Source organism: Neoarius graeffei, chromosome 28 (genome assembly GCF_027579695.1).
Source record: "Neoarius graeffei isolate fNeoGra1 chromosome 28, fNeoGra1.pri, whole genome shotgun sequence".
Lineage (NCBI taxonomy): Eukaryota > Metazoa > Chordata > Actinopteri > Siluriformes > Ariidae > Neoarius > Neoarius graeffei.
Genome location: NC_083596.1, coordinates 51,134,534 through 51,278,712, shown reverse-complemented (window position 1 = coordinate 51,278,712; position 144,179 = coordinate 51,134,534). Strand labels below are relative to the sequence as shown.

At 43.7% G+C, this 144,179-nt stretch overlaps 5 protein-coding genes across 8 annotated transcripts in view; 2 read left to right on the top strand and 3 right to left on the bottom strand.

The window, feature by feature from the left end:
• The window catches only part of ophn1 (oligophrenin 1), a 54,304-nt gene extending 44,766 nt beyond the window's left edge, over positions 1–9,538 (bottom strand). For both annotated transcript variants that reach the window (XR_009651866.1, XM_060912565.1), the window contains exon 1: positions 9,035–9,538. Coding sequence is in view for 1 of the 2 variants with exons in the window: in XM_060912565.1 (XP_060768548.1) it covers positions 9,035–9,188 (154 nt within the window). In the remaining variant the exon portion in view is untranslated. The remainder of the gene's footprint in view (positions 1–9,034) is intronic.
• Positions 9,539–14,505: 4,967 nt separating this feature from the next.
• yipf6 (Yip1 domain family, member 6) lies at positions 14,506–18,320 on the top strand. Its single transcript, XM_060912566.1, has 7 exons — positions 14,506–14,586; positions 15,534–15,662; positions 16,818–16,896; positions 17,000–17,042; positions 17,126–17,251; positions 17,343–17,500; positions 17,701–18,320. The coding sequence occupies exons 1-7, from the start codon at positions 14,554–14,556 to the stop codon at positions 17,820–17,822; spliced, it is 690 nt and encodes a 229-aa protein (XP_060768549.1). The 5' UTR covers positions 14,506–14,553; the 3' UTR covers positions 17,823–18,320.
• Positions 18,321–27,872: 9,552 nt separating this feature from the next.
• On the top strand, positions 27,873–56,928 carry stard8 (StAR related lipid transfer domain containing 8). Of its 3 annotated transcripts, XM_060913194.1 has the most exons (15): positions 27,873–28,021; positions 30,616–30,649; positions 46,769–46,840; positions 49,121–49,202; positions 49,480–49,543; positions 49,743–50,920; positions 51,405–51,578; positions 52,090–52,249; positions 52,637–52,835; positions 52,938–53,148; positions 53,575–53,686; positions 53,824–54,045; positions 54,556–54,773; positions 54,870–55,046; positions 55,128–56,928. In XM_060913194.1, exons 1-15 carry the CDS (start codon positions 27,959–27,961, stop codon positions 55,243–55,245), a joined length of 3,084 nt encoding a protein of 1,027 aa, XP_060769177.1. In that variant the 5' UTR covers positions 27,873–27,958; the 3' UTR covers positions 55,246–56,928. The 3 variants fall into 3 exon arrangements, with proteins under 3 accessions (XP_060769177.1, XP_060769178.1, XP_060769179.1); XM_060913195.1 differs by lacking the exons at positions 27,873–28,021; positions 30,616–30,649 and adding an exon at positions 34,065–34,288; XM_060913196.1 differs by lacking the exons at positions 27,873–28,021; positions 30,616–30,649 and adding an exon at positions 37,873–38,279.
• Positions 56,929–64,912: 7,984 nt separating this feature from the next.
• rxfp2l (relaxin family peptide receptor 2, like) lies at positions 64,913–91,772 on the bottom strand. The gene is made up of 18 exons (XM_060912637.1): positions 91,712–91,772; positions 91,384–91,503; positions 90,820–90,891; positions 90,060–90,165; positions 89,467–89,538; positions 82,445–82,516; positions 82,114–82,185; positions 76,938–77,009; positions 76,774–76,848; positions 76,486–76,557; positions 74,428–74,499; positions 74,047–74,118; positions 72,681–72,752; positions 70,433–70,504; positions 67,816–68,045; positions 66,432–66,842; positions 65,372–65,584; positions 64,913–65,099 (listed from the first exon to the last, which is right to left on the bottom strand). The coding sequence occupies exons 1-18, from the start codon at positions 91,770–91,772 to the stop codon at positions 64,960–64,962; spliced, it is 2,076 nt and encodes a 691-aa protein (XP_060768620.1). The 3' UTR covers positions 64,913–64,959.
• Positions 91,773–101,477: 9,705 nt separating this feature from the next.
• msna (moesin a) lies at positions 101,478–136,647 on the bottom strand. The gene is made up of 14 exons (XM_060913004.1): positions 136,383–136,647; positions 121,124–121,207; positions 118,015–118,110; positions 116,485–116,607; positions 116,214–116,365; positions 116,009–116,092; positions 112,039–112,185; positions 111,540–111,636; positions 111,269–111,432; positions 107,009–107,139; positions 106,660–106,820; positions 106,176–106,268; positions 105,009–105,239; positions 101,478–103,007 (listed from the first exon to the last, which is right to left on the bottom strand). Exons 1-14 carry the CDS (start codon positions 136,392–136,394, stop codon positions 102,843–102,845), a joined length of 1,740 nt encoding a protein of 579 aa, XP_060768987.1. The 5' UTR covers positions 136,395–136,647; the 3' UTR covers positions 101,478–102,842.
• Between the last annotated feature and the right edge of the window lie 7,532 nt (positions 136,648–144,179).

Below are 144,179 nucleotides of genomic sequence, written 5' to 3'. Positions count from 1 at the left end.
CTGAGGCGCAGAGGCCACACACCCTCACTGAGTCTGAGGCGCAGAGGCCACACACCCTCACTGAGTCTGAGGCGCAGAGGCCACACACCCTCACTGAGTCTGAGGCGCAGAGGCCACACACCCTCACTCAGACTGAGGCGCAGAGGCCACACACCCTCACTCAGACTGAGGCACAGAGGCCACACACCCTCACTCAGACTGAGGCACAGAGGCCACACACCCTCACTCAGACTGAGGCACAGAGGCCACACACCCTCACTCAGACTGAGGCACAGAGGCCACACACCCTCACTCAGACTGAGGCACAGAGGCCACACACCCTCACTCAGACTGAGGCACAGAGGCCACACACCCTCACTCAGACTGAGGCACAGAGGCCACACACCCTCACTCAGACTGAGGCACAGAGGCCACACACCCTCACTCAGACTGAGGCACAGAGGCCACACACCCTCACTCAGACTGAGGCACAGAGGCCACACACCCTCACTGAGTCTGAGGCACAGAGGCCACACACCCTCACTGAGTCTGAGGCGCAGAGGCCACACACCCTCACTCAGACTGAGGCACAGAGGCCACACACCCTCACTCAGTCTGAGGCGCAGAGGCCACACACCCTCACTGAGTCTGAGGCGCAGAGGCCACACACCCTCACTGAGTCTGAGGCACGGAGGCCACACACCCTCACTGAGTCTGAGGTGCGGAGGCCACACACCCTCACTCAGACTGAGGCACGGAGGCCACACACCCTCACTGAGTCGGAGGCACAGAGGCCACACACCCTCACTGAGTCGGAGGCACAGAGGCCACACACCCTCACTGAGTCGGAGGCGCAGAGGCCACACACCCTCACTGAGTCTGAGGCGCAGAGGCCACACACCCTCACTCAGACTGAGGCACAGAGGCCACACACCCTCACTCAGACTGAGGCACAGAGGCCACACACCCTCACTGAGTCGGAGGCACAGAGGCCACACACCCTCACTGAGTCTGAGGCGCAGAGGCCACACACCCTCACTCAGACTGAGGCACAGAGGCCACACACCCTCACTCAGTCTGAGGCGCAGAGGCCACACACCCTCACTGAGTCTGAGGCGCAGAGGCCACACACCCTCACTGAGTCTGAGGCGCAGAGGCCACACACCCTCACTGAGTCTGAGGCACGGAGGCCACACACCCTCACTGAGTCTGAGGCACGGAGGCCACACACCCTCACTCAGACTGAGGCACAGAGGCCACACACCCTCACTCAGTCGGAGGCACAGAGGCCACACACCCTCACTGAGTCTGAGGCGCAGAGGCCACACCCCCTCACTCAGACTGAGGCGCAGAGGCCACACACCCTCACTGAGTCTGAGGCGCAGAGGCCACACACCCTCACTGAGTCTGAGACACAGAGGCCACACACCCTCACTGAGTCTGAGGCGCAGAGGCCACACACCCTCACTGAGTCTGAGACGCAGAGGCCACACACCCTCACTGAGTCTGAGACGCAGAGGCCACACACCCTCACTGAGTCTGAGGCGCAGAGGCCACACACCCTCACTGAGTCTGAGACGCAGAGGCCACACACCCTCACTGAGTCTGAGGCGCAGAGGCCACACACCCTCACTGAGTCTGAGGCGCAGAGGCCACACACCCTCACTGAGTCTGAGGCGCAGAGGCCACACACCCTCACTGAGTCAGAGGCGCAGAGGCCACACCCCCTCACTGAGTCGGAGGCGCAGAGGCCACACGCCCTCACTGGGTCTGAGGCGCAGAAGCCACACGCCCTCACTGGGTCTGAGACGCAGAGGCCACACGCCCTCACTGGGTCTGAGGCGCAGAAGCCACACGCCCTCACTGAGTCTGAGACGCAGAGGCCACACCCCCTCACTGAGTCTGAGGCGCGGAGGCCACACACCCTCACTGAGTCGGAGGCACAGAGGCCACACACCCTCACCGAGTCTGAGGCACGGAGGCCACACACCCTCACTGAGTCTGAGGCGCAGAGGCCACACACCCTCACTCAGACTGAGGCACAGAGGCCACACACCCTCACTCAGTCAGAGGCACAGAGGCCACACACCCTCACTGAGTCTGAGGCGCAGAGGCCACACACCCTCACTCAGACTGAGGCACAGAGGCCACACACCCTCACTCAGTCTGAGGCACAGAGGCCACACACCCTCACTGAGTCTGAAGCACAGAGGCCACACACCCTCACTGAGTCTGAGGCACAGAGGCCACACACCCTCACTGAGTCGGAGGCACAGAGGCCACACACCCTCACTGAGTCGGAGGCACAGAGGCCACACACTCTCACTGAGTCTGAGGCGCAGAGGCCACACACCCTCACTGAGTCTGAGGCGCAGAGGCCACACACCCTCACTCAGACTGAGGCGCAGAGGCCACACACCCTCACTGAGTCTGAGGCGCAGAGGCCACACACCCTCACTCAGACTGAGGCGCAGAGGCCACACACCCTCACTGAGTCGGAGGCACAGAGGCCACACACCCTCACTGAGTCGGAGGCACAGAGGCCACACACTCTCACTGAGTCTGAGGCGCAGAGGCCACACCCCCTCACTGAGTCTGAGGCGCAGAGGCCACACCCCCTCACTCAGACTGAGGCGCAGAGGCCACACACCGTCACTGAGTCTGAGGCGCAGAGGCCACACACCCTCACTGAGTCGGAGGCACAGAGGCCACACACCCTCACTGAGTCGGAGGCACAGAGGCCACACACCCTCACTGAGTCGGAGGCACAGAGGCCACACACTCTCACTGAGTCTGAGGCGCAGAGGCCACACACCCTCACTGAGTCTGAGGCGCAGAGGCCACACCCCCTCACTCAGACTGAGGCGCAGAGGCCACACACCGTCACTGAGTCTGAGGCGCAGAGGCCACACACCCTCACTCAGACTGAGGCACAGAGGCCACACACCCTCACTGAGTCTGAGGCACAGAGGCCACACACCCTCACTGAGTCTGAGGCGCAGAGGCCACACCCCCTCACTGAGTCTGAGGCACAGAGGCCACACACCCTCACTGAGTCGGAGGGACAGAGGCCACACACCCTCACTGAGTCGGAGGCACAGAGGCCACACACCCTCACTGAGACTGAGGCGCAGAGGCCACACACCCTCACTGAGACTGAGGCGCAGAGGCCACACACCCTCACTCAGACTGAGGCGCAGAGGCCACACACCCTCACTCAGACTGAGGCGCAGAGGCCACACACCCTCACTCAGACTGAGGCGCAGAGGCCACACACCCTCACTCAGACTGAGGCACAGAGGCCACACACCCTCACTCAGACTGAGGCACAGAGGCCACACACCCTCACTCAGACTGAGGCACAGAGGCCACACACCCTCACTCAGACTGAGGCACAGAGGCCACACACCCTCACTGAGTCTGAGGCACAGAGGCCACACACCCTCACTGAGTCTGAGGCGCAGAGGCCACACACCCTCACTCAGACTGAGGCGCAGAGGCCACACACCCTCACTCAGTCTGAGGCGCAGAGGCCACACACCCTCACTGAGTCTGAGGCGCAGAGGCCACACACCCTCACTGAGTCTGAGGCACGGAGGCCACACACCCTCACTGAGTCTGAGGCGCGGAGGCCACACACCCTCACTCAGACTGAGGCACGGAGGCCACACACCCTCACTGAGTCGGAGGCACAGAGGCCACACACCCTCACTGAGTCGGAGGGACAGAGGCCACACACCCTCACTGAGTCGGAGGGACAGAGGCCACACACCCTCACTGAGTCGGAGGCGCAGAGGCCACACACCCTCACTGAGTCTGAGGCGCAGAGGCCACACACCCTCACTGAGTCTGAGGCGCAGAGGCCACACACCCTCACTTGGACTGAGGCACAGAGGCCACACACCCTCACTCAGTCTGAGGCACAGAGGCCACACACCCTCACTCAGTCTGAGGCACAGAGGCCACACACCCTCACTGAGTCGGAGGCACAGAGGCCACACACCCTCACTGAGTCGGAGGCACAGAGGCCACACACCCTCACTGAGTCGGAGGCACAGAGGCCACACACCCTCACTGAGTCGGAGGCACAGAGGCCACACACCCTCACTCAGTCGGAGGCACAGAGGCCACACACCCTCACTGAGTCGGAGGCACAGAGGCCACACACCCTCACTCAGACTGAGGCACAGAGGCCACACACCCTCACTGAGTCGGAGGCACAGAGGCCACACACCCTCACTGAGTCGGAGGCACAGAGGCCACACACTCTCACTGAGTCTGAGGCGCAGAGGCCACACCCCCTCACTGAGTCTGAGGCGCAGAGGCCACACACCCTCACTCAGACTGAGGCGCAGAGGCCACACACCCTCACTGAGTCTGAGGCGCAGAGGCCACACACCCTCACTCAGACTGAGGCACAGAGGCCACACACCCTCACTGAGTCTGAGGCACAGAGGCCACACACCCTCACTGAGTCTGAGGCGCAGAGGCCACACACCCTCACTGAGTCTGAGGCGCAGAGGCCACACACCCTCACTGAGTCTGAGGCGCAGAGGCCACACACCCTCACTGAGTCTGAGGCGCAGAGGCCACACACCCTCACTCAGACTGAGGCGCAGAGGCCACACACCCTCACTCAGACTGAGGCACAGAGGCCACACACCCTCACTCAGACTGAGGCACAGAGGCCACACACCCTCACTCAGACTGAGGCACAGAGGCCACACACCCTCACTCAGACTGAGGCACAGAGGCCACACACCCTCACTCAGACTGAGGCACAGAGGCCACACACCCTCACTCAGACTGAGGCACAGAGGCCACACACCCTCACTCAGACTGAGGCACAGAGGCCACACACCCTCACTCAGACTGAGGCACAGAGGCCACACACCCTCACTCAGACTGAGGCACAGAGGCCACACACCCTCACTCAGACTGAGGCACAGAGGCCACACACCCTCACTGAGTCTGAGGCACAGAGGCCACACACCCTCACTGAGTCTGAGGCGCAGAGGCCACACACCCTCACTCAGACTGAGGCACAGAGGCCACACACCCTCACTCAGTCTGAGGCGCAGAGGCCACACACCCTCACTGAGTCTGAGGCGCAGAGGCCACACACCCTCACTGAGTCTGAGGCACGGAGGCCACACACCCTCACTGAGTCTGAGGTGCGGAGGCCACACACCCTCACTCAGACTGAGGCACGGAGGCCACACACCCTCACTGAGTCGGAGGCACAGAGGCCACACACCCTCACTGAGTCGGAGGCACAGAGGCCACACACCCTCACTGAGTCGGAGGCGCAGAGGCCACACACCCTCACTGAGTCTGAGGCGCAGAGGCCACACACCCTCACTCAGACTGAGGCACAGAGGCCACACACCCTCACTCAGACTGAGGCACAGAGGCCACACACCCTCACTGAGTCGGAGGCACAGAGGCCACACACCCTCACTGAGTCTGAGGCGCAGAGGCCACACACCCTCACTCAGACTGAGGCACAGAGGCCACACACCCTCACTCAGTCTGAGGCGCAGAGGCCACACACCCTCACTGAGTCTGAGGCGCAGAGGCCACACACCCTCACTGAGTCTGAGGCGCAGAGGCCACACACCCTCACTGAGTCTGAGGCACGGAGGCCACACACCCTCACTGAGTCTGAGGCACGGAGGCCACACACCCTCACTCAGACTGAGGCACAGAGGCCACACACCCTCACTCAGTCGGAGGCACAGAGGCCACACACCCTCACTGAGTCTGAGGCGCAGAGGCCACACCCCCTCACTCAGACTGAGGCGCAGAGGCCACACACCCTCACTGAGTCTGAGGCGCAGAGGCCACACACCCTCACTGAGTCTGAGGCACAGAGGCCACACACCCTCACTGAGTCTGAGGCGCAGAGGCCACACACCCTCACTCAGTCTGAGGCACAGAGGCCACACACCCTCACTCAGTCTGAGGCACAGAGGCCACACGCCCTCACTGAGTCTGAGGCGCAGAGGCCACACGCCCTCACTGAGTCTGAGGCACAGAGGTAAGAGGGTGTTCTTTCTGAAGCAGTTGAGAAAATTCAACATATCTCAGGTTTCTGTGTGGTTCCTCTTCTCCTCCTCCTCCGGGCAAGAAACTCTGAAACTCCGCCCTGCTGAGATGATTACCGGACGCCTGCTCACACCCATCAGTGAGCCTCATTTATTTATCTTTTCGTAAAGTTGTGTGTAAATGTCTGTGTAAGCCAAACTGAATTAAAATTTTCCACCAGATTTACAAAACATTCAGAAAACACTCATTTTCTTTGGGCTCGTGCATATTTTCACAACGAATAACTTACAAAGCTCGTTCCTGATCCAGCTCATTCGCATGTAGTGACACCCACAAAAACTCCATAAAAGGTAACGCACACACACACGCAGCTGGGAGCACGAAATGAGCCATCAGGGTAAAGACTGTCAAACAAAAGTGGACGTGAATTTGATTCCCTTCTCCACCAGCACACACTCAGGAGCACGAGGAGGCTGTGTTCTCCGAATTTACAGGATTTTCATGAAAACCAAATTTCTCGTGTAAACACTTGCACTGATGATTTAGGACTAAATCACAAGGAGTTCACACACAGCGAGAAAACTGCTCATGGCCCCGCCCATCCAGGCAACCACCGGTTTCACTCAGACGCCTTCCAACCATCTGCGTCCCATGAACTCGCCACCACGACAGGTTCCTCAACCTCATCAACCAAAACCAGGGATGTTTTTTGTGCCATGGATCCGATTCTGTACACGTGACTGTGACACAATACTCACACTCACACACCGCACAAGTGATTTACGCTGACTGAGGAGAGAACAAACGAGATCCTGAGGGGGGAAACGTGAGAACCGCAACTGAAACCACACTGGAAAACCTCTGAAAAAGTTTCGAAATAAGTGCGACGGCACACGTGAGGAAGAAAAACCTCGACATATACGCGCGCACTTCCACAAAATAAAACATGCACCAACAACACACACACACACACTTCTACTGAACTGTCTGAAAGAAAGAAAGAAAGAAAGAAAGAAAGAAAGAAAGAAAGAAAGAAAGAAATTAATTTATGGGATATAATCTATATTGAGATGTTCTTGTGCAGTCAGAGAGGAAGTCATGAGCGCAATTAAGGAAGTAATTTCTGGGTTTTTATTTGTTGGAATGAGACAGAGAGAGCTGAAAGAGGAAGAGAACCTCAGAGTTCTAAAAAACTGCTTTTATATAAATCACTATCTCTCTCTCTCTCAAACACACACACACACACACGACTGATGATCTGTTATAAGACATAAAGCAGCACGTCGTTATGGTGGAGATGAAGACGAGGTTTCAGGAGGACGTTCTACACAGACTGTGTTCAGAGAACAACAGGAGAACCGTCGCCTGTTGACCTGCTAAAGGTTTCTGATCTTCTCCTTCACTTCAGTCCACAGTGTTTTAATTTCTGAGCTGCATGAAGTTATTGTATTTCCGTAAAGAAACTAAATCAATTACGAACAAACAAAACGTTAAAAAAAGAACAAAATGAAGAAACAAATCATCGCAACTAAAAAACGTGGACAAACAAAAAAGATGAAAAAGGAAAACAAAAATCCGCTTAAAAGGAAAAAGACATGAAATGAAAGAAAGAAAACAGAAAAGAAGCAAACAAACAAGCAGGACTTGGAAAGCTGCAGAAACCGACAGGTCGAGTCCTTTCAGACGTTTGACCTTGTTGTGACCTTGAACCTGTGAACTTCATCCAAACCCCAAAACATTCAACCAATCGCTCTTCAGATATCCGGCTCACTGCGATTACAGACAGATGCACATCACCAAAACCCAACGCCTGGAAAAATGAAACCCAAAAATTTTGGTCTAAAAAATTAATAGCAAGGAAAAAAGTTAAAGAGATATAAAATGAAATAAAAGTAAAAGAACAAATAAAAATATATAACAGGGAAAGAAAAAACAGATAAAATGAAAACAAAGAGAACGGAAGGAAGTGTGATCAGACGCTTGTGAGCTGAGCGTTACGGGACTGAAACGTGACGGATGATGGTGATGATGGTGATGATGGTGATGATGCTGTGCGAACAGTGGAAACTCCTCACTTCCTGTTTCTGTTCAGCTCTCAGTTAAATGTGGTGCTGAGTCAAACAACTTTTTAACAATAAAACACACACACACACACACACACACACACAAGTGCTGTATAAACACTGACTCACATAATAAGTTTATTAAAACGTTAATTATCTACAGTATTTGCTGATCTGGAGTCAGTTCCCCACAGCAGCTCTGATAGTTGTGCAGGTTTATATTAACTCACTCGTTCTAATACATTATAGTTTCTATAGTAACAGCTCACAAAAACAATGACACGGTGACGCCTGTTCTTTTCAGCAGATGTTTACTGAGCGTCTACAGAAGGAGTCTCCAGCGTCCGAGGTAAAGCTGTCGGGGTTTTGGGGATGCGTTTCCTCCCAGACTCCCGAATCCAACCTCTGAATCTTTTCTAACTGCTGCGTCACAGGGCGCCGTATCACACTCAGAGGAGTGCTATCCACCGTCTTCCACATCCACGAGCTCACAGGGAGGAACGGGAAGCCCCTCCCACCAAGAACGCATCGCTGATTTTATAGACAACAGGACTCTGTTTGGTGAACGCTAATGAGAAGGTTAATGACGTTTACTGAGTGCAGTGCTGTAAAGAGTTGCTATGTGGCTGTAGAAGAGGAATAGAACACTGAGGGACGCACTGCGGGGGGAAAATAATCAAATCATGCAACTTCTGCAACACACACAGTGATTATGAGATGCTGACTCAGCATGGTCAGAGTGGATGTGATTGGTCATCAGAATTTCATCCTGTAACCAGACACACAGATCAATAGACAGACAGACAGACAGATAGATAGATAGATAGATAGATAGATAGATAGATAGATAGATAGATAGATAGAGGGGGAGGGGTTTAGGGTTGGTGTGGGGGAGGGGTTCCCACTTTTTGTTGTTTATTTTTAATTGGTCCCACTGGTCTTACCTTTAATAGCGGTGATGACGTTATTTCCATCTTTGATGACGTCTTTGAGGAACTTGCTGGTTTTCTCGAGCTCGAGCTCATAACTCTTGAGTCTGTCTCTGAAATCAGGGCTGTCTGAGTAACAGTCACTGAACTCCAGCGGGGGATGCCCCATACTCAGCACACACACACACACACACTGTGCTACTGAATTAGCTCTATCAGGCAAACCAGCGGATGACGTCACAGGCGCTGGGGATTAATCCGCAGGAGAAAGGCGCGCGCTGTTTGGAAACATCTGGAATGGAACTCCTCCAGGTGTGTTGAACGCTGCACGGTCACGCGGCGCTGCTGTGCACGAGCCTGCAGAGTCCAGAGTCCCTCCTCTAACCCGGGATTAACTCCAGATTACAGCATTTAACCCGGGATTACACTGCAACCCGTGTGTGTGTGTGAGAGAGAGAGAGAGAGAGAGTGTGTGTGTGTGTGTGTATTAGAGCCTCTGGTGTTGTGGGCGAATTGGAGAATTGTCAAAATCAGGGTAGGGCAAAGGCCTGGGTTGCCAGATTGGAGTTATTACAGTAGTAGATCTTCAATCTTTTATTCTCATTCTCATTATCTGTAGCCGCTTTATCCTGTTCTACAGGGTCGCGGGCGAGCTGGATCCTATCCCAGCTGACTACGGGCGAAAGGCGGGGTTCACCCTGGACAAGTCGCCAGGTCATCACAGGGCTGACACATAGACACAGACAACCATTCACACTCACATTCACACCTACGCTCAATTTAGAGTCACCAGTTAACCTAACCTGCATGTCTTTGGACTGTGGGGGAAACCGGAGCACCCGGAGGAAACCCACGCGGACACGGGGAGAACATGCAAACTCCGCACAGAAAGGCCCTCGCCGGCCACGGGGCTCGAACCCAGGACCTTCTTGCTGTGAGGCAACAGCCACTACACCACCATGCCGACAAAATAAAGTTATGTAGAAAGAAGGAGTTTGGAGATGTCAACATCATATCCATATCTACTTAAATCGGAAAAAAGGTGGTGTCTGACTTTTTTCTTGAACGACAATTTAAATGAAGATCTTATAGAAGTTCCATACCCTAACACCAACACGGGAAAATGAGTTCTTTTGTAGATTTGTACGAGAATACTGAGTATATAAGTTCTTGGAGTAAGATGACCTAGTGTTATAAGAATGGATAGTAGAAATAGAAGAAAATAATTTACAAATGTTTGAGGGTGCACTTTGATTAACAACGTCATGCATTAATTTAGAAATACATTCATAGAAAAGAAGATTCACTGGTAAAATATTGGTTTTGGAAAACAATAAAAGGGTACTTTCTCTATTATCAACAAAATGGATTAATCTTAAAGCTTGTTTTTGTAGGATTAATACTTTATTTATATGAGTTTTACAAGCCTGTCCCCAAGAACTAAGACGATATGTTAAATAAGGTTGAATCAGAGAGCGATATAATGTCATAAGGGTATGTAGTGGAATAAAATGTCTAAGCTTGGCCAAAAGGCCGACAACCTTGCTTATTTTGTTGCAAATAAAGTCAATATGAGGCTTCTAAGAAAGATTGTCATCGATTATTAAACCCAAATATTTGACATACTTTTTACGTTCAAGTGAAACAAATTTGTTTTGAGAGTTATTAAATATTTTAATATTAATTGAAGATACGTTTTTACAATAGTGAGAAAAAATTACAAAATTCAATTTTTTTAGATTAAGAGTTAGCTTATTAACTGTAAACCATTCATGAAGTTTTGTTAGCTCTTTATTTACCACACTTTCTAGTACTTTAATAGATTTATTAGCATATAAAATGTTAGTATCGTCAGCAAAGAGGTGAAGCTTAAGGATATTGGAAGCATTTGAGATGTCATTTATATAGAGTAAGAATAGTAAAGGTCCAAGAACTGAACCTTGTGGTACACCACAAGTCATTTGTTTTTTATTTGTAGATTCAACAAGAATTAGAAAGAAATAAAAAAGAAAGAAGGCAGCACAATGGTGTAGTGGTTATCACTGTCACCTCACAGCAAGAAAGTTGTGGGTTCGAGCGCCGTGGCCGGCGAGGGCCTTTCTGTGTGGAGTTTGCATGTTCTCCCCGTGTCCGCGTGGGTTTCCTCCGGGTGCTCCGGTTTCCCCCACAGTCCAAAGACATGCAGGTTAGGTTAACTGGTGACTCTAAATTGAGCGTAGGTGTGAATGTGAGTGTGAATGGTTGTCTGTGTCTATGTGTCAGCCCTGTGATGACCTGGCGACTTGTCCAGGGTGAACCCCGCCTTTCGCCCGTAGTCAACTGGGATAGGCTCCAGCTCGCCTGCGACCCTGTAGAACAGGATAAAATGGCTACAGATAATGGATGGATAAAAAAGAAAGAAAGAGTCACAGACTCAGGAAAAATCCAGAACAATGTATTCTGGTTGTGCTGCAAGTAGCCGTGTGTGTGTGTGTGTGTGTGTGTGTGTGTGTGTGTGTGTGTGTGTGTGTGTGAAGGAAAATCGATGAGAAGTTTGTTTTTTTGTTTCTTTAAAAAACAAAAAGCGGTTTAAAACCCACATAATAACTTGGATAATTTCTTACATCGCAAGTAATCTTGTATAATTGCAATGACAAAATTTAAAATTTTATGAGATTCACAAATCTGAAACTTGTCCTGCATTTGATTTGAGCTCGTAACTCGACCTCCGACTCAAAAAAAAGAACAAAAGTACAAAGAAAACGTTTCCACAGATCAGAATCTGATCGTCTCCGAGTTCAGCAAGTGGCATCAAATCAAAATGGCCGCTCTCAGCATCATCAATAACACAGCGGCACCTCTGAGCTTTAAATGAGTTCCAATGTAAATATACTGTACACTTTAGCTTTAAATCCATCAACACCCCAATGTGTCACGTTGTTCAACATGTTCCATAACACTGACTCCACAGAATACACACTGTTGAGAAGAAAATATCCATCGCTCATCACGGTTAGCTCGCTGCGAACAAAAGACAAACATGGAGGCATCTGAGATCGAAAAATGACTTTGCTCCATGTTCCAATCTCCAAATTCTGAGTTAAAACCAAAAAGAGTGCAGTATTCACATCGTCTCAGGGTTCTTCAGTCTCGAGTTGGAGAAATGATTAAGAGGTGGAGCTATCTACTTATCCAAAACATTGAAACCAGATCAAGACTCGAGTGTGATGACTTCTGCATAAACGTAGAGTGAGAGGTGGAAGTGTCTAAAGTCTGATTTTAATCCCAACATGAGCAAAGTAAAGCTTTATCAAATACAACTAGATGTAATATAGGTATAGGCAACTTAAAATAATAATAATCATAAAAGTGAGAATTTGAAAAATAAAATTATTTCTATCTGTATATTATATATTAACACAAACAGAAAGTAATTTGAAGGTTATTTACTATAACACTGTAGCTTTGGAATATATTTATAGTAGATGAGATATTCCAGATACAAATCAAACAATATTAGAATTTAAAGCCACTCTAAAGCACCCAGTCTGTAAGCTACAGTATAATTTTTTCCAACTCCTGGGGCTTCGAAATGGTGTAACAGGAGGAGAAACGCTCGATCTGGCAACCGTGAGCAGCACAATAAAGCCCTCCTACACTTGAGTTGTGCTCTTAAAGGGGCAGGCAGAGGGCAGGGACAACAGCTTTATTGTTTATTTGGGCACAAAAAATCATTAATGCCACCAACATTTCTGTAACATACTAATCCAGTGTTTCGAACAAAAGCAACATGTGAGTCCATGGGCAGAATTTTATAGGGTTAATGAAAATTTATTAGAAATTAATCTGTAATATACTACATTACTGTTTTCCCTTTATTAGGGGAACATCAGCAGATATGATGTTGAAGATTCTATGTAGAACCTTAGAGGAGAGGCTTTTAAAAAGATAAAGTTTAGTTTTTAAAGAAACTTTTCAAGTTGTAATCATCATCATCATCATCATCGTTCCTCAGTTACATAAAACAGTCAATCCTGGAGTTTTTATACTGTAATAATATTATAAATGAGTAATTATAATAATGAAAGCACACATACTGATCCATTACATAATCCCATAAAGATTATTAAAATTCCTTTTTTTCTAATCAGGAAAACAGCTCGATGCACTTTTTAATATTCAGAGTAAAAATAAGATAAGATAAGATAAGATAAGATAAGATAAGATAAGATAAGATAAGATAAGATAAGATAAGATAAGATAACCTTTATTATCCCTCAATGGGGACATTTCCTGTTTGCAGCAGCACAGTGGAGAGCAGAAGAAGAGGACAAATGTAATTGGATTAAAAAATACTTGTGTAACTTGGTCTTTATTTAATTCTTGATTTTTTTCATCATGTTAAACAAACTTTTTAAATTTTGTAGTTTTTAAACTGAACTCATTCCTGATTGTCGACCGTTATCTGACTCTGTTTATGATTAATACTTTGTTTCACCTTTTGTTCATTTATATTAAAAGCATGTTTCGATTTTGGATTCAAATTAAAATCATCCTTTATTCATAACGATGATCATTTTTGTAAGATTTCATTTTATTTTTAGATTTTAATCAGGGTTTCAGATCGCCACTCCTCATTCTTTGTTCCGAATGTTCTCCAGAACGCCGATCCACATTGAGTAAAGTTGATTAAATGAACTAGCTCACATTTAAATTGTCATTATTCTTCAACCTGTCATTTCAAACACTTTGACCAATTGGCACGGTGGTGTAGTGGTTAGCGCTGTCGCCTCACAGCAAGAAGGTCTGGGTTCGAGCCCCGTGGCCGGCGAGGGCCTTTCTGTGCGGAGTTTGCATGTTCTCCCCGTGTCCGCGTGGGTTTCCTCCGGGTGCTCCGGTTTCCCCCACAGTCCAAAGACATGCAGTTAGGTCGACGTGGGGCGGCCTTGGGCTGAAGTGCCCTTGTGCGAGGTACCGAACCCCTGACTGCTCCCCGGGCGCTCTGGTGTGGCTGCCCACTGCTCTGGGTGTGTGTGTGTGTGTGTTCACTGCTTCAGATGGGTTAAATGCAGAGGATGAATTTCACTGTGCTTGAAGTGTGCATGTGATGAATAAAGGTTTCCTCTTTTTCAATCAACATCGGTGTGTTTTAGTCATCAGGACTTTGTGTGTCAGGGAGATAAATGCTCAGAAAGCAGGTTAGAAAGCTTTAGTGAATGTTTGTGTTGATCAGCAGACTGCTGGAGAAGCTGATCACATTTTACTGACTTTAAACACGCCTTACTTGTGTGAAAACCAAACACAGCTGAAAGAATATAAATAAAACATTATTTAAATGATGCATATTGATGAACAAATAAAACAATCGGTAAATTTTAGAAGATTTGACCCACAAATCTGTCAGCTGTTCACTAAATTTGCGCAGTTGCGTGTGTTTGTGTGTAACTGCGCAGGTTCAGCGCGCACTTGATCAGCTCGAATGGATTCGTGTCGCTCTGACTTTGTCGACGTTGCCTATTTGGTGACGTAACAACATCCGGGTTGTCTGGAGGAACATGGCGGAAGTGGACGAGTTAAATAAACCCCTGGTAAGCAATCGTATTTTTATTGACACTTTTGTGATTCTGGCTTGTTTCAAAGACTGATTTCGTCTCAAATTATACATGAGAAGTTGTTTTTATTTGCTTTTTTCCCCTTATTTTTGATCCTGTAGTTTTATTTTCGACGGTAGTCTGTTATTTTAGCTATTTTAACAGCACCCGTTTTCCGCATTCTTAAATGGGATTGGTTGGTCATTTTCCCGCCTCCGCGGCAGCATGGCGGTTAACATCGCGCAAAAAAGACGTAACTTTTTTATCTAAATGATTCCAGGTCTGTATAAAACTTTAAAACGATTGATTCGTGTATCCTGATTAGGTGAATAAATCAATATTGCGCGCTTTAGTGCTCGCCATTGAAATATCAACATGTAAAAATGCCCAATCGCTGAGCTTCAAAAGTGTAACCAGCCAATAAACGCAGAGGAGGCGGGGTTTGTCGGAATACGGGTAGGGAAAGGATAACGCAGCTGGGATTGACGGTAGCTGTCAGGAATAAACGATCGATCTGCACCTTAAACCACAACAACTCGTTTATAGGACGGAAATTGGTCTTCGTTTCATTTTTATGAATGAAAACTGCTCTTTGAAGGAGAATATTATCTTTAGAGCTTGTTAATCTGTTGTCAAGAGCTCTCTGACCCTGTGAACAAAAGTTTGTGCACCCACAATGTGATAAATAAATAAAATGGTCCTTATGATGTTAATAAAGGTGTTATTATTCAGTTTACACACCTCCTCAACTGAAGGTGCTACAAATATTCTGTAATAACAGTCTTCACTCTTCCACTATTTATCTACAAACAGAAATTAATAAATGTTGAAATATTTGTGTTAAATCCATTATGGGGGGTGTAGACTTTTGCACAGCAGCTGAAATTGATTGACTGAGGTTTAAGCTGAAAAGGGTGTGTGTGTGTGTGTGTGTGTGTGTGTAGTTTGCAGGGTTATCAGACGTGTCGATAGCAGACGATGTCCCGGTGGAGGGTGAGATCAGCGTCCCAGTGACCTCACAGAGCGCGAATGATGAAATCTCCACACTGGATGAACCTGTGAAAGACACGATCGTAAGGTCCCTCTCACTTCAGTGACGCTCAAATATGAGTTAAATTAACCAAATATTTCCTGATTTAATGATGAAAAATCATCTTCTGAAAGTTTTAGCTCCTGTTCTGTACTTTTAGTCATCTAAAATCAGCGGTGTTCTTCGATTGAGAACCAGGCGATGTGTGAGTGAGTCGGGGTAATACAAAAACCAAATCTTATTGTTGTTGTTTTTTAAAAAAAAAAACAGTTTAACACAAAATACAAAGGTGTGATGTCAGAGACTGAAGACTGAGCTGAACAACTTGCAGCCTTAACTTTAATAAATAAACACAGTGAGTGAAACTGTGGCAAGTTTTTAACTTCACTGAAACTAAACGTACATTTGTTGATTATTTTATCCACAGTTTTTATTTCACACGCTCCGGCCTCTGTGTTTCTGATTATTCGTGTTCAGTGCCCGTGTTATTGACTTTCTGTTTGAGCAAAATGATCGCGGTGCCACTGATGCCCCTTTTCCACCAAAGCAGTTCCAGGGCTGGTTCGGGGCCAGTGCTTAGTTTGGAACCGGGTTTTCTGTTTCCACTGACAAAGAACTGGCTCTGGGGCCAGAAAAACCGGTTCCAGGCTAGCACCAACTCTCTGCTGGGCCAGAGGAAAGAACCGCTTACGTCAGTGGGGGGGGGCGGAGTTGTTAAAACCAACAACAATAACAAGACCGCGAAAGATCGCCATTTTTAAGCGACGAGAAGCAGCAGCTGTACAAACGTGAAGTCATCCATTATTATTGTTGCTGCTGCTTCTTCCGTGTTGTTTTTGCTTCGATATTCGCGCCAAGGTTTATGCAAACGTAGCGACGTAACTGACGTATACAGCAACGTAATGACGTGGCTCCGCTTAGCACCGCGAGCTATGGAAAAGCAAACTGGTTCTCAGCTGGCTCGCAAGTTGAACGAGTTGTGAACCAGCGCCAGCACTGGACCCGAACCAGCCCTGGAACTGATTTGGTGGAAAAGGGATATGAGAGAGCCAGCAGGATCAGCTATGAGCAGATCATCGCCCCCTAGTGGATACATTCCAAACTGCTGTTTTCAACAAACAGAAATTGTTTTAAAAGTTTTAATACAACAAGCATGAACGTGTTTTCTTACTGTTTAGAATGTGTGTGTGTTTTGTAGTTGAGGGATTTGAAGGCAGTTGGCCAGAAGTTTGTTCACGTGATGTATCCGAAGAAAAGCTCAGCTCTACTGCGAGACTGTGAGTACACACCCATCTGTTACATCACAAAGTCCAACGCTCTGATTGGTTCATCAGGTGTTCACTTCCTGACACACAGTTTCGTGTGTGTGTGTTTCTGTAGGGGATTTGTGGGGACCGTTGCTGCTGTGTGTTGCTCTGGCTTTGTAAGTAACACACACTCACAAAAAACATGGAGGAGTTTGATAAACCCACAAAGCATAACTCCATAACTGTGTGTGTGTGTCAGGATGCTGCAGGGTGGATCTGCAGACAAAAAGGATGATGGAGGTCCTCAGTTTGCTGAAGTCTTTGTCATTGTTTGGTTTGGTTCAATCATCATCACTGTCAACTCCAAACTGCTGGGAGGAACCATGTGAGTCACCAACTGATCAAACCTGCATCCCCCGGCCAAACCCGCACCTCTGGCCAAACATGATCACCTGCTTCTCTCTCTCTCTCTGTAGATCTTTCTTCCAGAGCCTGTGTGTGTTAGGGTATTGTATCCTCCCCTTGACGGCAGCCATGTTGGTTTGTCGACTCGTCCTGCTCAGCTCCAGTGGATTGGTCAGCTTTATTGTTCGGCTTGTGGTTGTCTCTGCCTCCTTCGGCTGGTCAACGTTTGGTACGGATCCATCTCTCACACACACTTGCGCGCGCACACACTCAGTGAGATTGGACTGAGGAGACACCAGTCAGACTTTACCAGGACTTTAGTTGTAGTAACACGCCTCACCACATGATGGCAGTATGGTACTTTTATAAAATCCTCTGTCCTGAAGATGTTAAACTCGAACTCGTGTGTGTGTGTGTTGGTTCCCACAGCTTCCACAGCGTTCCTCGCTGACAGCCAGCCGCCCAATCGGAAAGCTCTGGTCGTTTACCCGATCTTCCTCTTCTACTTTGTAATTGGTTGGATGATCCTGACCTTCTCTCCTTCATCATAACATTCACTCGCTCTTCTTCACCAATCAGCTGAGGGACAGAACCTGAAGCCCCTCCCCTCCCTTGACCCTCATGTTGACCAGGAGGATGGACCTCATATTTTGGGGGTGGGGCTTTCCCAAAAAAAGGGGAAATTGAATGTGGGTCTTTCCTTTATTTCTTTCATTCTTGTGTGTGGAAAGATGGGGGAGAGAGGAAAAAAAATATTTTGTACTTTGTTCGCGCACTTCCACATCTTTACACTTTTTTGTTATGCATCAGCAGAATTGGTGTGTGTGTGTGTGTGTGTGTTAACACGTCCGTCCTGATTCAGTAATATTCAATAACTATTTTATTTAACTCAGTCATTCAGTTCTAAAAGAGAGTGAATCATTGTCTCATGAATATTAATGATGGGGCGTGTTCTGACTGTGTGTGTTGGAGGAGGTTGTGGTGGTGATTGTGGGATTAATTCCAGCTGGTTGTGTATTTATTGTGTTATAAACATGTTATTAACAGCAGTGAGTAGTGGAGTGTTTTATTGAGGCAAAAAAAAAAATCCCAAAACACACATTTTTGGCATTTTCTTTCTTTGAGGTTGGAACTGAGTTTGAATAATGAAGTGATTTTCCTTTATTAGATTACACCAAACCTAAAGTCAGACACTTTTTAGTCATGTTCTGACATCACCATGAATTAGGGGCGTGGCCTGTGTGATTGACAAGCTGTGAAAACATGACTGTAGTGAGCAGTGAGAGAAAGTTACTTCACTCTTAAAGCAAAATGAGTTTTGTTTGTTGGTTCGGTTTTCCTTGTTTATTCCGCGCGATGAACGGAATGGCGCCGCTGCCTGCTGCTCCGACCCGCCCTCTAGTGGACGCTGGTTTTAATCCCCCCGAGGTCGGAAACGGACACAAGTCTCCAGACAAACAGCTTGTTTATGAGACGGGTGTGGGCGGAGTCTTCTGGAGCAGGACTACTGGCGGTCGTGCGGTGGCGGAGCCGATCACTACACGACAAAGAAATTTTAAAAACTGGAACTTTTGAGTCGAGGTCCTTCGATTTCTTGAGGAACATTACCACTGTATCGAGCGCTGCCTTCACTTTTTCCTCATCATTAACAGGAGCGTTGTTCTGATCTGCTTCTCTTCCGTCACCATGTTGGTTGTTGTCAGGAACTTCTGACTCTGAACTGCCCCCTAGTGGAGGTATGGTGTAACATCTATGCTAATGTTGCATTCGTTTACACCAGGGGTCACCAAACTTTTTTCGCCGGGGGCCACATTGTCGTTCCTGACTGTGATGGGGGGCCGGGTTCGGGTCAGCTATATAACATAGCATTGTATGACCCAGACAAATCTGACTACCAGCAGGCCTCATTGTGTAGTAGAGATTACTAGCCTGGCACAGCCATCCCCACTACTATATCCACGCTACTGTATCCATGCTACTATATCCCCACTACTGTATCCACGCTACTATATCCACGCTACTATATCCACACTACTATATCCCCACTACTGTATCCACGCTATTATATCCACACTACTATATCCCCACTACTGTATCCACGCTACTATATCCCCACTACTGTATCCACGCTACTATATCCCCGCTACTATATCCACACTACTATATCCCCACTACTGTATCCACGCTACTATATCCCCCTACTATATCCACACTACTATATCCACACTACTATATCCCCACTACTGTATCCACGCTACTATATCCCCCTACTATATCCACACTACTATATCCACGCTACTATATCCCCACTACTGTATCCACACTACTATATCCCCACTACTGTATCCACGCTACTGTATCCACGCTACTATATCCCCACTACTGTATCCACGCTACTATATCCACACTACTATATCCCCACTACTGTATCCACGCTACTATATCCCCCTACTATATCCACGCTACTGTATCCACGCTACTATATCCCCACTACTGTATCCACGCTACTATATCCACACTACTATATCCCCACTACTGTATCCACGCTACTATATCCACACTACTGTATCCACGCTACTATATCCCCACTACTGTATCCACGCTACTATATCCCCGCTACTGTATCCACACTACTGTATCCACGCTACTATATCCCCCTACTATATCCACACTACTATATCCACACTACTATATCCCCACTACTGTATCCACGCTACTATATCCCCCTACTATATCCACACTACTATATCCCCACTACTGTATCCACGCTACTATATCCCCCTACTATATCCACACTACTATATCCACGCTACTATATCCCCACTACTGTATCCACACTACTATATCCCCACTACTGTATCCACGCTACTATATCCACACTACTATATCCCCACTACTATATCCACGCTACTATATCCCCACTACTGTATCCACGCTACTATATCCACACTACTATATCCCCACTACTGTATCCACGCTACTATATCCACACTACTATATCCCCACTACTGTATCCACACTACTATATCCCCACTACTGTATCCACGCTACTATATCCCCACTACTGTATCCACGCTACTATATCCCCACTACTGTATCCACGCTACTATATCCCCCTACTATATCCACACTACTATATCCCCACTACTGTATCCACGCTACTATATCCACACTACTATATCCCCACTACTGTATCCACGCTACTATATCCCCACTACTATATCCACACTACTATATCCCCGCTACTATATCCCCACTACTGTATCCACGCTACTATATCCCCACTACTGTATCCACGCTACTATATCCCCCTACTATATCCACACTACTATATCCCCACTACTGTATCCACGCTACTATATCCACACTACTATATCCCCACTACTGTATCCACGCTACTATATCCCCCCTACTATATCCACACTACTATATCCCCACTACTGTATCCACGCTACTATATCCACACTACTATATCCCCACTACTGTATCCACGCTACTATAGCCACGCTACTACAACCCCGATTCCAAAAAAGTTGGGACAAAGTACAAATTGTAAATAAAAATGGAATGCAATGATGTGGAAGTTTCAAAATTCCATATTTTATTCAGAATAGAACATAGATGACATATCAAATGTTTAAACTGAGAAAATGTATCATTTAAAGAGAAAAATTAGGTGATTTTAAATTTCATGACAACAACACATCTCAAAAAAGTTGGGACAAGGCCATGTTTCCCACTGTGAGACATCCCCTTTTCTCTTTACAACAGTCTGTAAACGTCTGGGGACTGAGGAGACAAGTTGCTCAAGTTTAGGGAGAGGAATGTTAACCCATTCTTGTCTAATGTAGGATTCTAGTTGCTCAACTGTCTTAGGTCTTTTTTGTCGTATCTTCTGTTTTATGATGCGCCAAATGTTTTCTATGGGTGAAAGATCTGGACTGCAGGCTGGCCAGTTCAGTACCCGGACCCTTCTTCTACGCAGCCATGATTCTGTAATTGATGCAGTATTGCCGCTTTTCCACTACAAACGCGGCTGAGTCGGGCTGAGCCGTGCCGTGCTGAGTCGGGCTGAGCGGGGCTGTTGGAGTTGCATTTCAACTACAACCGCACTGAACCGTGCTGGCTGGAAGTGGGTGGACGCATTGGGTGGAGTTAGCGAAAGTGGGTGGACGTCACATGATGTCGTTAAGCAGCGCAAACAGTGACATCAGTGATCTTTTAAGCGGTAGTCTCACGACCCGGATAGTAAACAATAAACATGGAGGACATGGAGTCGTTAGTGTTGCTGGTCTTGGTGCTGTGGCTTGTTGTCACCGACAACGCGGACAGATACTGGCAAGAGCGTATAGATGAGGCGAGGCGCATAAGGCTTCAGAAATTCTCGTAATTCGTAATTCTTCCGGGTTTGCGGTGTTTACAGATCCCAGCGCGCTCGCGGGGCGTGTGTGGGCATGTGAGGACACTCCTCCTCACCAATCAGTGCACAGGGAAGTGTCTGTCACGCCCCCAACCTCACTCGGCTCGCTTTGGCTCGCTTCAGCCCCACTCCAAAACCGTGCGAGTTTTAGGGGCTAAGCAGGGCTGAAGCGAGCTGAGTCGTGCTGGTTTTTGGTAGTCGAAACGCAAGCCGTGTCGGGCTGAAGTGAGCTGAAGCGAGCTGAAGTGAGCTGAAAAAGGGTAGTGGAAAAGGGCCATATGTGGTTTGGCATTGTCATGTTGGAAAATGCAAGGTCTTCCCTGAAAGAGACGTCGTCTGGATGGGAGCATATGTTGCTCTAGAACCTGGATATACCTTTCAGCATTGATGGTGTCTTTCCAGATGTGTAAGCTGCCCATGCCACACGCACTAATGCAACCCCATACCATCAGAGATGCAGGCTTCTGAACTGAGCGCCGATAACAACTTGGGTCGTCCTTCTCCTCTTTAGTCCGAATGACACGGCGTCCCTGATTTCCATAAAGAACTTCAAATTTTGATTCGTCTGACCACAGAACAGTTTTCCACTTTGCCACAGTCCATTTTAAATGAGCCTTGGCCCAGAGAAGACGTCTGCGCTTCTGGATCGTGTTTAGATACGGCTTCTTCTTTGAACTATAGAGTTTTAGCTGGCAGCGGCGGATGGCACGGTGAATTGTGTTCACAGATAATGTTCTCTGGAAATATTCCTGAACCCATTTTGTGATTTCCAATACAGAAGCATGCCTGTATGTGATGCAGTGGCGTCTAAGGGCCCGAAGATCACCGGCACCCAGTATGGTTTTCCGGCCTTGACCCTTACGCACAGAGATTCTTCCAGATTCTCTGAATCTTTTGATGATATTATGCACTGTAGATGATGATATGTTCAAACTCTTTGCAATTTTACACTGTCGAACTCCTTTCTGATATTGCTCCACTATTTGTCGGCGCAGAATTAGGGGGATTGGTGATCCTCTTCCCATCTTTACTTCTGAGAGCCGCTGCCACTCCAAGATACTCTTTTTATACCCAGTCATGTTAATGACCTATTGCCAGTTGACCTAATGAGTTGCAATTTGGTCCTCCAGCTGTTCCTTTTTTGTACCTTTAACTTTTCCAGCCTCTTATTGCCCCTGTCCCAACTTTTTTGAGATGTGTTGCTGTCATGAAATTTCAAATGAGCCAATATTTGGCATGAAATTTCAAAATGTCTCACTTTTGACATTTGATATGTTGTCTATGTTCTATTGTGAATACAATATTAGTTTTTGAGATTTGTAAATTATTGCATTCCATTTTTATTTACAATTTGTACTTTGTCCCAACTTTTTTGGAATCAGGGTTGTATATCCCCGCTACTATATCCCCGCTACTATATCCCCGCTACTATATCCCCGCTACTATATCCACACTACTATATCCCCGCTACTATATCCACACTACTATATCCCCGCTACTATATCCCCGCTACTATATCCACACTACTATATCCACACTACTATATCCCCGCTACTATATCCACACTACTATATCCCCGCTACTATATCCACACTACTATATCCCCGCTACTATATCCACGCTACTATATCCACACTACTATATCCCCGCTACTATATCCCCGCTACTATATCCCCACTACTATATCCACACTACTATATCCACGCTACTATATCCCCGCTACTATATCCCCGCTACTATATCCACACTACTATATCCCCGCTACTATATCCACGCTACTATATCCCCGCTACTATATCCACACTACTATATCCACACTACTATATCCCCGCTACTATATCCCCACTACTATATCCACACTACTATATCCACGCTACTATATCCACGCTACTATATCCACACTACTATATCCACACTACTATATCCCTGCTACTATATCCACACTACTATATCCCCGCTACTATATCCCCGCTACTAAATCCAGGCTACTATATCCCCGCTACTAAATCCAGGCTACTATATCCCCGCTACTATATCCAGGCTACTATATCCCCGCTACTATATCCAGGCTACTATATCCAGGCTACTATATCCACGCTACTATATCCCCGCTACTATATCCATGCTACTATATCCCCGCTACTATATCCACGCTACTATATCCCCGCTACTATATCCAGACTTGATTCCTGGTACATACTTGTTTATCTTTACTAGTGGTTTGCAAAAGTAGTAATCGAGTCTTCACACTTTGTTTTAATTTGAAATGCTACAGATATTCCATTTCTTTATTTTCTAATAAAAATAACATCAAAGCTGTCAAGGTAAGAAACATCTGCCTAGTTGAGGTGATTGACACTGGCAAAGGTGAGTGGAAAATTATAAATTGTAGGTAGGCCTGTTGATATTATTAATAATATTAATAATAATTGTATGCAGCACTTAACAAAGGTCAAATAAATAGGCCTATAAAATAAATACATTTTAAAAAACAGTGAAATTATAATAATATGAGCAATAGATCAATAGATCACAGCAGTTGTGCTGTGTCCTGCACGTCATTGCTCTCATCCATGGCCAAAGCAAAAAACTCGAATTCTGACGCTTTCTCATTCAGCTGGTCATACACGTTGTCCCCCAAATCTTCGGTTCGCCTGGTCATAGTAGGTGCGGAGAGACTCACCGCGTTGAGCGCATCCTTCTTGTCGGGACACACCTCCTCGGCCACAGCAAGCATGCATACTTTAACAAAGTCCCCATCAGTAAACGGCTTTCCATGGGTAGCTAGTAGGTGAGATACCTTATAGCTAGCTCAGACAGCAGCCTGGTTGATCTGGGTTTGGTGAAGGAATACATTCCGTTGTGCAGCCAGTCCGCATTTCATCCTCCGAATCCTGTCTTCTCTTGTTTGCCCTCACAAACTAGCATACTCTTTGTGGCGGGTTTCGTAGTGACAACGCAGATTATATTCTTTGAAAACCGGCACACTTTCTTTACATACAAGACAAACTGCACGGTCCTTACACCGAACGAAAAAATAATCGGTGGTCCACTGTTCTTTAAAAACTCTGCACTCTCTGTCTGCTTTTCGCTGACCACTCGCCATTTTGCTGTCCTGAACACTGACAGTTCTCTGCGCGTGCGCTGCCTGTCACTGCTTGATCCCGAGCATATGACGAAAATTCAGAAAATATGAATAGTTCATTTTATAACTAAATATCAATTTTAATTGATAAAATCAACAAAATACAAGATGCAGACATGTTATTATTTGCCAAAAAGCAGTTAAAAAAAATAGGCCATAACCACTTTTGGGGATTGCCTCATAGGGCTGGTTCAAGTGGTTGGGGGCAGAGGGGCTGGGGGGCCGGTCAAAGGGGGGTGGCGGGCCGGAGTCGGCCCGCGGGCCGTAGTTTGATGACCCCTGGTTTACACTTTCCGTCTGTAAAGCCCCAGGTGAGTGAGTGAGTGAGTGTTTCTAAACGTTGGTTGGTGGATCACCAGGTCAATCAGCTGTGAGATTCAAACGTCACGCTGTCCTCCAGTTCCCATGGCAACGCTCAGCCTTCGTTCATTTGTACAGTTCAAAAAGTCCAGTTTCACACTGAGGTATTTTTGTATTTAAAAAAATTCTCAGTGATTAAAACACTTTAGCGCAGATGAATCTGATTTAAAGGGAAAAAAAGTGACTTTTATTTACATTGCCCTCAGAGAGACGCAGTGAAATAGCAAACTTATTGTGGAACTGATTTAAAAAAAAAAAACAGTCTCAGAGACCCTGTGAAAGGAAGCTGGGTGAATTTATTAACTGAATGTAAAACACAGTAAAGGGCTAATAATGAACCGGATGCTAAATTAGCGGAGTGAAATGCACACAGGAATTAAACCTCAGCAACAAATTCATGCTCATGTTTGAGTGCCACTGAGCTGTTAGCATGTACGCTAGCTTCTTTTCAACAGCACGCTTCGTGTTCAAGACGTTTCTTGGTTTATTTCACACTCAAAACCCAGCGGGCGGTCAGAATTAACATGCTTATAATACATAAGGCCAAATTACTCAATTCTGATTGGTCAATCAAGGAGGGCATTTTCCTTAACACGGGGCCGTATTTCTGAAATGCTATTGGCTAGTTTGTTGCTTGGTTACGGTTACAAGTTTAGCAAATTTTGTCAACAAAATGGCTGACTCAGCTGACTCAGCAATGTCGTGTTTCGCTATATTTGACGAAGAAATGATAAACCGATTGAAAGCTGCAAGCGAAAATGAAAATACCAAAAAAAAGTACGAATTTTTGGCTTTCCGTGTTGAAGAAATGGGCCGTGGAAAGACAAATAAACGACTCTAGTGGCGTATGAATGCTGTGAGTTAGACAAGGTGCTATCGCAGTTTTTATGTGTCATGATGAAAGACGCTTTAGAAACTGATTCAAACGTGCAAGATAGTCTCGCGCCCTGATTGGTTCAGAAAACGTGAATGACAAATGTTGTGAACTTGAATGGCTTCCGAAGTATGAATTTGACCCTGTATATTATAAACAAGTAATCGTATGGTTCCTCGTAAAATTAAGGATCAATTTCACTCGTGATTTCAAAACTTCGAAATCACTCGTGAAATGAATCCTTAATTTTACTCGGCCCCATACGATTACCGATACTAATCATCCAGGGAGTTAGCATGTGATGAGGGTGATCAGAATGAGATGATCGTGTTTCTGTGTGTTAATGATAGATGGATTGCTCCTGGTGTTTCATCTCTGTGCCGTTTGATTAGCTGCGTCTGTGGATGTGATGTGAATATTTTAATTCCAATCAGAGCAAAGTTTCAGAGTTCTACTTGTCTGCAAGCTGAAGCTTGATGATGACCAAGTGAACGTTTTTCTCTGAACGTGAGCGAGCGAGATCTGCTGAAGTTCACTTCCTCAGAAACTCGACTCTTCACTCATGATGATGTCTCTAGTTTTGTTAGCTTGCTAGCTTTAAGTGAACTGACTCAGAGATGAAATCAGTAGAAACTGAACTTTGTGTTTTTATGCCGTAGATGGATTCGGGTTTGAAAATGTGAAAAAGAAAGTATTTCAGTCTGTCACATGTGTGTTTGTTTCTACTCACTGCAGAAATGTTTCTGTACAATCATGAGACTGAGCCTCATTCCTCTCTCACAGGCGGTGGTGTAGTGGTTCGCACTGTCGCCTCACAGCAAGAAGGTCCGGGTTCGAGCCCCGTGGCCGGCGAGGGCCTTTCTGTGTGGAGTTTGCATGTTCTCCCCATGTCTGCGTGGGTTTCCTCCGGGTGCTCCGGTTTCCCCCACAGTCCAAAGACTTGCAGTTAGGTTAACGTGAGGTGGCCTTGGGCTGAGGTGCCCTTGAGCGAGGTACCGAACCCCTGACTGCTCCCCGGGCGCTCTGGTGTGGCTGCCCACTGCTCTGAGTGTGTGTGTGTGTGTGTGTGTGTGTGTGTGTGTTCACTGCTTCAGATGGGTTAAAGGCAGAGGATGAATTTCACTGTGCTTGAAGTGTGCATGTGATGAATAAAAGTTTCTTCTTTTCTTCTGTGTGTGTGTGTGTTGCTGAGACAGTACAGAGTGTTGTGTGTTTGTGGACAGTCGTAGGGGGAAAATGTAAGAAGTGGGATGTCTGGAATGAGGACATGTGTGTGTGTGTGTGTGTGTGTGTGTGTGTGTGTGTGTGTGTGTGTGTGTGTGTGAGATGAAGTTCTCTGAGAACAGAATGTTAAATATTGTGTGATCGTGAAAAATGTGGAACAATTTCTAGCAAAGTGTGACTCTGACCTGCGATCTGAAGGAGAGGGAAAGGAACTCAGAAAAATTATTTCTTTCCTTCTTTCTTTTTCTTTCTGCTTTAAATTATAATTTTTATTCTATTTTTATTTCTGAATGTGATATTTATTTTTTCTATATGATATTTTAAAAAATCTGATCCATATTTAATTTTAAGATTTTAGTTTTGTAATTATATTTTAATTTAGTTCACATATTAGCATTTAGCCTGTCCCACATCTGCTTGAACAATACTGAGTCTGTTAGCGGTTAGCATTAGCATGTGTGGTATGTGGGAGCGCCGGCCCCTTGGCTCTGAAACTCAGCAGTCCACACATACACTCCTCCCTCTGCAGTGAACGACCAAAAGAGTGAAAAAGCCCAAGTCAGTCTCTGATACTCTCACACACACTCTCACACACTCTCTCACACACCTGCACGACCTTTCACCCCTGACTTTCTGACCCCTGCACTGCATCAGGGCACTAAGGATGAAGACGATGAAGAGGGCGGGGCTTTTCAGCTGTCTGTCTGCACTTCTCACTAAAACCAAGGTGAGACACCATGAACACACACACACACACACACAGAGAGAGACTGAGACAGGTGCACAGTGTGTGACAGTGGAGTGTATCGACCCCAAACCACACACAGCTGAAGGGAAACAACAAATGTTATTCTTCAAATCTGGTGTGTGTGTGTGTGTGTGTGTGTGCGTGCGTGTGTGCGTGCTCTGTACTGAGTGTGTGTGTGTTCTCCTCTTGGTGACTCTTCAACACCCTCATTTTTAAAAGTTGCCCTGCACTGAGGTTCCTGTGTCTTGGCCAATGGGCTTGTGCGGAAGCTCGATGACATCACTGCATTCCACTGGTGTATTTATACTGAGAGATTTTCCAGGGAGCCGTGTAACGGACTGTTCTGGAAAACATGAGGGCAGAAAGAGAGGGAAACATGGAATTATGGGATTCTGACAGAGTGAGAGTTATTTCTGTCAGACAGTTTTTATGGTGAACAGGGAGAACGAGAAGGAAATAAATCAACAGAGTCAAGAATAAGAACTCACCAATGCACACACTAACAACCCCAATTCCAGAAAAGTTGGGACGGGGCGTGTTTATCATTGTGCTGCATCACCTCTACTTTTACCAACACTCTGTAAACGTTTGGGAACTGAGGAGACCAATTGCTGTAGTTTTGAAAGAGAAATGTTGTCTCATTCTTGCCTGATATACAATTTCAGTTGCTCAACAGTTCGGGGTCTTCTTTGTTGTATTTTATGCTTCATAATGCACCAAATGTTTTCAATGAGAGACAGGTCTGGACTGCAGCAGGCCAGTTTAGCACCTGGACTCTTTTACTACAGAGCCATGCAGTTTTAATACGTGCAGAAAGCGGTTTGGGGCGGCACGGTGGTGTAGTGGTTAGCGCTGTCACCTCACAGCAAGAAGGTCCTGGGTTCGAGCCCCGTGGCCGGCGAGGGCCCTTCTGTGTGGAGTTTGCATGTTCTCCCCGTGTCCGCGTGGGTTTCCTCCGGGTGCTCCGGTTTCCCCCACAGTCCAAAGACATGCAGGTTAGGTTAACTGGTGACTCTAAATTGAGCGTAGGTGTGAATGTGAGTGTGAATGGTTGTCTGTGTCTATGTGTCAGCCCTGTGATGACCTGGCGACTTGTCCAGGGTGAACCCCGCCTTTCGCCCGTAGTCAGCTGGGATAGGCTCCAGCTTGCCTGCGACCCTGTAGAAGGATAAAGCGGCTAGAGATAATGAGATGAGATGAGAAAGCGGTTTGGCGTTGTCTTGCTGAAAGAAGGAAGGCCTTCCTTGAAAAAGATTTTGTCTGGATAGCAGCATGTTGCTCTGAAACATGTTTATATCGTTCAGCATTAATGATGCCTTCCCAGATGTACAAGCTACCCATGTCATGTGCACTAACGCCCCCTCATCCCATCACAGATGCTGCTTTTGAGCTGTGCACTGATAGCACGCCGGATGGTCCCTCTCCTCTTTAGCCTGGAGGACGTGGGGTCCATGATTTCTAAAAATAATTTCTACTTTTGATTCGTCAGACCTCGGGACAGTTTTCCACTTCGCCTGTCCATCATAAAAGCGCTCGGACCCAGAGAAGGGGGCGGGGTTTCTGGATATTGTTCATATCTGGTTTTAACTTGCATGTGTGGATGCAGTAATGAAGTGTTTTCACAGACGATGGTTTTCTGAAGTGTTCCTGAGCCCATACAGTGATTTCCACTACAGACCCGTGTCTGCTTTTAATGCAGTGTCTCCTGAGGGCCTGAAGATCACAGGCATCCAATGTCAGTTTTCAGCCTTGTCTCTTGCAGACAGAGATTTCTCCAGAGTCTCTGAATCCTTTAATGATATTATGGACCACAGATGATGTGATCCCAGAATTCTTTGCAGTTTTACATTGAGGAACGTTATTCTTAAATTGTTGCACTGTTTGCCAACGCAATCTTTCACAGAGCGGTGAACCCCGCCCCATCTTTACTTCTGAGAGACTCCGCCTCTCTGGGAGGGTCTTTTTATACCCAATCATCTTACTGACCTGTTGATAATTAACCTAATTAGGTTTTTTTCACATTACACAACTTTTTCAGTCTTTTGTTGCCCCGTCCCAACTTTTTTGAAACGTGTTGCTGACATCAAATTCAAAATGAGCAGATATTTTTCAAAACACAATAAAATTTCTCAGTTTCAACATTTGATATGTTGTCTTTGTACTATTTTCAGTGAAATATAGAGTTTCCATGATTTCCAAATCATCACATTCTGTTTTTATTGATGTTTTACACGGTGTCCTGAGTTTTTTGGAACTGGGGTTGTACACAAATGCATACAAATATACGCTGACATACTGTAGGTGGGCATATCGAGGCCGAATCACAGCACTGTTGTGTGCTGGATTGTGATTGGTCAGAAGGTGTTGATTAATTTTCTTTGAAGTCCTGGACTGTAGATTAAAACAGAACTTTTGTAATATTAATTTTTATCTCTAAATCACTGGATAAATTACTTTCCCATTTGTTAAGTGTATTTTTTGTTGAATTTTTTTCATTTGATTTTATTTATTTGAAGCCAATGATGTGATGTTAATCTCTTGATGAATGTGATCATGTAATTGTTCCATTCCAGAGGCTCATGGTGTCGTGTGGATCGAAGCGTCCCGGTGAGTCCCACATTACACTCCAAAATAATCACACTGATCCTTCAATTAACTCGACACACACCTGCACTGTATCCCTCTGCCTTCCTTAAGGAACGACTGGTACAGCTGTTATTAATTAATTAATTAATTGTTAGCTCCGGTCCATTAATCTGATTGGTCGAGTGTTGTTCCTCGAGCACTGATATTTCATGATAACCTCACTGTGTGTCACTCCACTCCTCATGTAAAACTTCACTCCCTCGTTCTCATCGGTTCCTACATGTACGGTGTTAATGACATCTTCAGACCCGCAGCAGATGATCCTTTACATGAAAATAACCTTTAACTTAAAATATGAAAAGCTGATCAGATGAAGATGAAAAGGAAGCAGGGACCCGAACTGTGACTCCTTTGGAATCTGTTTCTGCTTTCAGAGCAAAAATAAACAGAACATTTGGCCAGATTGTGTCCAACATGTCACTTAATTTCTATTCATTTCTTAGTTATAGAACTTTATACTTTTGTTGAGAGAGAGATGAAATAAATGTTGGAAAGAAAACAAATTAATATAATAACATTGGGAAAAGTGTTTTTTTTTTCTGAAAAATATATTTTTTAAATATTTTTATTTAAAAAATCTTTAGGAATAAGAAGTAAAATCATATTGTTATAGAATTTATAATAAATGTATCCAATTAAAAAGCGAAGAGATAAACAACTAACAAACAAAAATATACTAAAATATCCCTAAACATATTGTTTACTTAATTATTATTATGAGAATCTTCAAAAATGTAAAAAAAAAAAGAATATAAATAATATTTTAAATGTGTTATTGTGTTGTATGTGCAGTAGCAATCTAAAGTTTGTACACCCCTTCTAATTCAGTGTTTTTAATTTATTTTCATTAATAAAAAGTCTCTTCATGTCTTAAAGTAATGGTGGATGCCGTTTCTCTTTACATAGTTGTTCGGTGGTGTATTGGTTAGCGCTGTCGCCTCACAGCAAGAAGGTCCGGGTTCGAGCCCCGTGGCCGGCGAGGGCCTTTCTGTGTGGAGTTTGCATGTTCTCCCCGTGTCCGCGTGGGTTTCCTCCGGGTGCTCCGGTTTCCCCCACAGTCCAAAGACATGCAGGTTAGGTTAACTGGTGACTCTAAATTGAGCGTAGGTGTGAATGTGAGTGTGAATGGTTGTCTGTGTCTATGTGTCAGCCCTGTGATGACCTGGCGACTTGTCCAGGGTGAACCCCGCCTTTCGCCCGTAGTCAGCTGGGATAGGATCCAGCTCGCCTGCGACCCTGTAGAACAGGATAAAGCGGCTAGAGATAATGAGATGAGATGGGAATGGAGCCAGACTATGGACCCTTTTCACGTGACGTCATGACAAACGCGGCCGCCATTTTGGACGTGTACTACCAGTAGTTTACCACAGCCAACATTGAGGAACGGCAGCAAAGAAAGTTTTTACTTTCAGCAAGACTTCCATCATGCCACTATATTGTTGTGCACCTGGATGTAGTAACCATCAACAAACAAGGCAAGGCTTATCATTTTATCGGATCCCGACGGAGAAGATGGATAGCGGCCATTAACAGATTGGCAGCCCTCGGCATACCAGCGCTTGTGTAGTGACCACTTTGTTGGTGGTAAGACGAATAAAATTAGCCAGAAAAGGCATTACATTGCTGTTAACATTCTGTGGCGGCGAGTGTGTAACCAAATAGGTTAAAATAACCCATTGTAACCTCTTTATTCTTCTGTAGTAGCTATTGTTGACTAGCTAACGTCAACAAGTAGCTGGTATGTTACTATAGCAATGTTTACGTTCAGTCATTTGGATGACTGTTAAAACCTTTCAGTCTCAAGTTTTTCCTTTACTGTATTTACTAGTTTACTGTAATTATGATCCGGCAGCTATTTACACTGGATCCAGTGTAAATAGCTGCCGGAGCCGACGTCCGAGGTTCCGGAGCGCGCGCCGGAACCTCAGACGTCGGCTCCGGCAGCTATTTACCTATACAGGGCTTAATTTGAGGGGAGCAAGCCGGAGCGCGCTCCGGAACCTCAGACGTCGGCTCTGGCAGCTATTTACACTGGATCCGGTGTAAATAGCTGCCGGATCATAATTACACTAAACTAGTAAATCCAGTAAAGGAAAAACTTGAGACTGAAAGGTTTTAACAGTCATCCAAATGACTGAATGTAAACATTGCTACAGTAACATACCAGCTACTATGTTGTTGACATTAGCTAGTGCTAACAGCTAGCTGCTAGTGCACTGCTACAACACAGACACCGACCCTAATAATACAGTTCTTGGTCATTGCCTGGTAACAGCAAATTTATAATGGGCCATGTCTCAACAGACTAAGAAGTTATTTCATCTCATCTCATCTCATTATCTCTAGCCGCTTTATCCTGTTCTACAGGGTCGCAGGCGAGCTGGATCCTATCCCAGCTGACTACGGGTGAAAGGCGGGGTTCACCCTGGACAAGTCGCCAGGTCATCACAGGGCTGACACATAGACACAGACAACCATTCACACTCACATTCACACCTACGCTCAATTTAGAGTCACCAGTTAACCTAACCTGCATGTCTTTGGACTGTGGGGGAAACCGGAGCACCCGGAGGAAACCCACGCGGACACGGGGAGAACATGCAAACTCCACACAGAAAGGCCCTCGCCGGCCACGGGGCTCGAACCCAGGACCTTCTTGCTGTGAGGCGACAGCGCTAACCACTACACCACCGTGCCGCCCGAAGTTATTTCAATGACATTTAATAACATTTTGTTTATCCTGAGGACCGAAAGTAAATGAAAATGTGAACAAACCTTCGCTGTAATAAGATGGCGACCACCGGCTCCAGGGACGACCCGCTGATGTAGGCATGTTACCCAGCCTGACACAAAATATTTGTCGGCATCCAAACTCTTATACGCTTTCAGATCAATACCTGTGTATGGCGATGGGTTTTTAACGACATAGGTATACAGATCATGTGGGCCGAAGTCAGGTAAAGACGAGGGCTTCGTGTACTTCCGTACGTCAGTGAACAATCCTGGTGGAAGCAGGTAAACGTCGTTCTCTAAGCCTGCTAACCTCAATTTTTGCAAATCCCTCTCCCTCTGCTCGCCCTGTAAATGCCCTACGTCGCTGGATCGTGAAGGTGTTTTCTGCAAATCGCTCCTTTTTCTTTTATGTTTTTCGTTCGTCGCCTTCCTCGCATTCAAACTGATTCGAGCCGAAGTCCACTACATGTCCAAAATGGCGGTCGCGTTTACGAAGGTCACGAGACTGAAAAGGGTCTATAGTGGAAGTAAAAGTGGGCGTGGTCTCAGGTGCGCACTACATATCCCATGAGGCTCAGCGACTCTGCTGAGCGCGCGCGTGTCCGGAAGCGGGTTGGGGGCTTTAAACCCTGAACCCAGAACAGAGGAGGAACTTCAGAGCAGCACAGAGTCTGTGGGAGAGACATGAGCTCAGGGTGGAGGACAGAGGGAGTGAGGAAGAGGAGGAAGAGGAGGAGGAATAAACTGAGGACGGAGTGAAGAAGAGGAGAGAAAGGAGGGAAATGGATAAAAGTGGTGAAAGTGTCGGCTCTCCATCCAGAGGTTTCCCTGCGCTCAGGAGGAAACTCAAACACACACAGGTTTTAGGTGAGTTCATGGATTTATAAAGGAAATAAAAACAGACTAGATCAATATCTCTCTCTCTCTCTCTCTCTCTCTCTCTCTCTCTCACCTCTACAGTAAAGCCTGCGCGCTCCTGCGCATGCGCAAAGGTGTGCGCTTTTTAATCTACTCCCTATAATAATAATAATAATAATAAGTTTGTGTTTTTCCTTTCTGGGATTAACTACAATCAGACTTTCACTGCATTCTGGATTTCAGAAGGTGTTGATTAGTTTTCTGGAGCAGCAGCAGCTCCATTTATTATTAAAGCGCTCATTACAGATGGGCAAAAAGTAATGGGCTGTGTTTTTGTTTAATAAATAAAAATTGTAATAATTGGTAAGCTGCTGTGGTGTGAGAGAAATAAAACATGCGGGGGGGGGTGCTGCTCAAGGAAACTAATCAATGTCAGAGTGGTGGTGATGACTCGAACAGTGACTGCGCTTCACTCCCAGCCTCCTGGTGTTGGTTATTTTACTGTAACACACACAGTGTTTATGAAAAACAGAGCTGACCACAGCATGATTTCTGTGGCCTGTAATACAGGGCAAGTACACGCGTGTGTGTTTTACTGAAGTTCACATCAGTGTGTGTTCTGTTGGTTAACAAATTCACAAGCGTTTTCACCAGATAAGCTGCAAACTAACTCCCTAATCTTCACTGAAGAAGGTAGTGAAGGATCTTTAGCTAATAATCAATCACTTTGTACTTGCAGTATTTATAAAGATCAAATAAATAAGTTATTGTTGCGCGTACAGATCATGAGCCGAAATGCCAGATGTTCACGCAGAGTCTGCTGTCCACTGAAACTGTTTTCTTAAAACAGCAGAACAAAACAAACTCCTCCCCCTTTATTCATCTGTTCTTCGTCACACTGTGGATAAAAACTGAAGCTCATTTTTCATCATTAAAGATGTCACTGATTGACCTGGATGAGACCGTTCAGGACAGTGGACTGAAACTCAACCCTGAGGGAATGATGGGATGTGTGTGTTACTGTAGCTCTGTGTGTGTGGGGGGGAGTTGTTTAAAGTGAACGTTAAATAAGGTGGTGTTGAAGGTTGAGTAATGAAACAAGCCCAACGTAGAACAGAAGAAGCACCGAGTGGTTTCCTCAAGCCTCACTGAGTCAGAATGAATTTGTTCGTTTTGTGAGTTCCTCACTGTTGTGGTCATGGGGTTTGATGTATTTTTAGAGAACGTAGGTTCGAGTTGTTTCACACTCAAATGCATCAATACAGCGTCGCTTTATACAATTTAACAGCTCATACTGAAACCTGCTCTGTTTCTGTCTCTCACTCACACACACACACACACCGGGTTTCTGTTCAGTCACGTCTCAGACCTGCGTTTTCTGCTCTTGCAGTTTGGTGAAATCCAAAATTATTAGATTTATTTCCTGCTCCATCACGTGTTTACAGTGTGTGATGAATGAAGAAATAACTAAAGGATGGAGTGATACAGCTGTGAAACTTGTATTACAGATGTGACCTACGGTACATGGCAGATCTGTGTAATTGTGTGTGTGTGTAGTTTTTGCTGTACTGGTGTAAAGTGTGTTGTGTTATGGCTCCGCCCCTTTCTGCATTATGGGTGTGATGTTTTTATGCTTTGTCACTTTGTTTACACACACAGATGTGATGTGTTTTTGCATTGTGTGTGAGAGAGAGAGAGAGAGAGTACGGGTGCAGTGTGAGGAGTGTGAGAGATGAAATAAAACAGGACTGAGAACAAAGATGCGGAGAACTTCAAAGATAAACATCTGTTATCTTTTTGTCTCTCTGCGTTTGACCTTGCGAGGTCGGCAGAGTAAATTGCAAAATGAAGCCTGTATAACCCTTCGACCTCCTAACCCAGCTTGTGTGTGTTGGGGGGGAGAGAGGGAGCAAGAACTGGCATTGACTTTATTTCATTCAGACCTGTTTAAACTTGTTTACTGAAAATGAAACAGTCACAGCCTCTTACTTTCTGCCAACTGTGTGTGTGTGTGTGTGTGTGTTTTGATGATGATGATCATGAGCCGTTCTGGATCAACAGAGGTTTCGGGCACTTTCTTCACCCCCACATTCCGAGACAGGAACAGACACAACTCTGGTTCGAGTTCATTTTCCAACTGGAGATGCTGCTGGAAAGGTTGCCATGACAACAGTCTCATGACGCTGGTATCATCCTGGCGTTAAAGTTCCTCAATGTGGAAAAAGATTTCGAATTAAAATCGTTGCTCAAACTTTGCATGTAGCTGTAAGAGTAGGCGGGGTTTATCATGAAGCTTGTGGGAGGAGATGAATGGTAATGAATGGGAAATGAACTAAAGGAAAGGACGATCTCGGTCAGTCCTATCTGTCTGACTGTCTCTCTCCGTCTGTCTCGCTCTCCCAGCGGAGTGTGTTTAATTTCCTGTCTGAGATCTGATAGTTATCGGAGACTCTCCTCGGGAGGAAATGATGCGTGCTAAGCCACACCCCCACAGTTGTCTGTCTGATCTTTTGTTTCCTGTGGTGTCCCAGTCGTCCGCTCCACTCCTTTCCTTTTCCATCGCTCGCTCCAGACCCTGAGGGATTACCCACAATGCCTCTGCAGGCTTGGCTCAGGAGAAAGGAAGTGACTGAACAGAACCTGAGACCCAATCAGAGCACAAACAGGAAATGCCACTTCACTTCACCTCTTCTGTCTGTCTGTATAAACACAGTAATTATGGACACGCCCCCTTCACTGGAACTGACGTGTGCAGAGACACGCCCCCTTCACTGGAACTGACGTGTGCAGAGACACGCCCCCTTCACTGGAACTGACGTGTGCAGAGACACACCCCCTTCACTGGAACTGACGTGTGCAGAGACACGCCCCCTTCACTGGAACTGACGGGTGCAGAGACACGCCCCCTTCACTGGAACTGACGTGTGCAGAGACACGCCCCCTTCACTGGAACTGACGGGTGCAGAGACACGCCCCCTTCACTGGAACTGACGGGTGCAGAGACACGCCCCCTTCACTGGAACTGACGGGTGCAGAGACACGCCCCCTTCACTGGAACTGACGGGTGCAGAGACACGCCCCCTTCACTGGAACTGACGGGTGCAGAGACACGCCCCCTTCACTGGAACTGACGGGTGCAGAGACACGCCCCCTTCACTGGAACTGACGGGTGCAGAGACACGCCCCCTTCACTGGAACTGACGGGTGCAGAGACACGCCCCCTTCACTGGAACTGACGGGTGCAGAGACACGCCCCCTTCACTGGAACTGACGGGTGCAGAGACACGCCCCCTTGATGCAGAGGCACGCCTCCTTCACTGGAACTGAATTTTGAAGGCTACACCTCCTAGATTCTAAGTGATTTCTTTCATTTTTTTTGTTTTTCTCATGTCTTTGTTGTGAACGACTCTTACTTTCTTTTTTCATTTCTTTGTTCTTTTTTTTCTTACACTATGCAGCCTTTTGTTTGTTCCCCCCCCACCCTCTTAACAATCTCACTTTTGTGGTTTTTATTAGTGGGTGTGTCTTAAAACTAATTTTAACTCCTTTCAGTCTTTCTCTCTCACTCACACACACACACACACACACACACACACAGCGGTGTGGCCGGAGTGGTGTGTGTTTCCTGGCTCATTGTGAAGTGGGCCATTCAGGCCAAGGGGCCAAATGGGGCAGGAAGTGTGAGCCTGCCCCCCATCTACCCCAACATCCCCCTCTTTACTTCAGCATGAGGAACATTTCTCGCCTTCTCCTGCCACATCCTGTTAGCAACACCAGCTTCGTTATCCTTCTAGCTCTGTCATGAGCTTTTAAATGTTTTATTAGAGAGCGAGAGAGAGACCCTTCGACCCTTACTGGATTAAATGGCTTTTTGTAAAGTCAGGGAAATGTTGGAAACCTGTGGCTGATTAACGGGTTAACGATATGGAGACCTCATCACCACGGCGCCGCCGCCGTTACCATGACGGTTCCGTGACTCGGCGACGGCACCGCGGTTACGGTGAGTTCAAAAACTTCAAGCTTGACATCTTATCGTTCATCACTCAAACCTGAAACTCAGACCTTCACAATTCTGACTTTTTAAAAATATCCAGGAATCATTTCAGCAGTAATGTAATGAATAATGAATCATCTGGACTGTTAAACAAATCAGTAAATATTCTTTGCAGTGTCTTTATTCCTCAGGACGGGACGTCAGTGACCACGTGAGAGCAAAATATAAACGGCTATAGAACCAGACTGAACAATGACCTTTTATTCAGCACGGTGTACAGAGAGATTCATTCCAAAGTGTGTGTGAATCAATTAATTTAGATGATTACTGATAAAAGAATGAATCAGTCTGAAAATTTGTATATCAGTTGTAAAGAATGTCATGTCCTTTGACTCAATCAGTTGGACTGTACAGTTACAGGTAAATGAGTCAGGTGTGAAGATTCAGATATGAAGTATTATCAGGAAATCGGAAGGATGAGTTGGATCATTCGAGTTCGTTCAATGAGATAAAAAAGAATAAGTACGGAGTCAGTTGTAAAGAATTGGGAATCAATCTGAATTCATAAAGAATCAACAAAGATTACTGGCTGATTCAAAGAAGCATTGTTGGACAATTAAACAGTTGTAATCAGGTGTAACTAATTAGCAAGGAACCACTATGACCATTAGAACCAGTAAAGAATCATTTGGATATGAGAGAGGTTCAGGAAAGAAAGAAAAGAATCAGTTGTAAGGAATTGGTGATGGAACCTGGAGGACAATTAGAATCAGTATGAAAGTGTAGAAATCGTATGAATCGTTTAGGTTCCGTGATTCGGTGGATACGTTGATGTGCCACAGTGGCTAGTGACTGTGGCTAATGTGTCCTCTCTAAATCTATAATCTTCACTGTGCTTTCAGGATTAAAAACAAACAAACCATGATGATCCACTCTTGTTCATGATGTTCCCCAGGATGGTGGAACCAATGGAGGTTTGGTTAGCGGTAAATGCTAAGTGTGGTGACTAATTTTTCCTCCTAATTACCAACACATCTGAGGTAAATGTTGATGTTCCAGATGGTTCTGTCATGTTTCCACTGTTCCTGTGTCTCTATGCTGTCTGCATAAATGAAATATGAGCTGACAGAAGGTTTGTCGTATACAAGCTGCTGAGGGAATATCAGAGGATCTCGGACACACGCCCATTAAAAGCTGTTTTCTCTGGAACAGCAAATAAACACAAATGCAGAAACATGGAGGAGAGAGACGGGGGGGAAGAGGCGGCTTTTCCTGGAACTGATGATCATTTTTTCGAAGAACTTGCTAAAGACCTTTTTGTAAATTTTTAAAGAACTGTTTGGACAGTTAAATGACTCTGAGCAGAATTACTTTGAATGATAAAAGGAATCAGGAAAGAATCATTTGGATGGTTAAAGAATTGGTAAAGAATCATTTGGATAGGTAAAGAATTGGTAAAGAATCATTTGGACAGGTAAAGAATCATTTGGGCAGTTAAAAAAATTGGTGAAGAATCATTTGGACAGGTGAAGAATCATTTGGACAGTTAGAATTGGTAAAGAATCATTTGGACAGGTGAAGAATCATTTGGACAGTTAAAGAATTGGTAAAGAATCATTTGGACAGGTAAAGAATTGGTGAAGAATCATTTGGACAGGTAAAGAATCATTTGGACAGTTAGAATTGGTAAAGAATCATTTGGACAGGTGAAGAATCATTTGGACAGTTAAAGAATTGGTGAAGAATCATTTGGACAGGTGAAGAATCATTTGGACAGGTGAAGAATCATTTGGACAGTTAGAATTGGTAAAGAATCATTTGGACAGTTGAAGAATCATTTGGACAGTTAAAGAATTGGTAAAGAATCATTTGGACAGGTAAAGAATCATTTGGACAGTTAGAATTGGTAAAGAATCATTTGGACAGGTGAAGAATCATTTGGACAGTTAGAATTGGTAAAGAATCATTTGGACAGGTGAAGAATCATTTGGACAGGTAAAGAATTGGTGAAGAATCATTTGGACAGGTAAAGAATTGGTAAAGAATCATTTGGACAGGTGAAGAATTGGTAAAGAATCATTTGGACAGGTGAAGAATCATTTGGACGGCTCAAGAATTGGTAAAGAATCAAATCCGTTTTTAATTGCCATCTTGACTCCCCACAATGCATTATGGGTATTCTGTAGTCACTGGTCAGTTTGTGGGATTTTGATGTGTTTGGTGAATGAGGACATCGTTTTAACCCCAGGGTTGGTCTCTGTCTGTCTGTCTATCTGTCTGTCTCTAATACACACCCACCTCTGGTATCCTACTGTTAGTCCATTATCCTTCATATGGAGACAAGCGGGAGGTTAACATTGGATAACTAATGCGCGCACACGCGCCTTCCCTCCATGGTGTGTTTGAACTCCTCTCCTCCTGTCCCCTACTGAGGCAACATTGCTTTTGTTCCTAAAAAAAAAGTGTTATGCAAATAAGTCCCCAGAGTAAGTTAAATTTAGGACTGGCCTTTTGCATGTCAGGAGGGTGCTGTTCACCTGCTCTGTGTGTGTGTGTGTGTGTGTGTGTGTGTGTGTGTGTGTGTGTGTGTGTGTGTGTGTGTGTGTGACCATGATGTATTCAGCACTCCAAAAAACCCCAGTGCTAGTCTATGAGCCCTCTACAGCTAAAGCAAGAAACTAGCGAGGGAGAGTGAACAGAACGGAGGATTCTAGAACCGCACCGAAGATTGTAGCTTTGGACTAAAAATTGTAGATCCGCACTGCGTTTCTGAACCGTATGATATTTCTAGAACCACGGTATCTTTACAACCTCACAATATTTATTTCCACAAAAGACTGTGATGTGAAACTGCTGCTGCTGTGGTCCGGTCTGGGATACTGCACTGAGTATTCTAGAGCCACACTGATGATTTTTCGAACAGCTTTGACAATTGTAGGATCAGGCTGACCGTTCTAGAACCTTTTATTCTGATCAAAAATCCCTCCCAGGTGAAACGGATTCCAAGAATCCTAGACCTGGAAGGATCGATTTGATGATTCTAGAACAGGCATGAGTCAAGGTTCTCATCTCATCTCATTATCTGTAGCCGCTTTATCCTGTTCTACAGGGTCGCAGGCGAGCTGGATCCTATCCCAGCTGACTACGGGCGAAAGGCGGGGTTCACCCTGGACAAGTCGCCAGGTCATCACAGGGCTGACACATAGACACAGACAACCATTCACACTCACATTCACACCTACGCTCAATTTAGAGTCACCAGTTAACCTAACCTGCATGTCTTTGGACTGTGGGGGAAACCGGAGCACCCGGAGGAAACCCACGCGGACACGGGGAGAACATGCAAACTCCACACAGAAAGGCCCTCGCCGGCCACGGGGCTCGAACCCGGACCTTCTTGCTGTGAGGCGACAGCGCTAACCACTACACCACCGTGCCGCCTGAGTCAAGGTTTTACTGACAAAATGTATTTACACCATCTCATCTCATCTCATTATCTCTAGCCGCTTTATCCTTCTACAGGGTCGCAGGCAAGCTGGAGCCTATCCCAGCTGACTACGGGCGAAAGGCGGGGTACACCCTGGACAAGTCGCCAGGTCATCACAGGGCTGACACATAGACACAGACAACCATTCACACTCACATTCACACCTACGGTCAATTTAGAGTCACCAATTAACCTAACCTGCATGTCTTTGGACTGTGGGGGAAACCGGAGCACCCGGAGGAAACCCACGCGGACACGGGGAGAACATGCAAACTCCACACAGAAAGGCCCTCGCCGGCCACGGGGCTCGAACCCGGACCTTCTTGCTGTGAGGCGACAGCGCTAACCACTACACCACCGTGCCGCCTGAGTCAAGGTTTTACTGACAAAATGTATTTACACCATGATTACATGAATTCTGGATCTGAGCGGAAGATTCTAGAACCTCACTGGCGGTTTTTAGAAATGCACTGAGGATTGTAGAGTCAGGCTGGCCATTCTAGAACCACACTGATGAATGTTGAGCTGTGTGGCGGTTTTTTTTAACTACCTCAAAGCACCGAGAAGTCTAAACCCAGACTTGTAATTCTACTGACGGTTAAGGGCCCTGTGGATTCTAGAGCCATACTGGTAATTCTCGAACTGGATGGACTGTTATAGGATTTTTAAAGTGCATTAATGATGGTAGAACCACACTGTGGTGTCTGGGACTCCACTGATTTTAGATCCAGGCCTGATGGTGTTAGAATTGCACTGATAATTGTTGAACTTGGTGAAGAATTCTAGAATTGCCAGGATGGTTTGATAAACTTCCATGTTCTAATAATTCACGAACCAGGCAAGCAAGATTTATAATAGTAAGATTTTTCCCAAGACCGAAATGAAGAGTACAAAGCGTTGGACAGGTGTTTTTTTTTTTTCTTTTTTTTTTTTTAGAACGACATCATTACACTTCATTCTAGAAGTGTACAGACTGTTATCAGGCAAAGCATCCTTCGCAAAAACGTATTTACTGTGAAAGCCTATGGGCTAAAGCTGATGCAGTGGATGATTCTAGACCTGGACTGCAGCAAGTTTTCAAGAACCTCACTGTTTTTGTTTGTTTCAAAGAACACTTCTGAACATCGTAGAATGAGGAGTTCCAGAACTGAAGCGAAGTTTGACTCGCAAAATGGGTTCAGATGGAAAGTCTCTGTGAAGCAAAAACTGATGCTGAGGATTCTAGAACCTGGACAGGAGATTCTAGAACCACACTGATTCTAGAACTGGACTGAAGTTTGTAGATTTAAGGTCAATTTATTCTTCTGCATGGAATGTATGTTGTTTCAGTGTCGGTATTTGCACAGGGTGAAGGTGTGCATGTCCTGTAGGGGGCACTGTTACAGGAAACACACCAGAATTTACTGCTTTTACATGGAGAAGAAAAGCAGAAGGCGAGGTCCGTGTTTCACTGTCGCAAAACTAAACAGAAAATAACCCGGACAAAATGTCGTTCTGAAACAAATTCCCTGGGAAAACGAAACCTCACGTGATTTCAGTGTAAACCAAGTGAATTCTCAGTGAAAATGTTGCAGTGTTTTTACTCGTCTGTGTTCTGCAGTGGATCTCGTATTTAAATCCACAGTTCCATCAGTCACTAACGGATGGATTCTTTTAGTTTTATTGAGTTCTGGTTTCCATCAGGGACGCTGTGGGTTTATTGGGAGTTTGTTAGCGACAAAATGATCTGCAGAATTGAACTGGGGTTATAACAAACTCCAGCCGCGACAGAACCTCCTCACGCTTTCTGTTTATATTTACTTCAGTGTAGATTTGATGCAGAAGTCTAAATCTGCCTTTAGACTGATGATTTTAGAACCGAGAGAGAGAGAGAATCACTGGATGAAGGGGAAATGAGAAAAAGATATGATGAATGTAGGTGAGAGGAGCAAATTAGCAGTGTGTGGGAGGGATAAGGGTGGAAATCCCGCAGTGCCTTTGGGAGTTCTAGAATGCTGCACTGGGAAACAGGAAGTGAAGGAAGCAGATAAGATCTCTAGAAGTCAAACCACAGCTGTGTGTGTGTTGGTTATAAAGTGTGAATAGTGTGGCAACTTTTCTAAAGTGGGTACATCAGCACAACTGTCGAGTTTCTGGAACGGCTCAGTAGGTTCTAGAGTTGCCAAAGAGGATTCCAAAACACTTCTGGTACAGTTCTAGAATAACCTGCGCTGTCCTTGAATCCTTGCTGTCATTTTTAATAATAAAAAAAATAAAGAAAATGGACACATTATTTTGGAATTGCAACACAATTCATGAACTGCACTTAAGATTCTAGAGCCAGGAGGATTTAGATCTGACCATTCTAGAACCTCCTCCCTGCATGCAGATGTAGAGGAGAGTTGAGACCCAGATAGAGGACTTTGCAACTGCACCAAGGGTTGTAGAACAAGACTGCCCTGGTGTCTGGAACCGCACTGATTTTTAGAACCTGACCTGATGTTTGAACTGCGCTGAGAATGGAGGATTCGAGAGCTGAGTGAAAGACTTTACTTTCATGACTGCTCTAAAATGGCACTGAATTCTAGAACCTGATGGACAATCAAGAATTGCACTGACGAAGTCTGGGACCAGACGAATAACTTTAGGACTCTGCTGAGGAATCTAGAACCAGGTGGATCAGAACTGCACTGAATTTTGGAACCAGGGCTGATTATTATTATTATTTTTTTTTTAGAACTGCACTGAAGACCAGCCTGTGGTGTCTAGAACTGCTGGAACTTTTTATTTTATTTTTAAAGTTTAGACTGATTTGGTTTTAGAACGGCACTGAGGATTCAACAATCGCCACCAGAATCTAGAATCATTGTAGATCTGCACTAAATTCTAGAACCTGGATGACCATTTTAGAACTACACTGAGGAGTTAGAAATAAGACCCTGGTGCTGGTTCTCTCCATCATTCGTGTGATGTCTGTCTGGATCTGAGCTCGTTCTGTGGGTCCCCCCCCCCGACTCAATCAGAGCTGGAATCATTCCCACGCTTCCTGATGATGAAATTAATCTTCACTGGAACCCCACAGATGGACTAATTACCCCGACGTGCCTCTGCTCTAATCTCCTTCATTTAGTGGTTGCTGGACGCGTCTCCACATGCGTGTCCATTAAGCACTGTCGTTAAAGTTCTTCACTCTGGCCCTTCATTAGATCGTTGTAACAAGCTTCATCATGTGTGAATAATTTAGCCTCGTGTATGCAAATGAGACGGGTGATTACATCACTGTGTAATGAAGGAGTCGTCCTTTACTTCTGATCTAAGGTCTGTTTTTATGGAGGTCTTTACAAAAGATGGATGAAATGGGTTTATAAAACTCTTGAAACTTCTAAAAGGTTCCAGTCATCACATCTTATTCTTCATTGCCAGGGTTCTGGGTCTCTTCCACCAAACCCCACCCCCCCAAAAAAAGAGCTCTACGTTTTTATGGATCAGTGTTTTTCAGGGACCTTTTTTGTTTTATCCCCCCCAAGGCTTGATGCGTTTTCAGTGCAGGGTGATGTTTCAGAGTTCTGGGAGGTGTTTTTTTTTTTTTGGGGGGGGGATGTTCTTCAGGAGGTGGCACGGTGGTGTAGTGGTTAGCACTGTTGCTTCACAGCAAGAAGGTCTGGGTTCAAGCCCCGTGGCCAGCGAGGGCCTTTCTGTGTGGAGTTTGCATGTTCTCCCCGTGTCCGCGTGGGTTTCCTCCGGGTGCTCCGGTTTCCCCCACAGTCCAAAGACATGCAGGTTAGGTTAACTGGTGACTCTAAATTGAGCGTAGGTGTGAGTGTGAATGGTTGTCTGTGTCTATGGCTACGTTTACACTAGACCGTATCTGTCTCGTTTTCTTCGCGGATGCACTGTCCGTTTACATTAAAACGCCTGGAAACGGGAATCCGCCAGCGTCCACGTATTCAATCCAGATTGTGTCAGCTCCGGTGCTGTGTAAACATTCAGAATACACGGATACGCTGTGCTGAGCTCTAGCTGGCATTGTCATTGGACAACGTCACTGTGACATCCACCTTCCTGATTCGCTGGCGTTGGTCATGTGACGCGACTGCTGAAAAACGGCGCGGACTTCCGCCTTGTATCATCTTTCATTAAAGAGTATAAAAGTATGAAAATACTGCAAATACTGATGCAAATACTGCCCATTGTGTAGTTATGATTGTCTTTAGGCTTGCCATCCTTCCACTTGCAAGTAGTAAGTGATCTGCGCTGAGATCTCACACACAGCGGCTCAGTCCCGAATCGTGGCTTGTGCACTTCACTCGCGCGCTCTGTGAGCTGCGCAGGGCCGGAGTGCGCACCCTCCAGAGGGCACTCGCTGTTCAGGGCGGAGTGATTTGGAGCGCAGGATGCCTGCGGAGCCGAGCGTATCCGCGTATTGGCGTTGCTGTGTGCACGGCTAACGGTTTTAGTGTAAACGCGAATCGTTTTAAGAACGTTAATCTGATGATCCGCTGATTCGACGTAATGTAAATGTAGCCTATGCGTCAGCCCTGTGATGACCTGGCGACTTGTCCAGGGTGAACCCCGCCTTTCGCCCGTAGTCAGCTGGGATAGGCTCCAGCTCGCCTGCGACCCTGTAGAACAGGATAAAGTGGCTACAGATGATGAGATGAAATGAGATGTTCTTCAGGAACCCATGGTTTCAGGTCTCTGTGTGTTTAGGGCTTAATGACCTTTTTAAAGCTGCATGTTTCGGCTTCAGTTTGAGTTGAGGAACATGGGCTTGCAGCCCGGCTTCGTCTCGCCCGCCTGGTGAGTCTATGATGGACAGTGTGAGATGAATGTGAGATGCTCTTCAGTGTAATGCTGAGTGATGTCCATCAGGAGCAGTGGAAGTTTTATAATGCTCTCTCATCATGGACTCGGCCTTCTGAAGTCCTGTACAGAGTCGCATCACGATTCAGAGGTCTCACTTCTGTCCTGTTTAATGATCTCGGTTGATACCTACAGTATCATTTAATGATCTCTTTCTTTCTTTCAGAGATGGAGGCAAAGGAGGCATGTGATTGGCTGAGAGCAGCAGGGTTCCCTCAGTATGTGCAGCTTTATGAAGGTAATCGATAACCATCAATTAATCAGCACGGTTTCATGATGTCATCACTTACCTAATTACCTTCTCTCACACACTGATATATGTTCACTCACACACTGCCCTTTACAAACCTTTCATCTGCACTTCTCTCTCTCTCTCTCTCTCTCTCTCTCTCTCTCTGTGTCGGTGGAGTAGATGAGATGTTAATCTGCTCCTGCCATGATGTTGGCTTTGTGAATTGGGAAATTGATTTGAGGCCTCCTGCTCTCTGTGTGTGTGTTTATATATCTCAGCCCGGCTGTTTTAGTGTCGAGCAGGTCCAGGGGTCTGAGTGCAGAAAAGCAGACCCTGCCCTTATGGCGGAGTTGAGCGTATAAATCCAGTTCTGTTTCTCTCACTGGCACCTTCGCCGTCTAAACAGTGGTGTCGGTTATTCTAGAACTGCATTAAGGATTCTCGAACCACACTGGTTCTTTGATCATAATCTACAGCCAGCCTGATGATTTAAGGTTTGCGTTAACGATTGTAGAAGCGCGCACACACACACAGAAGCATGTGATTTTATAGCCAGACGAATGACTTGAAAGCTGCACTCATGAATCCTGAACCACACTGAGCATTCTAGAACCGCACTGGATTTAATGCTCAGGAACTGTGCTAGTGAATGGGGAACCATGCAAATAAATCTAGAACCACACTAGGAAATGGAGTCACGGTGTCTTTAGAACTTCATTAAGAATTCTCAGAAGGGGAGAGGATGTGGTCAATACATGATGAGTTACGGAGATGTGGTCGCGTCACGATCGGGGCGTGGTCAGGATGTACTCAGTGTAGGGTTGCAGCATGGTCAGGAGGTTGTCAGAGCGTGCTTAGGGTGTGGTTTGACCAAGATCAGGGTGTGTTTGGGGTGTGGTCAGGAGGAGGTCAGGGTGTGGTTGCAGCATGGTCAGGGTGCATAAATAGAATTTTATTGGTGTGTGTTCACGCCAAGTGATTCTTCCTCCTCCTCCCCCCCACACACACACTTTTATTGAATTAATTTTATTTATTTTAATCAACGTGGGTAAATGAAGCTGCTCTTGCGTGACGTGTATTTTAACTCCAGAGGTCGCTGCACGAGTAAAACTCCACAGGATCTTATCGGCATGAACTTTAAAATCCCTCAGCAGGCCGTGGTGTCGAACACTGGTATAATTCCAGAACGCAGTAATGAGCTCCCAACACTGCACAGAGTAAAAATCCACAAGCTCCGCCCTCTCTTGCGTTAATCAGGTGTTTATTTTTGCACATGAAGCTTCCAGACGGATTATGAGCTTTAATGATGGCGCTGACTGTTTTGAAAGACGTCTGCAGCAAGGAGTCAATAATTAAACGCGCCATTAATCCCATCTCAACCACAACTCCGCCTCCTGGAGATGAGTTACTGTGGAAGCGCTCCTGGTGAGTGATGGGTGTGTCTCATCCTGCAGTCTGTGAGAATGTAAGTGCAAGATATGTCTCTACTGTGGACTTTTTGTGACTGGCTGCGTCTCATTATGCAGCCTGTAGGAAGTGTGTCTTGGGAACACTGATGAGGACAGAATTTAGGAAACGAGGGAGCTACTTGAAAACTAGGGAAACGAAAGATGACGGAATGATGTGAACACTGCTGAAATATGAGAAAAGGCTGGGCATTCAGGAAGGTTGGGAATAGGGAAAGTAGAGTGCGAGAAGACTTGGGAATAGTGACACTGGGGGGAAAAGAAAATTCGAGAACACTAGGGAGAAGGGAAGCGAGGGAACACTTGGTGGCTGCGTCTCATTCTGCTGTCTGTAGGGAGGATGGGGACAAGCAGGAGGAAGCGTCCGATTTGGGCGTTTGTGATTAGAAAGGGTCAGTGGGTGAAGTGGAGTGCTCGAGAGGAAGGAGGCTGAAACAAAGGCGGGAAACTGAGCGAGTCAGGAAGTGCTCGAGAGAGAGAGACACACACACACACACACACAGAATAAATGATATGAAGTAGCTGATATTCTGATTATAGCAGAGACTTACTGATTTTGGTGTGTGTGTGTGTGTGTGTGTGTGTGTGTGTGTGTGTGTGTGTGTGTGTGTGTGTGTGTGAAAGTGCACAGGCACATGTGTGAGTGTGTATGTGAGAGTTTACATGTGCGTGTGGTAAATGTGACTGTTATTACGCTCGGTCACAGCTGTGTGTGTCAACGGTTCACATGATCCTGTTTTGTGTGTACACACACACACACACACACACACACACGTGACAATTAATTCTCTCTCTCTCTCTCTCTCTCTCTCTCTCTCAGCCTCTCTCTTCCCCATCGATATCTCCTCGGTCAGGAGGGATCATGAGTTTTTGGATCATGACTCAGTGCGAGCATTATGCAGGTGAGACTGGATCACATCATGGGCTGCGTTCCAAACCACACACTAATGTCTTTTTAGTAGCACTGAAAAATGTTTTTGAGAAAACTAATTTTATAAAAGCTGAAAAGCCCGTGTCTGTGGAAAGATCGTCATGTCAGAACAGAAAAAAGGAGAAAGAAAAGAAAAGCTGCTGGTCTTTCGCTTGGAAAATGAGTCACATTACTGAAAAAAATACATCATTATTTCCTCTTTCCTCTAAACTCCTCTTCTTCTCACCTTCTCGTCGGGTGTGTTTCAGGAGATTGACAACTTTGAACAAATGCGCTGCTATGAGTCTGGAAGTTCACTTCTGCTGCAAACAGGTCAGTGAAATCTGATTGGCTGTGAGAGCTGTCAATCAAACCAAAGCCATTGTATAATATTGAGGGATTGGATCATGTTGCACACACTGGTGCTTATTTCAGAATTTCAAAGGAATGGGAAGAAACTTCTTCCAAAAGTAATAACGTTCCAATTAGACAGAGCTGTGTGTGTGTGTGTGTGTGTGTGTGTGTTGGTCAGAGCGAGGATTCCGAGGAGGATGATGCGTGTGCGCTGAGCTCCCGATGGGCGTTTCAGCGTGACAGTAAAACATGGTCCCGCCTCCAGACCCACAGTGATGCCGTCACGACCCTGCGGCCATCAGCAAGCAGCGACAGCGTCCTGAGTGATGTGACCTCGTTGACCTCTGACCTCAGCCTCAGCAGCTTGAGCCTGGACGTTGCCCGGGAAACCACCTCTCCGGAGGTCACGACCTGTAGTGAGGCCACAGAATGCGACGGCGACGACTCCTCTTCTCCGCCTCGTTCTGTCCGAGAAAAAGTGAAGCGTTCTTCCAGGCTCTTTTTGCGAAGGATGGAGTCTCTGCGGCGACAGAAGGAGGCGGTTGCTCGGGGGGTTTCTACGGAAACGCATCCCCAGGAGATGGAGTTACGTCCAGAACTTGGCTTGCCAAAAAGGACTGCGAAAGAATTCGGTGCCGCAGTGGATGCGGGATGGAAGTCTTTTATGAGGCAGCGTAGCGGTGTCGACCAATCAGCAGCTGATGTCAAGCCTCAGAGGGCATGTCTTTATCTCGAGGACTACCAGTTAGCATGGGAGCGGTCCAAACTGACCAATCAGAGGAGCCTCCCGGGAATAGTAGGGCAGCTTGTTCATCTTCCTTCAGATCACAAACCTGGAACGTTCCCCAAGTCGCTGTCCATCGAGAGCCTTTGTCCAACTTCTTTCTCTCAGCGCAGCGACCAGATTGGCTGGCCAGGAGAGGACGGAGAGTTCTCATTGGATGGCACCAGCAGCTGCCTCAGCGAATCGCAGGATTTTGTTTCGCCTACACTGGGGAAACGTCAAAACTCGGTGGAGTCAATAAGCTCGGTTTACGACAATGTCCCAGATGCTTTCGAGGATTCTTCAGAAGTTCCGGAAGTTTGCGTTCAGAGCTCAAAGGAAGCGTTCGAGCATCTGGACGCCATTTTGCAACGCATCCATGGACTGCAGGACAACATCAACGAGTGGTCTAACGCGCTGGGACGACAGCTGGGCGAGAGTGAATCGATGACGGAAACTACGTTACCCAGCATGCTTCAGGATGAGGAGCGCTCGGATTACGAGAGCGCCGGAAATTCACTGAACGATGCAGACGGAGACATGAGGGAGAGGAGGGACTCGGGGGTCGGGGCGTCTCTCACTCGGCCCAGCAGGTGGGAAAATTTACCACAACAGAAACGTGACCCTCCACAAGAAGGGATTTTTTGCGCTTATTTTTTTAAGCAGATCATCTGGAAGGTCGACAGGGAAATTTGTGAAAATAAGGAAATGCAAGTAGTTTGTACTTCAGGTCGACTTTCACAATCAGATCATGATTTAACTTGTGGATGTTAATCGGTAATAACTTGTAAACATAAGCGAGGTTAATGCTGAGCCCTGAGGAATACCACCTAAACAGAAACCATTCAACAAAATGCTAATGCTGCTACCAGTGAGCAGAAGTGAAGGGACACCAATTAGCATTAGTTACATCAGTTCATCGTTAGCTTTGATTAATTAATTCACTAATCGAGTCCACGAGCCGGGTTTGTTTTTAAGTCTGAGACAAACAGCATCAGAAGAATTAACCAAGCTGCTGTAGCGTACTGTTGGTTTGGGATTGATTTTATTTATTGATAACTATTTTTCCCCCCACAGGAAGCTGCGATGGCACAGTTTTCAGAATTCTCATCGGCCGAGTGTGAGCTCAGCGTCGCAGGAGATTAACCGCCAGTCAGCGGTGCAGCTGAACCTGCTGCAGAAATACAGCCTGCTGAGACTCACAGCCATCCTGGAGAAACACTGCGACACGGGCAAACACGGCCGGAGCTGGTACACACACACACACACACACACACACACACAGAGGAAGGAACTGGTCTTTTTTTTTTTTTTTCTTGAACGAAATGTATATTTTAATTCTCCATTTGTCACGTGAAATGCGTCATGATCAAGAGCACAAGTGACTCACGCGTGTGTGTGTGTGTGTGTGTGTGTGTGTGTGTGAGAGAGAGAGAGAGAGGGATTCAATAAAATCACTTGGTGTCACTTACAAATGATCCATTTCTCAAGAAATACACACTTTAAAAGGTCAGAAGAGAAAATAGAATCGATTTCCATGGTTACTTTTAGTTCCATTCTTTTACCCTCTCCCTCTTTCTTTCTCTCTCTCTCTCTCTCTCTCTCTCTCTCTCTCTCTCTCTATTGTTCCTGTTGCTTGTCTTTTCCAAGATTAGTATTAATTTAATTTCCAAAATGTACTTGTTGAAGGTTTGTTCTCTACGCTGTGCTCTGATTGGCTGTAACAGCCTGTACATCTGTGTTCTGCGTTGTGATTGGACAGGACAGTGCCTAAGTTCATGAAACGTTCTAAAGTTCCTGATTACAAAGAAAAGCGGGTGTTTGGGGTTCCACCAATCTTCAACGTCCAGCGCACCGGTCAGCCCCTCCCCCAGAGCATCCAGCAGGCCATGAGGTACCTCCGGAGCCAGTGTCTTGAGAAGGTGTGTATATATGTGCGCGCGCACGCACACACACACACACACACACACACACACACACACACACACACACACACACACACACTTCCATAGCTGTATGAAATTTCCAGAATCTCAGTGGAACATGAAGAACCACCACTGACCTTTGTAATCACATCTACAGTTTCTGAACCACACCCAGTATGATGTCATCAGATATAGAAATGTAAAGTTGCAGAAACTAGTCTAGAAAGCCAGTGGCGATTCCAGACCCACACGAAGAATTCTAATGCTGCAGAACATTCGAGAACCCCAGTGAGAAGTCCTCATTGATGTGCCTCCTAGTGTACAGAAGAAAACATGGAAGACAAAGGTTAAAAATTTGATCTAAATTTTTCCGTCTGTCTGCAGGTGGGAATATTCCGGAAGTCTGGAGTGAAATCCCGCATTCAGGCCCTCAGGCAACTGAACGAGAATTCCCCAGATCATGTGACCTATCAGGGCCAATCAGCTTATGACGTTGCTGACCTGCTGAAGCAGTACTTCAGAGATCTGCCAGAACCCATCCTCACCTCCAAACTCACACACACCTTCCTGCACATTTATCAGTGTGAGTGTTCTGTGTGTACACACACACACACACACACATTCTGTAACAAAATAAAAACTGGTGTATCCAGGCCTAAGTGTGTGTGTGTGTGTGCACGTGCAGTTGTTCCTCAGCAGCAGAGGCTCCAGGCGGTGCAGTGTGCCGTGTTCCTCCTGCCTGATGAGAACCGGGAGGTTCTCCAGACGCTGCTCTACTTCCTCAGTGACATCAGCACGGCGGAGGAGAACCAGATGACGGCACACACACTGGCTGTGTGTCTCGCTCCATCCATCCTGCACCTTAACACCTCCAAACGAGACACAGCTTCACACGGGTGTGTGTGTGTGTGTGTGTGTGTGTGAGAGAGAGAGAGAGAGAGAGAGAGGGATCATCATTTCACTTGAAGGAATTGAATAAAATGAATGCAGCTAATAGAAGGAGGGAGTGGAACGCAACGCCACAGACAGCAAGCGACTCGACCTCAGCAGTTTTCATCAGCTCTGACTGACACATGAGGCTTTTTATCTGTTTACACACACACACACGTGCGTACACACATACGTGCGTGCAGAGTGAGCTGCACTTGGAAAATAAATAATTGCTCTCAATAAATCATTAATGATGTTGGTGTGTGTGTGTGCGCGCAGCATTTAGTCACTCTGTGGCCTCTCAACTAACACAAGAATTCAAACGGACTTGGTGTGAATAATTAATTCTTACAGCAGTGATGTTCGTTTGTTTGTTTGTTCTCTGCTACCAGGCTGATTAGTAAAAGGGGCAGAGCCAAACCAGACCACAAGGACCTGAGTGAGAACACTGCAGCCACTGAGTGCCTGAGTCACATGATCACAGAGTGTAAAAAGCTGTTTCAGGTGTGTACACACACACACACACACGAAGAGAGTAAGGACCCACTCACAAAATGATCTTCCTTTTAAATTTCTTATTTGGAGAGGATTCTGGAGTGTTCTCTAACTCTCCAGTGTGTGTGTGTGTGTGTGTGTGTCAGATTCCTCAGGAGCTGATGATGCAGGCGTGCAGCTCATACGTGTTGGCAGATGCTCAGCCGCTGCCTCTGCACGCGCTCGGCGTGAACAGACAAGGCGAGAGAGTGGACTATCGCATCTACCTGGAGGATAACGTGCAGTGTTTACTGAGAGACACAGCAGAGAAGGGCAAGGGGTGGCACAGCGCAGCGGGACCGCCACACACTGAACTCGCCTACAAGAAGGTACACACGCGCACACACACACACACACGCGCACACAGTCCTGATTTTGTCCAGTCATGATGTTCTGTGAACCTGCTTACATGATATAATGTCCCAAATACTGGGTCAGATTAGTGCACCAAGTGTAACCTGGAAACTAGGACACTTCAAACTCTGGGTGGGGAGAAATGTGGAAACTAGGGCACAGTGAAGTGAAGAAAGCGCTGAAAGCTCAGCAAACTTAAGAGCATGGACATGAGAGAACAAGGAAGTAGGCAAACCACACAGTGTGAAGAGCAACAGTTGGTCTGATGGTCTCTCAGTGAGGGAGAGAATCGTTCAGGGAGTCAGTCAGGCAGATGCTCACGGATTCGTTCAGAGTCAGGAGGCGGAGGGGTTGCTCGGGGGAGGCGGAGGGGTCGCTCGGAGGAGGCGGTCAGTTTGGATCCCAGTGTGACTTTCCTGCTAAACTTCCTTTTGTGTTTATTGACTGTATTGCTCTTCCTCTGTATCGTGATTGGTCAACTGCAGGTTGGTGATGGGCACCCGATTCGCCTGTGGCGCGTTTCTGTGGAGATCGAGGCCCCACCCACTGTGGTTTTGCACCGTGTGCTGAGGGAGCGCCACCTGTGGGACGAGGATCTGCTGCACAGCCGCGTAATGGAGAATCTGGAGAATAACACGGAGGTGTTTCATTACATCACCGACAGCATGGCGCCTCACCCACGACGAGACTTCGTAGTGCTCCGGTACACACACACACACACACACACACACACTCACTCACTCACTCACTCACTCACTATGTTTTATGATCATGTGTTTATCGTGTGTGTGTGTGTCAGACGTTGGTGCACAGATCTCCCTCGGGGGGGGTGTATCCTCATCTCCTCCTCTGTCGATCACGGCAACGTGCAGCTGGAGGCGGGGCTAAGAGCAGTGCTGCTGACTTCACGTATTATGATTGAGCCATGCGGAAAGGGGCGAAGCCGACTAACACATTACTGCAGAGCAGATCTACGGTACACACACACACACACACACACACAACTATACAAGCATAGTCACACACAACTAACACTTGCTCTGTGTGTGTCCTACAGGGGGCGCTCTCCTGACTGGTATAATAAAGTGTTTGGTCACCTGTGTGCCACGGAGGTTGCTAGGATACGTGGCTCGTTCCCTGTTCTGACAGCGAGTGGACCCGAGACCAAACTCTGAGTCTGAGGGAGTGAGAGAACAAAACCAGGACAAGGCCGCGGTTCACAGTGGAAGGACTTCATCTGATCCGACACCAGATCAGAACAAATCTGATCGCCAAAGCTTGACCCAAACCACACGACTCGGATTAGACGCTGTACACCGGATCAGACAAGTAATCATGATGCCAAAAATGATTAGAAAATATCAAACCGGACTGGTTTTAGATTAGACCTAATCCAATTAGGTCCTATTAAACCAGATTAGACACAACCAGTAGTTTTTAAATGAATACATCATAAACAGTCCAGATGTGCACTCACATACACTACAGTATCATGCAAGCAGATCAGATTTAGATTGGATCAAACCAAAATTTGACCTGATTCAATCAAATCAGGTTGAGGGAGCTTGAAACAGACAAGATTGGACATGATCAAAACAAAGTAGAGAACCTGACCTGCTCAAATTGGACTAGATCTGATTTGTTTCAAAAACACTGGTCCAGATCAGAGATCAAATGAGATCAGACCGAACCACATCGGCACAGAGCAGACCGACACATTGGACGAGAATAATAAAAGATCAGATCAAAGGAGAATTGATGAGATCAAACAAGATCAGACCTAATTGGCTCAGGAAACATTAAACCAGAGATGATCTTAGATGATGCCAAACTGTAAATGAATTAGATTAGAAAAAAATTTAGAAAACACCATGTTCAAATCCACATGTTTTTCGAGAGCAGAACATATCAAAGATTAGACCAGATCAGACCTGATCAATCAAACTCATCAGATATGAGATGAAGACCGAATCAAACAATACTAAACCAGATCGGGGGGAAAAACAGTTTGGAAGAATGCGACACACAACACTAGATCAGATGTGATCAGATCAAAATGGATTAGAAATATTTGGATCGTTTAACACTGAACCAAATTAGACAAGGTCCAATCAAATCAGAGTCGACCTGATCAGACCTAATTAGATCAAAGATCAGAGCATCCTAACCAAAGAACGGACCAGATCTGGACACATCAGATCAGACCGGGTTACATAACACTAGATCAGATCGGACAAGATCAGTGCAAATTCCTCCACGTTAGTTTAGTTTGTGTCTCTGAACTGTCGAGTCTGAAACTCTGAGGAGGAACGTTCACTCGGCTCACAGGCCCAAACTGGAGCAGCCAATCACAAGTCAGACATGTAAATATGTAAATGAGCAGATGATTTGAATATCAAAGCTATCAGAAATCGCACCAGGGGCGGAAGCTGGCCCAGATCCATCACTGCCGCGTGTGTGTGTGTGTGTGTTCGCACTGATTTATCAGCAGTATTTCTCTCAGGTGTTGTGTAATGAGATGTTTTGTATTTATGGCTGTAACATAATGCTTTAATTAATTCATTCATTCACTTCAGTTATCTCGTGTGTGTGTGTGTGTGTGTGCTCGCGCACCATTATATGCTATGTGTGCCTTGAATTGAGCTGAGATCTCGGTATAATTTATTTCTGTTATTTGTATGTTTTGATTTCTTTATTTTCATTTTTAAAAAAAAGAAATTAACATTCAGAGGAGTAAAAAATTACAAGGTGTCTGAATTTTTCTCGTTGCTCACGAGATTGACTGACTTTTTTTTTTACTTTTTCTGACTCGGCATTGTGTTTGCTGAGAAGATTAATAAATACTTTTTCAGAGCAAATTCATTGTGTGTGTGTGTGTGTGTTTTAAATGATTGTTTTTAATTTACAATCCCGATTCCAAAAAAGTTGGGACAAAGTACAAATTGTAAATAAAAACGGAATGCAATGATGTGGAAGTTTCAAAAATCCATATTTTATTCAGAATAGAACAGAGATGACATATCAAATGTTTAAACTGAGAAAATGTATCATTTAAAGAGAAAAATTAGGTGATTTTAAATTTCATGACAACACATCTCAAAAAAGTTGGGACAAGGCCATGTTTCCCACTGTGAGACATCCCCTTTTCTCTTTACAACAGTCTGTAAACGTCTGGGGACTGAGGAGACAAGTTGCTCAAGTTTAGGGAGAGGAATGTTAACCCATTCTTGTCTAATGTAGGATTCTAGTTGCTCAACTGTCTTAGGTCTTTTTTGTCGTATCTTCCGTTTTATGATGCGCCAAATGTTTTCTATGGGTGAAAGATCTGGACTGCAGGCTGGCCAGTTCAGTACCCGGACCCTTCTTCTACGCAGCCATGATGCTGTAATTGATGCAGTATGTGGTTTGGCATTGTCATGTTGGAAAATGCAAGGTCTTCCCTGAAAGAGACGTCGTCTGGATGGGAGCATATGTTGCTCTAGAACCTGGATATACCTTTCAGCATTGATGGTGTCTTTCCAGATGTGTAAGCTGCCCATGCCACACGCACTAATGCAACCTCATACCATCAGACATGCAGGCTTCTGAACCGAGCGCTGATAACAACTTGGGTCGTCCTTCTCCTCTTTAGTCCGAATGACACGGCGTCCCTGATTTCCATAAAGAACTTCAAATTTTGATTCGTCTGACCACAGAACAGTTTTCCACTTTGCCACAGTCCATTTTAAATGAGCCTTGGCCCAGAGAAGACGTCTGCGCTTCTGGATCATGTTTAGATACGGCTTCTTCTTTGAACTATAGAGTTTTAGCTGGCAACGGCGGATGGCACGGTGAATTGTGTTCACAGATAATGTTCTCTGGAAATATTCCTGAGCCCATTTTGTGATTTCCAATACAGAAGCATGCCTGTATGTGATGCAGTGCCGTCTAAGGGCCCGAAGATCACGGGCACCCAGTATGGTTTTCCGGCCTTGACCCTTACGCACAGAGATTCTTCCAGATTCTCTGAATCTTTTGATGATATTATGCACTGTAGATGATGATATGTTCAAACTCTGCAATTTTACACTGTCGAACTCCTTTCTGATATTGCTCCACTATTTGTCGGCGCAGAATTAGGGGGATTGGTGATCCTCTTCCCATCTTTACTTCTGAGAGCCGCTGCCACTCCAAGATGCTCTTTTTATACCCAGTCATGTTAATGACCTATTGCCAATTGACCTAATGAGTTGCAATTTGGTCCTCCAGCTGTTCCTTTTTTGTACCTTTAACTTTTCCAGCCTCTTATTGCCCCTGTCCCAACTTTTTTGAGATGTGTTGCTGTCATGAAATTTCAAATGAGCCAATATTTGGCATGAAATTTCAAAATGTCTCACTTTCGACATTTGATATGTTGTCTATGTTCTATTGTGAATACAATATCAGTTTTTGAGATTTGTAAATTAGTGCATTCCATTTTTATTTACAATTTGTACTTTGTCCCCACTTTTTTGGAATCGGGGTTGTATTTTTCCTGTATGATTTACGCCACTGCATGTTTATAAGATGTTAATCCTGGTTGGAGATACAAAATGATAAACAAGAATTAAGGGGAAAAAAAACATTGATCTTGCATTAAAGAAACAACACACACACACAGTACATACAGGGTTTTGTTTTTTAATTTTGCATGCTTTTTATTTTTAAACATTTCCAAATAAGTTTCATTCACATTATTTTCTGCATTAATGAACAGGAACACAATAAAATAATGAATAAATGTAAATTATATTAAAGAAAGCTGAAGTGTTTAACTGACAGTTTATTCAATCAGTGACACAAAAAATATACATAAATTAGCATAAATTAATTTGCACCATGTTCATAATGAGAATGTTGATGAGTTCTTGAACTCTGGTCTGTAAATATTAAAACTCGCTTTTCAGCCTCGGTTCTGAATTCAAATTTAGTTCCGAATATTAATTAAGGTTATTTTCATGTTCATTCATTAACTAAATAATTAACAGTTTTATTAATGTTCCTGATAATGTTGAGGTGGATAATGTTAGTTGTCTGAACTTTGCTGTAACGTGCTGTTCACTGCTCCATTCTCCTTATTTTATTTTGGAAATTGGTCCTTTATGGCGTTCCTCAGGTTTTTATCCTGAAAGCATGAAGCACGTTCCACGTTCAGAAACAGGATCTTGATCATCTTGAACAGTTCCTGATGGTGGTGTAGTGGTTAGCACGGTTGCCTCACAGCAAGAAGGTCCGGGTTCGAGCCCCGTGGCCGGCGAGGGCCTTTCTGTGCGGAGTTTGCATGTTCTCCCCGTGTCCGCGTGGGTTTCCTCCGGGTGCTCCGGTTTCCCCCAAAGACATGCAGGTTAGGTTAACGTGGGGCGGCCTTGGGGCGAGGTACCGAACCCCTGACTGCTCCCCGGGCGCTCTGGTGTGGCTGCCCACTGCTCTGAGTGTGTGTGTGTGTGTGTGTGTTCACTGCTTCAGATGGGTTAAAGGCAGAGGATGAATTTCACTGTGCTTGAAGTGTGCATGTGACAAATAAAGGTTTCTTCTTCTTTCTCAGCTCGTCTGTCTGCGGTGTTTCTCATCTCTTCGTCTGGTCATGATTTATCTTTGTGCTCTGGAGAGAAATCTATATCCAGCTCATGTTTTCAGCGACTGATCAGAAAAGGGTTCATGCAGACCACAGCGTTTAAGAAGACTTTGGTGTCCTTAGTTGGCTTTGATCGGTTGTGACGCTGGTTTAAAGTTTATATCTCTGGAAGAATCCACAGACGTCAGAGGACTGAACCATGTGGAACCTCATTATAGTTTTATTAACTTAAAGGGACACAATTTTTTAAATAATAAGTAACCGTTTTCATAAATTGATATAAATATTTAAAACTTTATCTGAGAGATAGTTCATGGTAAGAAAGTTGGAGTGATTTGGATTGAATCATCAACGCAGTGTCTCTGCCTAACGGAAATGTCAGTGAGATCATGGACGGTTATTTTCACATCAGCCTCAAAAGGATGAACTGAATTTGACCTTTTTAGAGCTTTGGTTTCTAACATGGGTGAAATAACCTTCTCACTCAGCTCTCGTTCCACTCAAACTGCTCGGAGTCGGGTTCTGAAACAACAACTTTCTGAATATTTGCACATGAACAAAGTGAAAATCAGATCTTCATTTTGTTTTTCTGTTTCACCTTCCATAATTCTCAATATAACATCTGTTTATTCAGCAATTTCCACTTAACACACACACACTTACTGTAATTTTAAGCTGAATCTATACCCAAATACACACACCATCATCTGGCACCAGGAACAGAAGCACTGGTAGAACCAAGTTCCTGTGTCCTGGTTTCACAGAGGAACCATATAAAAAAAGTTGAAAGGAGTAAATGATAAAGAGCTTGAACTTGCAAACAATGAAACCAAGAACTAAATCTGAAGATATAACTAGGAGACTAGAAATCATGGAACTGTGAAAGAAGGATGAGAACCTTCAGGAAGTGGAAGGGAATGGACTTTTGTGGTGTCTCCTGACTGGGATGAGTGCTGTGTGTAATTCTGAGCCAAACTCAGGCCCTGTCCACACGGCAACGGATTCAGGTGAATCTGATAAAATTGTTTATCGTTTCGGCCTGGCGTCCACACGGCACCGGCGTTTTGGGTGCCCCAAAATGAAATCTTTTGAGAACGGGTTCCAGAGTGGAAAAATCTGGCAATGGCGCCGTTGCGAAGTCGTCTGGATGAGTAGAACGGATTTGTTTACGATGACATCACAACCACATGACTGTCAGTGCTTCACGCCAGGTAGAAGTGTAACGAACTCGATGCGAGTTGTCAACAAATCCTATAACTTGGTTCATGAAACGCGCTTACAAATTATTTTCACTGTGAATATTTATTGTGTAGTGGTGCAAAGTGAGAGAGAGAGAGAATAGCTCTTAGGGCAGAGTCTTTAGTCCAAACACTGCGGAAGTACTGAGTATAACCAAACCACGCACCGCCCGTGCGCTTTCCAAAAACAAAAACAATCCCGCCAGCAAAAATAGGGAAAAAAAAAGGAGCGCTCTCACCTCTTCAGATGTTAGTTTAAGTCCGACAATACATTCCTCAAAAAGGGCGTAGAAGAACAAAGTAATCCATCAACGTGTAGCATTCAATTTATTCCGGACCATTAAAGAATTCTGGAGGATATCAGAATGTTGGCGTACCGGCTTCCATCTACCCCCATTCATTCCTCTTTCCGCGTCTTTCGTTTTACGCTACTGATTAATAATCAAAACTCTGTGGCTGATGCTACAGAAGAAGGGGTTTATGCACATGCGTCCTACTTCTTCTATTGTTCTGGTGTCTCCGATGGGACCGTCTTACAGCGCACGTAGAGGTGTGGCATGTGTATTGCATCGTTTTCAGCAAGCGTTGCATTGCCATATGAGCCTGATATTTTACTGATCCGTTGCCCATGTGGACGCGATATTTAAAAAAAAAATCTCGTTGCAGTTATCGTGTGGATGTAGCCTCAGAGTAAGCCAAGGTCACAGAGCTCCTTTATTCGAGTTTCTCTCATGGTGCTTGGTGGTGGTGTTGTTTTGACATCTTTCCTTGATTCCCAGTAGAACTCTCTGGTACTATTTCCATTTGTATCCTTTTCCCCTTCCATACATGTTCCATAAACATCTCCTTACAGAAATCTTCACCACTTCATCATTGATTTATTAACACTCTCAGGTCGCCGACCCCTCACAGGGGACTTTTAGGACTGTTAGTAAACACACATCTAAAGGTCCGTGAGTTTTTGTGCTAGAAACATTGAATCTTCTAGTTTTCAAACATATATCTTTAAAACAAACTTTATCTTTAGCACTTTGTAAAGAGAATAAAAACAACTCTTGCGAATTTCAGTACTTCAGCCAGCAGCAGCCTCTTGACGACACACCCTTCAGCTATTCACATGTTAAGCGCATGGAACATCAGTGTTGTCATTCGCTCATTGTGTAGCAAGGGGAGGTGAGAACACGCCCCATTTCACTGGTATAAACAAGTGCACATGTTCACTTGTTTCCATACCAACTGAGAAACTTTGAGGAATGGCCAATGCAAGGAAGATGTCTCACTAGCGGTTGTTGTCATGCTTTTTCAGTTAGCATATACGGAGAACTACATTACATTACATTTAGCAGACGCTTTTATCCAAAGCGACTTGCAACTGAGAAAAACAATCAAGCTGCAGTAAAACATAGGAAATCATAGAGTAAGAAGAAGAGAGTGCATGCTAGATGGTTAGTGGGTTGTTAGGATAGGAGGTGCTCTTTGAAGAGAAAGAACTAGTTGATCGAAACGTGCTGTGTTATTTTCGTCAAGTTTTGAAAACATTTTTCTGTTGCCAAACTATGCTTCACCGATTTACTGATTACTGATTTACAGTAGGGCGGCATGGTGGTGTAGTGGTTAGCGCTGTCGCCTCACAGCAAGAAGGTCCTGGGTTCGAGCCCCGGGGCCGGCGAGGGCCTTTCTGTGTGGAGTTTGCATGTTCTCCCCGTGTCCCCGTGGGTTTCCTCCGGGTGCTCCGGTTTCCCCCACAGTCCAAAGACATGCAGGTTAGGTTAACTGGTGACTCTAAATTGAGCGTAGGTGTGAATGTGAGTGTGAATGGTTGTCTGTGTCTATGTGTCAGCCCTGTGATGACCTGGCGACTTGTCCAGGGTGAACCCCGCCTTTCGCCTGTAGTCAGCTGGGATAGGATCCAGCTCGCCTGCGACCCTGTAGAACAGGATAAAGCGGCTACAGATAATGAGATGAGATGAGATGATTTACAGTAATTAGTTACCTAAGTCAGCATGCCCTGCATAGTCATAGTTTATCTTCATTGCTAACTTTAGATTTATTATAGTCTGTGCATAAGATTGTGAAATGTAGCTTTGGCATTTAGGGCTTCTTTTCTTTGCAGTAACTTTCCAAGCAGAGAGGTGTGGGGGCAGAGAGGTACAGGGGCCAGGGCCAGGGAGGTACAGGGGCCAGGGCCAGGGTCTTTGTCTTTGACAAATGGACTATTGACAGTGATGGGGGGAGGGGTGGATTACAGGTGAATTACACCCACCTCATCAATATTCATTTGAAAGGGCAACTGACTTTGGAGAAAACAAAGGTAGTCTTAAGTTTCTACAATTAGTATTGAAACTACAGAACATTTCTGAATGTCGTTCTTACTTTTATGTAGCCAACACCTATGTTTACAAGGTTCAGACTTCAAAGTCTTGTGCAGATATATTTATCGTGTGGGTTTTTTTACAAGATTTGAAGCCTCTGAAAATAGTTTTTTATAAGGTTGTGTTTGCACTTAAATAAAAAATTTCATTACATTTCAGTTTACTCTCATATTATTATTGCTGAGGGCGTCCAGAATATAACCATGTGTCACTTTTGCATGGATGTTTTTAGTTCGATGAAATACTTAAAAATGTCAAGGTTTATCAGACTGCCACAGAGTGTCTGACAGGCCCAGGACCTCGGAGTGTTAAACCGTTCCTGTGGAGCATCTGCTGTACACATCCCTGTGAACGAGCTGTTTCAGGTCATCTTGACTCCCAGAAGCTTTGCTTTTGACTGAGATGGAAGTCGAATCCTGAAAGCTCTGAAGTGAGTTGAGAAGTGAGACTGGATCATGAACACTTGGCGATGTTTTTTGGCTCAGGCTTCACAGCTGCTACTTTTCCAATAAATAAATGAGAATTTCTGAGGGAAGATCAGAACACATGCCCAAACTCTGGAGAACCTCCTGCTTTTCTGTTTCTAAAGGTTATTTTCTGACATTCTGATCTCTGTATCATGCTCGAGCCCGAGGGAGCAGGGTTCACGTTCCACATTTCCTTTTAGCCCCAGCTGTGAATTTCTTTCTCGGTATGAGAGAGCGAGAGCGTGATGCTGGAATGTGAGCAGCTGATGGAGTGATTTATTCTGCCGTGATGGAGATTACGGTGAAGATGTTGGAGTGTCGATCGAGGTTCTGAGTTGGTGAAGTGTGTGAAGGTGCACAGGCTGAGCTGTGATTGGTCGATTCCACAGCCACAGATGGAGAGAAGACGACAACAGAGGAGATCAAAGACAGGAAGAAGATTGAAAGGGAAAAAGATGAGAAAAGAAAAATGGAGACAGGAAGGAAGAAGACTCACTCTCATAATCCAATCATCATGTGACTTTAATCATGTGACTCACTAAAAAATGAAAACACTTAGAACTGATTCTGTTTAAACACTAATCATGCTGGCACCAGTCCACCAATCAGCTCACAGGAGGGGTTTACATATGAACCAATCAGAACCAGGAGGCGGAGTTAAAGACTGAACACAACATACTTTTTTATACACACACACACACCACACACACTTTCTCCTGTCGCTAGCTATCAGTGTGGCCTCTGCGTGTGTGTGTGTGTGTGTGTGTGTGTGTGTGTGTGATTGGTGGAGTGACAGTCAGCTGAATAGAATACGTGATGTAGAAATGAAACATTTCTTTTTTACAACATACACTCTGATACCCACACACACATTCTAACATGTTTATTCTGACACACACACACACACACACACACACACTCTCTCTCTCTCTCTCTCTCTGAGATACACTAATGTACACACACTCCAACACATTCTTTTCTGAGACAGACACACTGACACAAAAACACAGAACAATACGCTAACACACACATCCAGGTTCTTATGCTAAGGCGCATGCACGCACACACACACACACACACACACACACACACACACACACACAGAGTGAGTAAAGTGTGTTCTGTTCCATCTCACTGTGACTTTAATAAGACTGTAGACCTGCACTGTAGCTGCTCAGAGACTGTGTGTGTGTGTGTGTGTGTGTGTGTGTGTGTGTGGTCAGTGGTTGTCCATGCAGCGGAAGTGCACACACACTCGGAGGCGCTCCTGGAATGCGCTGGTGGTGATGGTGTAGAGGATCGGGTTCAGGGCGCTGTTGATAGGCAGAATGAAGATCACCACCCACAGGATGAGTGTTCCTGCACACACACACACACACGTCACCGCAATATCCATCTCACTGCAGAGGGATGGATTTCATTGCATGAGCAAGTAAACATGTACACTTTATCCTCTTATAGTTACATTTAATGTTCGTCGAGCATTCACCATACAGGTCCCTGTGAATGAGCTGTTACTATAGAAACCATAACATATTTGCAGCACTACTAGCAACCAATCACAATCCAGGATTCAGCTGCACTGCCTTGTAACCTTACTGTCACTCACACGCACACACACACACACTTACCAGTGATCTGCACTTGCAGGAGAGAGAGGATCTTGAGCAGGAAGATGGGGATCCAGCACATGGCATCGGTGAAGACGATGAAGAAGAAGCGCTTAGCGACGGAAACTTCAAGGTCAAAGGTCATCTGTCTGGCGGACTTGGCCGTTTTCTGGATGGAGTAGAACATGCTGGAGTAGGAGAAGACGATCAGGATGAACGCAAACAGGTTCAGACCTAAAAACAAAACATGAGAACAAAATGTTTTTGCTTTTGTATTTTTTCTTAATTAAAGCAGCAGTCCATGTGTCGGGCCTGTGCTTTAAAGGTGCAGTATGTAATAATAAATGTTCCAAGATCATTTTAATTGTTGCATAGCTTCAATGATACCTCAGAGAAAAACAAACAAACAAAAATCTTGGATTTGTGATTTTGCCATGAACTGAATTCCAGTTTTCGACTTCTGGTGATATTTTTCTCCGCCAGAAACACAATAGAGCTGCTCCGCCCCTTTTCCCTTAAAAGGCAACTGAAAATTATATGTCACATGTGAAGGTGGAAAAAAAGAATTGGGTTTGTCAGTGGTTTGTTTTTTTATTGTAGTTTAAGTCACCACTAGAGGGCGCTGAACAGCACACACTGCTCCATCCATCCATCATCTGTAGCCGCGTATCCTGTACAGGGTATCCTATCCCAGCTGACTACGGGCGAAAGGCGGGGTACACCCTGGACAAGTCGCCAGGTCATCACAGGGCTGACACATAGACACAGACAACCATTCACACTCACATTCACACCTACGCTCAATTTAGAGTCACCAGTTAACCTAACCTGCATGTCTTTGGACTGTGGGGGAAACCGGAGCACCCGGAGGAAACCCACGCGGACAACATGCAAACTCCGCACAGAAAGGCCCTCGCCGGCCACGGGGCTCGAACCTGGACCTTCTTGCTGTGAGGCGACAGCGCTAACCACTACACCACCGTGCCGCCCCACACACTGCTCCTTTCCATGTAAAGTTTATTAAAAATAAAACAACACTAAACCAGACTCGGTCCTGAGGAAGAACAGAAGTGTATTTCACCCAGGAAGATGCCCGTGGAGTAGCAGCGTGCCCCCGGCTTCTCCGCCTGGTCCGAGTGCAGCGGAAAACACACACCGTTGCGGCCGTAGAAGTTCCCGAACGTGTGCCTGTCGCAGAATGGGGTGAGCGCCAGGACGAAGCCAAGAGCCCAGATGGACGTGAGCGAGCAGAGCGTGCGCTTGCGTCCAGCGCGGTAATGATGGAACGGGAACACGATGCACACGTACTTCTCCAATGTCATGTACGTCAGCATCATCACCGACACCTCTGTGGAGAGCAGAGCCAGGGAGCCAATCAGCTGACAGGACAGACTCTCCATCCAGATGTGGGCGTGGCGATTATACTCCCCGCAGTATTTCACGTCAAAGGCACCGATGAAGAAAAGGTACACGCCCATCAGACAGTCTGCACCTATCAGAGACAGATAACGGAGCTGATTCACACATATGGAAATGAGAGTGCCTCAACTTGAGTCTGTCCTTATGTCCATATGTGGAAATACAGGCAGGTTTGAGTCGACATGTTTAAGTCTGTTTATGGAAATGAGGGCACTAATGAGTAGGCGGGTCTTTGTGTCCATATATGGAAGTTGTTGTTTCCTTTCTTTCACGTTCAGCTACATCATTATTTGCAGTTTTCTTAAAATAAGTAATTGCAGTCTGGGGTCTCTCTCATTCACACACACACACACACACACACACACACTTGGAATTTGATGGTGTGCTATGCGCATGTGTGTGTGTGTGTGTGTGTGTGTGTGTGTGTGTGTGTGTGTGTGTGTGTGTGTGTGTCTTCCAGCACCTTCCAGATGATTTACAGTCATTCCAGCTACTGAATGACTGCAGCGATATTTTGATGTGTCGATATTGTGAATGCACACCAGACATGGAAAATTCTGATTTCTGATTGGCTGACAGGTGTGAATAAATTTTCTTTTATGGGGACATTTAGCATCTGTGTGTGTGTGTGTGTGTGGGGGGGGGGGTTTACATTTTTGTGAATTTCGACATGGGAGGTCAACCAGTAGTTGTTAAAGCCATGCGAACACTGTTGCTTGGCAAAAGGGCAACATGGAGGCTAAATAAAAGCAAGTGAATGACTGTGGCTAATAATCGACCTTGCTAGTATGTTGTGTTTTTTCAATTAGAACCTTCAAGAAGATAGAACCTTCAATTAAAAGTTGGATTTTTCTAATTTTTTCAATGGGAGATGAAGCAACTTCACCAATAGGTGGATTTTTTCCCCAACCCTTCTCACTAATCTTTACAAGGGGTGCCAATAATTGTGGCAGTCACTGTAAGTACAGAAGCGAATGCTACACCGGTGTGTAATTCCTCCAGATGTTGAGTGCATTGAAGAACAAAGTTTGATGTGAAACACTCACAGCAGAGAGATTTGATGGCCATCGTGTGATGCTCGTTCTCTGAAGCGACGCAGGAACGGAGACAGATCACAAACACGTTCCCGAAACAGATAACGAAGGCCACGACCCAAACGAACACGCGCAGGATGATGTTGGCCAGCAGGTTCTCGAAGGACGAGATGCCGTCCGTGTTCGGCTTGCAGCTGCGTACGTTCGGGGAATAGGTGCAGTACTCGAAACGTTTAAAGTAGCTACAGACAGACAGACAGACAGATAACAATAAAATAAACAAACCATCAAAGACCAACAATAATATCTGACAAAGTAAAACAACCTCAACACTGTTTAGATGATTTTATCATTTACATGTTCATACTTTTACTTTTGTGAATAAATGGTTCCTAATTTTATGCCCCCAGTTTCATTTTTTTTATTATTTTTCTAGATTCATATTTTCTAATTTTCATAATTTTATCTCCCTTGTTTATTCATTTCTCTGTTTCTATTGTTCTTGGTTTTTTTTTTTAATAGTAGTTCTGAATTTAGGTTCCTTGTTTCTTGTTTTCTGTCGTTCAAGTTTTAGTTTGTTGACTAAATTCGAATTTTATGTCCCGAGTTTGTTAGTTTCTTGTTTTTTGTTTTGTTTCATTTTTTAAAATTGTTCGAGATTCCTTTTGTTTTGACTAGCTTCCAATTTTAGTCCCCAGTTTTACTGGGTTGTTTTTTGGGTTTTTTTAAAGCTTTTTTCTGTTCTTCATGGTTCAAATCTATTCTTCTTTATCATTCGGTCCTTAGTTTCTCGGGTCTATTGTTTTTAATTCTGCTGTTAATTTTTTTTCTATGAGCTTCTAATTTAAAGTCTGTCATGTCCCTAAGAAATTTTGTTGATTGCATTCTAATTTTCTAGGTTTCTTTTTTCTTCTTCAAATTTTAGGTCCTTGGTTTCATAGTTTCTAGGTTTTTTAAATTCTTCTTGGTTCCTTCTGAGCTTCTTAGTTTCGAATCTTCCTGGTTCCTTTTTTCTATTATTTTCTAATTTAAGGTCCTTAATTACTAAGTTTCTTATTTTCTATTCCTTGAGGTGACTTTTTTAAAATACTGTATAATTTTATGTCTCAGGTGTCTTCGGTTATTGCTTTATAATTTTTTAAGTTACTTTATAAAAACAACCCTATTTCCTAACTTTGGTTCCTTATTTTCAACTAACTTTGTTTCCTGAGTCCAAGTTTGAGCTTCTTTGTATCAGAGTTCATTAATCCCCACTTTCTAATTCTAGATCCCTTGTTTCCACAGTCTCTCGCGTTTCTGGATCATTTTACAGTTTTGTTTGTTTCCTTGTGTCCTTGCCCAACACTCCTTTATTATATTTCACTACTTCAAATGTGAAATAATTCCAAGCTCTTTTTTTACTTCCCTCATATCTCTAGTTAAAACATCCTGCTTCTTATATTCTTCGAGAAATGGTTCTTCAGTGGTTCTTTAAGGGTTAATTGGATACTTAAAGGTTTTCAGCTTCCAAAAAAGTGCTCCGAGGAAACTCTGATAGGGTTCTATATGGAATAACACTTTCGGATTCAAAGTTTAAGAGTGAGGTAACCAGGTTCTCCTTTTCTGAAGGTTCTCATCCTTCTTTCATAGTTCCATGATTTCTAGTCTCCTATTTCACGCTTTGGATTTAGTTCTTGATTTTATTGTTTACAAGTTCGAGCTCTTTATCATTTACTCCTTCCAGCTTTTTTTATATGGTTCCTCTGTGAAACCAGGACACAGGAACTTGGTTCTACCAGTGCTTCTGTTCCTGGTGCCAGATGATGGTGTGTGTATTTGGGTAGATTCGGCTGAAATTACAGTAAGTGTGTGTGTTAAATGGAAATTGCTGAATAAACAGATGTTATATTGAGAATTATGGAAGGTGAAACAGAAAAACAAAATGAAGATCTGATTTTCACTTTGTTCATGTGCAAATATTCAGAAAGTTGCTGTTTCAGAACCCGACTCCGAGCAGTTTGAGTGGAACGAGAGCTGAGTGAGAAGGTTATTTCACCCATGTTAGAAACCAAAGCTCTAAAAAGGTCAAATTCAGTTCATCCTTTTGAGGCTGATGTGAAAATAACCGTCCATGATCTCACTGACATTTCCATTAGGCAGAGATGGCTGGAGAGTCGTTGTCTCAGGGAGGACCTGCCCTTGGATTGTTTAATTTCAAAATCTCTCTGAAGACCAAAGATGTTCTTTTCTCTTTTTCTTCTTTTTCCTGTTGTAGATGTTTAATTTATATCTCACCTTTAAAAGCTTCTCAAAGGTGATGATAAAACATCACACATAAACTGTTTCTGATAACTCATGAGGTCGGTTTAGTGCAGGAGAGAGGAACATGCACTCCAACCAGAAGATGTCTGAAAACTTAGTTCCAGCTTTCCCTCTGAGTGTTATGAAACACTGACACTGGAGACTCCTTCATTTTTTAAAGTTTCTGCTTCATGCTTGGTGTTACAGTTTGCGTTCAGTGGACTAATGATGGCGTTAATGTTGTGTGTGTGTGTGTGTGTGTGTGTGTGTGTGTGTGTGTGTGTGTGTGTGTGTGTAATGGACAGGAATTGGCGGTGGGAGCTGTCAGTACCGTCGTGAGAACACTCACATGTGAGAGAGGTTGCTGAGGAAGCGGAACATTCGGATGCTGATGTTGGGAATCTCCACTTCCTCCATACTCCTGAAACAGGGACACATTATAAACAGGATGATATAGCGTCTGGGAACAGGAAGTTCACACAGAATCAGGACACAGCGGGGTTTATCACTGCATCCAGTGAGCACAGCGTGACAGTTTGACCGTTCCATTGTAAATCGGATCAGTGTACGGTGAGAGAACCGTTCTCCAACGACACCGTGGCTTAGTGGATCAAGAAATACAACATAACATGCACGAGAACCGTAAATTACAACATAACACCAGAGAAACGTATTAAAATATATTTATTTATGAAACAGCTGTTTAGTAGCATGGGAGGAAAGCACAAAGTACCATGAAGTGCAAAAGTTTTCACACCCTCAGAACTAAATGATAATGCGATTTCGAGTCATGATGTAAGGTTCTGAGAGGTTCCGTTCCACAAAAGGGTAAATAGTTTAGATGAAGATCTTCACACTTCAAAACATATTAATCAAAATTCAAAATGATATCAGTTAAAATCAGTGATTGTCTGACTGATCGTCGAGCTAATGCACTGAGAAGTCTCGAATAATTCTAGAGCTTAAGGGTTCAGTAAATTAGGGGGTTCTACTGTGTTTAGTGTTGTGTTCAGACTCGACATTTTCTGCTCTCAAGATTCACATTATGCTGTCTGGAGTCATTGTGGGAGTCATGCCTAGATTTGTATAGAGCCACACTGATGAGTCTAGAGATGGTTCTGGAGCTGTGTATTGCTGTGTTCATGGGTCTAAAGCTTATCCAAGAAGTCCAGGGTGGTTCTAGAGCCAAACTGATGAGTCTGGAACTGCACTAAGTTGTCTAGAGCTATTACAAGGGTACTTGCTGCACTAAGAAATCTACACTTCTTCAAGAGCCATCTAGTGCTGTGTTAATGGGTTCTAGAGCTGCTCCAAGACGTCTACAGTTTGATGTGTGTTTTAGAGTCACTTTGATGAGTCTCGAGCTGCACTGAACTTTCGAGAGCCATGATGAGGATACTAGAGCTGCATCACAAACTCTCAAATCATTCTAGTGCCTTCTAGAGCTGTCCTGGTGTGCCTAGATTTTCATCTGGTCGCCATCATTATTCTAGAGTCTTGGCTTTTAGAAGCATACTAATGAGGTTAGAGCTGTGCAAGAAATCCAGAGTAATTATTGAGCCATGCTGTGGGTTTTAATGACCTGCCATGGGCTGTACAGCCTGGAGCTGTCGAGAGACATGAATGGAAATCTAGAACTGATCCACAATTAAGGTACTCGTAACACAATATGGGTCTTAGTCCAGCAGCAAGACCTCTAGAGCCATCAAGTGCTGTGCTGATGAAACTAGAGCTGTACTGCTGAGTCTGGAGCTGTGATAAGAAGTTCTATAGCCAGTCTAGTTTCGAAAAGAGGTCTAGATCTAAGGTGTGTAGTGGGCTCTAGGACCACATCGATGAGTCTAGATTCAGTGTGACTTCACAGAAACTTAGTGGTTCATCATCCAGTGTACCGCTTGGGCCCCAGAGCTGTTTAGACCTGTAATGAGGGTTCTAGAGCTGATTCTAGGCATCGAACACTGCATTGTGTCATTTTACAGCCACACTGAAGGTTGTGTGTTTGAGTTTGCACTTGTATTGAGAAGTCCAGGGTTGTTTTAGAGGAACGTATTGGCTGAATAAACATGTTGAATCGACACACTCGCTCTCACACACTGCAAAAAATTATATCTTAGCAAGTGAAAATATCTTGAAAATAGTTGAAATGATCGAGCATTTCTTATTAGAAGAAAACAACACACCAATTTTGAGATTATTAAACCTAGTTCTAGATTGCAACCAACTTATTCTAAGATGTCTTACCAAGTGTAATTATCTGACTGCACTGGCAGATTATTTCACTTGATGATAGTCTCAATGTTCTCAAATTTATTATGTTTTTCCTTATATTAGGATGGCTAGTTTTTGCAGTGCACCACACTGGTGTGTTCATCATAATTGTGTTATGACAATTTTGGCTTATTTTATGTATACCCACACACACAAATATTTCTATCACCTTGTGTGTGTGTGTGTGTGTGTGTGTGTGTGTGTGTGTGTGTGTGTGTGTGTGTGTGTGTGTGTAAGTCTTGGCGCTGGTTTATTACCTCATCAGATAGCAGACAGGTTTTTTCTGTGATTTTTGGGGATCAGTCTGGTCAGATTAATGATTAACTCACAGAGACTGAAGATTGATGAAGCTGTCAAACTGGTCTTCGTACACATGCGTCAGGGGGTTGTTGGAGATATTCCTGAACACACACACACACACACACACACACACACACACACACACACACACACACAGAAACATTGCTGGTGATTTATAAATCTTGTCACATCATCTAAACACATGATGCGATAAATCAGTGAACTGTCTGAAATGGGCTGAAAAACATTTCACAACATTTCCACAAGGTTACAACTGGAAAGAATTAAAAACAAACAAACAAACAAACAAATGGTGACATCACAAAATGTTCATTGCTGAGAGGTCTGCCATGTTTTCCAGTCGTGTGGTGTTGCAGTGAAATGTCTCAGCTGTTTGAAACATGGTTATTAAAGATCAGTTGGTGTTTGTTGGGTTTTAATGAGCTGTTTATCTCGCGTTTACCAGCTTTACTCATCGGCTCCATCACGGTGAAAACGACACAGAACAATTTCACACCGTTTTACAAACTGCTCAGTGGTTTGACTTCAGTTATTAAACGCTGATAAACAAAAACCAAATGTGTTTGAGCTTAAAGTGGTTTTATAACCATCATATACACTGCAAATCTATCTATCTATCTATCTATCTATCTATCTATCTATCTATCTATCTATCTATCTATCTATCTATCTATCTATCTATCTGTCTGTCTGTCTGTCTGTCTGTCTGTCTGTCTGTCTATTTATTTATTTGCAGTTTACCTATGTAGCTAAAAAAAAATTAGACAAGTAGGAGGATACAATTTAAAAAAGCAAAAAATATTTTATACACTCTCATTTTATTCACTGTGTATATTTTATGAATTTATTTTCATTTATTCTCATTTTTGTTTTATAGTAATGTTGGTTCTTTATTATTATTATTATTAGTAGTAGTAGTAGTAGTAGTAGTAGTAGTGCATTTAATTCTTTACTTCAGATGTTTTCTCATTGTCTTTTTAGGCATTAAAAGTTATTATTATTATTATTATTATTATTATTATTAAGAAACAAAGGACAATAAATAGAATACATAAATAGATGATATGCTGTATAATGTTATTGACTTCTGGATATTTTTCCAATGCCATTATCTTGATATCATGACTTTATTTTCCTCATGATGTCCAGATGTGTGTTTGATGCATGACTTCTGTTCAGAAAAGAACAAATGAGAAGAAATAAAAAACAGAAAAAAAATATATTTTTCGTTCTAACTAGATTTTCATCCAAAATGTGAAAATTTAATAAACATTTCTCAGTTCACTGAAAATATTTCTGCTGAAGATTGTCTGATTGTGGAGAATTTTACTGATTGAATCTGCTCCATGGTACAGTTTATAACTCAGGACTCACAGCTGTCTGACGTTCTGCAGATGGTGGAACAGAGATGGAGGAAGATCCAGAATCTGATTGACGGACAGATCGCTGCAGAGGAAACGCACAACAGGTCGATTTATTACGCAACATTACTTTTTAAAGATTTATAGTAAAATGCGAACGTGTGAAAATGTGACATGTTCAGAGGCGCACTGATCTCGGGGTTTGTTTAAAGAGGATTTTAATCAGAGAACCTCAGAGTCACAATAATCCCTCAATAAAAACAGGATCATGGACTGGAAATCTGCGATCTCTGCCTCTGGTGCAAAGGCCTTTTCATCATATAGATACACAATACTGTGTGTGTGTGTGTGTGTGTGTGTGTGTGTGTGTGTGTGTGTGTGTGTGTGAACTCACAGGTCTATGAGTTGATGCATGCTTGAGAATGTTCCGTCTTCGATAGTGCTGATGCGGTTTCTCCTTAATGCCCTGAAACACACACACACACTACAAAATGAGGCCAGCATGAATCTTCATGAGCATCCATGAAGCATCCCAAGTCCTGGAAAATACATTAGATTTCCTGACCAATCACAACCCAGACTTTACGAATACATTACTTAATGGACCAATGACTGACAAGCGCTTAAAATAAATTAATGACTGGACAAACGTTATCCCAAACAAAGATATTACTGGCCTAAACATTAATGAGTCCTTATGAATGCGTTACTGATCGACCAATCACAAATGCATCCATACAAACACGTCACCATAGCAACCAATCAGAAGATTTTAAGAATAAAATTCCATCCCAACCAATCAGATATGATTCCTCATTGAGTTTATGAATATATTACTAAACTGTCCAATGGCAAATCAGTCCTTATGATAATATTACCAATCAGTCCAATCACAAATTAGTCCTCATGAATATAACAACCAAAATGTCCAATGACAAAAGAGCTTTAAAGGAAAGATTAGTGACCTGACCAATCACAGATGAGTGATTCCACATCCAGTGTTAAATATGATCTGAACAATCACTGGCAGTACATTAGCAACCTGACCATCACGTCTGATACATACATTACTAAATCCATCAATCACAAGTACAAACGAGTCTGAATAAATCCACAACTAAACTGACCAATCAGACGCTTTTTAAAGCCTGATATCCACCTGACCAATCAGACGAGTCCTGATGAAGAAGCTGTCCTGATATGGACTGAGTTGGCCAACAGCAGTCTGCTCCCAGCTTTATGAACGCATGACCAACCCAACCAATCAGAAAAAAATCCTGATGAATAAATTATAAAATTAATCAATCAGTCACAAATTTCTCCACCCAATCACAAATGAGTTTTTATGAATAAGTTAAAAAATGGATCAGATCAAACAGTGAAATGTATTTCATGTATAACTGAGTGAGAAATTATTTATATTTTGGTCAAACAGAGGCTTTGCACTGTCATGTGACCCCCATAGCAACGGTAACTCCACTGCCATGACAGGGGGCACAGTTGTAGTTCTTCATTCAGCCGAGTTAGTTATTATTGATCAGGAGGGGAAGGTTTTGCTGCGTGTTGGATGTGAGGTGAGGCTGTGCAGAGCCGCTGTGTTGAGGCTCATGTTCACTGTATAAGAATGAGCACCACGCTGCAGTTCTGAAGAGATTTTTTTTTTATTCTTACCTTAGTGGAAATAAAATGAGCATACTGTAGGGTTTTTGACCTCTCTGTTCAACACCAAGTCCCACTGAATATTTTTCCCCCATTTTTCCCTTCCACATTTCAAAAACTCTCTCATATTTTTCCCCCTGATGATGAATTACTTTTGGTAAATTAAAAAATCTGATGTCTTTGTTTTGTTCAAAGCGATTTGCACATCCAACACGCAGCAAATCCTTCCCATACCGACCAATAACAACTAACTCGGCTGAATGAAGCACTACGAGCGTGCCCCCTGTCATGGCAGCGTAGTTACCTTTGCTGTGGAGTCACATGATGGTGCAAAGCCTCTATTATAGAAGAGCTCGTTGTTTATATAAAGAAAAGGCATGAGCGCTCCACCCACTGCTAACCCCATCTGTACTTGTTAAAGTGTAGATTTTCTCTGCAGAGTTTCATCTGCACTTTGACAGGAACTGAACTTTTTCATTTACATCCAGATTCATACGGCTCAGAGTTAAGTAGACGTGTGTGTGTGTGTGTGTGTGTGTGTGTGTGTGTGTGTGTGTGTGTAGTGGGAGGTATAAACATTAACAGCTGTTATGAATATGTAAGACACGAGTTGTTTGATTTATTCATCACTTTTGGAGGGTCACTTAGCTGTACATCATTCACCTAAAATTCACATACTGATTTACATCTAATTTACATATTTACCTGCAGATCCAGTGACTCAGAAAGACTAATATAAGTGTGTGTGTGTGTGTGTGTGTGTGTGTGTGTGTGTGTGTGTGTGTTCACTTACAGGACTGTCAGAGATGCGCAATTCTTAAAACTGGACAACCACAAAGATGAAATTCTGTTACCTTCCAGCTCCCTGATGACATACACACGCACGCGCACACACACACACACACACACACACACACACACACACACACACACACACACACACACAGAGAGAGAGAGAGACTGGCCATGAAAAGTAAATTCTAAACTGCAGACATCCCTCTGGGCAATGAATTTTCATCCAAGACACAACAAAGACACACACACAAACACACACATGATAAGTTTAAAATGTGTCACTTACAGCCAGTTGAGGCGGGGCATCTCGAGGCAGAGAGATGTTTTGGGTAACTGTTCCACAGAGTTATTCAGCAGAGAGCTGGCAACACACACACACACACACCATATTACAGATGGTTTGATGGTGAGTCTACTGAAGCGTGTCCAATGAAGATGATTGAAACTCACAGAAAGAATAAAGACTTGAGGCCTTCAAAAGACTTCTGACGTAACAAAGTAATTCTGTTTTCATCCAAGATCCTAAACACACACACACACACACACACACACAGTAGCAGTGTGATTTAACAATTGTTTCAGAGTAAGATGGTGTGGTGAATTTTAGCGTGTGTGGTGAGGATTTAACATCAGTATTCAGAACGCAGATGTAACTCCAGACTACAGCTCAATTCAGAAGGTATGTGAGAGTTATGCACATACAGGGGTGGAGCTTATCTTAAACAGAGGCGTGTCTCAGTTACGCTCGATTTGGATCTTGAAGTTAAACACGTTTTTTTTGTGTGATATCAGCAACTGTCTGACAGTTAGATATAACCATAATATGTCACACTGAAATTTATTAAAAACACAATTCAAGGCCAAAATTAAATACATTAATATGGTTCTGTTCATTAATTAATAATATCATCCTTTTAAAGCCCACAGAAAGGTGCAGTGATGCAGTGAGGTGTAGTGAAGTGGTGTGGTGGAGTGGTGGGGTGTGGTGGAGTGGTGAGGTGTGGTGGTGGGATGTGGTGGAGTGGTGGGGTGTGGTGGAGTGGTGGGGTGTGGTAGAGTGGTGAGGTGTGATGGTGGGGTGTGGTGGAGTGGTGGGGTGGGGTGTGGTGGAGTGATAAGGTGTGGTGGTGGGGTGTGGTGGAGTGTGGTAGAGTGGTGGGGTGTGGTAGAGTGGTGAGGAGTGGTGGTGGAGTGGTGAGGAGTGGTGGTGGGGTGTGGCGGAGTGGTGAGGTGTGGCAGAGTGGTGAGGAGTGGTGGTGTAGTGAAGTGGTGAGGAGTGGTGGTGGGGTGAAATGGTGAGGAGTGGTGGTGGGTTGTGGTGTAGTGGTGAGGAGTGGTGGTGGGGTGTGGCAGAGTGGTGAGGAGTGGTGGTGGGTTGTGGCAGAGTGGTGAGGTGTGGTGGTGTGGTGGGGTGTGGCAGAGTGGTGAGGTGTGGTGGTGAGGTGTGGCAGAGTGGTGAGGAGTGGTGGTGAGGTGTGGCAGAGTGGTGAGGAGTGGTGGTGAGGAGTGGTGGTGAGGAGTGGTGGAGTGGTGGGGTGTGGTGGGGTGCGGTAGAGTGGTGGGGTGTGGTGGGGTGGAGTGGTGAGGTGTGGTAGAGTGGTGAGGTGTGGTGTTGGGGTGTGGCGGAGTGGTCAGGTGTGGTAGAGTGGTGAGGTGTGGGGGTGGGGTGTGGTGGAGTGGTGAGTTGAGGAGTGGTGGTGGGGTGTGGTGGAGTGGTGAGGTGTGGTAGAGTGGTGAGTTGAGGAGTGGTGGTGGGGTGTGGTAGAGTGGTGAGGTGTGGTGGTGGGGTGTGGCAGAGTGGTGAGGTGTGGCGGAGTGGTGTGGTGGAGTGGTGAGGAGTGGTGGTGGGGTGTGGCGGAGTGGTGAGGTGTGGCAGAGTGGTGAGGTGTGGTGGAGTGGTGAGGTGTGGTGGTGGGGTGTGGTGGAGTGGTGAGGTGTGGTGGAGTGGTGAGGTGTGGCAGAGTGGTGGGGTGTGGTGGAGTGGTGAGGTGTGGTGGTGGGGTGTGGTGGAGTGGTGAGGCGGGGTGGTGGGGTGTGGTGGAGTGGTGAGGTGTGGTAGAATGGTGAGGTGTGGTGGAGTATTGGGGTGTGGTAGACTGGTGGGGTGTGGTGGAGTGGTGGGGTGTGGTAGAGTGGTGAGGTGTGGTGGTGGGGTGTGGTGGGGTGTGGTGGAGTGGTGGGGTGTGGTAGAGTGGTGAGGTGTGGTAGAGTGGTGAGGTGTGGTGGGGTGCGGTAGAGTGGTGTGGTGGGGTGGAGTGGTGAGGTGTGGTAGAGTGGTGGGGTGTGGCGGAGTGGTCAGGTGTGGTAGAGTGGTGAGGTGTGGGGGTGGGGTGTGGTGGAGTGGTGAGTTGAGGAGTGGTGGTGGGGTGTGGCGGAGTGGTGAGGTGTGGTAGAGTGGTGAGTTGAGGAGTGGTGGTGGGGTGTGGTAGAGTGGTGAGGTGTGGTGGTGGGGTGTGGCGGAGTGGTGAGGTGTGGCGGAGTGGTGAGGTGTGGTAGAGTGGTGAGGAGTGGTGGTGGGGTATGGCGGAGTGGTGAGGTGTGGCGGAGTGGTGAGGTGTCGTGGTGGGGTGTGGCGGAGTGGTGAGGTGTGGTGGAGTGGTGAGGAGTGGTGGTGGGGTGTGGTGGAGTGGTGAGGTGTGGTAGAATGGTGAGGTGTGGTGGAGTATTGGGGTGTGGTAGAGTGGTGGGGTGTGGTGGAGTGGTGAGGTGTGGTAGAGTGGTGGGGTGCGGTGGAGTGGTGGGGTGTGGTAGAGTGGTGGGGTGTGGTAGAGTGGTGAGGTGTGGTGGAGTATTGGGGTGTGGTAGAGTGGTGGGGTGTGGTGGAGTGGTTTGGTACAGTGGTGGGGTGTCGTAGAGTGGTGAGTTGAGGAGTGTTGGTGGGGTGTGGTGGAGTGGTGAGGTGTGGTGGTGGGGTGTGGCGGAGGGATGAGGTGTTGGCAGAGCGGTGAGGTGTGGCGGAGTGGTGAGGTGTGGCAGAGTGGTGAGGTGTGGTGGAGTGGTGGGGTGTGGCGGAGTGGTGAGGTGTGGCGGAGTGGTGAGGTGTGGTGGTGAGGTGTGGCAGAGTGGTGAGGAGTGGTGGTGAGGTGTGGCAGAGTGGTGAGGAGTGGCGGAGTGGTGGGGTGTGGCAGAGTGGTGAGGTGTGGTAGAGTGGTGAGGTGTGGTGAGGTGTGGTGGGGTGTGGTAGGGTGGTGGGGTGTGGCGGAGTGGTCAGGTGTGGTAGAGTGGTGAGTTGAGGAGTGGTGGTGGGGTGTGGTAGAGTGGTGAGGTGTGGTGGTGGGGTGTGGCGGAGTGGTGAGGTGTGGTAGAGTGGTGAGGTGTGGTGGTCAGGTGTGGTAGAGTGGTGAGTTGAGGAGTGGTGGTGGGGTGTGGTAGAGTGGTGTGGTGGTGGGGTGTGGCGGAGTGGTGAGGAGTGGTGGTGGGGTGTGGCGGAGTGGTGAGGTGTGACAGAGTGGTGAGGTGTGGTGGTGGGGTGTGGTGGAGTGGTGAGGTGTGGCGGAGTGGTGAGGTGTGGTGGTGGGGTGTGGCGGAGTGGTGAGGTGTGGTGGAGTGGTGAGGAGTGGTGGTGGGGTGTGGCGGGGTGGTGGGGTGTGGTGGAGTGGTGAGGTGTGGTAGAATGGTGAGGTGTGGTGGAGTATTGGGGTGTGGTAGAGTGGTGAGGTGTGGTGGAGTATTGGGGTGTGGTAGAGTGGTGGGGTGTGGTGGAGTGGTTTGGTACAGTGGTGGGGTGTGGTAGAGTGGTGAGTTGAGGAGTGGTGGTGGGGTGTGGTGGAGTGGTGGGGTGTGGTGGAGTGGTGAGGTGTGGTGGAGTGGTGAGGAGTGGTGGTGGGGTGTGGCGGAGTGGTGAGGTGTGGTGGAGTGGTGAGGAGTGGTGGTGGGGTGTGGCGGAGTGGTGAGGTGTGGCAGAGTGGTGAGTAGTGGTGGAAGGGTGTGGCAGGGTGGTGGGCTGTGGCGGGGTAGTGGGGTGTGGTAGAGTGGTGAGGTGTGGTGGAGTGATGAGGTGTGGTAGAGTGGTGGGGTGTGGTGGAGTGGTGAGGTGAGATGTGGTGGAGTCATGGGGTGTGGTGGGGTGGAGTGGTGAGGTGTGGTGTGGTAGAGTGGTGAGGTGTGGTGGAGAGGTGGGGTGTGGTGGAGTGGTGAGATGAGGTGTGGTGGAGTCATGGGGTGTGGTAGAGTGGTGGGGTGGAGTGGGGTGGAGTGGTGAGGTGTGGTGGTGGGGTGTGGCAGAGTGGTGAGGTGTGTGGAGTGGTGATGGGGTGTGGTGGAGTGGTGGGGTGTGGTGGGGTGGTGAGGTGTGGTAGAGTGGTGAGGTGTGGTAGAGTGGTGAGGTGTGGTGGAGTGGTGAGGTGTGGTGGAGTAGTGGGGTGTGGTGGAGTGTTGGGGTGTGGTGGAGTGTTGAGGTGTGGTGGAGTGTTGGGGTGTGGTGGAGTCAGGAGGTGTGATGGTGTGGTGAGGTGTGGTGGAGTAGTGGGGTGTGGTGGGGTGTGGTAGAGTGGTGCAATGCAGTCTGAAACACCGATGGTTTCTCTCGTGACTGTTTTCTTGGGTAAAACTCGACTCGGTGTCATTTTACACTGTGAGTGAAATTCTTTCAGTTCAGGAGTCAATGCAGCATCATCAGGTGTTCTTCATCCAGAGGGAACGAACAGATCTACCTCAGTTCAGACAGGGAGAGGGAGGGGGAGAGAGGGAGGGGGGAATGAAAGGAGAGTAAGTGAGTAGGAGTGAGAAGGAGACATGCTGAGAGATGAAGAGATAGACATGGGGCTGAGGGAAAAGGGAACTGATAGAACGAGGGCTGGAGACAGATAAATTGGAAAAAATAGTCACACACACACACACACACACACACACACACACACACACACACACACACACACACACAAAACCAACCCCCATCCCTCTTATCAGAACCACAAGATCCTGTGGATTAAAATGATCCACTCATACACAGATTACCCACACTCTGTGAGAGAAGAAGCACACAGAGAGCAACAGAACCATGCCAACACTGTAACTCTTCATTCCTCAGGAGAAACGCCAGGACAAACATCCTGCCATCTTAAGAGAAGAAAGAAAAAAATGCTTACATAACAATGTGTCAGAGCCCAGCCCAACAGAACCCAATCCAGCACAAACCAGCCCAGCAGAACCCAACGAATCCCAGTCCCTCAGAACCAAGCTCAGCAGAATCCAGCTCAGAGACACCCAATGCAGCAGAACACAACCCCTCAGAAATCCACTCCAGTAGAACAAGCAGAACCCAACCTAGTGACCCCCAACTGAGCAGAGCCCAGTCCAGCAGATTATTAGAACCCGGCCCAGAAGAATCCAGCTCAGCAAAAGCAAGCCTAGTGAAATCAAATCCAAAAGAACCCAAATCAGAACCCACTCCAGCAGAATCTAGTTTATTAAAGCCTAGTTCAGCAGAACCCATTCCAGCAGAACCAAGCCCATCATTTTTCTCATTCAATTCCAATTAGCACAAATCATGAATAAACAGAATAGTATTATCAAGAAAGAAAGAAAGAAAGAAAGAAAGAAAGAAAGAAAGAAAGAAAGAAAGAAAGAAAAATGAGAGAGAGGGAGAGAGGACTGTCCTTTGAAAATAGACAAAAACAATCCTCACAGCCACTCAAGACTGCCAAGGTCAGTGAAGAGTCCTGCTTTCAGAGACGAGATCCTGTTCTGACTCAGAAATCTGAACAGTGAGAGAGAGAGAGAGAAAATGAGAGAGAGAGAGAAACAAGTGGAGAGAAAAGTGGAAAAGTGGTAATTCATAAATTCGTAAATAATTGGCGTTATTTCAGTTTAAACTAACTAGTGTGTGTTTCCTTTTCTGGATGGATACATGGAGGAATAGATTAATAAATGAATGGAGGTTTGTACATTTAATATCAGATGGACTGATGGATGGATGAATGTTTAGACGGATGGATGAATGGATAGTTGTCACTTACAGTTTTCGCAGGGAGAAGAGGCCGGAGAAAGCTCTCTTAGAGATCGTCTCAATGCTGTTATTCTCCAAATGTCTAGAGAGAGAGAGAGAGAGAGAGACAGAGAGAGTTAACATCAAGACCAAGCTATAAAACCTGAGAAAGAAAGTCGTCTTCATCTCTGCCCCATCTCAGAAAACCCTGCCTTCATCCCACTATTAAAAGCTCCACCTTCGTCCCCACTTCCCCAGAAACCCCACCTCCATCTCTGCCCCATGTCAAAAACATTGCCTTCAACCCAGTCAATCCCAAAAAGCCCCACCCACATCCCATTCCACCCCAGAAAGCCCTGCCTTCAACTTACTCCACCATCAGAATCCCACACCCACCTGCAGCATTGCTCAGAAAGCCACATCCCATCCTCCCTGAGAGAGCCCTGCCTTCACCTCACCTTATTCCAGAATTCTCCATCTGTATCCCCACCTCATCTCATGATTCCCCACCTAACGCTCCTCCTAACCCCAGAAAGCCATGCCTGCATCCTCCAATTAAACTCTGCTTTCATCCAATCCCAGAAAGCCCCACCTTCATAATTACAGTTATTATCTTTAGTGTAAAAATACAACCCCGATTCCAAAAAAGGTGGGACAAAATACAAATTGTAAATAAAAACAGAATGCAATAATTTACAAATCTCAAAAACTGATATTGTATTCACAATAGAACATAGACAACATATCAAATGTTGAAAGTGAGACATTTTGAAATTTCATGCCAAATATTGGCTCATTTGAAATTTCATGACAGCAACACATCTCAAAAAAGTTGGGACAGGGGCAATAAGAGGCTGGAAAAGTTCAAGGTACAAAAAAGGAACAGCTGGAGGACCAAATTGCAACTCATTAGGTCCATTGGCAATAGGTCATTAACATGACTGGGTATAAAAAGAGCATCTTGGAGTGGCAGCGGCTCTCAGAAGTAAAGATGGGAAGAGGATCACCAATCCCCCTAATTCTGCACCGACAAATAGTGGAGCAATATCAGAAAGGAGTTCGACAGTGTAAAATTGCAAAGAGTTTGAACATATCATCATCTACAGTGCATAATATCATCAAAAGATTCAGAGAATCTGGAAGAATCTCTGTGCGTAAGGGTCAAGGCCGGAAAACCATACTGGGTGCCCGTGATCTTCGGGCCCTTAGACGGCACTGCATCACATACAGGCATGCTTCTGTATTGGAAATCACAAAATGGGCTCAGGAATATTTCCAGAGAACATTATCTGTGAACACAATTCACCGTGCCATCCGCCGTTGCCAGCTAAAACTCTATAGTTCAAAGAAGAAGCCGTATCTAAACGTGATCCAGAAGCGCAGACGTCTTCTCTGGGCCAAGGCTCATTTAAAATGGACTGTGGCAAAGTGGAAAACTGTTCTGTGGTCAGACGAATCAAAATTTGAAGTTCTTTATGGAAATCAGGGACGCCGTGTCATTCGGACTAAAGAGGAGAAGGACGACCCGAGTTGTTATCAGCGCTCAGTTCAGAAGCCTGCATCTCTGATGGTATGGGGTTGCATTAGTGCGTGTGGCATGGGCAGCTTACACATCTGGAAAGACACCATCAGTGCTGAAAGGTATATCCAGGTTCTAGAGCAACATATGCTCCCATCCAGACGACGTCTCTTTCAGGGAAGACCTTGCATTTTCCCACATGACAATGCCAAACCACATACTGCATCAATTACAGCATCATGGCTGCGTAGAAGAAGGGTCCGGGTACTGAACTGGCCAGCCTGCAGTCCAGATCTTTCACCCATAGAAAACATTTGGCGCATCATAAAATGGAAGATACGACAAAAAAGACCTAAGACAGTTGAGCAACTAGAATCCTACATTAGACAAGAATGGGTTAACATTCCTCTCCCTAAACTTGAGCAACTTGTCTCCTCAGTCCCCAGACGTTTACAGACTGTTGTAAAGAGAAAAGGGGATGTCTCACAGTGGGAAACATGGCCTTGTCCCAACTTTTTTGAGATGTGTTGTTGTCATGAAATTTAAAATCACCTAATTTTTCTCTTTAAATGATACATTTTCTCAGTTTAAACATTTGATATGTCATCTATGTTCTATTCTGAATAAAATATGGAATTTTGAAACTTCCACATCATTGCATTCCATTTTTATTTACAATTTGTACTTTGTCCCAACTTTTTTGGAATCAGGGTTGTAGTTGAATATTGTACTAAATCTCTTCCATGTCCTCCTCAATCTCTCTTGAAGCTTCTGCAAGTTCACAAGTCCCCTTTTACTTAGTGCCTACTGTTTCCATGGTAACTAGTCACAAAGGTTCAGGAGATACACCTATGGTATAAATATTTCATCAACATAAATCTGTTTCACATCGGTTCAATTTTAGTGCTGTTCCATTCGCTTCTCTGACAGCTCCAACTGGTAGGTTGTTGTCAAGCATCCGAAGATGCAAAGGTCTTTTTATAAAGGACATGTTTCTTCAGCTGAGTTCTCACACAAAGATGGAAAGATAATAAACACACCAAGAAAGAAAAAGTATGGGAAAGTACAGTACCGTGGAAATGCTACTGTACCACATACCCATCATCATTTCACTTAGAACCTCACAGCATTCCACGAACTCATACACTCTGAAAAATTTTAGAATCCTTAAATATTCTTCACTTGTCCCTCTGTAAGACCAGACCAGAGGTGTGAAGTGGATTCTGTTCTCATCACTTGAAGATCTGGACTTTGCTGATGACATTGCCCTCCTTTCCTCCAAATATGACCATATGCAAGACAAGACAAACAGACTGAACCACTATGCAAGGCAAATTGGGCTACAGATAAATACAGCCAAGACCCAAGAGATGTGTTTCAATACCATAAATGCTAGTGACATCAGCACAGAACGCTGATCAAACGAGTCTGTGATTTTACATACTTGGGGTCAGTAAATAGCACAGAAGATGCAACAAAGAAAGACATCAATAACAGACTGGCAAAGGCAAGAGCAGCATTTCATCAGCTCAAGTTCATTTGGAAGTCCAAGCAGTACAGCCACAAGACCAAGATCTGCATTTATAACAGCAATATCAAGGCCATCCTTCTATATGGGAGTGAATGCTGGAGAGTCACCAAGTCCGACATGGAAACATTGTCCAGTTTCCACCATGGGTGTCTCAGGAGGATAAACAGAATATTTTGGCCCAACAAGATCTCCAACAATGACCTCCTGTAGCTCAGCCAGACCACGTGCATTGTCAGCAAAATACAGCATAGACTACTTCAATGGCTAGGACATGTGCTGAGGATGCCACAGACAAGTATTGTGAGGGTTGCACTGCGATGGACCCCACAAGGGAAGAGACCAAGGAACATCTGGCAAAGGACAGTTGAAGCAAAACTTAAGCAAATTGGGATCACCTGGAGTGAGGCTGAGACCAATGTAAAAGACCATGCTGGATGGAAGGATCTTGTGGAGACCTTATGCTCCAGTGGGAGCAAAGAGGTTAAGTAAGTAAGTAAAATCTTCCATAAAACACACATTAATACTTGTAGGAACCCTTTCTGGAAACTAACTCTAACCCTATTCACCTCGCCGTCCACCTCAACAACCTACTTCAGAACCACAACCAATACCTTCCTCCATCACATCCCATCACCCTGTCATAGCCACCCAAGCCCATGCAGGTCAGCTGCACTCACCTGAGCCTCACCAAATGAGAGAGAGAGAGTTATATTTATACTGTTATATTTCTACTGTAGGAAGGCCAGCTGCCCCACATGGGGAAAAGCCAACCTCACCAGCAAACTCAACTGAGGGGGCCTCCACCTCTCCATAAGTCTCTGCAGTGACTCAGAACTCATTTCTTTCTTTGCAATCATTTACATTACAAGTTCAGATCATGCACTCAGGAGTTGCTTCTGATCTTCCAGAGCAGCAGCTAAGATCATTGACCAAGTCACATTCCTCCAGCTCAAGGTACCCCCTGCAACATCCTCGAAACATCAGCACCACTGATAGGTGTCCCATTGGCACCATAACCATAACCCAGTGTGCCAAGCTCATTCACCTGAATATCAGCAGCATGCACAAAGAACCCATCACAATTCTAGTGATCATCACCCCTAAACATCTGCTTATCCTGGGTCTACCCTAGATGCAGCTCAATAATCCACAAATATCATGGCTGGAAAAAGAAATCACAAAGTGTTCTGAATATTGTTTCTGTCACTGCTTTCTACACCCTTGAAATCCCTGAACAACATTCTCTTGTACAGATCCCAGAGGAGTATCTAGAATTCATGGATGTATTTTGTAGGACTAAAGCAAGCTGAGGACCTCTACACTGAGAGAGATATCTTTATTTCATACTAAATACTAAAATTTACAAATAACAAAAACATAAAACAGACAAATAGTATGATGCTGCCTTTTTTTTTTTCGTTTCCGGTTGAGAGTACGTCGTGCGCGTTCTGGCTGCTGCTTCTCACCAGAGCTTATTTTATTTTATTTTATTTCTTTTTCTATTTTCATTTTATTTATTTATTTATTTTATTTATTTATTTTTTTTCCTGTGTGTTTGTGTAGTTTGATGTTTGTTTGAGTGTTTTGTCCGCTGGTTGTGGTGTAGCTCTGGACCTAGTTTTGGGCGTCGGTTCCCTCCAGGCCTTGGTTCACTGTGGGTGATGCCTGTGCTCCCAGCTGTGGACTGCAGTGAGCTCGTTGCTCATTTTACATTGTGGTTGTCCAGCGCTCTGTGTTTTAACGCTTGGAGTGATGTTCCGAGCGATGTTGCTCGGTGGTGTCGCGGCAGCTGTACAGGCGGTTTGGACATACCAGCGCTCTGCATGGCGGTGCTTCTGTGCTCATTTTGTGGATCCACGGTGTGGTGTTTGAGCGATGTTGCTGACGGCGTCACGGCGGCGGTGCTGGAGACGTGAGACTCGTTTTCGTGCACCTTTTGGTGGGACTGTGGCTGCTACACCATGGGAATTACATCCTGACCCCTACTTAGTGGACTTTTTACTTTTTTTTTTTAATTATTTTTTATTTATTTATTTATTTATTTATTTTTTATTTGTATTTTTTCCTTGTCTATAATTGTAAAGCGTCCTTGGGTTTCTTGAAAGGCGCTATATAAATTTAACTTATTATTCTTATTATTTTATTATTAGAAATAACTGAAAAGCTAATCAAGCTAGGCAGCAAAAGACTGCTCCTATGACTGCACATTCGATTGGCTTCTTCAAAAATCAATGGAGGAATATGTTCAGGAGGCACTTCAGCAAGGTGATATCTGCTCCTTCACCTCACCAGCCTCAGGCATGTTCTACTTCATGAAGAAGAAAGATGGTGGACTGTGTCCATATATTGATTACCAGGGGTTGAGTCAGATCTCAGTGAAAAATCTATATCCTCTGCCCGTTGATGTGAGAACAACTCCTCATGCATATTCACAAAGCTGGACTTGCACAGTGCATACAACCTGGAGCACATGCATGCAGGGGATGAGTGGAAGAGAACCTTTAGCACCACCTCCAGCCACTATGAATACACAGTCATGCCATACGGTCTCTTTTGCACCCCCTTCATGTTCCAGTGTTTCATAAATGAAGTGCTGAGAGATATGCTGGGGAAATTTAATTAAACAACATTCTCAGATATTCACCATCCCTGGAAAGTCATCTTGACCACGTCAAAAGGGTGCAGAAGGGTGTGGTACACTTCCCTACTATCTCCTTCCTGAGGTACATCATTAACCGGGGGGGCATAACAATGGATGAGACAAAGGTAAAAGCAATGACTGCGTACCCCCCCCCCCCCCCCCATTCCCATATCTATAGTGTTTCATGATGTTCACAAATTTCTCCTGGCACTTCATATGAGGTTTCAGCTCAATTGCAGCCCTGCTCACTACACTCCTAAAGAAAGGCCCTGAAGAATTCTCATGAAAGTATGCTGCCAAGTAAGCCTTCTGCAAACTCAAGACCACATTCCTGACAGCACCCATAATACATTATCCAGATCTGACCAAGCCTTTTGTTGTGGAGGTAGATGGCTTGGAGTCAGGGGTGGGGGCCATTCTGTCACAACACTTTGGTGAAAAATTACAAATTCCATGCTGTGATCTTCTTCTCTAAAATGGTCTCCTTCAAAGAACAAAACTATGACACTGGTAACTGAGAGCTGCTGGCTGTCAAACTTGCTCTGGAGGAATGGAGATGCTGGCTAGATTTAAATGTGGAATACCGCCATACTCCCAATCACCTGAACCCTCGCCAAGACAGATGGTCCCTACTTTTCACCCGTTTTAATTTCACCCTGTCCCATCACCCCTGGTCCAAAAATACTAAGGTTGACTCCCTGTCCTGCATGTATCCCACTCAAACCCCCATATGTAACATCATAAAGCTACTAACACTTGGCTATAGAGTTCTACAGAGAACTTGTAAAGGTCCTTCTCATTAGACAAAACAAAAAAACAAAGACAAAGATTTGGTTTTTTACATATTCTTTGGATAATTAAGAGGTCTTGGCTTACAAAAAAAAGGAGTTTATCTCTTATAGGAACCTTTATTTCAATATGATTGTTGTAAGGTTCTACATAGAACCTTTATGGCTTCTCCTGGAGTGACAACCAAGGAAATATTTTCTGAGACTCTTAGAAGAAATATTTGTTGGGAATTAAGGGTTCTCAGATTACAATAAAGGCATCTACTTCCAGAACATTTTCTGATACGAGAACAATTGGTTCAAGAGTTCTACATTGAACCTTTAAATGTTCTCCTAAAGGGACAACCAAATAAGTCTTGGGTTCTAAATTTTCTAAGAGTGTACTTTAGGGAAAAAAAGGGGTTCTTAGGTTGGAAAAAGCATTTTACTTTTTATTGGAGCTCTTTCTAAGAGTGAGTCATTATATTGTAGGGTTCTGCGGAGAAGCTTTGAGGGTTCCCGAAGCCAGAGGAGGAGGAGGAGGAGGAGAAGTGTGAAGATGGAGGGATGATGTGATGGAGTGATGATGACTCACAGTCTCTCCAGGTATCTGTAGCGGAGGAACAGATCAGGATGGAGAGATACAAGGTCATTACTGTTCAGCTCTCTGTAGGACACACAGGAGAAGAGAAGAAAGGAGAGAAATGATGGAGGGAGAGCTGCAGAACTTCAGGTGGGTTCTTATATCCACAGGTACGACTAAAATTAAACGTGAATAAAATCGAAAAATTTTCCTGAATTATTCCATCTTCATTTATGTGTTGTATGATTTCAGCACATTAATTTAATCAATAATGAAAAGAAAAGAGACGTCACGCTGAACTCATGTACATCACCAAATATTTTGACAAAAGAACAGTGATTCATTAACATGCTGATTAAAGCAATAATTATAAAATCGTAAGAATGAAAGAACACAAAAGTTCATGGACCTCATTCCTGCTTTTTTTCTTTTTTAAATTTATTTTTCATTTCTTCTTTCTTTCCTCCTTTCTTTATTTTTCTATTTTACATTTGTTGTTATTTATTTATCCCATTTCATTCTTTTTGAGCATTCCATTGTGTGTGTGTGTGTGAGAGAGAGAGAGAGAGAGAGAGAGAGAGAGAGAGAGAGAGAGTGAGACTCACAGTGCGGTGACATTAGAAGACACCAGTGGAACATAGTGAAGGTTTTTCTTGTTGCAGTTCACCTTCCAACCTTCACAATAACACACATCGGGGTACACATCCAACACTGTAACACACACACACACACACACACACACACACACAGTCTTAACTTCTGCCCCAGAAATGAAAAGCATCTCATTTTAAAAATTTATTTATTTGTTTGTTTGTTTATAAATAAGTGAATGAATGAATGAATGAATGAATGAATGAAAGTTGGGTTTTTTGCTCAGAGCAGTATCATGATGAGTACATTTGGTCTTGGCAAAGGACAGGCAAACACACACACACACACACACACACACACACACACACACACACACACACACACACACAGATAATGGAATATAATTAATACCATATGAATATATCAATAATAGTCTCACACGGTATTGAACAATTTGCTATTAAACTTTGACGCAAATCCAGCTCTGTGTGTGTGTGTGTGTGTGTGTGTGTGTGTGTGTGTGTGTGTGTGTGTGTGTGTGTGTGTGTGTAAGAAAATATAATGCATCATCAGTAATCTGCTCATCTGATTGTAGGATTCATACTGAGAAACATCAGAGAGACAGAGAGAGAGGGAGGGAGAGAGAGAAAGAGATGGATAGAGAGAGGGAGGGAGAGGGGGAGGGAGAAAAAGAGAGAGACAGAGAGAAAGAGAGAAGGGAGAGGGGGGGTTAGAGAGAGAGAGAGAGAGAGAGAGAGAGAGAGAGAGACTCACTGCACTCTTTCGGTTCCTGAGCTCTGGTCTTCATGAAGGCATCAAACAGGTGTGGCCAACCGCTGTTATCCACTGTACACACACACACACACACACACTGTCAGAAGACGTTTTACACTTTGAGTAGCACTGATCTACTTTCATGTCTGAGGTGTTTTATATTTGATTTGATCTCTGAACAAATATTTATGAAAACGCTTCATTTGATTTGATCAACTTTTTTTCTCTAAAGTGACTTTCATTCATAGGACACTTTATTCTCACATTATGACGTTATAAAGTCACAAAATATAACAGCAGTGCTGCTTTAAAGGTGACTTTCCAGCAGATAGTTATTGACTTCCCCCGGCTGTATCTCAAATAACCGTGTGTGGGATATGAAGTGCACTGCTGAGGGTCTGAAACAGGAATATTACACCCGACAGAGGGAGCAGATACAGTGACTCACAAGCAGTCTGGAATTCAGCCGAGTGTTCATTTAATGAGTTTTCAATTTAAATTAAACAAGGATAGTCCTGGTGTGTGTGTGTGTGTGTGTGTGCGTGTGTGTGTGTGTGCCCTCACCACAGTTCTCCTCGTCAGCTCCATTTGGACAGTCCTGTTGGCCGTTGCAGTGTTTTGGTTGTGCTAAACACACTGACAGGTTTCCACATGGAAATTGACCCAGAGGACACACTTCCAAATCTACACACACACACACACACACACACACACACACACACACACACACACACACACAGAGGATTACGAAAAGCCCAATTAAGTGCAAATCTGTGTATCCTGAACCAATCACATGAACAGAACAACAAAAAAAAAAATTTGCAAGTTGCCATGGAAACACACAAACCATGGTGATCTGCAGAGGTCAGGGTTCACGATGCCGGTAGGTCACATGACTGATGGAAGTCGTTGGGAAGACCGCCGCCACCACTCACGTGACCTCCTGGCCTCATGACCTCACAGCGTCCTGCTTCCTGTGTGACATCACTTCCTGTGAATATCCTCACACACTGGGAAGTACACACACTGTGTTCAGTGTCAGAGTCAACAAAGCAAAAGTGTGTGTGTGTGTGTGTGTGTGTGTGTGTGTGTGTGTGTGTGTGTGTGTGTGTATTTCTGGATGTCTTGCTTTCTTCAAGGTGTTGGACTTCTGTCAGAGGGATAAGTTATAAAAAAAAAGCGTGCACATTGGAGTTTGTGGCAGCGTGGACGTGGTCAAGCGTCGGTCTGTGAATGGAGGGCGGAGTCAGGGAAGGTAAGTGGCAGAATCACTGCACCTGACGGGAATTAACCTGTGTTTGTGTGTCTTCCCCAGTGACCGCGCCCTATAAGAGGAGAGGGAGAGCAGAGGAAGGGAGCTCTCCCCGAATGAGAACACTTGTGTGTGTATGTGGGAGAATAAGTAAAAGCTGAAAAGCTCAAATAAAAAGGGTTTTTGCAAACTCAGTTCTGGCCTGCCGTGCTTCTGTGCTCCACCCACCTTAACTATTTCTACAGTGGTGCCGAAACCCGGGACGGAGTACAGAAGAGAACAGCCTCATGGAGTCCTCCCTCTTTAAGGACCTGGTCCATGCCCTCGCCTCGGCCCAACAGAGCCAGCACCAGGTGCTGGTCGCCCTCTGGAAGGAGCAGAAACAACGGTTCGAAGCCCTGGTGCTGGCACAGCAGGAAGATCGCCAGGCGTTCCGGCACCTGCTCGCGTTGGCGGGGCCCACCATCACCACCGCTGCGGACCCTCCCCACCTCACCCTAACGAAGATGGGTCTGCATGACGACCCCGAAGCCTTTCTCGCTCTTTTTGAGCAGGCAGCAGAGGCATGGGGTTGGCCGGTGGAACAGCACGTGGCGCACCTCCTCCCCCTGCTAACGGGCGAGGCGCAGCTGGCCGCGCTACAGCTCCCCACCGACAGCCGGCTGGTCTACGCGGACCTCCGCAGGGCCATCCTCCAGTGCGTGGGTCGCACCCCGGAGCAGCAGTGGCAGCGCTTCCGCGCGCTGTCTGGAGGACATCGGCCGGCCGTTCGCGTTTGGCCAGCAACTCCAGGACGCCTGCCGGCAGTGGCTGAGGGACGACAACCGCGACGCTGAGGGAATCATCGACCTGGTGGCCCTGGAACAATTCGTCGCCTGACTTCCGGAAGGAACCGCGGAGTGGGTCCAGTGCCATCGCCCAGCGTCGCTGGATCAGGCCATCAAGCTGGTGGAGGACCATATGGCGGCTGTTCCGACAGCAGGACAGCATGTCTCCTCTTCTCCCCTCTCTCTCCCTCTCTCTCTCTCTCTCTCCCCCTTTCTGTTTCTCATCCTCACCCCATTCCCCCACAGCGGAGGCAGGGGCCGGCTCCACCCCAGCCGGCCCGCTGCACCCGTGGTCCCCTACCGTTTCCTACTTCTGTGTCTGTGTCTTCCCCCCCCTCAGGTGAGTGAGCTCCGGAACACCGGTGCAGAGGGAAAGCCTGGGCCGGTATGCTGGCGCTGCGGGGAGCCGGGGCACCTCCAGCATCAGTGCTCGGCGATGGAGGTGGGCATGGTGGTCCGGATCCCCGACGCGCCAGGAACTGCCCTCGATCGGGCCAGAGCATATCGCATACCGGTGAATATCCAAGGGGATACGTATCAGGCTTTGGTGGACTCCGGCTGCAATCAGACCTCAATCCACCAAAGCCTGGTGCAAGACGAGGCATTGGGGAGAGCACAATTGGCGAAGGTGTTGTGTGTGCACAGGGATGTTCATAACTATCCTTTAGTGTCGGTCCACATTCTATTTCGAGGGGAGAAACTTAGAGTACAGGAGGCGGTTAATCCTCACCTGACCCACTCGATAATTTTGGGGACTGATTGGCCGGGATTTGGGGAATTAATGACACATTTAGTGAAGAGTGGGGCCTGCCATAGTTTAGCAGGGGAAGGTCCCGGTGTGGCTTTGGCGGGAGCAGCTGTCATAGAGCCGTCTACGTCATCACCGCGTCAGAGTGAGGAGCAGCAGGCTCCTCCTCCCTCTCTCGGGGAATCCCTTGCGGATTTCTTGTTAGATCAGTCGCGAGACGAGATTCTGCGGCATGCGTTTGACCAAGTGAGAGTAATTGATGGTCAAACGCTCCAGCCAAATGCCACCCTGTCCTTCCCAAGTGACGCAGGACACTCAGACTAAAGAACCGATAATGCAGCTTTTAATCCCAAAGAGCCGCCAGGAATTTATATTCCAGGCAGCTCACTTTAATCCCATGGCCGGACACTTAGGGCAGGATAAGACACAAGCCCGAATAATGGCCCGGTTCTATTGGCCAGGGATTTGCGGCGATGTCCGTAGGTGGTGTACGGCGTGCCGCGAATGCCAGTTAGTAAATCCAGCGGCCATTCCAAAAGCGCCTTTGCGCCCTCTGCCATTAATCGAGACCCCGTTCGAAAGAATTGGGATGGATCTCATTGGGCCATTAGATCGGTCAACATGAAGATATCGCTTTATTTTAGTTCTGGTGGACTATGCAAAGCGATATCCGGAAGCAGTGCCTCTTCGCAATATCTCAGCACGCAGTATTGTGGAAGCACTCTTCCGCGTCATCTCCCAAGTCAGAATCCCCAAAGAGATTCTGACTGATCAAGGCACTACGTTTATGTCACGCACACTGCGCGAACTGTATGGGTTATTGGGAATTAAGCCGATCCGCACCAGCGTTTATCACCCACAAATGGATGGCTTAGTCGAACAGTTCAACCGCACCCTCAAGAACATAATTCAAAAATTTGTAAGCGAGGATGCACGAAGCTGGGATAAATGGCTCGAGCCCCTGTTATTCGCAGTGCAAGAGGTCCCACAAGCCTCCACGGGGTTCTCCCCATTCAAATTATTATACGGGCGTAAGCCACGCAGCATTTTAGATGTGCTGCATGAAAATTGGGAGGAGGGACCTTCAACAAGCAAAAATGAAATTCAATACGTTATTGACCTGTGCGCCAAACTCCACACCCTCACACACCTAACCCAGGAGAATTTGCGGCAGGCCCAAGAACGTCAAGTCCGTCTGTACGACAGGGGCACGCACCTTAGGGAATTCACACCGGGAAATAAAGTACTCGTGTTGTTGCCCACGTTGAGCTCCAAATTGATCGCCAGGTGGCAAGGACCCTTTGAGGTCACACGGCGAGTCGGGGCGTCGACTATGAGGTGAGGCGAACGGACAGGGGTGGGGCATTACAGATTTACCACCTCAATCTGTTAAAACTTTGGAACGAGGAGGTCCCCGTGGCATTGGTGTCAGTGGTTCCAGAGAAGGCGGAGCTGAGGCCGGAGGTTCAAAAGGGAAAACTGACATCGCCCACCGCTCCACGGGCACAGATAGAGGGTGGGACGGGTGGGATTTGTCCCACCCAGATTTAAATTCACCTCGTTCGGTCCCCCCCACTTATAGGGAGGAAAAAACGTCTATGCTGTCTTTCTTTGCATAAGGCAAACCTCACGGAAAAATCAAAAGACTAATTACCATTTGGGTTATTGAGGTGCACAGCAGTACATACATAGTTGCAACAACTCATATAAAACAAAACAAAGACTGATATTCGGTTGGTTGAGCTGCGCAGACTGCACAGGTTGCGAGCTCGAGCTTGGTTGCTATGGTTACCCACAACAGGTTTGACAGGCATATCGGGGACAGCTCCTAGTTCAGGACCCCAACACGGCATGATGAAGGGTGCCAAACCGAAAAGGCAGAAAACAATTGCATCGTTTTTTCAAAAAACAACAACTGTAAGTAAACTGTGCCTTACTTTATATCACCTTTCAATTTTTTGATAGTCTGTTCAAAGTAATGTCGTAGTGAAAGTAAAATCGTACGGAGTAGAGATGCCTTTCTGGTAGCCTCCTTCTTTCGGTGGTAGCCTGTAGATACAGTGCTCAGAAGGCAGTTTTAATGTTTAATCTGGCGTTCCCTGCCATAATTTCAGCGAGCATATTGTTTCATAAGGAAACTTTGCGAAGAGTTGTTGACTGACTGCCGCTCACGCAACACACAGGCATAGTTAGAAAGTCAACACATGTTGACAACACATTGGGGTTGGGGTTGGTTTGCTGGCAGCTTTGTCCCCCCCAGTTCAAAAAACGTATCTGCGCCCCTGCACCGCTCCGATCCCCTGTGGAAACCACCTCTCCCCGACCCAGCTCAAGGAAGTAGCCCAGTTGCAAACAGAATTTTCTGATGTGTTCTCGCCCCTGCCCGGCCGCACCCACCTCATAGAACACCACATTGAGATGCCCCCGGGGGTAGTAGTGCGCAGCTGCCCTTACAGACTGCCCAAACACAAGAAAAAGGTGGTTCAGGAAGAACTCGAGGCCATGCTCAAAATGGGCATCGCCGAGGAGTCCCACAGTGGCTGGAGCAGCCCGGTGGTCTTGGTTCCCAAGGCCGATGGGTCGGTCCGGTTCTGTGTGGACTACAGAAAAGTCAAGGCGGTGTCTAAATTTGATGCGTACCCAATGCCTCTCATTGACGAGTTGCTCGATCGACTAGGCACGGCTCGTTTTTATTCGACACTGGATTTGACAAAGGGATATTGGCAGATCCCCTTGACTCCGCTATCCCGAGAGAAAACGACCTTTCCACACCGTTTGGCTTACACCAGTTCGCCACACTTCCTTTTGGGCTGTTTGGGGCGCCCGCTACATTCCAGCGGCTTATGGATAGGGTTCTCCGCCCCCACGCCACCTATGCAGCTGCATACCTGGATGACATTATTATTTATAGTCAGAGGTGGAAAAACTGGATTGACAAAGTAAAAGTCCTGCTTAGGTTTTCCTTCTGCCTGTGCTCTCAACACAGGTGATTTCACCAATTAGCTCATCAACCTGGTTTAGGGGATGTGGTAATTAGGATCAGCTGGTTCATTGAATTGGCTGGAGCAAAAATGTGGCATGGTTTTTACTTTCTGCACCTGGGTTTTTCCACCTCTGTTTATAGTAATGACTGGCTGCGGCACCTAGAACACCTAAGGGCCGTCCTTAGGTGGCTGAGGCGAGCGGGTCTCACAGCCAACCCGAAGAAGTGTGCAATTGGGTGGGTGGAAGTACGGTATCTGGGCTTCCACTTGGGCAATGGGCAGGTGCGTCCCCAAATCAATGAGACAGCAGTGATTGCAGCCCGCCTGAGGCCCAAGACCAAAAAGGGGGTGAGACAGTTCCTGGGGCTGGCTGGCTACTATTGTAGGTTTATACCTAATTATTCGGATGTCACCAGCCTGCTGACTGATCTGACTAAAAAGGGGGCACCAGATCCAGTCCAGTGGACGGAGCAATGCCAGCGGCCTTTCTCTAAGGTAAAGGCTGCACTGTGTGGGGGGCCACTGTTACACTCCCCTGACTTTTCTCTCCCCTTTGTTTTGCAGATGGACGCATCGGACAGAGGGCTGGGGGCTGTTCTGTCCCAGGAGGTGGAGGGGGAGGACCGTCCAGTGCTGTACATCAGCTGCAAGCTGTCAGTGCATGAGGGCAGGTACAGCACCATAGAGAAGGAATGCCTTGCCATCAAGTGGGTGGTCCTCGCCCTCCGCTACTACCTGCTGGGGCGCCCTTTCACCCTCTGGTCAGACCACATGCCCCTGCAGTGGCTCCACTGCATGAAGGATGCCAACGCGCGGATCACCCATTGGTATCTGGCACTCCAGCCGTTTAAGTTCAAGGTGATCCACAGGCCAGGGGTACAGATGGTCGTGGCGGATTTCCTCTCTCGTCAAGGGGGGGGGAGTCAGCTGCAGGCCGGATGGCTCCCTGGCCTGAGTCGGGCGGTGGGGGTATGTGGCAGCGTGGACGTGGTCAAGCGTCGTTCTGTGAATGGAGGGCGGAGTCAGGGAAGGTAAGTGGCAGAATCACTGCACCTGACGGGAATTAACCTGTGTTTGTGTGTCTTCCCCAGTGATCGCGCCCTATAAGAGGAGAGGGAGAGCAGAGGAAGGGTGCTCTCCCCGAATGAGAACACTTGTGTGTGTATGTGGGAGAATAAGTAAAAGCTGAAAAGCTCAAATAAAAAGGGTTTTTGCAAACTCAGTTCTGGCCTGCCGTGCTTCTGTGCTCCACCCACCTTAACTATTTCTACAGATTTGTTCTGCTCATATTTGTAGTGTGTGTGTGTGTGTGTGTGTGTGTGTGTGTGTTCTCCTTCCCCCGAGTGTTACGCCTGACAGAAGTCCAACACCTTGAAGAAAGCGAGACATCCAGAAATACACACACACACACACACACACACACACTACAAATATGAGCAGAACAAATCCAATGTGCATGCTTTTTTTTATAACTTATCCCTCTGAGGAAACCAGTAAAGGTTCTACGTATAACAGAGTGCTTTTCTATCTGATCAGAACCCTTAAAGAACCGCTGGAGAACCTGTTTTATTTTCTGAAACAGTTCAGTGTTCAGTACAACCTCCACATTACTGCTCTTTACTTTCTTCTTAATATTTTGAACCTGTCAGGAGCCCTGGGTACCTGGTGCAATCTTACAGAAAGGGTTCTTTAAGGGTTCTTTAAAGGTTCTTACAGTAGCTTACAAAAAAAAAGAGTCCTGGGACTGGGATTTGTTCCTGAAAGGAAAACACACTGCAGTTGAGTTCTGCAGAGAACCTTCTCAACAAAGAAAAAAGACAGAAGAGTTGATAGAAAGAAAAGGGACGGATGGAAAGACAGAATAAGACACGGATATAAAGGATGATGGGTAGAACCACAGGCTGAACAAAACCCAGTGGAGTGTGACATAGAGGAACAGATAAACTGAGAGATGGGCAGATAATGATGAGAGAGAGAGAGTTAAAGTTGTTATGACTTTAACAGGATGAAGAACAAGTGTTTAACTTGTTCTTTTGGACAATTCACTGCAACAACACTTGTTTATTCACTGCTCTGTTCATTTATCTGTCCATCACCATTCATACAGCAAAGACAGACATAGAGAGAGGAAAAGAAAGAGACAGAATATCAGAGAGAGAGAGAGAGAGAGAGAGAGAGTACTTTTTCATTCTGAGGAATAAGAAGTGAAATGAGAGATGGAGAGAGGGATGGAGTGAAGGATTAAGTAATTAGAAGAGTAAGAGATGGACTGAGAGATGGCTAGAGGGATAGAGAATGGAGTGAGAGATGAAATAAGAGAGAGAGTCAGGGATGGAGAGAAGGATGGAGTGAGAAATGAAGAGAGGAATTAATAAGGAAGGAATGACACCATGACATTCAAAGCAATAACATATACAAATAAGAGAGAGAGAGAGAGAGAGAGAGAGAGAGAGAGAGTCTTACCTACAGGAGAAGTCAGGGTGAGCAATATAGAGGACAGGAGCGAGAGAAGGACAGGAAACATGATGAGTGAAGAAACGGAGTGTGTGTTTCTCAGAGTGCTGGAGGCTGAACTGAAGAAACCCCATGGGGAGAGAGAGAGAGAGAGAGAGATGCTGTAGTTCTTTATGATCAGTTAGCATTAGCACGATGTCTCTCACTGACTGTTCATCAATCAACTGAAAACCAGATTCATTTATTCTACACTTTCTTTTCCTCTTTTCGTCTCTGCTCCTATAATTCCAGGTCTGTTATTCCCAGTTCAACAGGAACACTTTTTTTCTCCACAGACTGCAGTGGGAATTCGCATAAAGCACTTAATTCAGGATTAAAGCACAATCAGGACGAGATGATGGAGCTACAGCTTTCTGCTAACAAATGTCGTTAGCGCAACAGCTCAATCCTGCTCGCATTTAGCTACATTCACTGAGGTTTAGCTAAACTCCCAAATAGCCAAAACCATGTTTGTTAAAATTCCGTGAACTGAAGTGTGAACCAAAGTTAAATTTGTTCATGTGGTACGTCGGTGAAACTGCTAAAGTTGTAGCTGCTGAATTCTGTGAGCTAAACTCCGCGAGTTCATCTTTGGCTAACAGATCAGTTCTCTGATAACAATTAGAAGCACAAATTATATAAATTTAACCCTAAAACTAAAACATTAATCTTGAGTATGTTAAAAAGCTTTTAGTTTGATTAAAATGCAAACATGCCTGACAAACAAACAAACAAACAAACAAACAAACAAACAAACAAACAAACAAAAGTACAACTTATGGGTCGTGCTAGCTAATGCTAAAAGCAAACAAAACATTGTCTGAAAAGTTCTGGGATTTCATTCTGCAGTTTGTTGAACTGTTCATACGTGTGTTCATTACACCGCTGCTGAATAAAATATTGTCACTTAAATAATAATTTAACATTACTCATTTGCATATTGGGCTGGATAATTACCAAACATGCTATAAATAGTTTATAGTTTGATATTTCTTTATATCCTGCATATAGAATAGATTATAATTTAATGTTTTTATGTAGGAAATGGAATAATTAGGCAATTAAACCGAGTAACTATAATAGTAATAGTTAGAATGTTACTAATTATTATTAGTAGTAGTAGTAGTTTAGGATTTGCTGTTCCTCATTTTGCACATCAGTGTCGCTTTCTGTCATGTTTTAGTGTCACAAAAGTGTTTTAGCGCCGTCTAGTGACGAATTGGTTGAAATGTTTTTTATGTATTCATCAGAGAATCACTTATAAACAGCAGAACTACGTCCTAATCACAATTTTCTTATTTATAGAGAGCACCAGCTACAATTATCGACACCTTAACGATCTTTTGGCCGTTACAAAAGTAGAAAAGACTTTCAATACGTAAATTGTGCATGAAGAATTACTCAAACTTCCACTGGAAAAAATGAGTTGATTCCTGATTACTTAGCGTATCAGATCACGCGACACCGTTCCACAATTATCAACACCTTTGTCCACAGTTATCGACACCATTCCACAATTATCGACACCTTTGTCCACAGTTATCGACACCGTTCCACAATTATCGACACCTTTGTCCACAGTTATCGACACCGTTCCACAATTATTGACACCTTTGTCCACAGTTATCGACACCGTTCCACAATTATCGACACCTTTGTCCACAATTATCGACACCAAGATGATTATTTATTTAAAAAAATAATCAATATGTGGTATTAAGTTAACAAACCAGTTTTTTATTTAAAATGTGTTTTCCATAGACTTATATTTAGTCCAAAAATCTCTTTTATATAAATATATGGATGTCGGTGTTGATGTAAATGAGGAAGTAATTCTAATGTTTGCCAATAAATGAACTGATAATATTGAATCTGCATCAGAAAATCTTTTTGTTCCACTTTCTAAATATTTTCGTTGATCACATTTTGTTAATCATTCGTTGTTGTTTGTATTAATTTCTAGTTTTGTCATTTACCAATAAATGTCAACAGGCAATCGAGACTGTAACCACATGAACTTCCAGGTCAAAGGTCGCATATCCATATATTAATGATAGCGGTAAATATATTTACATATTAGTATTGTTAATAGTAGATAGTAGTGAAAGAAGTGGTAGAATATTCATACTATAATTATTATTGTTTAGGTGTTGTGAGGTTAAGATAAAAAAAACTTTTAAAAGCAGTATGTGGTTTACGGACTTTTCCACTAAATACTAACTTATTAAAGAAGAAAACATCAGACGCACAACGTTTCTGATCTGATCCCCAGATGTAATTCTTCTGAAACTGGAACATGTCCACCTGGTTTGACTCAGCAAACTGAATAAAAACAGAGGACGCGGCAACTCGTGTGTTTTTGTAATACTTTATTTTCAGTTTAAATGAAGACATTTCAAGCAGATATCCTTGTTCTTGATTGGCTAAACAGAAGGCACATGGCACCTGCAGAGTGGAGCGGCAAACAGAAGATCAGCTAATTCAAGATCTCTATCTCTTACATATCAATAACAGTCGTGATTATCCGAGAGCTAAAGAATAAACCCGAGATAAAATAAACATATTGCTTCAGTGCAGCAGCTTGCTGCGTTCAACAACAGAACGACGGAAACGTATTAAAGAGGCATCGTGTATAAATAGCACACACTCGCTAACTGATGCTAAAATCTACAACAAGGGAAAAAAACAAACGCAGCTCTGCTCTTAAGTGTGTGTTTTTTCTAATACAGATTTTTTTCAAAATAATACTGCAAAGTTTCAATGTCTTAAAAAAAATCAAAAGCTGAACATGAGAATAAGATAAAATAACAAGTACTGTTGAAAAAATTACAGTTTTATATTTTGCTTTGATTGTGTTGGCGAATGCAGGGAGCGTCCACAGACCTGCGCTGGTGTCAGGGGCGGGAGGGCATCAGTGGGGACCACTCACACACACATACGTGCAATTTATATCAATGAGAACTGGTGCAAAAATGATTTGGCACAAGTGAAGGCCAGGGCTGTGCTGATGATGATGATGTACATAAGTATGACGATATATAATTAAATATATCATTGAATTAGCCAAAAATTAAATCAGAAATAATCATCCTGTTTACGTTGTGCGAAATAATAGTCACAATTTAAAAAAAAAAAAATTTGCTACAAGACTTTTTAAAAAGCCCTTTTTTTGAAAAGAGGTATAAAGTGGAAGAAGAAAAATTAAACTGCAAACATGCTGCTTCGTCATCATGTCATCACGGCACTGACTGTAAATAATAACTTCAGTGTATCAGATAAAGTTATTATATACATCAGTATACCAAGAAAAAAAAAAGAAGTGAAAAATATAACATTAACGGCACTTGGTATAGAAAATGGCACTGTAAAAGCGACTCGTACTCGTTATTACAAATTACGAACTTTTTGTGTCGGGAATGTGATCTACAGAATCAGTGAACTAACCTCAACTCAGTAGAACTACAGAACTGATCTGAAAACCATCATGCAGTTTCAAAAATATAGATTATATATGTTCATATATATTATTATAAAGGTCAAAAAAAATTTACAAATTCCAAAAGATGTGTAATCTCCCTTATAAAGATACAGTCGCCCCAAAAATGTTTGCTATATTTCCCGTTTTCACTCTAATTTGTAGCTTGTGCTTGGTGTTGAGAGCTGTGGAATTGTGGGCAGGTTGTGGCTCCCCCTGCTGGCCGCTCGTGGTGAATGGGCGTTTACATGCACTCGAACTCATCGATACGCTGTTTGGTGTTTCCAGAACGGATCTGCCGCAGCGTTTTGTATTTGTCACGCCCGGCTCGCACGTTCTCTGCATGGATGATGTCGTTCTGCGTTTTCTTCGTCTCGTCACGAGCGTTAGCCAGCTCCGTGCTCAGAGCCTAACGGAGAAACAAAAGGAAGAGAAACAGAGAGAGAGAGCAAATTAAAAGACTGTCTCACCATGGACCAAAACCTTGCTCAGGAATTCTGCCTTTGGTTACCAAGTCCATTTATGATCATGACGTTTGATCAAAGGAATTGAAGCTACCCATATTGTTTCTTTTTGGAAAAATCTTGTAACATGACCCGATGACCAGATAAAACTAATTTAGACTGATTAAGATCACTGAGTGTCCTGTCAGAGCTACACTCTATGGCCAAAGGTTCGTGGGCTCCTGACTCTCTGTATGCTGTAACGTTACAGTTTCCCTTCACTGGAACTCAGAGTCCAAACGTGTTCCAGCATGACGATGCTCCTGTGCACAAAGCGAGTTCCAAGAAGACATGGTGTGTAAAGGCTGGAGTGAAGAACTCGAGTGTCCTGCACAGAGCCCTGACTGAACTCAACCCCACTGAACACCTTTGGGATGAACTGGAGCCTCAACAACCTCAACATCAGACCCTGATCTCACTAACGCTCTTGTAGCTGAACTAAATGAACACAAATCCCCACAGCCACGCCCAAAATCTAGTGGAAAGCTAGCCTGGGCCCGCCCATCCTAAGCGTGATGCAACACGAGGGCCTGCTGCGAGCTTAGTCTGGCCAGGCAAGCTATCTACAGCTCTTCCAAGCTCCTGAAAAATCGGGAACCAATCAACTTTGGGCATCTCCAACGGCCCTGGGTAGAGGCGTGTTCAAGGCACTGACGTAGTAGAACTGCGACCGGAAGCCATAGATTGTTTACAGAATCTATGCCGGAAGCGCTTCATTCACATCACGAACATGGAGCAGCGGCAAGCCTTTAACACAGTGGTAGATGCTGTATTGAAAGCATTCAACGGGAAGTTCTCATTGAAAACGGAGCAAAGAGCAGCCCTGGAGGTATTTATTGAAAGGAAGGACGCTTTCGCCTTGCGCGCTTCGGCAGCGCATTGATATCTGAGCTCCGTATCAATGCGCTGCCGAAGCGCGCAGAAGGTGTTAGTACGCCTGTCATTATAGTGCGGACTTTCCATAGCATAGAAAATCGCTACGTTTCAATTTGTGTAACTGAACTTGTTTCATATCACTGGTCATATAAACCTATGTAAACAGGAAAAACGCGGAAGAGTTTGGTCGCATCTAACTACAGCCCCAAAAAATACCATTGGCCATACTGAGCCTAGCTACATTGCTAACAGGAGTGACAGCGCGTCTGACTGCGTCTGACTGACTGGGAGGTCGCGCAAAGCTCGGAGAGGTACGGAGCAGCTCGTCTCAATTCAGATAAGAGCATATTTCATTATGGAAGTACGGTGGACTGTTCCTTTAATCCAGGAGCAGTCCAAATTTCTGATCCTGCTCCAGAACACAGCTCTAGTCATCGTGTTTGAGCCAACATCTATCTCTAATTGTGCCCCAATTCCAGTCCCCATCTCTGATCCAAACTCCAGTCCTGCCCCAGACTCCAGACCATCATCTAGTTCCAGTCTCTGATTCAAGTCTAGTGTCTGTCTATGACCCTGCCTGGAGCCCTGATCCAGAACCCAGTTGTAGTCCTATTACTATATCCTGCCCCATTGCTAGTCGTTCCCTAGCTCCATTCCTCAACACTGATCTGGCCTCCCTGGTTCTGATCCAGGTCTATTCCTCAGAGTCCTGATCCAGAACCCAGCTCTAGTCCTGGGATTTGATTCTGCCCCGTCTCTAATTTTGCCCCAGGCCTAGTCCCCATTTCTGATCCAGATGGCTCTGCTTCCAGTCTCTGATTCAGGTCTGCTGCCCATCTCTGTATCTGCTCAGAGTCTCAATTCTGATTCCAATCTGATATTAAAATCCACTTCAGATCCATTCCTCATATCAGACTCAAACTTCACCTTGACCTTTGATCTTGTTCTTGGATCCCATGCCTGATCCTGGCCATGGGTTCTCGGTGTGTAATCTGCAGTGTATGTGTTTAATATGTGGATGGCATTGTTACCTGCAGGTGTTTCTGCACTCGTTCGTTTTTCTCGGCCTCGGTCATGCGCTCCTCCTCGCTGCGGTCCTTGTACGCAGCAGCGTTGGTGAGTTCAGCACTGGCTTCTGCACTGCTCTCATCACTCTCGTCATGATCACTCTCTCCATGAACAGGTTCCTGCACATGAGCCGCCGTCACCGTGTTCTTCAGCTCCTCCTTCGTTTTCTCCAGGTCCTCCTGAACCACGATGGCCTGAGCAGAATTACACATTATTAAAATTTCCTTTACGACAGCTTCACTTCAGAACTCAGCTCCTTGACTAATCAGACATCGGATCATCTGGGTCAGTTTGACTTAAACTCCGATTTAGTTTATTTAAACAAACATGGCGCAATCTATCTTACTCGATGATGAGCGACACCAATTTAGCAACTATCTTTAACAATCGGGTGCTGTAAAAAATATCTTCTACCTTCTAAACACTGACTGACTGACATTTAGATTTCATCATAAAATCAGGATTTAAAAAAAAATGTATTTATAACTTGTTTATTTCTGTCGCGTCCAGACGGTGAGCCATTCCATTGTGTAAAGAGACAGAGCGGCGTTTTGTCTTTAAATAGAACTGATTCAAGCTGCAGGACCAGGAGAAGTAGGGGTGTGTGTGTGTGTGTGTGTGTGTGTGTGTGTGTGTGTGTGTGTGTGTGTGTGTGAGAGAGAGGGGACTTTCTCACTCTCTCCACTCCAGGATATCCCCAGTAGAACGAGGGAGTCCACCCTTCCAAATACATGAGTATGAAAGAAAAGGAAAGAATGGAAAAGTGAGAACGCGGCAGGCAGGAGGTGAGCGGAAGGTCAAGGTCACTGCAGCAATGGAAACGTATAAACTCTTACAGAAACCTCATTATTCAACAGGAAACCTTCGAATAAAAGCTCAAGTGACCCCATGAGATCAATACGGGGACATTAGGTACTCGGAAAGGGCTAAAAGCGCACACACAGGAACATGTTTTTCTATAACCATAGACACACCCATTGCTTAAAATATGCAAGTATCTGAAAAACCCAACCTCATTAATATTCCCAGGATATCTTAATTTTGATTTTCCAGGTGTTTCCCGTCTCTGGAAAAGTGTCTGTGAATTTGTAAATTTTCATGACATGTGAAGGAAGTTTGTGTTGTTTTACCTTCTGCTGCCACAGTGAGGCTTCCTCTTCCTTCTTCTTCTTAGCATCCTCTAGCAGAGAGATCTTCGAGGTAAGCTCTGCCAACTCGGTGGCCTAAACACACACACACACACACACACACACACACACACACACACACACACACACACACACACACAGATTAGTCCGTAACATTTTCCATACAGTTCTTTGCGGCTTTCTGCAGTTGGCAAGCCATTTCATCATTCCTAGGAGACTGTTGTCAGGGCGCTCCAGTGACGGTTGGAAGTGAGCTCAGTTACCATAGCGACCATGAGACACGTGTTCAGTCTTTATACTAAGCGTTAAGGGTGTGGTCAGTTACTGTAATGGCACAAAGTTTTCACAATGTTTTAAGTTTCTGCAGTGAATGTTATTTGATTTTGTGCAGTAGAGTGAAGTGTGTGTGTGTGTGTGTGTGTGTGTGTGTGTGTGTGTGTGTGTGTGTGTGTGTGTGTATACACACCAGGTGTTCCTGGTTCTTCATCTGGTTCTCAGCCTGCTGCAGCAGAGTGAGTTTGGCCTCCTCCGCAAGCCGTCTCTCTTTATCCAGACGCTCCGCCTCCTCTTGTGCTTTCTTCCTCTCCTGCTCGAGCTCCAACGCTTTGCGGGTCTGCTCTTCCAGCTCTGCAAACACACACAACATTTACAAGAGAGCTGAAGACATCACGCTTGGCCCACTTAAATAGCAACCACTTCAGACCCTCTCACAGATACCATGACCACGCCCCCTCACACTAACACACACACTCTGACCACGCCCACTTTCACACACTGACCACACACACGATTATTAATAATAAACACAGACAGACCTTGTTGAGCTTTCTTGGTCTGCTCTTCGATCTGTTTCAGTCTCTCCATCAGCTCTTCCTTCTCCTTCTCAATCTTCTCCTTCTCCTTCTCTGCCTGCTCTCTCTTCTTCTTCTCGTTCTCCAGCAGGGCCCTGTGAGTGAGTGAGAGAGAGCGAGAAAGAGAGAGACATATGTGATGGAACATTGTCCTTAAAGTCACTGTGAGGTGTGCAGTAGTGAAGCAGTAGTGATATAAACACACACAATGAAACACTGCTTTTGCAATAAACGACGGTCTGACTCTGTTGAAATTCTAATATTTTTCTTGCGTTATTTCAGTCTGACGTGCTTCTGCTTCAGACTTCATTCCACGTTTTATTTAAAAAATTAATCAGGTTTATTTTCAGTTTTTTCAAATAAATTTCAACTTTTAAAATAGTTTCAGATAAAAGTTGAAAAACTTTCTCACTGAAACACAGACGCAGTGTTGGAGAATTTAAATCTCAACTGCCAGCTGATGATGTCATAATGTTCCTTACAGCAGCCGACCAATCAGCAGCCTCGCTTCAAATGACACTCAGTGGAGAGTCACACTTTTTGTATAATCACGATCATCACACACTAACACACACTCACTGTCATCACACGCTCGCTATAAATCACACACTAACACACGCTCGCTATACACACTAACACACGCTCGCTATAATCAGACACAAACACACACTCGCTATAATCACACACTAACACACACTCGCTATAATCACACACGAACACACACTCGCTATAATCACACACGAACACACGCTCGCTATAATCACACACAAACACACGCTCGCTATAATCACACACTAACACACGCTCGCTATAATCACACACTAACACACGCTCGCTATACACACTAACACACGCTCGCTATAATCACACACGAACACACACTCGCTATAATCACACACGAACACACGCTCGCTATAATCACACACAAACACACGCTCGCTATAATCACACACGAACACACTCACTATAATCACACACTAACACACGCTCGCAATAATCACACACTAACACACACTCGCTATAATCACAGACTAACACACACTCACTGTCATCCCACGCTCGCTATAATCACACACTAACACACGCTCGCTACACACGCTCGCAATAATCACACACTAACACACTCACTATAATCACACACTAACACATTTGCAATAATCACACACTAACACTCGCTCGCTATAAACACACACTAACACTCGCTCGCTATAATCACACACTAACACACTCGATATAATCACACACTAACACACGCTCGCTATAATCACACACTAACACACGCTCGCTATAATCACACACTAACACACACTATAATCACACACTAACACACACTATAATCACACACTAACACACTCGATATAATCACACACTAACACACGCTCGCTATAATCACACACTAACACGCTCGCTATAATCACACACTAACACTCACTATAATCACACACTAACACACGCTCGCTATAATCACACACTAACACACTCACTATAATCACACACTAACACACTCACTATAATCACACACTAACACTCACTATAATCACACACTAACCCACACTATAATCACACACTAACACACTCGATATAATCACACACTAACACACGCTCGCTATAATCACATACTAACACACGCTCGCTATAATCACACACTAACACACTCGCTTTAATCACACACTAACACTCGCTCGCTATAATCACACACTAACACTCACTATAATCACACACTAACACTCACTATAATCACACACTAACACTCACTATAATCACACACTAACACTCGCTCGCTATAATCACACACTAACACTCGCTCGCTATAAACACACACTAACACTCGCTCGCTATAATCACACACTAACACACTCGATATAATCACACACTAACACACGCTCGCTATAATCACACACTAACACACGCTCGCTATAATCACACACTAACACTCACTATAATCACACACTAACACTCGCTCGCTATAATCACACACTAACACACACTCGCTATAATCACACTAACACTCGCTATAATCACACACTAACACACACTCGCTATAATCACACACTAACACTCGCTATAATCACACACTAACATACACTCGCTATAATCACACACTAACACACGCTCGCGATAATCACACACTAACACACACTCGCTATAATCACACTAACAGTCGCTATAATCACACACTAACACACACTCGCTATAATCACACACTAACACACGCTCGCTATAATCACACACTAACACACTCACTATAATCACACACTAACACATTCGCAATAATCACACACTAACACTCGCTCGCTATAATCACACACTAACACTTGCTCGCTATAATCACACACTAACACTCGCTCGCTATAATCACACACTAACACTCACTATAATCACACACTAACACTTACTATAATCACACACTAACACTCGCTCGCTATAATCACACACTAACACACGCTCGCTATAATCACACACTAACACACACTCGCTATAATCACACACTAACACACACTCGCTATAATCACACACTAACACACACTCACTATAATCACACACTAACACACACTCGCTATAATCACACACTAACACACTCGCTATAATCACACACTAACACACTCGCTATAATCACACACTAACACACTCGCTATAATCACACACTAACACACGCTCGCTATAATCACACACTAACACACACTATAATCACACACTAACACACACTATAATCACACACTAACCTACACTCGCTATAATCACACACTAACACACTCGCTATAATCACACACTAACACACGCTCGCTATAATCACACACTAACACACACTATAATCACACACTAACACTCGCTATAATCACACACTAACACGCTCGCTATAATCACACACTAACACGCTCGCTATAATCACACACTAACACGCTCGCTATAATCACACACTAACACACGCTCGCTATAATCACACACTAACACTCACTATAATCACACACTAACACACGCTCGCTATAATCACACACTAACACACACTCGCTATAATCACACACTAACACTCACTATAATCACACACTAACACACGCTCGCTATAATCACACACTAACACACTCGCTATAATCACACACTAACACACTCGCTATAATCACACACTAACACTCACTATAATCACACACTAACACACGCTCGCTATAATCACACACTAACACACGCTCGCTATAATCACACACTAACACACGCTTGCTATAATCACACACTAACACACGCTCGCTATAATCACACACTAACACTCACTATAATCACACACTAACACACGCTCGCTATAATCACACACTAACACACACTATAATCACACACTAACACTCGCTATAATCACACACTAACACACGCTCGCTATAATCACACACTAACACACACTATAATCACACACTAACACTCGCTATAATCACACACTAACACACGCTCGCTATAATCACACACTAACACTCACTATAATCACACACTAACACACGCTCGCAATAATCACACACTAACACACACTATAATCACACACTAACACTCACTATAATCACACACTAACACACACTCGCTATAATCACACACTAACACACACTATAATCACACACTAACACTCACTATAATCACACACTAACACACGCTCGCACTAATCACACACTAACACACACTATAATCACACACTAACACTCACTATAATCACACACTAACACACACTCGCTATAATCACACACTAACACACACTATAATCACACACTAACCCACACTCACTATAATCACACACTAACACACGCTTGCTATAATAACACACATTAATTTTTATGCTGTTTGTATCCATAAATATTCTCTTTGATTGTTACAGAACAGGAACAACGCACGTAATAAAGCAGATTTAAAATTTCAATGTCATGTATTTCTGTAAATTTCTCGGTTTTTATCTGAACCTTTGTTGTCTCTCTTTTGTAACTGGAGGTAAAGAGGAAGTTAATTTTTCTGAGGAAGGTGTGTGGAATTGATGTAATTTGAATGTTTATTTCCCTTCCAATAAGATCAGCAGTAATTTCCGGAGAACATGCAGTGTGTTGAGGAAATCATTCGATACACAGATGAATCGAATCGAGAGCATCGTATTAAATGAGATGGTACTCTGTAGAATTACGCCACTGCTCTTTAGGATAAATCTATAAAATAGTTTTTGGCTCACAACAGTTAAAAACAAACCCTGATGAAGAGTCTCACCTCTCCATCTTCTTGTGGTTTTTCTCCTCTTTGGCCTGCGCCTTCATCTGCTGCACCTCGATGGTGTCGGGTTTCCTGCGCCGCATGTACAGCTCGTGGTTCCCCATACACAGGGCCAGGATGCGCTTATTAATGCGCAGACGAGGGGCGTAGAACACGAAGTCCTGCACCACACACACACTTTATTATGAAGATGGGCACTATTGTCATTATCCATCGATAGAAGGTGTATGGTGATGATATAAACACACACACAGGTTGTGTTACACACCGGTGCTTTCTTATCGATGGGTTTGATGACGAACTTCTTGTCGTTGAAGGAGATGTTTCTTATTTCGCTCCATGGGAAACCGATCTTCGGCGTCATCCTGAACATCACACAGCAGAGAACAAACATTTTGTCATTTTCATTTGTGTGTGTGTGTGTGTGTGTGTGTGCTTTAACTTTAATTATTTATTTCATTAGAAGTGATCTGTTCAAATACAGAAACATGCAATTCCAAATACCTGCCGTTTTTTTCCTCCTCTAGTCACTGCTGTAAAATTGTGCCATGAGAATGTTTTCTGTCAGTTAGTTTGAATATTGATCTGTAATTATTTAAATCATCTCTCTGTACAGAATTTCTGTACCATGTGCTCCAGATCTTTATTCGATAAAGTGTAATCAGATCAGTGGTATCTGTGATGGTGTTTTCTATGTGTACAGAAACACTCAGGTGTGTGAGCACCGTTACAGACTGAGGGCTTTAGGGGACGTTCAGAGAGCGTACTTGTCGTTTTGTTCGTAGATGTTGAGTCCGAGTGCATCCACGCCCAGCCACAGCTCCGTGCCTTTCTTATTCTTAATGCTGAAGTAGTTCACGCCGTACATCTCCAGATCCTGAGCGATCTTCAGGTACTCCATCATCGAGTCCTCCCTGACACACACACACACACACACACACACACACACACACACACAGTGTTACTACTTGTGTGGTACCTCATTAAAAGGCTGAGCAAAATGATATAAAATCCATAGTGATAAATTGTGTCACAATACACTTTTCTGAGAAATCATTTTCTCAAAAAAAAAAAACGGACACAAATTCAGTGTTAAGATTTTGTAGTGAATCTTAATTTAATTAACTGTTAATTATGTTTACAGGTTTATTTTTCTCCTTTGTCCCATTAATTATTTTTTATCTTTTTTAAATACATTTTTTTATTTGAATTATTTTTTGTAGACATTACATAGTAAAGGATCAACAATTTTTTTATTGTCGTGCTGGCAGTTTCTTAGCAAACACACACACACACACACACACACACACACACACACACACACACATTCTCTCTACATTCATTGGATATGAGCAATCATGCACTCTGATTGGCTACTCTACTACTAGGCTATCAGCTCATATACCATAAGTAGAGAAAAACAAAATGGCAGTGTGTGTTGCTGAACCAACCGAGGATGAAGTAAAAACTCTACTTGAAAACAAAACCCCAAAAATTGTTTTCAAGTGTTTAAAAGAAACAGAAATAGCTAAAAGAATCTAGTTTGCTCCCCCCAGTATCTCCTGTTCCACACTCCAGCCCAGTCGGTGGCAGTAATGCACCTTTAAGTTGGTTTGCTAACCGCCAAAAAACCCTAAAGAAGAAAAAGAAGAAAAAACCCCAAAATACAAAAAAAGCAAAAAATATGAAATATGGAATGAAAGTATTTGATAGTAAGAGCGTATCTTTTTATTTTTCAAGAATTATTATTTTTATCGCATTTTTCACAAATTGCTCCTGTCATTTCACCGGTTTGTTTACATTCTAAATGGAAATTATTTTGTCAGATGTTTTGTATAAAGTTTTTATTTATCGAATTTGCAAAAAATACAAATAAAAATGCTCAGTTTCTCAAAATCCAGTGAACGTGGATAGAATAAAACAGTTATTCCACTCAATCTCGTCGTACATGGATTACAGACAACTTGGTGCTATGCACCTCGTCAGCTATCAGCGCATGTACGACTCGATTTCGTGGAATAACTGTTAAATATATCGTGATATGATATTTTTGTCACATCGCCCAGCCCTACTCCATTACACTATCCATCAGAGACTAGAAATGATTTGACACAACGTTGGAAACCAGTTGGAAGGAAATAAAAGTCTGGTTAATGACGTTCCTTGCGTAAGAGAGTGGACTCTGCAGACAGGAAACCCGGAGTATAAATAAAACCAAGCGTCTTTTTATTTTTAACATTTTCACAACAACCTTCTACTAGATTTAAAAAAATTCTCCAGGGGTTTTCCAGGCGCATCTTTGGACACGGCGGCCTGGTGTCAGGTTTCCCTGTAGCTGGGCAGGAAGTGAGGAATTCTGGACAGGAAATGCTTAGGTTTAGGGTATACCATCTTGAACTCCCACTGATATGGAAAATCATTTTATTCACTGTTCTGGAACAATTTAAAGTTTTTTTTTCCTTTTATATCATCTGAAATACTTTGTACACAGTACAGTACTGACATCCAGAGTAATACTTACAGTCTACACCAGGGGTTTTCAAAGTGTGGGAGAGTCAGCCCCCCCTCGGAGAGCAAATAAACAACAGCCCCCACACACACACACACAATTTTTGTTGTTGCTATACTTAATGTTCCATTCGTATTTTTAAAAAATGGTTGTTGTACAAATTATTTTTTTCTTTTTCACATTTTAAACATCTGTGCTTTTTAAAACATCTTGTTTTACACATTTTAAACATCCCATAGCATCGTTAGCTAGCATCTCTTGGCAGACAACACACTGTGGCAGTGGAGCATCTTCAGATCCAGTCCATGAAAATCCAAACTTTAAATAATCGTGGTCATACTTCCTTCGTTTTTCAGTCCCCCAGGATTCTGCGGGCCTTTTTTGTGATTGTTGCGGGCTAAAATGTCTGATGTTGCGGGGGGGTTTCCAAAAAAATTGCGATGAAAGTTGCGGTGTTTTTTAGGTTTTTGTTGCGATTACATTGCAGGAGGAAGTGAAAGTTGCGAGAAATTGTTGCGATTTTCTCTTTTTGTGATTAAAACTGAGTGATATGTTAAATATTAAGTTATTACTGAAAAACTATTGATTAAAAAAACAAAGAGAAATGGTCCTATAAACAACTTTACCAATATAAAAGATTACCAGGACTACAAAAATGCAGAAAAATAGGCTTTACTTATCCAAATGCACCTGTTGGTTCAAAAGTTAAAGTGCAGAGAACCTCACAGCACAACATGAAGTTACCTTAAAATATAATATAAATGCCTCAGCTTTTATGTAAGAAAAAAAACTATTAATACTAGTACTGTGTGCAGGCAGTCTCTCCTGAAGACTAAATTAAACAATAATTATAAACTAATAAAATAAATGGCTCAGGCTTCATAGAAGAAAAAAACAATTTGAACAGAATCTCACAGTATGATGCTGAAGCTGCCTAAACAATGGAAAATAAAATACCATTTTGGCAAAAATGTTGGCATCCATTAATTTCTTGTATTAAGTAAAAAAAAATAAAGTGTACAGTCCTTCAGTGTAAACATAACACACTTTCAGTGTTGCCAGATACTGCTGACGTTTTCCAGTCCAAAATATGTTCAAAACCCGCCAAAATGCACTTGAAATCGCCCAATCTGGCAACACGACGCGCATGCTGCTTCTCTTGAACACACGGAAGTAAGGCGGAAGGTAGTTTGTCGACGTCACCTCAAGACGACGCCAACGATTGGTCAAATTTGCGGGAAAGTTGCGGTGATTGGATATAATTGCAACACCGCCCTGAATTTGCGGGGATTGGTTGAATTTGCGCTGAAGTTGCAAATCGCAACATCCTGGAGGCTCTGGTTTTTTGCTTGGCCCAGACTTTGTCTCCTCACTCACTGTAGCTTTAGGTACTAAAAACCGATCCATTTTGTCTCTCACGTTGCGCCCCCCTGAAGAACTCTGGCGCCCCCCCAGGGGGGGCGCGCCCCACACTTTGAAAAGCCCTGGTCTACACTATGTTATAGTACTAATATGTAGTATTATAGGAGTATAGTAGCTACATTTATAAAGAACGGAGCAGTATATCGCAGTATTGAGTAGTTTGCAGTATGTCATATAATATGACATCATCGTTCTACACACTGTATATGAAGTATTGCATCCTAAACACACACTAAACACTACATTACTGCAATATATTATGACTATCGTATAACACACTGCATGCTCACGCTTTCATACTCTCCATGAAGTCTGTTATATCATTTATATAAAGTGTGTCTATAGAACTCGGAGTCTAATATGCCATTTTTCATTTCATGGTCAGATGATGAAGTCTGGAGTATTTAGGATGCAGTGTGTCGTGGAGATGTTCAGCATGTGATGTTTAAGGTGCTGTGTGTGGTGTGAACTCAGTGTGTACAGTGGAACGTGGAGTACAGTATTAAATATTTCATATCCAGTGTGTTTAATAATTAATTTAGTGGATTATTATTCAGAACATTGAGTACTGAGTACAGAGTCTGTAAATATTTAGTATTCAGGATATTGTATAATATGTTCTGTCGTGTTTCGTGTGTAGTGTTGAGTGTGTAATGTGTGCATTTAGGATGTGAGTTATTGAGTACGGAGTTTGGATTAATGAGTGTGTAGTGTTTATTAAACTGTGTGCCATAAGAAGGATGGAACATTTAGTATATAACACGCAGCTCTCACTGTAGAGTGTGTATCATGCAGTGTGTGTGTACCTGAGCATGCCCTTGTGTTCCTCATGCCACACCTGAATTCGCTCCTCCCACTGTTCCTTATTCAGCTTGTGCTGCTCCAACACTCTGAAAAACACAACACACACAATTTTACACACACACACACACACACACACACACACACACACACACACACACACACACAGAACATACAGAGAGACACAACCAGACAAACACACACACACACCTCTGGGGGAGGAGCTTGTCACTGGACAGGTATCCAGGTGTGTGTACATCCTTGTTGTAGTCGGTGTATTTGGCCTGTACGGCATACGAGGCGAGTAACACGGCGGTCTCAGGGGGGCAGTAGATATCATCATTCAGAATTCCCTCCTTCACCTACACACACACACACACACGTTCTCACTTTACACACATCCCTTTACAGTTTCAGTATGAAGAATATTATATATAGTTTATTCTCTCCACCACCCACCCACACACACACACACACACACCTGCAGAAAGAAGAGTCTCTGCGTGGCCTCCTGGATGAGCTCCTCAGAGACGTCCTCTGGGTAAAACTTCGCCCGAAACTTAAACAACAGCGGGCTCTCCTTACGCACATCCTGCGCGGTCACCTACACACACACACACACACACACACACTATCTGTCTGTCTGCATGCACGTGTCCTGTTCTCTCTCTCTCTCTCTCTCTCTCATCTGTTTTTCCGCTCAACACCTCTTGCAGTTGTGGCTTTATACAGGCACAGATTACTGTGTGTGTGTGTGTGTGTGTGTGTGCGTGTGTGTGTGTGAGTGAGAGATGTGTGGGTTTGAAAAATGCTGACACATTCTCTCTCTCTCTCGCTCTCTCTTTCTCTAGTCTTTCTCCAGAATGAAACTCATTTAATTTAATTTATTCTGTCCGTCAGTGAGACACGTCTCTGAGTTTATTGTTTTTATTTATATTTATGGAGATTAACATGTGATAACAGTGAACAAGCTGCGATTTTGTCTTCCTTATTTCACACATACATAGAAGAATTACTTGCACGATTTGGCTATGTTTAAACAATGTTGTCATTTTTGTTAAATTTTTTTTTACATTTATAATATTTATTTGAAAACTAGTAAACGTGTCAAAAATAGCAGCAATAAAGCATCGCTCTGTCAGTCATGAAGCGAAACACTCAGCAGATGCTCCTTATAATCCCTGGAGGACCTCAGCATGAGGAAATGTGTTCAGTTTCCAATTTCAAGGTTTTTAATGAATGTACAGTATGTAAATTACTGGAGGTGATTGGTTCGATATTTTGCTTCAGACGCGATGTTGATGATCACCTCCGTTTATTTCACTTGACCGGTTCTTTCATTCTGTATGTTTTTTTTTTAATTTACAAAAATCTATTTTTACATATCTTTTCTCTGTGCATCACTTATTTTGCTGAACGCATCATTCAGAGGAGCAAAAACACTTTATAATTATGAACAAAATCAGATTTTTAACAAAAAAACTTCTAAAGGGTTCAAAATGAAAGAAAAAGCGAATGATATCACTGTATCTCTTTTATGTTAACTCTTTGAAGTTTTTCCAATTCTAGAACGTCTTGAGAAAGTTTTAGTGTTCTAAAATGTCCTTAGAAATCTCGAACATCTTTAAGATTGTACAACGTTCATAAAATTCTAGTCTTACAGTTTCTGGAATGTTCTCGCGAATACAGAATGTCTTCAAAGGAATTCAAAGGACGTAAAAAAACAAAAAGAAGTCAAGAGAATTGCATAATTTTGCCCATGCATAACAAGATGAAAGTATAATTCTGTTTATTTTGTCAGTGGATTTGCATATTTTATGTGCGTGAATATTTATTTATATATTTTATATTTATTTCAAGTGAATCTTATCACTGCTGTTCTCGGTGTTCTGACACACGGTGATGAACTTTACACTCCAGTGTTAAATGCTAGGCCTGCAGAACATCTCACACACACACACACACACACACACACACACACACACACACACACACACACACACACACACACCTTCTTGTTGAGTTTGAGCCAGGTTGGGAAGCCCTTGGTGTCCTGGTACTGCAGGCCAAAAAACCAAACCTCCCTCAGGCCGATGGTCTTCACCACCTGCACACACACACACACACACACACACACACACGAATAGAAATAAATGACTAATCGTGTACTCACACTTACATATGCAGGGTTTTATATGAAATATGAACAAATACAAAGAAGATTTTAATGCACATCGTTACACATATATTAACACATGAGCGAGAGATAAAGAAGCTCCTTCAGCTGTAAGACAGGAAGCTGTGACTCAGAACACAACTGTGGAACAGCTTTGCAGGGTGTGTGTGTGTGTGTGTGTGTGTGTGTGTGGTTAAGAGGAGGCTATCAGTGTGGGATAGTCTATCAGTCGTATCCTCAGCTGTTTCACAGGAATGTGTGCTGGAGTGACACTCTCTGTGTGTGTGTGTGTGTGTGTGTGTGTGTGTGTGTGTGTGTGTGTGTGTGTGTGTGTGTGTAAAATGTGAGGTCCTGTCAGTAAGCGGTTTCTGGGTGAGGTGTGTGCATGTGCTGAGTCATGGTATAAGTGTTCACACACACACGAGAAATAAAAAGGAAGAGACACAGAGAGAAAGGTGTGTGTGTGTGTGTGTGTGTGAAAGAGAGAGATGAGTGAGGATGGGGGATGGACTGAACCTGTGACAGATGGTGAAAATGCCAGCTGTGTTTAAATGCGCTCAGTAAACACATTTTTCATCACTGTGTTTCTCTCACTCACATGCTGACCTCACATCGCCATCATACTCACAATACTCGCTCACTGTATTCACAATACTCGCTCACCACACTCACAATACCCGCTCACTGCACTCACAATACCCGCTCACTTTACTCACAATACTCACTCACTTCACTCACTCGCCATGGTCACAGTACTCGCTCACTGTAGTCACAATACTCGCTCGCTGTGCTCACAATACTCGCTCACTTCACTCACAATACTCGCTCACTGTACTCACAATACTCGCTCACTATACTCACAATACTCGCTCACTGTACTCACAATACTCGCTCACTATAGTCACAATACTCGCTCACTATACTCACAATACTCGCTCACTGTACTCACAATACTTGCTCACTGCACTCACAATACTTGCTCACTATAGTCACAATACTCGCTCACTATAGTCATGATACGACTCAAAGCTTGCTTTCTTGTTGTTAGCTTGCTAATAAATAAGCTAGCTAGCACTACAACAGGAAGCCTAGCTGGCTAGCATTGCACAGAAGTTGTTAAACACAAACGGCTAAACAGCTAGCTAGCCGAGCAGTTAGCTAACATCACTCTGTAAAGTATTAAAATGAAGTAAAATAAATAATTAATAATAATATAAAACTAGTTATCTGAAAGGATAAATACTGTTAGCTAGTTTTACAGGTGTAGCTTAAAAATCCTGTCAGAAATCCTGTCAGGTTCAAACATACTCGCTAACTAGCTAACACAACCTGAGATATCTCTCTCTCTCTCTCTCTCTGTCTGTCACTTTCATCTGTCTGTCTCTCTGTCCTTCCTTGCTCCCCTTCTTTCTTTCTCTCTGTTTCTGTATCTCTTTCTGTCTGTCTTTTTTCTCTCCATCTATCTGTCTGTCTGTCTCAGTTACTGTGTGTGTGTGTTTGTGTGTGAGAGGGCGAGAAATGAAAGGTTGCGCTGAACAAAGCGTCTCATTATCATGTTAAAGAGCGAGGTATTTCAGCGAGGCGACGGGCAGAATGAGTAAGAGCGCTCGGAAAACGAGGGGAGGGACGGCAAGGGGGGATGAGGACAAGGAGCCTGAGGACAGAGAGAAGACTGGCATGTGGATGGAAAAAGGGGAAGACAATTGTAGGGAGGAGACGAGAGAGAAACACAGACTTCCTTTTAAACAAACAATTTACAATCTATGAAAAACAGCTAAAGTTCCCTAATAATGAACACACACCCTCAGAGAGAGAGAGAGAGAGTGTGTGTGTGTAATAGAGAGAAACTGGGGGGGTTTCCAAAGCAGCATTAACAGTGAAAGCTACTCCAGTTTATCTGCTGGAGTGAAAAATCACACAGATCATTTCAAACCTCTGAGAAACCTTCAACCACAGCGACAAAATCTCATCAAAACTCCAAATCCAATCCAATCTAATCTAACCTAACCACTCAGTACATCACCAACAAAAACTAATCGTTCGTTACTCAGGAAAGCACTAAAAACATGAAAATATTAAATCCTTAATCTCACTCACTGAAACACTCAAAGCTCCTGGAAAAAAAAAACACGAAAAGCTAAAGTCACTAAAATCACACAAACATTCAAACCATGTAATAAACCCTTCAACACTCACTCACTCAACATCAACTTCAGAAACATCTCAAAACAACTTCAATCAATCACTAAAGCTTTCCAAAGCAATTAAAACCTTCAATAAATCATGACAAAGTCTTGAATTTTGAAAGTTTCTCAAAGAGCCACTCAATTAAATATAAAAACCTCTCCAAGAATTACTGAGACCCTCTCAAAGTAACTCCAAAACCTTTAGACCACTAAAATTACAAAATCATGACAAAATGCTCAATAAATCACTGAAAATGAGTCGGAATCACAGGATTAAACACAACACCGCTCTATTACTCACTCAAAACGCCAATCAAGCGACCGAGTGGGTGGAGCTACATCAAGAAAGAGACTCTGGAAAACAACGGTGTGGGCGGAGACTGTGGAGAAACGTTGACATGACTGTCATGCCGTTCACACCCACTCGCTTCTCATCACCACAAGTCAAATTTTACACTTGAGTCATGATTACGCTGTAAGCCTTGAAAGTATTGGCACCCCCACAAAAGGTGGGCTTAAGCAAAACATTTTGGGAAAATAATGAACTCTAACCTTCCACTGAAGCAGATTTATTATCAGAAGAAATAAAAACATGGATCAAAAATGAACACCAGTTGAATTTATTTATGTAGAGTAAATTTACTTGTGTTAGATATCTGCTGTATTGACAAAAAAAAATTACAAAACAATGTTTTACATCATTTTTATTTTTGCCCATCATTACTGATACGGCCAATAATTCTGGAGCTCACACACACCTGATCAAAAAGCTGTTTGCCGGTGGTGCTGTGCAGGATGGCGAACTCCAGCTCCGCATCCATCGTAGTCACACGAACACTGATCTGAAAAAAGAGAGAGATAGATAAACAAACAAACAAATAAATAAATAGATGTTTCACCAGAATAATTAATTAGCATTTTAATTGTGAGCTCAATTAATGAATTAAATATAACTCAAACACAAATGAAATTGATTTATTTTTATTATTTATTATTGTAATATTTATAATAAATTATTTTTATGTATATAGTTTAATTTTGTTTTTACTCAGCATTGGAAATATTAAAACGCAATTAAATTAGCTTATGGGGTTTTTTAAATGATACAATTACATTTGAATTCAAAACAAAAATTCATTGAAATATTTTGGTTCCAAAAGTTTGATGAATAATTGTGAATTACTGGATGAATGACTGGCAAAAATATGATTGAAAAAAAAGTTTTTTTCTTGACCATGCAACCTCCTGACTCCACTCAAAAAAAAAAGGGCCCAAGTTAAAAATTGTCCTTTTTAAACAACTGAGAGAGAAAGAAAGAAAAGAAAACCAAAACACATGCGAAAGTGTTCTGAGGACTGAAAAAAACCAAGAGATTCAGGTTTTATCAGTAAAACTCCTCACCTGATGGAGCAATGTGTGTTTATCTGAAACAAATATTTCAGTGTGAAGGAGTGTGAGGGATTAGTGTGTGTGTGCCTGGTACTCTCGGCTCCTCGGGGAGTCTCGCTGTGCTAACATGATTGATCACGCTGTGGAATTCTGTGTAATATAAAGACAATGGGAGGAAGCTGAGAGAATCACGTCCTCTCCTTGCTGCACCATGAACTCCACACCATATCCTGCTGCCGCACCATCAGCCAATCACAAATCACTTCCTGTCACTGCAGGAAATCAACAACAACCTGACACTGTGTACAAATTAGCACTGTAGTGCACCAGACTACAGCAAATACCTTTAACTGCACCGGCAGGCCACTGTGGGCGTGTCCCAAACCACACACCCTATTCACTATAAATACTTTCACAGTGGGCGTGTCCCAAGCTGTAAGCCATATTCACTACAACTAGAGTGCATTATGGGTATTTTTCACCATCTTGGTCTCTTGGTAATTTCCTTGAGTTAGCATGTTAGCTAGCTAGCAGGTCAGCCGATGTGCATGATTTGCAAGAATGTTAGATTCCAACAACATCTCACCAGAATATCAACGTTCTGAATGTTCAGGGTCAGAACACAAGTTTACTGGTCCTGTACACACACACAAAGTACTGGCATTAAGCAATGTGTGTGTGTGTGTGTGTGTGTGTGTGTGTGTGTGTGTAAACACTGAAGGCTAATACAGCTAATATCACAGTGCTGAGAGACAGGAAGTGTTCTCACTCTGCTCTACATTTCTGTCGCACACTTCCTGTCTGTGCTGCTGTGCAGATGTCTCAGTGTTACCCTACTGCTAAGTCAGGTCACTGAGAAACCTTCCATGTGTGTGTGTGTGTGTGTGTGTGTGTTATCAGTCATTAAATAGAGCCACCAGTATGAGGAGACTGTAAACACACTTTATTTTATTAAGTTCCGATACGCAGAAACGTGGATCATAACGTGTCAGTCAGTGTTACTGATTAAACACAGCAGTGCATGTGAACGAGCTCAAAGCGCTGTGTGTGTGTGTGTGTGTGTGTGTGCTGCCAGACCACAATGCCTCGCTTTATCTACACACTGTGAGCCTGATTATAGACCCCCCCCACACACACACTCCACTCATCCCCCTCCCGCTTATTCAGAGTGTGTAGGGAGTTTCATGGTCTCTCTCTCACACACACACACAGTTAGGGTCTTTTTTGTGTTCATCATGATGTAATTGATAATAACATAATTAGAAATACTGAGAAACAGAAAGAGAGGGAGAGAGAAAGCAGGAAAGAGAGAGGACGGGAGAAACACAAACAAAGCGATAAAGTGAGGGGGGAAAAGAAGGAAGACAAAAGACAGATAGAGAGACAGACAAAGAAAATAAACCAGACAGGGAGGGAGAAAGAGAGACTGAGGGACGCAGCAGGAGAGAGAATGAAGCAGACAGTAAGGCAGAGAGAGACAGGGAGACAGACATACAGAGAGTGAGACAGGAAGTGAGAGAGAGGGGAGTGGTAGTGAATCAGTGAGAAAGTTCTTCGTGTTCTCTCCCTGTTCCACTTTGCTGATGTAACACTGATCTCACACACACACACACACACACACTGTGTGGGTTAAATATTGTTGGATGTTAAAAGATTTTTATTATCAGCTGACCATTCACAACGCTGAATTCTGTGTGACATCATTCTGTCTGATTCATCTTTCTACTGTACAATGAAATGACAGGAAACTCTCTCTCTCTCCGTAGGTGTGTGTAATGGTCCTCTACCTGTCTCACTCTCACTAGACCTCTAAATCTTACTCTCTTTAATCCTCTGTCTCACTTTTTCAAGTCCTTTTTACCTGTCTGACTCTCTCTAGTCCTCTCTGTCTCACCCACTGTCTTTTCCTTGCCTGTATGCGTCTGTTTCACACTCCCTAGTCCTGTCTGTCTGTCTGTCTGTCTGTCTGTCTGTCTGTCTGTCTGTCTCTCACAATGTTTTATTTCCACAAGTTTGGAAAATTCATCTCATCTGGTTATAACCTCATCATTATCTGACATCATCTCTCTCTCTCTCTCTCTCTCTCTCCTTCCCCTTTTTCCTCCATTGATTCTGCCTCATCATCTGCCCTGTCTCACTCTCTGTCTCACCCTTTTTAATCTTGTTTCTCTACATGCGGTCAGTAATCTATGAATAACACAGTAAAGTTGCACTGACACTGAAAATCTAAAGAAAATAAGAGAAATAAAATCTGAAATGGATTCATGGTTCACTTGTGAAGTGAAAATCCGTCCCATCTCTCATCTCTCTCTCTCTCTCTCTCTCTCTCTTCAGGGCGGTTTCAGGGTAAAAAATAGTTTATTTCTTCATCAAACACTCACTATGAGTGTCCACTTCTGCTTAGGGTGTGTGTGTGTGATGGGTGTGGTCCGAACTGCGAGGCCACCAGAGTTTCTGGTGCTATTCTTAGCACATTCGCTCAGCCCTCTGTCAAGCTCACACACACACACACACACACACACACACACACACACACACACACACACACACACATTTATGCTGATTTTTAAAGCCCTTACAAGGCACAACAAAAAGATTGTGTCTCAACATCATGAGTTCAATACATTTTTCACACTTTTTGTGTATTTTTTTAATGAACTAACATGACCAAAGCGTCTCATGTGATGTGACTCCCCAGCTGTAACCATGACAACGCTCAACAGTCTCAGCTCGTATCAGCGAACTAACTCGCCTCGCTTGCTCTGTAGATCAGATTTATTATCCTCAGGGATGTAAAGTAAAACTGGGCGATCTGATGATGTAAAATCGATATGGTGATACATTCGGTCACAAAATATGCTTTCCTGAGATATCGTGAATATCATGAGTTCATTTTACTCAAAATAATGATTTATTACAAACCAACCAGGCAGCTGATTTTGTACTTGAACTTCAGAATGGTAAAATGTTTCAGTTTTTTTCTTTCTCTGTGGTTTTTAATAATTAAAATGCTATTTGTTTAAATAAAAAAAATAATTATGTTTGTAGACATTAAATTAATACCATAAAACTATTTTTTTAGAATGTTAGAAATTTCTTATTTAAAAAAATCAAACCTAATTATTTTTATACGAATCTGGTTTTTCAGAGAAATGCCTTTAAGAATTGTGATAATATATTTTTTGCCACATTGCCCCGCCCCTAATGAGGAGCTTGTTTGTTTTATTGTAGCTCTGGATGCTTAAAATTGAGACTTTGTGGGGGAAAAAAACTGTTTTTCATCAAACATGATCAAAATAATACATTTAGAAATATATCAATATATAAAACCTGTAACACAAAAACATTACAAAACAAATGTTAGACATAAAATATTTCACAAAATATGAACAAAAAACTGGCGAGTTTTAGTAATTAGTAGCTATAGATACAACTCAAAAACAAATAGGATTCTTAAATAAACGTTAAATATCACCGTGATAAAAAATTGTTACAAATTTTTTACACGTCAACGCTTTTGACTTGGAACAATGATCAAAACGTGATATTATTTCTGTAGAATCTGCTACTGACTCATGTTTAACCAACAACATTATTGATATCTACTCAAAAACATCAACTTAACAGCTTCAACTAGCCACCTAGCACAGCGAGCTAAAAGTAAAAATTAAAATTAGCTCGCTAACAATCTGTGAGTCATTACAGTTAGCATTCTACAGAGACTCAGGATTAGCTTTTGTAACATCATCATAAAACATTGTCCTGACTTTGAATAAAACGATTTTCATTTACAGTACAACTCACACACACACACACACACACACACTTAGACTCACGGCTTCAGTGTTAGCAGCGCAGTATAGAAGTTCCTCCATTCTGATATGTGAAGAGTCCAGAAAGTTCTCCCAGAAGCCTACAGCGCTGCTTTATTAAAGCTCGTTAATCTTACACAAAGTGTGTGTGTGTGTGTGTGTGTGTGTGTGTGTGTGTGTGTGTGTGTGTGTGTGTGTGTGTGTTTAATTCCCCCCATGACTTTCTCCTAGACATTTTTGTTTAGTCCATAATCAGGTCCAAAAGTCCAAAAACAAGAATTTCTTTCCATAATCATTGTTTTTATAAAATAATCACGACACTGAAGAGCCTTAAAGTAATAAAACACTGTGTGTGTGTGTGTGTGTGTGTGTGTGTGTGTGTGTGTGTGTGTGTGTGTGTGTGTGCGCACGCGCAAGATAAATGAAGATTGTTTTATTCAAAGTCAGTACAATTTATTATTGATTTAAGAATGACATCATTAACTTTTTATCCATATATCATTACGTTTAACTAAATAATTCCCAGCCATTCCTTTAAGAGCTTCAGAATCACAGCTTCCTCCATCATGTTACTGAGAAACCAAGAAGAAGAAGTGTAAACTCCTCTATCCTGAAGATGTCAGAAAACTTAAAGCAGATATGCAGAGCCATGGCCTCACTTTCGTTTATAAATGCCTTGAGACCTCAAGAATGGCACAGGAATAGTTTTAAGCGTTAACAATAAATCTAATATAGTAATTTTTACGATTAAAGTGATTTATATAGGTAGCGGTCTGAGTGAATGACCTTGACGTCCATAACGTCACAGCAGGAAGTCTATCGGTCTCATTGCCATCTCCGCTATACTAAAACACAGAGCTGACTGCAACTCCGATCCTCCATTTTGAGCTAATTTATCGCCATGCCACGTAGATGTGTTGCTGGCCGGTGCAGCAACACGACAGGAGGTGGATTTACGTTGCATTCACAGCCCAAGAATGTTCAAACTGCAAAGATTTGGACGCATTTTGTGAGAAGTTCACGGGCACATTGGGCGCCTACGAAGTGGTCTCTCCTCTGATCTGCACATTTTACTGAAGACTCGTACGAGACCTCTGATCTGTTGAGGAGCGTCGGCTATAAGCCCGGATTGAAAGAGGGTGCAGTACCAACAATTAAAGGAAAAGAAAATTACAAGAAAGGAAAGTATTTGTTTTATTTATTTATTTTTTTAAAAGGAAAGTAAGTTCAGTTGCACCAGTCCTCCCGGAGTGAGCTGAGGGTTGTTGGTAAAACCCAGGATGGAACAGGACGGGACATATCGCTCAGGCAGTGACCTCCCCGCGGTTGTTGCTAAAACCGGTGACGTCCCGTTCTGTCCCGGGTTTTAGTAATTGCCTGAGCCCAGCAGTAATGGCGGAGTACTCAGTATGGAGAAAATGGTGAATGAGTGGAGCAGCCGTCTGATTTCTAAACTGGATATCGCTGCCATCTCGCCCTTACGTGGAAGAAGCGAATGAACAGAGAACTGAACGAAGAACTGAAAGTCAGATTGTTTCCAAAACAATTGGCTACAAGGTCGGCCTTCAAGACGCGAGAACACAGACGGGTAAGCTCCGACTCTCATTTGGATACAAAACAACAAAAACCAGTTGTTTCCCTGCGTTTAGATTAATCCATGTAACTTGTATTGTGTGTTTAAGTTAGCGGTATAAGATTATTTAATTTGCTTCAGAATGTGATTGTCTCAGTTCATCTGATTATTTAATTAGTCTTTTGCGTTTTATCAGTGAAAATGCATGCGTGTACATGTTCATTGCATAAGTTATAACACCCATCCTGTTTTAATGAGAGTCAACCCACAATCAATGAAGTCAAATCAGTCTTAGCTGAGCGAGTCGGTAACGGGATTTCTTACTTTCACCATAAATTGTTATTTATATGACTTTGGTCTATAGCTGTAAAAGGCCTCGGCCTTAAAACCGGTTCCCACTGTGACGTCACGCGCTCAGGGCTGGCTGGCTCAGCGGGGCAGCGCCAATCACAACTTTGCGGTCGATTTTAACTCTCAAAAATATTTTTTTTTATTCCCATTTATGCAGCATACAAGAGTCAAGGATGGAGATACTATCCACTCAGGAACTTATTTAAAAATAAAGGCTCTGCGTATCTGCTTTAAAGTTCTAGCTTCACCCTGACTGTTACACAGCGGTCACACTGAAGACTCCTTCCACACATGTGGCATAAACGTTGTTGCTATAGAAACAGTAATGTATTAGAAGGAGGGCGTGAATATAAACCTGTGATTTGTTGCCACAACACTACAGTCAGAGCTGCTGTTTTAGAAAATCAATCAACACCTTCTGACCAATCAGAGTCCAGAACTCTAAAACTGTCACATTGGAGCAGCACTGATTTAAAACCCGGGAGAAACCAACACACACCTATCAGCCAATCAGAAAGCAGGATATTACTGATCACATGGGGGAAGGTTTAAGAGAGAGAGAGAAAGAGAGAGATTAATTTGGGGCAAATTTAGAGGACAAGGCGCCAGCATTCACCATTCAGTGTGTGTGTGTGCTCTGTGAAACTCCAAATAAGGCACTATGCAGCGACGCAGAACAGGAAACGGTGAAACAGGAAGTGAGTTCAGCAAAGAAGCCTTGAGTCACTGGGGGAGACTCTAAGAAAGACAGGCAGACAGACACATGATCCCTGAAACACACACACACAACCCAAAAAACTTTACACACACTACACACACACGACCCTAACACTTTCTCACACACACACACACACACACACACACACACACACACGACCCAAAAAACTTTACACACACTACACACACACACAACCCTAAAACCTTCACACACACACACATACACACACATGACCCTAAAACGTTCAAACACACACACACAACCCTAAAACCTTCACACACACTACACACATACACGACCCTAACACTTTCTCACACACACACACACACACACACACACACGAACCTAATACCTTTAAACATACAACACACACAACCCTAACACTTTTAGTCACACTACACACGACCCTAAAACCTTTACACACACACGACTGTAAAAACTTTAAACACACTACACACACAACCACAATACCTTTACACACACACACACACACACGACCCTAAAACCTTTACACACACATGACTGTAAAAACTTTAAACACACTACACACACAACCACGATACCTTTACACACACACACACTACACACGACCCTAAAACCTTTACACACACATGACTGTAAAAACTTTAAACACACTACTCACACAACCACAATACCTTTACACACACACACACGCACACACGAACCTAAAACCTTTAAGCACACTCCACACACAAACCTAATACCGTTACACACACTACACACACGACCCTAAAACCTTTACACACACCACTGACACGACCCTAAAACTGTTACACACACTACACACACAAACCTAATACCATTACACACACTACACACACTACTCACAAGACTCTAAAACCTTTACACACACTACACACCACAACCCTAAAACCTTTACACACACTACACACAAACCTAATACCGTTACATACACTAAACCCTAATACCTTTAGATACAATACACACACTACACACACAAACCTATTACCTTTACACACACTATACACACAACCTTAAAACCTTTACACACACAACCTTAAAACCTTTACACACACTACACACATGACCTTAAAACCTTTGCACACACTACACACGACCCTACAACCTTTACACGCACTACACACAGAAACCTTGTACAGTTACACACACTACACACACGACCCTAACACTGTTACAAACACTACACACACTACTCACATGACAATACAACCTTTACACACACTACACACCACGCTACAACCTTTACACACACTACATACAACGCTACAACCTTTACACACACTACACACGATGCTACAACCTTTACACACACTACACACATGACCCTACATCCTTTACACACACTACACATATGACGCTACAACCTTTACACACACTAAACACACAACCCTAATGTGTGTCAAGGTATTCTACTGTAATACCTTTACACACACTACACACATGACCCTACAACCTTTACATACATTACACACACAAACCTAATACCGTTACACACACTACACACAAAAACCTTATACCATTACACACACTACACACACTACTCACATGACCCTAAAACCATTACACACACTACACACACTACTCACACGACCCTAAAACCGTTACACACACTACTCACATGACCCTACAACTTTTACAAACACTTCACACATGACGCTACAACTTTTACACACACTTCACACATGACGCTACAACCTTTACACACACTACGCACACAACCCTAAAACCTTTACACACACTACACACATGACCCTACAACCTGATTACATTTTTTAAATTATTTATTAGCTTTGCCATAGCAAGATCTATATATGTACATACATTATGGCTGGGAAACCATGGCAGCTTGTGCCAATTACAGTGGCCCCATGTGGGAGAAACCGGAGCACCCGGAGGAAACCCACGCAGACACAGGGAGAACATGCAAACTCCGCACAGAAAGGATCCCGTCGGCCACGAGGTTCGAACCCAGAACCAACCTTTACACACACTACAGACATGACCCTACAACCTTTAGACACCCCACACACATGACCCTACAACCTTTACACACACTACAGACATGACCCTCAAACCTTTACACTAGGGCTGTAACGATATGCGTATCGAAATCGAAATCGCGATACGCAGAGCCATGATCCGTATCGCGATACAAGAAGGCAGAATCGCGGTACACCCTTTCAAACGTCTCCTCAGCCCAAAAACAGAGGCGCTTCCAAACTTCAATTTATGAATACTTTACTTTTTATTTAAATTACATTTTAAACTTACTTAAATTACTTTTATTTTTTTATATCTATTAGTAAGTCGTTTTTTCGCCGACCTGCGACAATCTTCTGCGAGTCACGCAACGTCCACACTCGCCACTGGCAGAGCATTCATTTCTTTTAAGCGGTCGCCATTCTGGTTGCGACGCGGGGAGCGAATCTGTAAACAAGCAGCTCATTGGCTGGCTAGGTGTGCCACAAGCCAATCACAATCACTTGACCGGAAAGGCATGCAGTGTTGCCAGATTGGGCGGGTTTAGGTGCTTTTTGGCTGGTTTTGAACATATTTTGGGATGGAAAACGTTAGCAATATCTGGCAACACTGAAGGCATGTGTGCTTGGGCGGAAGCCTTCTGCGGCAGTTACATTTTGACACGCGAGCAATGTTTCACTATAAAAATTCCGTAATTTCCATCTGTTTTCCGCGATCACAGAAAATCATTGGCCCTATGAGAGTGAGACAGTGAGAGAGCCACCCCCCCAAAAAAAATCTTAACGGATTTACACGATTTGGAAAAATGACTTTTTCAGAACCGAAAAAAACAGAGCTTCCGGCTCAACAGTATTATTTTGAGAAATAAAACAATCTTTGGATATACATTTGTTCATTTTTGCATACATATTACTCATTCTCTGCAGTGGTCTGAATTATTTGTTATTAAATAGTTAATGTAAGTAAGTAAATGTTAATAAGTCAAATTTACTACTTTAAAAAAACATTTTTTTAAAAATCGTGGGCGTATCGAATCGTGGGTCAAAAATCGCAATACGAATCGAATCGTGAGTTGGGTGTATCGTTACAGCCCTACTTTACACACACTACACACACTACAGACATGACCCTACAACCTTTAGATACACTACAGACATGACCCTACAACCTTTACACACACTACACACACAACCATAAACCTTTACATGCACTACACACATAACCCTGAAACCTTTACACACATGACCCTAAAACCTTTACACACACTACACACATGACCATAACCCTTTACATGCACTACACACATAACTCTGAAACCTTTACACACACTACACACTCAACCATAATAGCTTTACACACACTACACACACTGCACACACAATCCTAAAACCTTTACACACACTACACTAAAGCCTTTACACACACTACACTAAAACCTTTACACACACTACACTAAAACCTTTACACACACTACACTAAAACCTTTACACACTACACACACTAAAACCTTTACACACTACACAAAAGCCTTTACACACGTAACCCTAAAACCTTTACAGACGTGACCCTAAAACCTTTACACACACTACACTAAAACCTTTACACACTACACACACTAAAACCTTTACACACTACACAAAAGCCTTTACACACACTACACTAAAACCTTTACACACACTACGCTAAAACCTTTACACACACTACACTAAAACCTTTACACACTACACACACTAAAACCTTTACACACTACACAAAAGCCTTTACACACACTACACTAAAACCTTTACACACACTACGCTAAAACCTTTACACACACTACACTAAAACCTTTACACACTACACACACTAAAACCTTTACACACTACACAAAAGCCTTTACACACACTACACTAAAACCTTTACACACACTACGCTAAAACCTTTACACACACTACACTAAAACCTTTACACACTACACACACTAAAACCTTTACACACTACACAAAAGCCTTTACACACATATTCCTAAAACCTTTACAGACGTGACCCTAAAACCTTTACACACACTACACTAAAACCTTTACACACTACATACACTAAAACCTTTACACACTACACAAAAGCCTTTACACACACAACCCTAAAACCTTTACAGACGCGACCCTAAAACCTTTACACACACTACACTAAAACCTGTACACACACACTACACTAAAACCTTTACACACACACACTACACTAAAACCTTTACACACTACACACACTACCCTAAAACCTTTACACACACTACACACACAACCCTAATACCTTTACACACACTTCACACACGACTCTAAAACCTTTACATACATGAGCCTAAAACCTTTACACACACTACAATAGAACCTTTACACACACAATCCTAAAACCTTTACACACACTATACTAAAACCTTTACACACACTATACTAAAACCTTTACACACACTACACTAAAACCTTTACACACACTACAATAGAACCTTTACACACACTACAATAGAACCTTTACACACACAATCCTAAAACCTTTACACACACTATACTAAAACCTTTACACACACTACAATAGAACCTTTACACACAATCCTAAAACCTTTACACACACTATACTAAAACCTTTACACACACTATACTAAAACCTTTACACACGCGACCCTAAATCCTTTACACACATGACCCTAAAACCTTTACATACACTACACTAAAACCTTTACACACACGACCCTAAAACCTTTACACACACTACACACACTACTCTAAAACCTTTACACATACTACACACACAACCCTAATACCTTTACACACATTTCACACACGACTCTAAAACCTTGACACACACTACACACTCAACCCTAAAACCTTGACACACACTACACACACACGACCCTCAAACCTTTACACAGACTACACACACTACAGACATGACCCTACAACCTTTACACACACTACACACGCAATCATAAACCTTTACACGCACTACACACATAACCCTGAAACCTTTACACACATGACCCTAAAACCTTTACACACACTACACACACGACCATAAACCTTTACACGCACTACACACATAACTCTGAAACCTTTACACACATTACACACTCAACCCTAATAGCTTTACACACACTACACACACTGCACACACAATCCTAAAACTTTTACACACACTACACACACTAAAGCCTTTACACATGCAACCCTAAACCCTTTAAACACACGACCCTAAAACCTTTACACACACTACACTAAAAGCTTTACACTCACTACACACTCAACCCTAATAGCTTTACACACACTACACACACTGCACACACAATCCTAAAACCTTTACACACATGACCCTAAAACCTTTACACACACAGACACACATAAAACTAAAACCTGTACACACACGACCCTAAAACCTATACACACACTACACTAAAACCTTTACACACATGACCCTAAAACCTTTACACACACTACACTAAAACCTTTACACACACGACCCTAAAACCTTTACACACACTACACTAAAACCTTTACACACACACACACACACACACACAAAACCTTAAAACCTTTATATATATATACACACACACACACACACACACACACACACACACCACCCTAATACCTTTGCACACACTTCACACACGACTCTAAAACCTTTACACAGCATCCTAACACACACGCACACCAGATATAAAATGCTAAGACACACTCTAACTCTCACCTATACATATTCTACACAACTCTATATAAATTCTACACACACATTATCGTAAATTCAACACATACTCTACTTAATTTCATACATCACATGTACACTACTAAACTCAACACGTACTTGATACATAAACTGTACACACACACTCCATATGTAAATTTTACACATACTGTTCTTACTTTACACTCTACTTAAATTCCCCACATACACTACTTTAACTTGACACAAGCCATATATATAAATTCCACAGATGTTCTACACTTAAATTATACATGCACTCCATATATAAATTCTACAAATCCTCCACTTACATTCTACACATATTCTATACATGAGTTCACAGGATTCTACTGTAAAATTCTGTTATAAATCTAATGAACATTCCATTTGGATGGAAGTTCAAAATAAAATTAACTAAGCATGTTACAAATGCTGATCTGTAATTTTCCACTTTCTAATCCAGGAAAATGGAGAAGTGGTAGATTTTAAACGGGAGATGACCTGACAAGTGTGTGAAATCTGGAGGCTCATGTCAGGTCAAAAGGTTTCTGAGATCCTATCAAAGCTGTTCTACTTCTGCAGTTAGCGTTAGTGATCAGACACACCTTGTATTTTGACATTTTCTAACAAACTTAGCTGGATCTATTTCACAAAATCGAAACGAACTACACAAGCATGAGCAGGATATGACGCTCTTGATGTCTGAGCACGTAAAAGGCGGGCGAAATCTCCTGTGACATTTTATCCTCATGCACATGTCTACTCATCGGTTCTGAACTTCAACTGGGAATAAACACTTTCCAACCATCTTTAAACATGCTGTTTTCATCAACAATGTCTGTTATCACTAATCAGACCAGAACGTGTCAGTGGAACTTACAGTTATTACAAAAATTTTATTTAAAATATTTTTATATAAAAAGTAATTTTTGTTTACCTCAAATAAAGTATAATAAAGATTAGATTCAATGAAAATGAGTTTCTGCTAGAGAAGCTGTAATGGGATATGTTTTTTAAATAGAATTGCTAAATTACAGCCTTTTTTTCTCGTTACTGTTGTTTTTAATAGATAAATAGATCCGATCTGTGATGGTACTTTTTTCAGTGCACCGATTTTCAGACAACCGCCATGAGCTAAATCAGCGATGTGAGCCAACAGGAAGTAGTTTAGAGTTTCATCCGACAAAAGTTTAAAAAGTTCCTGTTAAAAAAGTTGAGAGTGCTTTGGTTCGAGGTGACGTGTGTGTGTGTGTGTGTGTGTGTGTGGTTCTGATGTAATGACATGGAAATAAACTATGGAATTTTTTTTAACTTTTTTGTCCTTAACTGTTTCAAATTTGCTTCATTAATTCGTCAAATCACGCAAAGACTGCAGAAATAATGACAGAGGACTTGAACTGGAGTCACTAAAGTGCACATTTACGCCAGTTTATTAAAAATGTTATATTCTCTCAATCTGGCAACGTCCGTCTCTATGCGGTTCCTCCCAATCTGGCAACCCTTGTCACCGAGTAACGGTTCCTCTGTGTGGGCGCTGAGCAGCAGCATCCCCGCGGTGCCCCGGAGCGGCCGCGGCCGCCTTTACACACCGGGAAAGCGGCTGGGCTTTGTGCAAAAGCGAAAATAAACACACCCAAATCCAGTACGTTTCATTTTTTTGTGAGTGAATTTGAATAAAACTGAAAAAGAACTGCTTTCATCACTGAGAGGAGAATTAGGGCTCTGAGCAGAATTAGCATAAATGCTACACGAGCTGCTGCTGCTGCTGTTGTTTTTCTGAGCCACAGCTGAGATTGTGTTCAGTGTAATGCAGGCGGAGAGAGAGCACCTTCACAGGATTCAGTTACAGTTTTAAAATGACAAAAACGTGAACAATAAAACATTCTGACAGAAACCCAGAGCTGCGAATCCGAGCTGAAGTGGAAACACAGGCGAGGAGACACGAGACGGAGATCAGAGAGGAAATGTCACGTTTTATCGCGAGAGTTTAATGATCCTTTAAAATGGACGAGGACAAAAGAAAAGAAAATGAGTGAGAAATAAAGGAATAACCCGAGCCTGAACCATCACGGGCGGTTTGTAGATGAAGCGGAAGGACAAGGGAGGACGCTATTTTTAGCTCTCGACGATTTATTCACAGCTTTACTGAAATAATATCGGGTTAAATCGGTTCCTCTCATCAACTAAACATCATATTTACCTTTAAAGGGTTCAGAGATGCGCGTTTATTTCATATTAATTCTGTGATTTCTCTCATCCTCGAACAAGAAGTTACAGTTTGGCCCAGTCTCAGATTTTATGCGATTCTTTCTCCGAGATTAATGGAATGAGTTAGTTTAGCCTGTGGAGGGTTAAAGCAGTGCGGTTCTGATCCAGAGCCTCCAGCCCAGCCCAGCCCAGCCCAGCTCCGGGCGACCCGGATTCCCTCCGCTTTCATTACCAGCCAGAGGCTGCAGACAGGACTGAGTGCTCACACTTACCGTTTTCGGCATTTTTGCTCCTCTTTGTTTCTTTTTTTATTTTATTTCAAAACTATTTATTTTAAAAGGACAATATGACGTCAGCAATCAGCTCCTAAAACAACAACTTCTCCATCCAGCGATGATGAGGTCGAGTTTCTCTCCGCGCTTTCACCCGCAAACTTTCGCTTTTCTCCCTTTTTCTGGGTTTTTCCTCTCTTCTCCTTTTCAGTCGCAGTGTGTGTGTGTGTGAGAGAGAGAGAGAGAGAGAGGGCGCTTTTTCCTTTCCTGCTAACGGAACTCACTTTATAACCACACCCAGCTCACACACACACACACACACACTCGAGCACTAGCTTACTAATAAATGTGTAGAGGCCTTTTACGTCATCACTGCAGTTAGTGGAGGAGACATTCGAGTTCATACTTCCTTACTAGGTAGTAGGCGTTTTGAAAAAACAGTGGATCATCATCAGTGTTTAAACCCAGCGACTGATTTCATATTCAATAACTGAATACGCCACTCATTCACACTTCCGGACTTGGTAGGAGGCGTCTCATTCACTGCAGCATCCTTTATTATTATTATTATTATTATTATTACCGGACCAAATGAGCATTCCAAGGTACAAAGCAATAAACGGAGCTCTGTTCACATGAATATGCGTCACACACACACACACACACACACACACTTCCGTCCTCAGTAGGAGGCTGCTTGCAGTAATGCAGGTCGCCCAGCTACTGTTCAGGTCGCCATGGTAACGATCCAACCCGCGTGCTCCTCTCGCGCTGAGTAATCTGGAATTCAAAAATGGAGCGTCATCAGGACTCGCCTTTCATTCCTGGTTGCCATGGACACGGCGTATTAAAGCAGCGCGCGCGTCCGAGGCTCCTGGACTGGTGTTACTGAGAGGAGTGACATCACAGAGCCTTCAAACTCTCTCTCTCTCTCACACACACACTGTACACATACACACACACACTGTACACACACTACACACACACACACTGTACACACACACACTGTAAACATACACACACTGTACACACACAGTACGTACACACACACACACTGTACACATACACACACACACTACACACACACACTGTACACACACACACTGTACACACACAGTACGTACACACACACACACTGTACACATACACACACACACACTGTACACACACTACACACACACACACTGTACACACACACACTGTAAACATACACACACTGTACACACACAGTACGTACACACACACACACTGTACACATACACACACACACTACACACACACACTGTAAACATACACACACTGTACACACACAGTACGTACACACACACACACACTGTACACATACACACACACACTACACACACACACTGTACACACACACACTGTACACACACAGTACGTACACACACACACACTGTACACATACACACACACACACTGTACACACACTACACACACACACTGTACACACACACACTGTAAACATACACACACTGTACACACACAGTACGTACACACACACACACTGTACACACACACTGTACACATACACACACACACTGTACACACACACTGTAAACATACACACTGTACACATACACACACACACTGTACACACACACTGTACACACACACACTGTAAACATACACACTGTACACATACACACACACACACTGTAAACATACACACACTGTACACACACAGTACGCACACACACACACTGTACACACACACTGTACACACACACACTGTACACATACACACACACACTGTACACACACTGTACACACACACACTGTAAACATACACACTGTACACATACACACACACTGTACACACACTGTACACACACACACTGTAAACATACACACACTGTACACACACACACACACACACTGTACACACACACTGTGTACATATACACACACACTGTACACACACTGTACACACACACACTGTACACACACACACACTGTACACACACACTGTACACATACACACTGTACACACACACACTGTACACACACACACACTGTACACACACAGTACACATACACACTGTACACACAGTACACATACACACTGTACACACACACACTGTGCACACACTGTACACACACACTGTACACACACACTGTACACACACAGTACGTACACACACACTGTACACACACAGTACACATACACACTGTACACACACACTGTACACACACTGTACACATACACACTGTACACACACACACATTGTACACACACTGTACACATGCACACTGTACACACACACACTGTACACACAGTACATACACACACACTGTACACACAGTACATACACACACACTGTACACACACACACTGTACACACACAGTACGTACACACACACACACTGTACACACACACACTGTACACACAATACACACACACTGTACACACAGTACATACACACACACTGTACACACACACACTGTACACACACAGTACGTACACACACACACACTGTACACACACAGTACGTACACACACTACACACACACACTGTACACACACACACTGTACACACACTACACATACACACTCGTTCATTTTTACATCTTTACCTTTTAAACCATATTACTTAGTAAGTCAATAATATGAATGTAATTACTGTGGTATGCGACATTTTAAACCTTTCAAACAGTTTTCTTAAGAGTCGAATGTTTAAAATAAAACGTTCCATAGATAGATAGATAGATAGATAGATAGATAGATAGATAGATCTATGATTTAAAGTATTTTTAAAAGTACAGCATGACATTTTTATTTCACTATATAGCCTAGTTTTAAATAAATAAACATTATTACAGCAATATACAGTAGTTTGAAACTTTTCAATGTTTTAAAAAGGAACATGGGTTTGTTTTAGAATGGAATTTAAAAAATAGAAATGAACTTAAAAAAGAAAGAACAATTCCATTCTTAAAAAGGATGTAGTTAAAGCAGGAAGCTACGTTTTTACGATGAAGCCTGATTTTTAAAGTAAAATTTAATATAATTAATACAACGTTGTAATAATGAGTCATAAAATGTAGCTACAGGAACAGTCATGCTGTCTTGAGGTTGTCATGGCAACATCCTGAACCCTCAAACACAGTTCAATTAAATAGTACTGCTCAGTCTGGAGCCATTCTGGAGTTTAAATTGTTTATTTTTTAAGTGAAATAAGATTAATCCTCAGTTTCTTCACCTGTCTCTTTTTCCCTGTGATGTGATGATCACGCCAAAATCCACTTTAATATTTTACAAGGTCAAAATTAGAAATAAAGCTTCTGTTTTTTCCTTAATTTAATAATCTTATTATAATAATAATAATAATAATAATAATAATAATAATTATTATTATTATTATTATTATTATTGATTTCACAGACTCATGCATTGTGTTCTTTCTCCTCGTTTTTACTTCTTTTGGTAAAGCAGCAGCTCTTTGGCAGCATGGACGATGACTAAAATGTTATCAATGCAGAAAAAAACAAAACACACACACACACACACACACACACACACACACACACACACACACACACACACACACACACACGGCCAGAGAGAGAAAGAGAGTCTGCATTGTGTGTATTTAACAAATTGTACAGATTAAGCCTCACACTATCTACTCTCTGATAGGAAACACACACTGTTAGCATGTGTGTGTGTGTGTGTGTGTGTGTGTGTGTGTGTGTGTGTATATATATATATATATATATATATATATATATATATATATATATATATATATATATATATGTATATATAAGTTCATAAACATTTATCTGAAATGATAACAAAGAAAAGTGATGTTTGTGAAATTATCCGTGTGGTACCGACATAACTAACTAACTAATGAACTAACTAGCTCACTGTAACAATAATGAATATTCTGATATTTCGGGGGGAAAGAACTGCTAAAAACTTTCTTGACCAATAAATCCAGATTCTATGAATATGTAAATTAGAAATACATCAAATGTTAAGTAAACTGGTGCAATCACAGAAAACATTTGCAGACTGAAACCTGATTGGCTCTTATGTGTTATGACACAAGAAAAGGTTTTTTTTTCTGTTACATTGTTCAATACAAATGTATACAAATGCACCAACATCTGTAAAGAAACATCACTTTATTTCACACCAGCAATTTCTCTGAGCAGAATCCACAATTTCAGAGCATGTTTGTGTCAGGAAACATTATCAACATGATAAAACCTGTAATACCTTTACAAATGTTTTTACTTCTTAGTCTTTTCTTTGTTGCAGTCCTGTTTGTTCTAACGTTCCTATATTGTACATTAAAGATGTTTGTCTTCCGATAGTTAGAAAACAGATTAAGATTTGTGAATAAAATGTAAAAGCTGCAGTGGCAATTATGCATGTTTGTAATTTTAATTAATTCCTCCAGTACGAAAACCATAATCTTAAAGTTCTCTGGGTTTTATTTGGTTAAGAGCGATGCACAGTGAAGGCCCAGGATGAAACACTACTCTTTGCTGGAGTTTCCTGAGGAACCATTTCAACTCATTCCAGTCAGTCAAATCATTTGGTTCAGCTCACCAATGAGAGTCGACTCTTTGGGGTCTCAAAAGAGTTATTTCCATTTTCTTTTGAATGTTTGCCATGTTTTGACATGTGGTTCTTCATGTTATGACTGAAATTAGTTAATTCTACCTTTAAATAAACAAGAAAACATATACAGTGGTGTTTGAAAGTTTGTGAACCCTTTAGAATTGTCTATATTTCTGCATAAATATGACCTAAAACATCATCAGATTTTCACACAAGTCCTAAAAGTAGATAGAGAGAACCCAGTTAAACAAATGAGACAAAAATATTATACTTGGTCATTTATTTATTGAGGAAAATGATTCAATATTACATATCTGTGAGTGGCAAAAGTATGTGACCCTTTGCTTTCAGTATCTGGTGTGACCCCCTTGTGCAGCAATAACTGCAACTAAACATTTGCGGTAACTGTTGATCAGTCCTGCACACCGGCTTGGAGGAATTTTAGCCCGTTCCTCCGTACAGAACAGCTTCAACTCTGGCATGTTGGTGGGTTTCCTCACATGAACTGCTCACTTCAGGTCCTTCCACAACATTTCCATAGGATTAAGGTCAGGACTTTGACTTGGCCATTCCAAAACATTAACTTTATTCTTCTTTAACCATTCTTTGGTAGAATGACTTGTGTGCTTAGGGTCGTTGTCTTGCTGCATGACCCACCTTCTCTTGAGATTCAGTTCATGGACAGATGTCCTGACATTTTCCTTTAGAATTCACTGGAATAATTCAGAACTCATTGTTCCATCAATGACGGCAAGCCATCCTGGCCCAGATGCAGCAAAACAGGCCCAAACCATGATACTACCACCACCATGTTTTACAGATGGGATAAGGTTCTTATGCTGAAATGCAGTGTTTTCCTTTTGCCAAACATAATGCTTCTCATTTAAACCAAAAAGTTCTATTTTGTTCGCATCCGTCCAAAACATTTTTCCAATAGCCTTCTGGCTTGTCCACGTGATCTTTAGCAAACTGCAGATGAGCAGCAATGTTCTTTTTGGAGATCAGTGGCTTTCTCCTTGCAACCCTGCCATGCACACCATTGTTGTTCAGTGTTCTCCTGATGGTGGACTCATGAACATTAACATTAGCCAATGTGAGAGAGGCCTTCAGTTGCTTAGAAGTTACCCTGGGATCCTTTGTGACCTCACCGACTATTACACACCTTGCTCTTGGAGTGATCTTTGTTGGTCGACCACTCCTGGGGAGGGTAACAATGGTCTTGAATTTCCTCCATTTGTACACAATCTGTCTGACTGTGGATTGGTGGAGTCCAAATTCTTTAGAGATGGTTTTGTAACCTTTTCCAGTCTGATGAGCATCAACAACCCTTTTTCTGAGGTCCTCAGAAATCTCCTTTGTTCGTGCCATGATACACTTCCACAAACATGTGTTGTGAAGATCAGACTTTGATAGATCCCTGTTCTTGAAATAAAACAGGGTGCCCACTCACACCTGATTGTCATCCCATTGATTGAAAACTCCTGACTCTAATTTCACCTTCAAATTAACTGCTAATCCTAGAGGTTCACATACTTTTGCCACTCACAGATATGTAATATTGGATCATTTTCCTCAATAAATAAATGACCAAGTATAATATTTTTGTCTCATTTGTTTAACTGGGTTCTCTTTATCTACTTTTAGGACTTGTGTGAAAATCTGATGATGTTTTAGGTCATATTTATGCAGAAATATAGAAAATTCTAAAGGGTTCACAAACTTTGAAGCACCACTGTATATACACAGTTAGGTCCATAAATATTTGGACAGAGACAACATTTTTCTAATTTTGGTTCTGTACATTACCACAATGAATTTTAAACAAAACAATTCAGATGCAGTTGAAGTTCAGACTTTCAGCTTTAATTCAGTGGGTTGAACAAAATGATTGCATAAAAATGTGAGGAACTAAAGCATTTTTTAAACACAATCCCTTCATTTCAGGGGTTCAAAAGTAATTGGACAAATTAAATAATTGTAAATAAAATGTTCATTTCTAATACTTGGTTGAAAACCCTTTCTGCCTGAAGTCTTGAACTCATGGACATCACCAGACGCTGTGTTTCCTCCTTTTTAATGCTCTGCCAGGCCTTTACTGCAGTGGTTTTCAGTTGCTGTTTGTTTGTGGGCCTTTCTGTCTGAAGTGTAGTCTTTAACAAGTGAAATGCTGCTCAATTGGGTTGAGATCAGGTGACTGACTTGGCCATTCAAGAATATTCCACTTCTTTGCTTTAATAAACTCCTGGGTTGCTTTGGCTTTATGTTTTGGGTCATGATTATGAAACGCCGACCAATCAGTTTGGCTGCATTTGGCTGGATTTGAGCACACAGTATGTCTCTGAATACCTCAGAATTCATCCGGCTGCTTCTGTCCTGTGTCACATCATCAATACACACTAGTGACCCAGTGCCACTGGCAGCCATGCATGCCCAAGCCATCAGACTGCCTCCGCCGTGTTTTACAGATGATGTGGTATGCTTTGGATCATGAGCTGTACCACGCATTCGCCATACTTTTTTCTTTCCATCATTCTGGTAGAGGTTGATCTTGGTTTCGTCTGTCCAAAGAATGTTCTTGCAGAACTGTGCTGGCTTTTTTAGATGCTTTTTAGCAAAGTCTAATCTTTTCATTCTTGAGGCTTATGAGTGGCTTGCACCGTGCAGTGAACCCTCTGTATTTACTTTCATACAGTCTTCTCTTTATGGTAGATTTGGATATTGATACGCCTACCTCCTGGAGAGTGTTGTTCATGGTTGGCTGTTGTGAAGGGGTTTCTCTTCATCATGGAAATTTTTCTGCGATCATCCACCACTGTTGTCTTCTGTGGGCGTCCAGGTCTTTTTGCATTGATGAGTTCACCAGTGCTTTCTTTCTTTCTCAGGATGTACCAAACTGTAGATTTTGCCACTCCTAATATTGTAGCAATTTCTCGGATGGGTTTTTTCTGTTTTCGCAGCTTAAGGATGGCTTGTTTCACCTGCATGGAGAGCTCCTTTGACCGCATGTTTTCTTCACAGCAAAATCTTCCAAATGCAAGCACCACACCTCAAATCAACTCCAGGCCTTTTATCTGCTTAATTGAGAATGACATAACGAAGGAATTACCCACACCTGCCCATGAAATAGCCTTTGAGTCAATTGTCCAATTAGTTTTGGTCCCTTTAAAAACGGGGTGGCACATGTTAAGGAGCTGAAACTCCT

Excerpts from the sequence above, each read along its gene's own strand:
- yipf6 (XM_060912566.1), top strand. The coding sequence starts at position 14,554 with ATGGCGGAAGTGGACGAGTTAAATAAACCCCTG. Across the intron at positions 14,587-15,533 it reads ACGAGTTAAATAAACCCCTG|TTTGCAGGGTTATCAGACGT; the intron begins GTAAGCAATCGT and ends GTGTGTGTGTAG. Across the intron at positions 17,043-17,125 it reads CTGTGTGTTGCTCTGGCTTT|GATGCTGCAGGGTGGATCTG; the intron begins GTAAGTAACACA and ends TGTGTGTGTCAG.
- stard8 (XM_060913194.1), top strand. The coding sequence starts at position 27,959 with ATGAAGACGATGAAGAGGGCGGGGCTTTTCAGCTGTCTGTCTGCACTT. Across the intron at positions 50,921-51,404 it reads TCTCTCACTCGGCCCAGCAG|GAAGCTGCGATGGCACAGTT; the intron begins GTGGGAAAATTT and ends TTCCCCCCACAG. Across the intron at positions 51,579-52,089 it reads GGCAAACACGGCCGGAGCTG|GACAGTGCCTAAGTTCATGA; the intron begins GTACACACACAC and ends GTGATTGGACAG.
- rxfp2l (XM_060912637.1), bottom strand. The coding sequence starts at position 91,772 with ATGAGGCCAGGAGGTCACGTGAGTGGTGGCGGCGGTCTTCCCAACGAC. Across the intron at positions 74,119-74,427 it reads ATGCATCAACTCATAGACCT|CGATCTGTCCGTCAATCAGA; the intron begins GTGAGTTCACAC and ends TTTCCTCTGCAG. Across the intron at positions 72,753-74,046 it reads CTGCAGAACGTCAGACAGCT|GAATATCTCCAACAACCCCC; the intron begins GTGAGTCCTGAG and ends GTGTGTGTTCAG.
- msna (XM_060913004.1), bottom strand. Across the intron at positions 116,608-118,014 it reads GGCTCAAACTCAACAAGAAG|GTGACCGCGCAGGATGTGCG; the intron begins GTGTGTGTGTGT and ends GTGTGTGTGTAG. Across the intron at positions 103,008-105,008 it reads GAGTGCAGAAACACCTGCAG|GCTCTGAGCACGGAGCTGGC; the intron begins GTAACAATGCCA and ends TTTCTCCGTTAG.